At 50.2% G+C, this 138,772-nt stretch overlaps 6 protein-coding genes, 1 long non-coding RNA gene and 1 other non-coding gene across 22 annotated transcripts; 2 read left to right on the forward strand and 6 right to left on the reverse strand.

Moving 5' to 3' along the window:
- Positions 1-1,043: 1,043 nt before the first annotated feature.
- Positions 1,044-16,644, reverse strand: LOC125127287 (uncharacterized). The gene is made up of 3 exons (XR_007134908.1): positions 16,349-16,644; positions 6,900-6,990; positions 1,044-2,527 (listed from the first exon to the last, which is right to left on the reverse strand). It is a non-coding gene; the product is annotated as an uncharacterized LOC125127287 (long non-coding RNA).
- Positions 16,645-22,884: 6,240 nt separating this feature from the next.
- ZNF629 (zinc finger protein 629) lies at positions 22,885-31,569 on the forward strand. 3 transcript variants are annotated; one of them, XM_047780025.1, is made up of 4 exons: positions 23,436-23,787; positions 25,314-25,395; positions 25,522-25,629; positions 25,785-31,569. In XM_047780025.1, the coding sequence occupies exons 3-4, from the start codon at positions 25,557-25,559 to the stop codon at positions 28,319-28,321; spliced, it is 2,610 nt and encodes an 869-aa protein (XP_047635981.1). In that variant the 5' UTR covers positions 23,436-23,787; positions 25,314-25,395; positions 25,522-25,556; the 3' UTR covers positions 28,322-31,569. The 3 variants fall into 3 exon arrangements, with proteins under 3 accessions (XP_047635979.1, XP_047635981.1, XP_047635980.1); XM_047780023.1 differs by lacking the exons at positions 23,436-23,787; positions 25,314-25,395 and adding an exon at positions 22,885-23,086; XM_047780024.1 differs by lacking the exon at positions 25,314-25,395.
- Positions 31,570-34,942: 3,373 nt separating this feature from the next.
- Positions 34,943-47,938, reverse strand: RNF40 (ring finger protein 40). Its single transcript, XM_047780020.1, has 20 exons — positions 47,878-47,938; positions 47,566-47,768; positions 47,016-47,183; positions 46,737-46,881; positions 45,498-45,704; positions 44,812-44,933; positions 44,547-44,693; positions 44,376-44,450; positions 43,467-43,586; positions 43,190-43,369; positions 42,844-42,979; positions 41,658-41,779; positions 41,140-41,567; positions 40,937-41,054; positions 40,667-40,816; positions 40,280-40,492; positions 40,075-40,200; positions 38,397-38,537; positions 38,209-38,310; positions 34,943-36,189 (listed from the first exon to the last, which is right to left on the reverse strand). The coding sequence occupies exons 2-20, from the start codon at positions 47,695-47,697 to the stop codon at positions 36,013-36,015; spliced, it is 3,009 nt and encodes a 1,002-aa protein (XP_047635976.1). The 5' UTR covers positions 47,698-47,768; positions 47,878-47,938; the 3' UTR covers positions 34,943-36,012.
- A 271-nt stretch (positions 47,939-48,209) lies between these two features.
- On the forward strand, positions 48,210-52,774 carry CFAP119 (cilia and flagella associated protein 119). 5 transcript variants are annotated; one of them, XM_047780058.1, is made up of 9 exons: positions 48,210-48,698; positions 49,006-49,037; positions 49,368-49,433; positions 49,612-49,781; positions 51,275-51,345; positions 51,440-51,462; positions 51,544-51,794; positions 51,879-51,968; positions 52,543-52,774. In XM_047780058.1, the coding sequence occupies exons 1-9, from the start codon at positions 48,483-48,485 to the stop codon at positions 52,719-52,721; spliced, it is 1,098 nt and encodes a 365-aa protein (XP_047636014.1). In that variant the 5' UTR covers positions 48,210-48,482; the 3' UTR covers positions 52,722-52,774. The 5 variants fall into 5 exon arrangements, with proteins under 5 accessions (XP_047636014.1, XP_047636017.1, XP_047636018.1 ...); XM_047780061.1 differs by lacking the exon at positions 51,440-51,462 and having other exon boundaries at positions 48,215-48,698; positions 51,544-51,630; positions 51,725-51,794; XM_047780059.1 differs by lacking the exon at positions 51,440-51,462 and having other exon boundaries at positions 48,218-48,698; positions 51,514-51,630; positions 51,725-51,794.
- A 69-nt stretch (positions 52,775-52,843) lies between these two features.
- PHKG2 (phosphorylase kinase catalytic subunit gamma 2) lies at positions 52,844-69,382 on the reverse strand. Of its 3 annotated transcripts, none has more exons than XM_047780042.1 (11): positions 69,306-69,382; positions 68,800-68,912; positions 58,120-58,231; positions 57,714-57,768; positions 56,511-56,631; positions 56,371-56,436; positions 56,121-56,284; positions 53,974-54,064; positions 53,718-53,871; positions 53,520-53,645; positions 52,844-53,407 (listed from the first exon to the last, which is right to left on the reverse strand). In XM_047780042.1, exons 2-11 carry the CDS (start codon positions 68,892-68,894, stop codon positions 53,114-53,116), a joined length of 1,278 nt encoding a protein of 425 aa, XP_047635998.1. In that variant the 5' UTR covers positions 68,895-68,912; positions 69,306-69,382; the 3' UTR covers positions 52,844-53,113. The 3 variants fall into 3 exon arrangements, with proteins under 3 accessions (XP_047635998.1, XP_047635997.1, XP_047635999.1); XM_047780041.1 differs by lacking the exon at positions 69,306-69,382 and adding an exon at positions 69,233-69,299; XM_047780043.1 differs by lacking the exon at positions 56,511-56,631 and having other exon boundaries at positions 58,056-58,231; positions 69,233-69,335.
- A 3,533-nt stretch (positions 69,383-72,915) lies between these two features.
- On the reverse strand, positions 72,916-76,744 carry TMEM265 (transmembrane protein 265). Of its 2 annotated transcripts, XM_047780070.1 has the most exons (3): positions 76,227-76,744; positions 74,873-75,043; positions 72,916-73,398 (listed from the first exon to the last, which is right to left on the reverse strand). In XM_047780070.1, the coding sequence occupies exons 2-3, from the start codon at positions 75,038-75,040 to the stop codon at positions 73,237-73,239; spliced, it is 330 nt and encodes a 109-aa protein (XP_047636026.1). In that variant the 5' UTR covers positions 75,041-75,043; positions 76,227-76,744; the 3' UTR covers positions 72,916-73,236. The 2 variants fall into 2 exon arrangements, with proteins under 2 accessions (XP_047636026.1, XP_047636027.1); XM_047780071.1 differs by lacking the exon at positions 76,227-76,744 and having other exon boundaries at positions 74,873-76,220.
- A 71-nt stretch (positions 76,745-76,815) lies between these two features.
- SRCAP (Snf2 related CREBBP activator protein) lies at positions 76,816-116,201 on the reverse strand. Of its 6 annotated transcripts, none has more exons than XM_047780017.1 (35): positions 115,892-116,201; positions 114,379-114,452; positions 113,313-113,575; positions 112,258-112,509; positions 110,954-111,139; positions 110,565-110,705; positions 109,354-109,576; positions 108,967-109,238; positions 108,269-108,362; positions 108,040-108,129; positions 107,070-107,258; positions 106,650-106,978; positions 106,364-106,541; positions 104,564-104,700; positions 104,031-104,200; positions 103,719-103,911; positions 102,120-102,256; positions 101,845-102,031; positions 98,295-98,464; positions 97,644-97,909; positions 97,149-97,436; positions 96,211-96,375; positions 95,742-95,927; positions 95,254-95,520; positions 93,449-94,920; positions 87,738-88,003; positions 87,399-87,601; positions 83,597-83,766; positions 83,240-83,436; positions 82,749-82,863; positions 82,387-82,506; positions 80,252-80,446; positions 80,016-80,099; positions 79,772-79,907; positions 78,825-79,089 (listed from the first exon to the last, which is right to left on the reverse strand). In XM_047780017.1, the coding sequence occupies exons 3-35, from the start codon at positions 113,364-113,366 to the stop codon at positions 78,974-78,976; spliced, it is 7,248 nt and encodes a 2,415-aa protein (XP_047635973.1). In that variant the 5' UTR covers positions 113,367-113,575; positions 114,379-114,452; positions 115,892-116,201; the 3' UTR covers positions 78,825-78,973. The 6 variants fall into 6 exon arrangements, with proteins under 6 accessions (XP_047635969.1, XP_047635971.1, XP_047635970.1 ...); XM_047780018.1 differs by having other exon boundaries at positions 78,851-79,089; positions 79,860-79,907; XM_047780013.1 differs by having other exon boundaries at positions 76,816-79,907; positions 115,892-116,196.
- On the reverse strand, positions 108,453-108,583 carry LOC125128553 (small nucleolar RNA SNORA30/SNORA37 family). Its single transcript, XR_007135260.1, has one exon. It is a non-coding gene; the product is annotated as a small nucleolar RNA SNORA30/SNORA37 family (small nucleolar RNA).
- Positions 116,202-138,772: the final 22,571 nt, after the last annotated feature.

A 138,772-nucleotide genomic window follows, 5' to 3' on the forward strand; every position in this document is an offset into this window, starting at 1 on the left:
TGGCAGACAGCAGTGGTTTCTCCCAACTAAGGAGCCTGAGAACCCCTGCCTGTATCCACAGGAGGGAGCTGTGTTGAGGAGGCAACGTCACCGCGGTTGTCTGGAACACAGGGTTTCGTTGCAGTCCAGTAGGCAAATTCTGGCATCCTTCGACTAGGGGCACGCTTGGGGGAAAGCCAATTTTCAGGAGGCAGCTTTGGAGAAAGGACAGTATTAACCAGAGCCTGCCCACTGCAGGTTTGTTTCATAGGGATGGAATCCGAAGGGAGCCTGTAACAGAAGGAGGTGAGGGGGACTCTTTGTTGTCTGAAGCCCTGTTATTGGCCGAACGTAAGAAACAATCCTATTCGCTGGAACCAGGGCATCCTGCTGTGCTGTGTATGCACTTATGATGCTCATTCATTCCTAGACTGTGAACTAAACACGCATGGAAAGGCTCTCCAAAGACGATCTGTGTAATCCTGACAGCAGCCCATAAAGGAAACACGCGCATGACACCTGCTCTGCAGCGGAGACTCCAAGGAGTCTGGGAAAGTTGAGTCAGCCGCCCACAGTTGCAGAGCCTATGTGTACGTGGAGTCAGGATTCAGATGGAGTCCAAGCCCTTCACCTCCGCCAGGCTGCCTCAACTCACCAGGTACCAGATGCTGAGCTTGAACAAGGAAGAAGGAAACACAGGTGTATGGGATTTAGTGCCTAAGGTGGCCTCCTCTCTTGCCTTCTGTGACCGCTCCCTCCTGATCCTCCGCCTCCTTTTCTGGACACTGTCTCTTTGCCTCCAGGGATGTTTTCCTCTGCTTAGCCCTTAAGTCCAGGTCCTCTGGGCCCCCTCCTTGGACTCTTTTTCTTTTGTACAGGACTATGAGAGATCTTTATGCCCAAGGCTTCGGCCCCAGGGCGCCTCTCCTTCTAATCCAGCCTGCCCTTCTGAGCACCAGCCTGATCCAGCCAACTGCCTCCTGATAGCCCCTCTTTGACATTCCAGGCTCCCACCTGAAATCCTCCTCTCCTCCTTAACCTGCCTCTCCTCCCGAGTTCCCCTTCCTCCTTCCCATGGCCCCCTACATTCAAATACTGGTATAGCGGCGGGGAACCCCAGAAACCTTCATAGACGAAGCCTCTTGAGTCAGTTCTTGGGGCTAGAGATGGGTGGTGGGGTGTGTTCTCTGAGAGCTGCCCCTGGTGTGGCTGTGGACTTGGAGGGTGGAATTTGTTGTTTAATCAGTGGTCTGTGACGTGCCTGGCAGTGGGTCCGGTCTAGGAGCGAGGGGTGGAGGACACATTGCTGAATGAAACAGACTGGATCCCTGGCTTCAGGGGGCTTTCAAGCCACTAGAGCAGATGGACCTTAAGCAATCTTCCCCAAATAAAACCGTGACAAGTATCACGAAGGAAGCGTTCAGGGTCCTGTGAAAGAACCAGGGAAACCACTTTGGGAGCATCAAAGGCCACTTTGAGAAAACGACAATTACGTGATACCTGAGAACCGAGTTGAGGGAAGAGAATTCCATGTAGAGGTCATGGGTGCACTCGCACAAAAGCCCAGAGGTGGCCGAGAACTTGGTATGTTGGGAAACCTGGAAGGCAGCTCGTGTCTATGGAGCTGAGTGTGCTGGAGCCTGTGGTCAAGCCAAGCCTGGCCTGGCTGGCTGGGGACAGTGGCAGGTGCCTTGTGGGCCATGGTAAGGAGGCTGGATTTTTTGGTTTAGCTTTTTATTTGGAAATAATTTCAAAGTTACAGAAAAATACAAAGGGCATCCGTATGTCCTTTCGTCCAACCTCACCTCTTAAAGTTACTTCCTCTCTCTCTCTCTCCATGTGACTTTTATTCCAAATTATTTGAGAATAAGTTGCATACATCCCGTTCCTTTACCCTGAAATACTTAATATTTCCTCCCCCAGTGCGGTACAGTTCTCCACTTCACTAGATGTAATGTCAGTGCACTCTGGTATCGAATTTACCATCCATTTTGCCAATTGTCTCAATGATATCCTTTACGGAGTATCTGCCCCTGTAGTCCAGAATCCAGGCTAGCCATGATGTATTGCAGTACACTGTTGTTTCTCTTTAGTCTCCTCTGATCTGGAGTGGTCAGCCTTTGTCTTTTATGACAGTGACCTGGTGGAAAAGCACAGACTTTCCCTTTACTAGAATGTTCCTCCCTTGAGCTCTGTCGGCTGTGTCTTCATTAGCATATAGAGGTTAGGCCTTCCTGGCTGGATGTCTGCGTACGTGTGGTCGTGTCCTTCTCAGTGTGACAGCAAGAGGCACCCAATGTCTGTCTGCTCCTCCTGAGTGATTTTAATTTTGTCCGATGGCTCCAGTCTCTAGTTAAGCATTTTCCCTTGTAACGGATGAACAGAGAGATGCGTTTTACAACCGTGCAGCTATCCCATTCCTTAGATTATTAAATAGAGGAAATTGAATATCTTCATGATTCTTGCCGGAATCAAGTCAGTCTTTATCACGATGGTTACAAGATGACAATGTCAACTCCAGGATACCCTCCACTTGACCTTCTTCTGCCTATTTATTTAATATTTATTAGTAGTAGGGACTTTGAGATTTCTATTATTTTCCAATAATTGTATAGTTATTCATTTTAATTATGTGAGTGCTCAGATTGCCCCAGATTTGGCCAATGGGAGCCCCTTGAAGCTAGAAGCCTGGCTTTGACCCCCCACTTCAGTGGGGTAGCATGATTCTTTGTGGGGTTTTTGTTTTTTTGTTTTTTTTTTGCTTTTTCTTAGGGCCACACTTGAGGCACATGGAGGTTCCCAGGCTGGGGGTCAAATTGGAGCTACAGCTGCCGGCCTCCACCACAGCCACAGCAACATGGGATCCAAGCTGCATCTGCAACCTACACCACAGCTCACGGCAACCCTGGATCCTTAACCCACTGAGCGAGGCCAGGGATCAAACCTGCATCCTCATGGATGCTAGTCAGATTCGTTAACTGCTGAGCCACAACAGGAACTCTGGGTAGCATGATTCTGTTTGTGTATTCGACCACCCTCTACTGTGTGCCAATGCATTGTAGGGGCACAGACGAGGAAGGGGGAGGACCCTATGGGAAGCTCCTGCATAGTCAAGGAGATGTGGCTTACCCTGCAGCAGTGACATATTGGATGGAGAAAATGGATGGATGTTGGAGAAACTTTGGTGGTAGAATTGGCAGGATTTAGTGGGTGTGGATGCGTGAGCTGTCAGAGGGGGAGGAGCCAGGAATGACTGAAGTGGCTGGGTGGGTGGTGGAGACGGGTACTGATATGGGGAAGACAAGCGGAGTAAGGGGGCCAGGGCGGGGAGTGGGTGGCTTAGACAGCTGGATTTGAGCTGCTTTGACATCCAAGGGAAGATGTCAAGTAGGCAATTGGCTATATTGGTCTGGAGTTGGCAAGAGAAGTCCAGACCAGAAGAAAACTGAGGAGGTGCCACAGACGATTTCTGAATCCACGGTCCTGGATGAAATGGTATAAAGGGGAAATGTGAAGTGAGGCGAGAGAGGGACCAGGCTGGGAAATCCTGAGGGAGCTCACTGTTTGGGGGTCTAGAGCCGTGAGGCAGGAGATGGCAATGGCCAGGTCTGTGGGGGCCAGATCACATGGAACCTGGAATGTCAGGCCAGGTCCGGAAGGCTCTGGGGAAGCGCTTAAGGGTTCTGAGTAGGAGAGTGAGTGATAGGGAGAGATCTGAGTGTTAGATTTCGCTGAGAGCCAAGCGGGGATGTTCGGGTGGGCTGTGTAATGCTATGGTTCTTTCGAAACTAAATCAGCTGCCCTCTTGCCACTGAGATTGGAGCCCTGTGCCTGGAATGCCCTCTCCTTGTCTGTCTGGGGACAGAAAAGATGACCAAGACATCACCCCCAGCTCCTCTTTTTTTTTTTTTTTTGGTCTTTTTAGGACTGCACCTGCGGCATATGGAGGTTCCCAGGCTAGGGGATGAATCGGACCTGTTGCTGCCGGCCACAGCCACAGCCACAGCCACGCCAGATCCAAGTGCAGTCTGTGACCTCCACCACAGCTCACGGCAATGCCGGATCCTTAACCCACTGAGTGAGACCAGGGATTGAACCCACAGCCTCGTGGTTCCTAGTCGGATTCGTTTCCGCTGCGCCATGATGGGAACTCCATGCCCCAGCCCCAGATAAAGTGACAGCAAACCCCCACCTCCCTGCCGCATTTTGGCTGGAGCCACCCAACTTGCTTCTGGGACTTTTTTCAGGGGGGCTAGGGGGTGCGGGGGGTCAAGCTTTTGAGCCAGGCGCCGGGTAGGCGTGAGCGTGCAGGGCATGGTCTCTGAGGTTTGTAGGAGTCTGTTTAGGGACCGCGATCCTCGGCCCCAGCACACTTTGAGTTCAGCGTGGCCTCTGTCACCCAGGCAACCGCCCATTTAAATGTGTATGCTGTCCCCTCCCCACCCCCGCACACGCAGGGGAAGATGGATTGCTCCTGGACGAATACCCCAGAGCATCCCCTCCTTAGCAGGGGTGGTGACAGGCAGGGGACCTGCAGTTCTGCCTAGAGGGTGTCAGCAGCCAGTTTGGAGACATGAACTACCCAAGGCAGACCTTTTACGAGGCCAGTGCGAGGGGCAGACACTTTGGAAGCCCCAGAAAGGCAAAGTTGTTTCTAGTTGGAAAAATCAGGAGAGATCCCCCGACAAGGTGGCGTTTGAATCGGACCTTGAGGGTAGAGAGGGCTGTTTTCCCTTTCACAAAAGTAACAGTTGATTATTCGGTGGAAAAGAAGAAGAAGAAAAAAAATCAAAGCCCCCCCGGCCTCATATTTTATTGACTTTGTCAACACAGTCGTTATTAGTTGCATAAATATCCCACTGGACAGATCCGCCACTGTTAGTTCTCTTACTGTTGGAATAATTCATTCCGGGCCTCAGGACACTGGCTTGGGGACCATGGCCGGGCACTGGGGACAGAAGCAACTTGGGGCCAAATGCACCTCAGGAATCAGTGCTTAAGCCCATCTGCTCATTCGGCAAACGTTTATTAAGGACCCAAGACATCCCAGGCCCTGAGGAGAAGACGTGATCAGGACATGATTCCTGTCCTGAAGACCACGCATCCACTAGAAAGGGAGTCACACGGGGAGGGAATTTACTGAAGGGCACATGTAGACGTCACCGTAGAGGCACAGTGTGTGCAAGTGGTGCTGACGTAAAGGGGCTGGATGGAGCCGAGGCCTTGGGAGCAGACGGGCTTATCAGGCCGAGCGGGACAGCGAGAGGGGGACATCTGAGGACGCATATTGGAGACCCCTGTTCAGGTGGAGCATGGCGACACGCTGCTCTGCCCACAGGAGGGAAGGCACATCTCTCCTACGCTTAGGCTTCTGGGTATTTGCTTTTTCTGTTTTGTGTTTGTCTTTCTAAGGCCGCACCCAAGGCATAGGGAGGTTCCCAGCCTAGGGGTCTAATGAGAGCTGAAGCCGCAGGCCTACACCACAGCCACAGCCACAGCCACAGCCATGCCAGATTCGAGACGCGTCTGCAGCCTCCACCACAGCTCACGGCAACGCCGGATCCTTAACCCACTGAGCAAGGCCAGGGATCGAACCCACATCCTCATGGATGCAAGTTGGGTTCGCTAACCACTGAGCCACGACGGGAACTCCTGTTTCTTCTGTTTTCTATTTCAGATATTTCCTTTCTCATTTGGGGAGTGTTTTATACTCTTTTCCAAAATCTCAACTTACATGTTTAATTCATTCATTTTATTTTTCTCCTTTTGACACTAAAATGCTATTAATTTTTGTTTATATCCTTTTTTTTTTTTTTTTAGGGCTGCACTCGCAGCATATAGAAGTTCTCTGGCTAGGGGTTGAATCCGGGCTGTAGTTGCTGGCCTACACCACAGCTCATGGCAATGCTGGATCATTAACCCACTGAGCAGGGCCAGAGATCAAACCCATGTCATCATGGATACCAGTTGGGTCTGTTACTGCTGAGCCACAATGGGAACTCCAATGCTATTAATTTTGCCTCTGCAGATAACTTTAAAAGTATCCTTTTTTGTGATTATTATTTTCTAAAGAGTTTTTGTTCTTTTAAAAAATTTTTTTTCGGCCGCACCCAGGCCATATGGAAATTCCTGGGCCAGGGATTGAACTCGAGCCATAGCAGTGACAACACCAGATCCTTAACCCACTGAGCCACCAAGGAACTCCGACTTTGTTTTATGCTTGATTTACTTCTTGTTCTAAGGGTAATTTGAGATGTTTTTTGTGTTTTTCAATTTCTAAGTGGTGTGTTTTATGTTATTGTTAGTTGTATTACATTTTGATCCAAGACTGACTTCTAGAATTTCCACTTTTCAAAAGGTACCAAAATATTCTCTGTAGCTTAATATTTATTGAATTCTGTCGCTGTCTATGAAACTTGAAATAAGGTACACTATCTGTGTTCAGGGTAAAAAATTTATATGTTCATATCTTTTATGTCCTTATTTATTTTTTGATTACTTGTTCAGAAAATGTGTTAGAATATTTCTAATAAAACTGTTTCTCATGTTTCTCCTTGTACTACTAAACATTTGGTTGCATGGATCTTTCTTTTTAACACATGAGAAATTAAACCCCTCCAGTAGGAGTTGCCGTTGTGGTGGAGTGGAAACTAGTGGAAAGTCAGCTAGTAACTATGAGGTGGTGGGTTCAATCCTGGCCTTGCTCAGTGGGTTAAGGATCTGGTGTTGCTGTGAGCTGTGGTGTAGGTTGCAGACAGGGCTCAGATCCTGCGTTTTTGTGGCTGTGGTGCAGACCGGCAGCTGTAGCTCTGATTCAGCCCCTAGCCTGGGAACCTCCATATGCTGTGGGTGTGGCCCTAAAAAGCAAAAATAACAACAACAACAACAGTAATAATACACCCCTTCACTGTAAAGTATACCTTTTAGAGTGAGTCTGAGGCTCACATTCTGGAGTGAAGATAGCCGGGATTCAAACCCCAGGTCCACCATCTCTTTGCTCAGATTCCCAATCTGTAAAATGAAGATAATAATGATATCTCCAAGTCTGATTTTTTTGGTGGTTTTTTTGTTTGTTTGTCTTGAGCGCAAGCTGCCCATTGTCTTTGCTTGGCCCCGCAGTAAACCTTTAAAAAAAAACTTGTTAAAAAGTAATGGGAGCGTTCCCATCATAGCTCAGTGGAAGCGAATCTGACTAGCATCCATGAGGTTGCATGTTCGATCCCTGGCCTCGAGTGTTCAGTGGGTTGAGGATCCGGCATTGCTGGAGCTGTGGTGTAAGGCTGCAGCTGCAGCTCTAATTTGACCCCAAACCTGGGAACGTCCATCTACCACAGGTGTGGCCCTAAAAAAAAAAAAAAAAAAAAAGCAATAAATGAGGTGATGAATGGAAAGCATTTACCTTGACATAAGATAAACATTCAGTAAAGGCAGAATTCACTATTACCTGATGGCAGAATTCACTATTACGTTGCCTGGCCAACCACTCCTGGTTTTCTTTCTTTTTTTTTTTTTTTCTGCCATGACCATGGCCTGCAGAAGTTCCAGGGCCAGGGATTGAACTCTCACCACAGCAGTGACAATGCTAGATCCTTAACCCAAGGAACCACCATGGCACTCCTCCCGGTTTTTGAGGCCTGTGCTGTGGAGGGAGAAAAGGTCTCCAGAAACCTCTATCCAGGAAGCTTTGGGTAAACGGAGTGCTTCTTCACCGTTAGAAGGCATTGTGGAAAACAGGGAGGGGAGGAGTTCTCGTCGTGGCGCAATGGTTAATGAGTCCGACTAGGAGCCATGAGGTTGTGGGTTCGATCCCTGGCCTTACTCAGTGGTTAAGGATCCGGCATTGCCGTGAGCTGTAGTGTAGGTCACAGACAAGGCTTGGATCTGGCATTGCTGTGGCTGTGGTGTAGGCCAGCAGCTGTAGCTCCTATTCGACCCCAGCCTGGGAACCTCCATATGCCGTGGGTGTGACCCTAAAAAAAGGCAAAAAAACCCTGCTAAAAACCCCCCAAAAAACCTGGGAGGAGGATAAAAAAAGTTGACAGCTTTCTAGCATGCAAATGCAGTGACACACTGTGGTTTTGATGTTAGGATCACTGGGTGAGCCCATGTTTTGGCAACTCTGCCGGCGGGGGCGGGGGGGGGCAGGAGGGAGGGGAGAAAGGGGGAGAACCCAGCTGCCCCTCGACGTTGCATTGAACACTGTGTCCACTCCTCAGATCCTCACGTCCCTTTCACCAGCACTGTGAGCTGGGATTCTCTGTTTCCTGCAAATAGCTTCCACCTGCAATCTTCAGGGGCTTGTCCTTGACACTGGAGCCACTTTCCCCGTGGGACCATGCCCTTGCATGTCACCATGGCCCCCCCCAGGGGGCCTAGCCAATGACTGATGAGATGGACAAAAGCCCAGCTCCTTGGCCTGAAGCAGGACAAACTCTAAGATGCTATTTATACTCCAGAGCTGCTCACACCCCTGCTACCCTGCCTACCTCGCCCCTTTACTGCTTTTTCCTGGGAACATTTCCTTAATAAATCACTTGCACTTTAATCCCTGGCCCAGATTAAGCTTCTGGGAGAATCTGACCAAAACAAACTGCTTTACTCCCTCCTGACAGGGGGACTTCTGGTGTGGAGAGGACACAGCAGCAGTTTTTGTCCTTTCGTTGTGCCAAAGGATTCATTTCCACTGCACCACAATGGGAACTCCCATAAAGAGATTTATTATATGGAATTGGCTCCTGCAATTATGGAGGTTGAGGAGTCCAGACCTGGAAGAGCTGATGGTGTAAGCTCCAGTCTGGAGTTCCTGTTGTGGCTCAGCAGTAACGAACCCGACTAGTATCCATGAGGACACGGGCTGGATCCCTGGCCTTGCTCAGTGGGTTAAGGATCTGGCATTGCTGTGGCTGTGGTGTAGGCCAGAGGCTACAGCTCTGATTCGATCCCTGGCCTGGGAACCTCCGTATGCTGCAGGTGTGGCCCTAAAAAGACTAAATAAATAAATAAAGTCATAATGTTACATACCAACCCCCCCCCCACTATTGAACTATATGCTTTAAGAAGGTGAATTGTGTGTAGTATGCGAATTAGGTCACAAAGCTTTTTTTTTTTGGCTTTTGTCTTTTTAGGGCCACACCTGCAGCACATGGAGGTTCCCAGGCTTGGGGTTGAATCGGAATTATAGCCACTGGCCTATACCACAGCCACAGCAACGCAGGATCAGAGCCACATCTTCGACCTACACCGTAGCTCATGGTAATGCCAGATCCTTAATCCACTGAGCGAGGCCAGGGATCGAACCTGTGTCCTCATGGATGCCAGTCAGATTCACTCCCGGTAAGCCATTACGGGAACGGCACAAAGCTATGTTTTAAAAGTCAAATTTTTGATGGTCAAGATATCATTTTTTCCTTTTATGAATCATGCTTTGGTGTCAAGTCCAAGAACTCTCTCTTGCCCTAGAGTTTGAAGATTTTACTCCTATGCTTTATAAAAATGTTTTATGGTTTTTACTTTTGTTTTTTTTATTATTACTTTTAGAGCCGCACCTTGGACAAATAGAGGTTCCTACGCTAGGGGTCAAATCAGAGCTACAGCTGCCAGCCTCCATCACAGCCACAGCAACGTGGGATTCCCCCACCCACTGAGTGAGACCAGAGATTGAACCCGCATCCTCACAGGTACTAGTCAAATTCATTTCTGCTGAGCCATGAAGGGAATTCCCTATGGATTTTACATTTAGCATTTAAGTCTATAATTCATTTTGAGTTAATTTTTGTGAAAGGTTTGTTTTTTGTGTGTGGTTTGTTTTCTGGTTTGGGGCCTGTGGATGTCCAAATGCCCCAGCACTATTTACTGGGAAAGCACCACTGAATTGCTTTTGCATCTTCATTGAAAATCAGTTGGGAGAGTTCCCGTCGTGGCTCAGTGGTTTCAAATGCGACTAGGAACCATGAGGTTGCAGGTTCGATTCCTGGCCTTGCTCAGTGGGTTGAGGATCCGGCATTGCCGTGAGCTGTGGTGTGGGTTGCAGACACGGCTCGGATCCTGTATTGCTGTGGCTCTGGCGTAGGCCAGCAGCTACAGCTCCGATTAGACCCCTAGCCTGGGAACCTCCATATGCGACAGGTGCAGCCCTAGAAAAGACAAAAGACCAAAAAAAAAAATGCTGAAAGTAGACATCTTTGGTTTGTTCATAATCAATATGGAATATTTCTGGGTTCCTGTTGTGGCTCAGTGGTTGATGAATCTGACTAGGAACCATGAGGTTGAGGGTTCGATCCCTGGCCTTGCTCAGTGGGTTAAGGATCCGGCGTTGCCGTGAGCTGTGGTGTAGGTTGCAGACGAGGCTCGGATCCCGCGTTGCTGTGGTTCTGGTGTAGGCCGGTGGCTACAGCTCCAATTAGACCCCTAGCCTGGGAACCTCCATATGCTGCGGGAGTGGCTCTAGAAAAGACCAAAAAAAAAAAAGGAATATTTCACCTTTAAGTTTGATCTTGGCTGTAAATTTTTTGTGTATGCCTTTTGTCAGATGAAGAAATTTCCTTCTATAGAGTTTTTATTTATTGATTATTATTTATTTTTGGAGTTCCTGGGCCAGGAATCATATCCAAGCCACAGTTACAGCCTAAGCTGCAGCTGTGGCAACAGTGGACCCTTAATCCACTGTGCCAGGCCAGGGGTTGAACCTGCATCCCAAGGCTTCCAAGACACCAACAATCCTATCTTGCCACAGTGGGAACTCCCTATTGAGTTTTTAATTTCCGTTATTGTACTTTTAATTTCTAAAAGTTCTATTTCATTCTTTTCAAATCTGTTCAGTCATTGGTGGTGCTATTATTTCCTGCTTCTTGCAGATATTTTTCAAGTCTATGTTTTATTTCTTTAAACATAATAATCCAATCTTTTATCATTTAGGTGTGATAATTCCAATATAGGAAATGTTTGCAGGTTGGTTTCTGCTGTTATTTCTCTGTGTCCTTGGATATTTCTAACAGTATTTTCTCCTTGAAAACTTATCTGGCGGAATTTGTATTTGCTTCTACCAGTGCCTAAACACAGCCAATCTACAGCCACTTTAAATTACAGCTTGATTTTTTTTTTTTTTTGTCTTTTTGCCTTTCCTAGGGCCACTCCTGTGGCATATAGAGGTTCCCAGGCCAGGGGTCGAATCCGAGCTGTAGCTGCCAGCCTACACCACAGCCACAGCAACACGGGGTCCAATATGCATCTGTGACCTACACACAACTCACAGCAATGCCAGATCCTTAACCCAATGAGCAAGGCCAGGAATTGAATCTTCGTCCTCATGGATGCTAGTTAGATTTGTTTCCACTGAGCCACAATGGGAACTCCTAGAGTGATTCTTAATTCCCATCTTTATCTCATATCCCATCTCCAATCTTTTAAGAAATCCTTTGGGGGGAGTTCCCGTCGTGGCTCAGTGGTTAACAAATCTGAGGTTGCAGGTTTGATCCCTGGCCTTGCTCAATGGGTTAAGGACCTGGCGTTGCTGTGAGCTGTGGTGTGGGTTGCAGATGTGGCTCGGATCCTGAGTTGCTGTGGCTGTGGTGTAGGCCGGTGGCTACAGTTCCGATTCGACCCCTAGCCTGGGAACCTCCATATGCTGCAGGAGTGGCCCTAGGAAAGGGAAAAAAAAAAAAAAAAGAAAGAAAGAAATCCTTTAGGGAAATTCCCACTGTGGCGCAACAGGCTTGGTGGCCTGCCCTGGGAACTCCATATGCTGCAGGTCAGCCAAGGAAAAAAAAAAGAAAAGAAAGAAATCCTTTGGGCTCTATCTTCGAAACATATGTAGAATCTGGCCACGTTTCACCACTTGCACCACCACCACCACCACCCTGATCCAAACTACCATCCTCTCCTCCACACCAACACGCATTATTGCAATTCCTTTCTAACAGACCTCCCTGCTTCTATCCTTGCCCTCAGATAGGTTACCAACAGCAGTCAGAAGTGTTTGCTTAAATAGGGAGTTCCCATCATGGCTCAGTGGTTAACGAACCCAACTAGGAACCATGAGGTTGTGGGTTCGATCCCTGGCCCCGCTCAGTGGGTTAAGGATCTGGCATTGCTGTGAGCTGTGCTGTAGGTCACAGACCCAGCTTGGAACCTGTGTTGCTGTGGCTGTGGTGTAGGCCGGCGGCTACAGCTCCAATTCGAACCCTCCGATTAGCCCCCTAACCTGGGAACTTCCACATGCCGCCGATGCGGTCCTAGAAAAGACAAAGAAAAAAAAGTGTTTGCTTAAATATAAGTCACGTGACATCACTCCTCTGCTAGAAACCCTCTAATGACTCCCCAGTTCAAAAAGCCAAGCGGGAGTCCCCATTGTGGAGCAGTGGAAACAAATCCGACTAAGAACCATGAGGTTTCCGGTTCGATCCTTGGCCTCCCTCAGTAGGTTAAGGATCCCGTGTTGCTGTGGCTGTGGTGTAGGCTGGCAGCTACAGCTCCGATTCCACCCCTAGCCTGGGAACCTCCATGTGCCACGGGTGTGGCCCTAGAAAATACAAAAAGACAAAAAATAATTAATAAAAAAAAATAGAACGGCTGGGTGATGGGGTTCTGCTGTATCCCACAGGAAACGGTATCCAGTCTCTTGGGTAAGAACCTGGTGGGAAAAAAAAGAAAAAGGGCATGTGTATGGGTGGCGGGTCACTTTGCTGTACAGTGGTAACTGAAGGAATATTGTAAATCAACTATGCTTTAATAAAAAATGTAAAATAAATACACATAACAAGATTGTTTTTCATCGACAATGCTGGCTCCTTAACCCGCTGCACCCCAAGGGAACTCCCTATCTTAATTATTCTTACGTGTGAGGTCCCGTGGTTATTAAACCGCAGATGTTTAGAAGGAGCACCGAGCTACGCTCCAGAGCCCGGCAATCAACTTAGCTCCTGGCTCGCCGGTGACTAGGTGGCCTTAGGTGAGCTCCTCAGCCACTGGAACCCCAGCCTTCTCTCTGTAAAGAGGAGATTTCCACAGTGTTGACTCCACAGCGCTGGCAAGGCTGGAAGGCCATGGGTGGGAAGCACTGGGCAGTGCTTGGCTCAGAAGGCACCGCGTACACGTTACCCATTGTTGTTACTCTAGAGCTTGGAATTCAGAATCAGAATCAAGCTGGGTTTCACCCACCAGGTCGCGTGGATACAGCTCGGTGCTGGCTGTAGACCGGGCCGAACCCTGAGTGGAGGTCGGGGGGTCTGAGAAGTGCTCCTGGCTTCCAGGACCAAGTAAGCCTCTGTGCTCTCTTCTCTGGGGCTGTCTCTCTGTCCCTCTGCACCTCTGGGGCTAGGTGGAGCTGGGGCTGCTGCTTCCAGCCATGGAACTGGACGGAGATTCTCAACCTCTTGCTCGTCTGGGGTGCCTCCTTATGGTACCTACTTCCTCAGCCGCCACATGTCTGCCATGTGCCAGACATGGTAATGGTTGCTGGGCAGTGCGGAGAGACATCCAACTTGAACCTCGTCCTGAAAGATCTTACAGTCCAACGAGGGGGATGAGACATGTGCGACTGGGCCATTTACCAGCTGATAATTATTACTGACTGTCTACCATGTACAAGATGTTTGATAAGGGAGTTCCCGTCACGGTGCAGCGGAAACAAATCCAACTAGGAACCAGGAGGTTTCGGGCTCGATCCCTGGCCTCGCTCAGTGGGTTAAAGATCTGGCATTGTTGTGAGCTGTTGGTGGAGATTGAAGGTACGACCCGGATCCTGCATGGCTGTGGCTGTGGTGTAGGCCAATAGCTGTAGCTTCAATTCAGCCCCCAGCCTGGGAACCTCCATGTGCCACAGGTGCAGCCCTAAAAAGCAAAAACAACAACAAAAAAGTTTATTGATTCAGGCACAGCCACAGAAATCCAAAGGTGGGAGAAATGATAGTAGTTTGGTCATATTCATCTAAACTGAAGCCTGGCCTCTTGAAATGCTGATGAGATGGCTGGAGTGGGTTGGATGCCGGGTTTTCAGGGAAGGTTTCACAGAATAGAACTAGCTGTAGACGTTGCCAAAAAGCATTTACTAGAAAATACCCCGGAGTTCCCCCCGTCATGGCTCAGTGGTTAATGAATCTGACTAGCATCCAGGAGGATGCAGATACAATCCCTGGCCTTTCTCAGTGGGTTAAGGATCCAGCATTGCCGTGAGCTGTGGTGTAGGCCGCAGACAGGGTTTGGATCTTGCATTGCTGTGGCTGTGGTGTAGGCTGGCAGCTACAGCTCGGATTCGAACCCTGGCCTGGGAACCTCCATGTGCCATGGATACGGCCCTAAAAAAAAAAAAAAAACACGCCAAGTTATGGTCCTCAGGTTACTTTGAGAGACTGTGAAGCAATGAATCCAGCTGTTTGTGAGGGTTCCTGTAAGGCGAGTGGAAAATTCAAATGGATATGGGGTCCGAGAAAGAAAAGTGTGAGGGAGGCTGGGAGCTTTTCCTCTCTGTGGCCTTTACACACATCCCTCTGGGTTTACTTTCCAACTGAATACTTTTGGATGGAGACCTAGGAACCAAGAACTTACTTCTCTATTCTAGGAAAAACGTGAGTGCAGACACAAGCAGCTGATCCTCAGGCTCAGAGACAGGGAGGACTTGGGAATGGACTGAACTTAGGGTGAATGGGGAAATTCAGCCCTGTGTGAAAGGAGGCAGCCGGAGTGCCCGTCGTGGCTCAGCGGTTAACAAATCCGACCAGGAACCATGAGGTTTCAGGTTCAATCCCTGGCCTTGCTCAGTGGGTTGAGGATCCGGCATTGCCGTGAGCTGTGGTGTAGGTCGCAGACATGGCTCAGATCCTGCATTGCTGTGGCTGTGGCATACGCCGGCAGCTCCAGCTCTGATTCGACCCCTAGCCTGGGAACCTCCATATGCTGCGGAAGCGGCCCTAGAAAAGGCAAAAAATAAATAAATAAAATAAAATAAAGTAATAAAAGGAGGCAGCCGCTGCTCAGTTCAAACCAGATGCTGGGTGCAAGAACCCAGGTTGTTTCCAGCTCTACTGACGAATCAAAAGCTGGAAATCTGAGTTGTTGGGTTTTTTCTAATGAAATGTCCCAATGTTAAAAGTGGACATCAATTTGAATTTTTGAAAATTCTGCCAGAGTTCCCGTTGTGGCACAATGGAAACGAATCCGACTAGGAACCATGAGGTTTCGGGTTCGATCCCCAGCTTCGCTCAGTGGGTTAAGGATCCAGCGTTGCTGTGGCTGTGGTGCAGGACGGCAGTTACAGCTGCAATTCAACCCCTAGGAACATCCATATGCATCGAGCGTGGCCCTAAAAAGCAAAAAAAAAAAAAAAAAATTCTGCCTACTAGTTGAAACACGTTTTCCATTTGTCACGTTTTCCATTTCCTTTATTTAGGGGACTAAGCAAGATCAGGTTAGAAAGATGAGCTGAAGCAAAGTTTCAAATGGCCTTGAACGCCATGCTTATGGAGGCCTGACTTGAGTCTATAGACAAGCTGTGGTTGTACAGACTAAAAGTTTTTTTGAACATGGGAGTGGCTTGATACAAGAGTTTGGGGACCTACGGGGTAAAGTGAAGGGGGGTGGCATATGAAATAACAGTGGAAGCAGCTAGGATTGCCAATTACTGCAATAATACAGGTTTCTTTTTTTTTGGCCTCACCCAAGGCATATGGAGGTTCTGAGGTTAGGGGTCGAATTGGAGCTGTAGCTGCCGGCCTACACCACAGCCACAGCAACACAGGATCTGAGCCGCATCTTCGACTTACACCACAGTGCACGCAATGACAGATCCTTAACCCACTGAGGCCAGGGATCGAGCCTTTGTCCTCATGGAGGCTAGTCAGATTCGTTAACCACTGAGACATGACAGGAACTCCGATAATACAGGTTTTCGACACAGAAAGTTGAAAGCTGAAAGATGGTGGCAGTGGGACTGGAAAATAGGTTGGAGCAAAACAAACAAAAAGAGAGAGACAAAAACTAAAAGATGGTAGGATGGGGGAAGCAGAAGGGTGAGGCAGGAGAAAAGATAAGCAGGATCCAGCTAAGAGTGAACCCGCTCTCCTGCCGCCGGAGAGAGGAAGGCCAACCAGGTCGGTTTCAGGCCTGCAGACTTCGGCAAAGTCCGCCTGCCTTCACCCTAACGCTGACCCGGGAATGAGCTCGCGGGCCTAACCAGCGCTCCGCGGCCCTAGCCCCGCTCCCGGCTTCCTGAGGCTCTGGAGCAAGGCCGTTTACAAACGGATTTTCTAAACCAGTTGCCTACGGTTAGAGTCACCGGCTCTTCAGGGCAACTTGCGGGGCTCAAGAAGGAGACGGAGGCGGAGGCGGACGCGCTGGCACTTGGAAGCGTGGGGGGAAAGAGGGAGCGGTTTCTTACCCGGGGCTCTGGAAGGACGGAGGCCTCAGAGAGGGGACGGCGAGGGCCGGGCTGCTGGCCCTTCCAGGAGAAACGGCCGCCAGCCTCGCGCCTCACGGCACGAGCCTCCGGGGCGGCTAAGTTCACAGGCGCCCCCGCACCGCCCCGGGGACCGTGGTCTGCGCCGCCGGCTTCTCCTCCCCATTCACAGTCCCCTTCTCTTTCTGGAGCGCCTGTCCTCCGCGGGAAGGCCCTGGCCAAGGGGTAGCCCCGAGCGCCGCACCCCGGAGCCAACCCGCCGATTCCCGAGCCCGACACCCGCCGGAAACGCGTTTTCCTCCCGCCCCTGGGGCGGCCGCTCTAGGAGCCTGGGGTGTGCGGGCGTCTCAGTGGGAATAACCCTTTCGGCCCCGGCAGGGGAAGTGACAGCTGTAGAACTCGGTTCCCTGGCTTTCCCGAAAAGAGCCGAGTTGTCTGACGCTCGCGTGGGGGAGCGTTTCGAGGATTCTGGTGCACAGATCGGGAGGCTGGAGTCCCAGTGGCTGGGTTGCTATCCCAGCTTTGGCTTATTTGCAGTCACAACGACTTTCGGTTCAAAGGCTGGTTATAAGGATTTAATGAATACCCACCCGTAAGCACGTAAGAGTGTTTGACACAATACGTGCTCAATAAATGCGCATTAACATCGTTATTACGTTTACTGCTACCACTTAAAGGCCTGTTGGAAGGACCTGTGATGGCTCAGTGTGTCATGAACCCAACTAGGATCTATGAAGTTGCGAGTTTGGTCCCAGACTTCACTCGGTTAGGTTAAGGATCTGGCTTGTTGGTGTGGGCTGTGGTGTAGAAGTACGGTAGTGGCTGGGGCCTGGAGTTGCTGTGACTGTGGTGTAAAACAGCAGCTACAGTTCAGATTAGACCCGTAGCCTGGGTACTTCCATACACCACAGGCGTGGCCCTAAAAAGATGAAATAAATAAGGGCTGTTGATAGCATGTTGGTGTTGTAACATAAACATGGTAGAGGTGATGGGGAGGGGCTTCTTGCTCTGGTCCTTACAGACCTTATCTCTGTCTGTGAAGGGAGATTTATTCTTCCTATCCTATAGATAACTGAGCAATATGTCAGCCTCTAATTTGAATGCAAGGCTCTGTGATTCCACAGTATAAGCCTCTTCTCTGCGCTGCCTTTTAAAGTTTTCTGGGTCTTCCAAACTTTTAAAGCATTAAACCGCACAGTGATGGGCGTGCTTGCTATGGCTCAGTGGTTAATGAATCTGGCTAGGAACCATGAGGTTGTTGTGGGTTTGATCCCTGGCCTTGCTCAGTGGGTTAAGGATCTGGTGTTATGATGAGCTGTGGTGTAGGTTGCAGCTGTGGCTTGGATCTGCTGTGGCATAGGCTGGTGGCTACAGCTCTGATTTGACCTCTAGCCTGGGAACCTCCATATGCCCAGGTGTGGCTCTAAAAAAGAGGGGGAGAAAAAGGGTGTTAGTCAAATGATGTATGTTTGATAACTTCTTGGGCTAAAGTTTGCCATGCTTGTTTTTGTTTGCCTTCTGAGGTTTGTTTTCTAACCAACACATGGGCAAGAGAGAAAAAGAAACCTGACTTTGCAGGTGTGAAGTTTTGAAACATCACAATGCTTTGACCTAAGTTCACATCATGTGATCTGACTTGGAAAAGGACAAAATTTGCCAGTGAGGTCCAAACCTTCTGACTCCCTGGAAGGGAAGGACAAAAGCTGGTAGACAGACAGGAAGTTACAATTAAAAAAGGGGGGGATATTAAGAACACAAACCAGGAGTTCCTGTTGTGTGGTTAATGAGTTGGACTAGGAACTATGTGGTTGTGGGTTTGATCCCTGGCCTTGTTTGGTGGTTTAAGGCTCTGGTGTTGCTGTGAGCTGTGGTGGTAGGTTGTTGCTGTGGCTCTGGTGTAGGCTGGTGGCTTACAGCTGTGTGCCATGGGAGTGGCCCTAGGAAAGGCAAAGATGACAAAAAAGTAACAAAGGCCTGGAATCCTGAGGTTTTGACTCAGCTGAATTTTAAAGCAGGCTATCAAATTGACCTGTGAGTATGATGACAATGGTATAAGAAATACTAAGGATGGTGGGATCTACCAGACTGCATTAAATCACAGCTCTTACCTAACAGGGTGACCTTGAGTTAAGGTACTTCATGTATTTGAGTTTCTACTTCAGTGTAAAGAAGGCAGTGTGGTAGCTATATGTGCCAGGGTTATAGGAAAAACTGAAGGAACTCATGGAAAATGCCTGGCACAAAAGATGTTAAAAACGAAGCGTTCTCACTATGGTGCAGGGGGTTAAGGATCTGGTATTGCTGAGGCACTGGCTTGGATTTGCTCTCTTGCCCGGGAGTGTCCACATGCCGCTGTAGGCCCCAGACTTATGAGAAAGGGGGAGATACTGTGTATCTACCTACCCACCTCATGAAAATGTCATGAGGCGATTGGACAGGACTTTCACCCAAGCCTCGCATGAACGATGTAGTCAATGTTTGCTTGGACCTCTAGAAAGCTCAGCAAGTGTATAACCTGTGTTTAGCAGATATGAGTCTCTTACTAGATGCCAAGCACCTGTTGGGTATGGCTCAAGTCCTGTTTGAAACCAAGCAAGACGTACAACCATAGGAGTTCCTGCTGTGGCCAGGGGGTTAAGGATCTGGTGTTGCTGTTTTGGCAGCTCAGATTGAGTCTGATTGGGGCACATCCATGTTCTATGGCTGCAGGAGAGAGAAAGCAATGAAGAAAACAGTGTGTTAATACCTGTGGCCATGAATTTTAGGAAAAGGCTGTATAGCTTTGCTTTTTCTTATGAACTATTTCTTGTATGAGGAAATAAGCAAATCCACAAAACAAGAGGCTTTTTAGCAGTTAGGAGTCATTGTTAGTCAAGTGATTAATAACCCTTATAAAGGTCAAGTTCTAAGCCCTCCTAGAGAGAAAGTGGTAATTACTAGGAGATCAGAAGGAATTTTGTAGTACCTGACAACTCTGGTGTTGTTTAAACAGTAAAAAATGGAGTTCCCATCATGGCTCAGGGGAAAGTGAATATGACTAGGAATCATGAGGTTTTTTGGGTTCAATCCCTGGCCTTGCTCAGTGGATTAGGGATCTTGCATTGCCATGAGCTGTGGTGTAGGTTGCAGATGCAGCTTGGATCTGGTGTGGCTGGGGAATAGGCCTGGCAGCTGTATAACTTTCAATAGAAGACCCCTACCCTGGGAACCTCCATAGGCTGTGGGTGTAGCCCTAAAAAGCTTAAATGAAAAGTAGTGGTATTATGAAGCTTTTAAAAGTAAAATCAAGTGTATTTTTCACCTAGCCCTTCTTTGTTCAGCTTTTGTTTTGTTTTGTTTTTAGGCTGTCTCTATGGCATATGGAGGTTCCTGAGGGTTGAAGTGGAGCTGGATGCAGGCCTCTATATACCACAGCTGCTTGGGATCCAAGCTGCATCTTCAACCTACACAACAGCTCCTGGCAATGCTGGATCCTCCACCCCCCACTGAGTGAGGCCAGGATCATACATAACCTGTATCCTCCAGGGATTTTAGACTTGCTTTCTCTGTGCCCCAGTGGGAAATCCTTAGTTCAGCTGTGTTTGTGTTTTATTGTATTTCCTTTCTGTATTTTTCCCCAGCTTAAACAGAAAAAATTTTTTTGTTGTTGGTTCATTGTCTTCCCAGTGCTCTAAACAGTTACCATTTTAAAAGTTTCTCCTTTGTAAATTAGAAATCATGTAACAGGACAAGTGGTTACTGAAGTCAAGTCTCCAGATCCTCAGTTCTGCTCCTCAGAAGTAACTACTGTTTCCAGGCACCTATGTGAGTGCCCCACAATAGTTGAGATGTACACAGAAGTTAGGCATGGAGTCTACCTCTTGTGGGTGGAGAGCACTGGGTTGACCCTGTCATTTTGCAGATGAGGGAACCGAGGCCCTGAAAGGTTAGTGACTAGAGTTATTTCACACTATACCTTAATACAGGTTTCCTTTTATTTTTGCATGTATTTATATGTGTGTATATATATACATTCACTTAAGTATGTTAATTTTACTCACTCCTAATGACATGTGGTCTTCAGTAACTTTGTTTTTACACAAGGAAAATAAGTTCCAAATGAGACAGGTTGGGGTGGGGGGAGGCACAGATGGTTTGGGCAGGAAATGCTATAAAATTTGGTTGTGATGACTGTTGTACACCTATGAAAATGTAATAGCATTGAGCTTCTCTTCAGGAATGAGGTCTTCAACTGTGAGATGAGAGCTGGCTCTGGGGACCTGGGAGGTCCTTTTCATCTTAGGAAGTCTGAGCTTTCAGACACAGGAACTGCTAGGTTGACTGGTTCCCTGAGGATTCCATCAAGTTCTTCCTTTTAAAGTCTCTTCCTCAAAAATTACCCACACCCTGTGGTCAGGGGGTCAGTTCCAAATCCTCAGCTGTCCTTGTGACAAGGAGTGAGGAGAGAGTGCCTTCCTCTGGCTTCACCTCCTCTGTCCTTGCATCCTGCCCTCAGTGCACTCCCCTCCGTAGAACAGGGGAGTAGAAGGTCTCCCAGGTACTCAGGACAAGGTTTCCTGGCTCTCTTACCCATTGGGTCTTTGCCACAACTTTGGATTTTCCATGATTTGTATTTTTACTAGGAAATGTACTGATTTTTTTTTTTTTTTGGTCTTTTCTACAGCCATATGGGTAGCATATGGAGGTTCCCAAGCCAAGGGTTGAATTGGAGCCATGGCTGCCAGGCCACAGCAGCACCAGATCCGAGCCACGTCTGCGACCCACACCACAGCTCATGGCAATGCTGGATCCTCAACCCACTTAGCAAGGCCAGAGATTGAACCTGTGTTCTCATGGACACTTGTTGGGTTTGTTAGTCACTGAGCCATGACTGGGACTCCTTGTACTGATTTTTAAATGTGGCAAATTAACTCAGTTTAAAGAAGCCCCCAAGCCTTGTAGGCCAAATTCACCTTTCACTGTCCGTTGACCCAGGTCCAGATCAGCTTTCTGTAGCCCTGGGAGAGCAAGAGAGGGTTTCAGGATGTGCCCATAAGCCTCTCTGATCCCCAGTTGGCCTCCTCCTCACCTGTGTCTTGGGTGGGGGGGGGTCTGTGGGCAAATGTGATTGTGTAGTTGGAGCCCAGCAGTGGTGCCTTTGCCCAACTTTGTCCCATCTCCTGGGGCCTCAGGACTTAATCTAGAAACACCTGAGGCAAGACAGCTTTGTTCCACACACTGAGCACCTGCTCCCTTCCAGTCCCTGTTCTAGGCACGGCCAAGCCCCTGCCCTGGTGGAGCTGACCTGCATGCCTGTGTGTGCAGGAGAGGCAAATTGTGTCCAGGTAATGCAGGTGACTGCTTCGAGAACAAGGGGAAGCCAGAGGCCCTAAGGTGAGAGGGAGTTGTCAACAGTGATGGGAGCCAGGGATTAGATGGTGATAGGCCTCGAGAAGGAGACACAGTGCTGATAAGGGAGCAGAGGCCAAGCCCACAGCTCCAAAGCCCAGATGCAGGCCCACAGGAGCTGTGTCCCCTTTACCTTTCCCTGAGGGTTTGTTCCTTCTCTTGCTCCCTCATATCTCTGGACATTTAGCCCTTTTGACGTTTTCCTATAATTCCTTTGTGTTTCTCTCACACACACCAAACTTCTTGAGGGCAGAAAGCCTGATGTTTCACTTTGAGGTGTCCCCACATTGCCGTATAATAAAAGGCTTCCATACACCAATGTGTTACATTTAAGTAATGATGGCAGGGCCTGAAGCCACTGCCTCACTTCTCACACCTTTTTTTCCTCTTCTGTGAAATGGGGACAATCATGTCTTGTGTGGAGGAAGGAAAGACATAAAGGCTGTAAAAATCCGAAGCCCAGAAAACCTGGACCTTGGGAGGTTCCTAGATTTCCCCCAGGTTTTCAAGAGGTTTCTTCTGCTCTGAGCAGGGTGCCTTCAGAGCTACGGGGAAAAGGTCTGGCTCTCCTCCCTCCTGCCACCCCTAGGGCCCTGGTTTCCCCCTCTGAGGGGGCCTGTTTGAGGATGAGGGGCCGGCACACCCTCCGTGAGGCTGAAGCCAGCGGCACAGGCTGCCACAAATGTCTCATTGGTTGTGCTGGTCCCTTCAGCCCCAAATTCTTGTTGCTGTCACTTCTCACTTCATCGAAGCCATTTCTCAGTCTGTAGGATGCTCCTGCTCTCGGTGTGTCGTGCCAGCCCTGCTCCCACCCCACAACCCCGGGGCTTCCAAGCCCCAACCCTGGGTCTGAGTCCCAACAAAGGCAGGCCCCGGGGGAACAGCAGCCACCAAATCAGAGATAGGGCTTTCCGGGAGCGGCAGGCGGAGCCCCTGCGAGGTGGTAGTAGGTGGCCAGAAATCTGGAGCCCCTCACTGGCGTCTGGGTTTCCCCCAGAACCAGCTCCCACTGGAGACGGAGAGAGGGGCGTCGTCTCGGCTACCTCCCCGCTTCCCCGTTCTCTTTTTTTTCCCAAGCTGTGGGAGCCAAAGGGTTAAATCCCATAGAGCTGATGCTCTGACTCCAGGCTAGAGGGGCCCGGGAAGCTGGGGTCACTTCCTGCTCCGTCCCAGTCACCCTGAACTGGTCCCCGGGTCCTCAGCCTGGGATCACCCCTTGAGAAGGACCCCAGAGTCCTCGGCATCTAGCCCGCCCCCCAAGGCAGGGCATTCAAGGGGTTAAGTCCCCTGGGGCTGGATTCCGCCTTGCGGCCTCTCCCAGACCCCAGAGCCGTGAGTTGGGGACGCCAGGGTTCCCGGGGGGTGGCCCGCAGGGCCCGGGACGGCCGCCGGGGAACAATGGGGCGCGGGAGGCGGGGGCGGGCCCGGGCCTGAGCCCCCTCCCCCGCCCCCGGGCCGCCCGAGGCAGGGGTGGGGGCCGGGCAGGGGCCGCGAGGGCCGAGGATTCTGGGAAGAGCGCGAGGGTCTGGCTGTGGGGGAGGGGAGGGCGTGAGGATTCTGGGAAGAGGGAATTCGGCCGCCCGGGCCGGGGGCTGGGGCGCCGCGGGCGAGCCGGGAATCCTGGGTGCCCTGGGCGGGGGAGGGGAGGGGAGGATGCCGGGTGGGGGCTGGGGCTTGGGCGCCGGAAGGAGGGTCGCAGGCACCGGCTGGAGCAGAAGTCCAGGGTCCCGGCCGGTGCGGGCGCGGGGGGGTGCCGAGGCCAGGGCGGCTGCATTCCCGCAGCTGCCTCCATGTCAGGGTCACCCTGGGCCGCTCTCCACACCTCTCTGGAAAGCAGCCTTCCTCCTCTCCTTTTTTCTCGCTCGCCCTCCCTCCGCCGTGGGACTGGCCTGAGGTCCGAGGAGAGGCCGGTGCAGGCCCCAGCACTTCTTGCCTCGCTCCTTCTCCCCACTTTCATACTCCATGTCGGCCCTGTCATTAACCCGTTCCCTTCTACACTGGACCGCTGAGTTTGAATTTTCCAGACGATCAAGGTACACAAGCTCTTACCTGTCCTCAGCAAACATAGCGGGGGCAGCCGCCCGGCTTGGCAGAGGTCCCTGCTTCCATGTCCCTAAAGACGCTTAGGGCTGGGAGTGGGGGTTCTCACAACGTTAAGGAGCTGCAGAGATGAAGCAATTCATTTACTTCCTAAAATCTTAACTCCCATCTCCTCCTGTTATGTGGCAGGGTTCTGCTGGCTCCTGCCTCACTCTGGTTACCACCCAGCTGCCTCCTCCTGAGTCCTTGCACCACTGCCCCCAGACACACAGTGCCTACCCCACATGGCCATGTGGAGCCCAGGGACTCTCTTAAAGGTTTAGACCTTGTGGGAGGGTCCCCTCCTAGTGCTTAGCTCCTTTGGCCCCTTCCTGCATTCTGGTATCAGATCATCCTTTTTTGGAGTGACAGCTGGCTGTGTTTTCCCTCTAAACTCCTGCTTCCTTGCTGCCATCCCCTCTAAAGGGATTGGACCAAACAGGTTTTGTGGGAGCAAGAAGCATCTCATTCATCTTTCGTTCATTCTACATTTATTGAGCAGCTGTTCTGTGTTAGTAATAGAATAGGGCAGCGAGAAGAGAAAATGGATCAGAAGATGGGGTACAGGATGGGAGTGAGCGGAAGGCTTCAGTGGGGAGTGCTGTTTTGAGTTCATAGATGCAGATCGTCAGGATCCAACCCTTCCTTTTGCCACTGCCGCCCGGGAAAGCCTCCTGGTCCCAGGAATTTCTCCTTTTGCGTTCCCGTGGCCAGCAGGCTCTGTGTTCTCCCCAGCTGCCCACTTTCTGGAGTCTCACATGACTCTCAAGGTCATCTCCCTCTCTTGGAGGCTGGGACCAGCTAGACACAGAATCTTGCGTTTCTGGTCTTAGCTCTGCTACTTTGTAGCCCTGTGACCTTGGGGAAATCTCCCTGGGCGTCAGTTTTCTTAATCTGTAAAGTGGACAGTCTGATACCTGGGGTGCATCACAGGGTGGGGGAGGGTTGGGGGACAATATGAGCCCAGGCAGGCCCTGGGTCAGGTGGTCTCCAGGAATTATCTTTTCCTTTGCATTTCCCTTTCAGTTAGTTCCTACAGAAGCAGCCCCCACCCCCCACCCAGGGCTTTAAACTGCCTCCTCCCCCTACCTCTGGCCTAACCTTCAACCTTTCTGTGGTTGGATAACGGAAAAGTGCCCCAGTCTTTTGAAGGGCCCTGTCCCCTCAGGGAAATTGGTGTGGTTCTTTTTTTTTTTTTTTTAAACTCTAAGTGTTCCAGGCAGTCTTGGTGCTCTGTGAGGCTCACAAAGAAAGTTTATTGGTCCCAATTAGCAGCCCCATTAAGGAGGGAAATTAGAGTCTTAATGAGCATCCTCTGATTAGCAAAATAAGTTTCCCAGCCTCTGGGCATCGGAGGGGTGGGGTGGAGAGCCTTCTTTCACTGTCCTGTCAGATACCTCTCAGCCCCCAGACTGGGTTCAAAGGGTTATTATGACTGATGAGCTTTTAATTACACTCTTACATTCACCTCCTTGCTTAGTCGTGATCTTAAGATCTGAAGCAGGAATCAGGTCTGTGGGGGGGAGGCCGCAGTGAGAGCCAATGCCCACGAAAATGGAGAGGTAGGAGCCTGAAGTTGACATCTCGAGGAATAAGGGCTGGGGGAGGGTGGGCAGATGGGGAGTGGGGGTGGGGGAGTGAAGGAAGGCGGGGTCGTCTCCCATGGTGTCCTCTCTCTCCTCTGCCAGGGTCCCGGGAGCCCTGGGCAGTCCTGAGCTCTGGGATGGAGCCTGAGACAGTGCTGTGGGGCCCAGATCTACAGGGCCCTGAACAGAGCCCCAGCGATGCTCAGCGAGGTGAGGCGCGCAGACGGGACTGTGGGCCTGACAAGACTGTGGCTCCAGTTCAGAGAGGGGCCCGGACTCTGGGGGGAGGGCTGGGGGAAGGAATGGAGGAGGCCCGATCCTGTCTGAAAGGACATGGGGGCTGGAGACTCCCATTCTCTCTGTAGGTGCCGAGAGTGGGAACGAAGAGGAGAGCCCTCGGCAGGAAAGTTCTGGGGAGGAGGTCATCTTGGGAGATCCAGCTCAGAGTCCAGAATTCAAGGACCCACCAGAGATGCCCCTGGAGACACCCTCCCAGGATCCCTCAGCTCCCCGGGACTCTCCATCCCCGCTGAGTCACTCCAGCCCTTTGGACCGACAGACCCCTGTGGACCCTCCAGCCCCCGAGGTAGTGCCGACCCCGTCGGACTGGACCAAGGCCTGTGAGGCCAGTTGGCAGTGGGGGACGCTGACCCCCTGGAACAGCCCCCCGGTGGTCCCAGCCAGTGAGCCGAGCCTGCGGGAGCTGGTGCAGGGCCGCCCATCTGGGGCGGAGAAGCCCTACATCTGCAATGAGTGTGGCAAGAGCTTCAGCCAGTGGTCCAAGCTGCTGCGGCACCAGCGCATCCACACGGGCGAGCGGCCCAACACCTGCTCTGAGTGCGGCAAGAGCTTCACGCAGAGCTCGCACCTGGTGCAGCACCAGCGCACACACACGGGCGAGAAGCCCTACAAGTGCCCCGACTGCGGCAAGTGCTTTAGCTGGAGCTCCAACCTGGTGCAGCACCAGCGCACGCACACGGGTGAGAAGCCCTACAAGTGCACCGAGTGCGAGAAGGCCTTCACCCAGAGCACCAACCTCATCAAGCACCAGCGCTCGCACACGGGCGAGAAGCCGTACAAGTGCGGCGAGTGCCGGCGGGCATTCTACCGCAGCTCGGACCTCATCCAGCACCAGGCCACCCACACGGGCGAGAAGCCCTACAAGTGCCCCGAGTGCGGCAAGCGCTTCGGCCAGAACCACAACCTCCTCAAGCACCAGAAGATCCACGCCGGCGAGAAGCCGTACCGCTGCACCGAGTGCGGCAAGAGCTTCATCCAGAGCTCCGAGCTGACCCAGCACCAGCGCACGCACACCGGCGAGAAGCCCTACGAGTGCCTCGAGTGCGGCAAGAGCTTCGGCCACAGCTCCACCCTCATCAAGCACCAGCGGACTCACCTACGCGAGGACCCCTTCAAGTGCCCGGTGTGCGGCAAGACCTTCACGCTGAGCGCCACGCTGCTGCGGCACCAGCGCACGCACACGGGCGAGCGGCCCTACAAGTGCCCCGAGTGCGGCAAGAGCTTCAGCGTCAGCTCCAACCTCATCAACCACCAGCGCATCCACCGCGGCGAGCGGCCCTACATCTGCGCCGACTGCGGCAAGAGCTTCATCATGAGCTCCACCCTCATCCGCCACCAGCGCATCCACACGGGCGAGAAGCCCTACAAGTGCTCCGACTGCGGCAAGAGCTTCATCCGCAGCTCCCACCTCATCCAGCACCGGCGCACGCACACGGGCGAGAAGCCCTACAAGTGCCCCGAGTGCGGCAAGAGCTTCAGCCAGAGCTCCAACCTCATCACGCACGTGCGCACCCACATGGACGAGAACCTCTTCGTGTGCTCCGACTGCGGTAAGGCCTTCTTGGAGGCGCACGAGCTGGAGCAGCATCGGGTGATCCACGAAAGGGGCAAGACCCCGGCCCGAAGAGCTCAGGGTGACAGTCTGCTGGGGCTCGGGGACCCTGCCCTGCTGACCCCACCCCCTGGAGCCAAGCCACACAAGTGTCTCGTATGTGGAAAGGGGTTCAACGACGAGGGCATCTTCATGCAGCATCAGAGGATCCATATTGGAGAAAACCCCTATAAAAATTCCGACGGCCTCCCCGCCCACCCAGCCCCTAAGCCGCCTCAGTTCCGTTCTCCCAGGCTCCCTTTTGGAGGGAATTCCTATCCAGGTGCTGCAGAGGGCAGAGCTGAGCCCTCTGGACAGGCCTTCAAAATGCCTGAAGGGCAGGAGAGCTTCAGCCAAAGGCTGGGGCTCCTCTCCTCCAAGTCCTACATCTGTTCCCACTGCGGAGAGAGCTTTCTGGATCGGGCGGTGCTGCTCCAACATCAGCTCACCCACGGCAGCGAAAAGCCCTTTCTCTTTCCTGATTATAGGATTGGTGTAGGGGAAGGGGCAGGGCCCAGCCCCTTCCTAAGTGGAAAGCCCTTTAAATGCCCTGAATGCAAAAAAAGCTTTGCCCTCAGCTCCGAGCTGCTGCTACACCAGAAAGTCCACGCAGGCGGGAAACCCCAGAAGAATCCGGAGCTGGGGAAGAGCTCGTCCGTCCTCCTGGAGCACCTCAGGAGCCCACTGGGGGCCAGACCCTACAGCTGCTCAGATTGTGGGGCCTCCTTCCAGGATCGCCTTGCCCTCATCCGGCACCAGGAGACCCACACCCAAGAAAAGTCCCCCGGACCCGAGGACCCCCTCCCAGTGCCAGCCCCCTTGTCCACAAGCCAGGAAGGGGAGGGAGAGGCCCCTGCCCCCACAGGGAGCAGCAGCAGCCAGGAGGATGGGGAAGGCCCCAAAACGCTCTTGGGAGAAAAGCCCTATTTGTGCCCCGAGTGTGGAGATGGCTTCACAGAAGTCGCAGCCCTCCTTCTGCATAGGAGCTGTCACCCAGGGGTCACCCTGTGAAATGGGTCTGGAGACCAGGGGGCCTCTCTCTCCTGAGAGGAACTCTGGATCGCCCCAAAAATTATGTGGGGAAAGGAGGAAAACCCTATCAGATTGTAGAGAAGCAGAGGAGGAAGAACCATGGGTAAAAAATAGTGACGAGAAACCCTTTTAAATTGTTGGTGGGAACCACTTATAAGGCAGTAGAGAAAAACTGTTGGGTTAGAAACCCTATAAATATGTAGGAAAAAAAAAGCCCTTTTAAGTCTGTAGCAGAAAAACCCTATAAACCATAGTGGATAAAAGCCCTATTAATTGTAGGAAGAGGCCCCAATATGTCTCTAGACAACCTTCTAAAACTGTATCGAAACCCTTGTGAAACTCTAGGGTCGGCGAAGTGCAGGGGAATCCCACAGTGGCCTTGACCTGGGAGGAGTGACCCTTAGAAGGTAGAGAAGAATCTCCCATGAACTTGCTCCGCACGTTCCCTCCCCCTGGAGGGTGGGTGGGTGCGTCTCTCCTAGAGCCTGGGATATTATTGCCTGGGGTAATTACACTGCTCAGCCGGGGAGGAAGGAGTGTGGGCATCGTGTGGAACCAGAAAAGGAAAGGCAGAGGGAGGAGAAATGATCCAGGAACTAGGAAGAGGAAAGTCAGGCTCGTGGCCCCGGGTTACCAGGGCACTCTCAGATGCCATTGTGTGTGAGGGGAGAGGCCCTCCGTGTGAGTTCCTGATGAGAAAGAACCCGAACACGGGGGCGGAAGAAAATGTCAGGTCTTTTTGAAGGCTGGAGTTCATAAAGGAGCATAAAGGCAAGGCGTGTGTGAGAACACGAGGGAACCACCACCAAAATCAGGACAAGTAGTGTGCTGAGGAAAGTGGAGGTGGGGAGACGTTGCAACGGAACCCAGTAAACCCAGGCTGCCTGGTCCTCCAGGAGCTTGTTAAATTGCAAGTACAAGCAGATCCCAGCTCAGGCCACCGGGGTTCCCCCCTGCCCGGCCCTCAGCCAGGCAGGACCCCCCTCCCCCAGCCAAGCTGGGGACATCTCCTCTGACAGGCCCCCAGGGATGGAGGGCCCCTCCTGCCTTGTTCTCAGGTCTCACTGTCAGGAGGCGTCTCCTGCCACCTGCCACCAGTCCTGCTGCAGTGGCAGCCCGTTTCCTCGATTTCTGTCCACAGTCGGAGAGGGAGAAGCGCTGCTAGTCGACCTCCAAAGAATAAAGCCCTGCGGAGACTCAGCCTGTGTGTGGTGTAATCCTCCCCAGACGTCTCACGTCAAGACAGCCCAGTGTGGCTTCTCTGTGGCAATGAGGGCCAGCGAGTTGACAGGTCAGAGCTTTGGTTGGCCAGCAGCAAGCCGATTTGAAACCTTTCACCTCAGCTGTTAGCAAGGCTGCCAGCAGGCCAGGCCAGCCTGCATGTCGTGTGGGGTGTCGGGAACACCCCACAAACTGGACTGTGGTTCCCCAGAGAGTACACGGAGGCCTCTGAGGTTGTAACAAGCCAGCCCGCTGGCCGATTGGGAAAGGAACATACCCCACCCACTTGGCTCCTCCTTGGCCAGAAACCTCCCGAGGGAAACAGAAGGATGAGAAACACCCTCCTTGGCCAGGCTGCTCTCCTGGCCTCACACAGCACACACGGTGACATACTTTCATTATCCCAGCCAGACCCACTCACGTGGCTGGGAGTGTGTGGCAGGGAGAGACTGCTGTCCTCTAAAATGGCTGAAGAGAGAGAACTCTTGAAATGTTCATAACAAGAACCCCACCCCCTAACCCTGGAGAAGGCGAGGGCTCCGTCCAGCGCTGGGTCCAGTGGAAGCGCCCACAGCCTGCCCAGCAACGCACTGTGGTCCTGGAGTAAGAACTGCGACACCAGGTGAGGTGGCCTTTCAAGTGTCACGTCCCTGGAGAGGGTGACCCAGCTTCTGACAAACCTGTGGAAGAGACCTGATTCCACTACCTGAGTGTTCAGAAGGTGAAATGCCTTCACCCTTCATCTGTCCTGTCCCCAGAGGGATGATTCTCACATATCAGAGCTGGAAATCCAGAACACGGTGGGAGGAAGAAGCTCGGCCTGCTGGGGAGAAGGCAACGGCAGGCCTGGGATGACTGTGGGGAGACCCTTCTTGACAGCTGCATAAAGTCCCCACCCCACCCAAGTGCCAGGTCGGAAAGCACTGCCGAGAGGGGCGAAGCAGCCTGCCCGCCTCTGCTTGACAGAGTCACCCAATGGGGTGTTCTGCTGAGCCTGAGGAAGAGGGGATGAGTCCCCAGGCAGGTTTCTTCCCTCTACGATGGTAGCAGAAACTTCAGTTGTGGAGACAAACACCTTGTGATGAAGCCAGAAGCAGATCCCCTTGGAAACAGGTCTGGGAATCTGTCTCTAGGAAAGTCCTGGGGAGCAGCCTTTGGGGCTCTGGAGCCAGTGCTGGGGGGAGATGGGTCTGTAAGTTCAAAGGCTCATGGGAGGCCTATTGAGGACTAGGGTGTAGCATACATAGTAGGATGCTCGCATGTTGTAGGGATGGGCGAGGGCCAGGGGTCTTGGCTCCGGTACAGAGTGGATGATGTGGACACAATTAGTTGGGGTCTGGGGTTTCATAGCATGAAAGGGGGCAGGGTCGGAGACTCCTGGGTGTGACCTGTTCGCTGTTGGCCAACTCCGCAAACTCCCTTAGCCTGGTGCTTCCCTCCCAGAGCAACCTCTCTGCTGGGAGGATCTAAGCAGGGAGCAGGCTGGGGGAGGTGGCGGTGTCCAGAGTCCCCAGCTCAGGCCAAGGCCCAGGGGTTGTGGCACTTTCCCACCAGAACTGAATCTGGAAAGCAGAGTGTAGGCAAGCCCTCTTGTCCAACTCCATGCAGGCCTGACTCTTCACAAGTGCCTGGTGGAGGAACCCAACGCAGGGTCACAGTGTCATTGGTGAAAGCTGAGGGGAGAATAGAAACTGATCTGAGCTTTAGGGTGAAACTTGAAACTGCTATGGATATGGAGGTCAGATGGGAGCTTGAGAGAATGGGGCCTGAATCCTGAAGGGTGGGGAAACCTGAAACCATCACAACCAAAAGGTGGGGTTCCATGACACCCCGCCCCTGAGGGGAGTGGCCCCAGACTCCTTTGTCTCCATTAGGGAAGCCCCACTCCCCTGACTTGTCCCCCTGGAGTGAAGAGAGACCCCCACTTTGAGTGTTGTGTGTCAATAACAGTGTTGTGTCCGGTGGTCATGTTGATTAGTTGAAGAGAATAAAGGGAATCAGACGTCTCAGGTGGTTTCTGTCTTCTCGTGAGCCTGGAGCAAGCCCAGAGAGCCCTTTCTTTCCTGGGCAGGGTCCACGTGCAACCTCGAGAGCTCAGCCCAGCTGCAGGCTGCTCTTGCACCCGTTTTCCTGGAGGCCCTAAAATTCCCATCCAGGGCTTGCTGGTTGCTGGTGGGGAGCCTGGAGGTTTATGGAGTTTTAAAGTCTGTCCTCTTGGGGGACAGGGGGAGACATGTGCTGAGAAGGTGGCAGAGCCAAGCAGCACAACATGCTGGCCTCTCAGTGCCTGGTGGGTGACTCTGGCACTGGCTGGCTCAGGTCCAGCTGTGTAGCCCCATGAGGCCTCTCTGGCCAACAGTGCCCACAGTGCCACAAGGGAACACGCCTAAGATCTAGTTCCAAAAACTGGTGCCCACCTCCTCTGGTTTGCCTGGGTCCTAGACCTTGGGGAGAGGTGGGGGGAAGACCTGGTTTGTCATCTTGCTCTCATGATATGGCCCCTGAACCCCCACCACGGGCAGAGGCAGGGGCTAAGAGAAGGGAGCCATGTGCCTGAGGGAAACCACAAGAGCCAGGAGCAAACTCTGCACCCGACCAAGCCTCTCCTCCCCCGTTGCCGGGCCTGCCTGGGCCTGGCCTGGGCTCCGTGCTGTCTGGGCCATGCAGAAGTTGTTCTGCTGAATCCTCATTGTGGGCTTCCCCCAGTGCCATCTCCCATGCCCAGGCCTGGCCATGGCCACTGAGTGAGTGGCTGCTTGAGGTCAACACACGCACTAACCCATTGCCTGCCTCCCTTGTGTCACTCTGACCCAGACTCCCAGGACGGGCTGAAGTGTCTCTCCTCCTCCATCTGGAAAGAAGGGGGTGGGGAAGGGGGTGGGGAGAGGAGGGAAGTGCCTTTCCTGTAGTGGTGAGCAGTGAGGGCTAGCTGAAATTCCCTGTGTTCCCAGCCCTGGGACACTGAGCTGCCTCAGCACAGGAGTCCTCAGCAAAGTGAGGAGGCTACAGAGGAAGAAGAGGCACTGGAGCATGTTGGCTCATACTTGGCAGAAGGGGCGGTGGACCCGGACATGGTACCTTCCAAAGCAGAGGGTCAGGAAATTGGCTGGAGGAAGTGACCTGAGGGGTGAGGGCTGCAGGGACAGGCAACCGGATGTGTAGGGTCAGAGGTGGCGTGGGGCATAGAGGGTGCATGACAGTTAGGCAAGGACTTAGAGTATAGAGGGGTAGGAAGTAAGAAAAGGTAGCGAGCAAGGAAGTGAGAAAAAGTAGCGAGCAGAGACCAGAGTGTAGAAGTATCTTGAGTAACTTGGGGATAAGAGCACCTTTTTTTTTTTTTTTGGCGTTTTTAGGCCGCACATGTGACATACAGAAGTTCCCAGGCTAGGAGTCCAATCTGAGCTGCAGCTGCCAGCCTATGTCACAGCAATGCAGGATCCGAGCTGCATCTGACCCTATACCACAGCTCACCAGAAGATCCTTAACCTACTCACCAAGGCCACAAATTGAACCTGTATCCTAGATACTAGTTGGATTCGTTACAGCTGAGCCACAATGGGAACTCCCCCACTGGGTTTTTTTAAGGAGAGTGATGTGATCTTACCCCCTACTCCCATCCAACCCCGGCCATGAATGGTGATTTACCAGGTTTGGAGCAAGGGGCTGGAGGTGTGGGGCCTTAGCAGGTTGGCTGTAGCTAAACACACCCAGGGAGGGTGGCAGAGAAGAAAGAGAGCAGTTAGCTTGGGGGTGGGTAGAGGAAGAGGATCAGCAGAAGATGGAAAACCAGGAGCGTGTAGCATCACAGGGCCCAAGGCAAGTTTTCAGAGGGTGGTCAATGTCAAATGCTCCCCTGGGCCCTGTGACCAATCAGACAGTCTTAACTTTGCCACTGAGGCCAACATGTGCTTGGTCCCAGAGGAGATTTGGCCTGCCCATCTCAAGGCTCCAGGGTATCACAGCCACTGAAGATACTAGGGGTTGTAACCTCCTGGGTAGAAGGCCCCTACGACCAACTGATCCTCCCAGCACTGGGCAGGCGCATTGCAATGTGCGGAGTGTTTTACCCTAAGGCGCCAGTGCTCCTCCCCCTGAAATTCTGGGATCTCTATTACACTCTCTTGGGCTCCAGCTTGAGGAAGTGGCACTGGCTGGCTCAGGTCAGCCTACTTTATTAATCATGAGGGTTCAGACTTTTTAGGCTCTCTGGACTAGCCTAGGAAAGATATTTACGGGGGTGTGCAGTTATCTGCATCTGCTAAGGCGTCTTTGCGGCGGTGACAACAGAGAGAGAGGGTAGTGCTCACAGAGGATGGCTGACCCAGAGCCGGTACGCATCTCTATGATGCAATATGCTGCGTTTTCCCCACCCTGGCCACCACAACCGGGGGCCGCGGACACTTCCTCGGCGGCCCCATGCCATCCCCCGCAGCGGCCCGTGCCTCAGCGAGCGTGCCCGCCGCCGCCAGCCTTGCGCCGGAAGTCACAGTGGCCCGCGTCTCCGTCTCCAGTCCGACCTGGTCCAGCCGCTGCAGCCCCGCGGAAACCTTGGACACCAGGTGGGGCCCGAAAGCAGAAAAGGCTGCGAGTGCTGGCGAAGAAGCGACCGCTAAGACTGCGGGGTCACACAAGGGCGTGACTGTTAACAAGCCGGTGGCCGCTCCTGTGGCCATGGCTCCGATTCCTGCTCCGGCACCAAGCCCGGCCATCACCTGCCAGAGCGCGAGCCCCAGTTCAGTCTCGGTGAAGGCTCCGTCTGCTGACCCGACAGCGCGCTGAAGTTGCAAGCGCCACTCCACACACGTGCCGCAGGACATAGCCAGCGGCTAGCGCAAATAGCAATGAAAGCTGTCACCCATTAAGGTGTCCTGTCTGTCCATCGGAGAGGGAGGGAGCGGGCGAAGCTGTTTGGGGGAGACGGCCTAAAGACTGGGGTCCAGCTCTCTCCTCCCAGGATCTTGCCGTCAGGCGTCAATAGCGGACTACATTTCCCAGGATGCAACTCGAGTTTCCCAGCAGCCCCGCCACCAATGACTGGGGGGGCGTGGCGAGCGCCCCCTACGGCCCCTCGACCCCCAGGACAGGGCCTCCCGAGCTGCAGTAGATCCAGGGACTGTCCGCTTTTAGCCTGAGGAAAACGAAGGGCCAGCTGGCAAAGGATTGACGACGATGCTTTCTCCCCCAAAACATGCCCTTCTCATGGGCCCGGTCTGGGATATGGGACAGCTCTTAGGTCTAAGCAGAGCTAGGTGCTGGGTTTCATCTGCGCAGGCCCTCCAGGTTCAAAGGCCAGACAGGGTAGCGCTGGGAACAAGTTTTAACAGCCAAAATCCGGGACCACATGTAGGGCAGGTTAGCCTGGCTACTCCGACTATAGGCTGAGGTTTGGACGTTTATTCGTAACAATTAACAGCCTATACAAGTCACCTCCAGAACAAGGGCTGTGGGTCTGAGTGGACCCTCGCACCTGTCAGCAGCTCCACCTTCCAGGCGCCTGTAAAATGCCTTCAGAGCCCATGGAGTTTGCTGGGGCCGGCAGCACAGGAAGCACTGTGGGTACAGGCTCAGTCACAGGGTTGTTAGATGAAGCTCTTCTATCTGGAATGATTGGAAGTTGGCCCAGCAGCTAGTGTGTCCCTCCTCCCTCCTGGAAAGTTCTGCCTCCACTGCAGTTAAGGCCACCAGAATGAAAGCAGCGACAAGGGTAAGGACCAGAGGAGTCTAAGGAAGCATGAGGTGGGTTTTAAGTGGGCCGGGGAGTGAGGGGACCAGGAGGGGTCTGATTAGAATAAAAACTGATGATCTTGGTTCAGCACTCCTGAGAGGAGAGCAAGGTGACTGCAGCAGCCTTAGAGCTTCCCAGAGGAAAATGATGGTGCCCCGTTGCCTACCCAGGGGGTGCTCTGTGCACAAGACCAGGACCAAAGAGCACAAGGAACTCCACAGGAGGAAAGCTCTGCCCAGGAGCAGCAGGTGAAGAGTTACCCTGGGCCCCAGGGACCAGTCAGAGCAAGGAGCTAGGGGTCCAGCCCACCCCGATCCTCATTTGTGGGTGTATAAGCAGGTAGTGAGCCTCTCTTGTGTGAGAGGTCACAGCCTGGGGAATTCACCCTTTAGGGCAGGGATGGGCAGTGGAGACAGTGGAAGAAGGGTTAGGACCAGCTTCTAGGAAGTTCCATTGAGTGCTCCGGGCCCCTCATAGCAGGCCCTTCCTGCAGGGAGAGTGCCCCCTAAGCTGTGGCTCTGACCTTGGGGAAAAGGTGGAACTGAGCTTGGCTGATCCCACACCCACTAGCATGCACTGGGGCCTCGGAACCAACTACGTGGGGAGGGGCTGGGCCCATAGGGTCCAGAATGGAGGGTGGGGGCCACTGGATGTGGGGTGAGGAGGGACTGGAGGCACAGCCCCCATAGTCCGTGGGTGTTCCAAAGTCCCCTGAGTTACGAGTTCAGCTGATGTAGACACGGTGGAAGTCGTGGGCACCAAAGGCCGCGTTGCACTTGGGGCACTTCCTCTGTCGGGCCTCATAGCGGCCCCGCACGCACTCGAAGCAGAAAACGTGGAAGCACTTGGTAAGGACTGCATCCTTCTTGCGGGTGTTACAGCAGGGGCAGGTCAACCGCGCCTGGGCCAGGCAAAGGCATCAGCTCGGGAACAATCCTGACACTGCCCAGACCCCAAGCTGACAGCAAGAGGTGCTCCAGACTAAGCCCACCACACAGCAGCTGTATCTAACTCCCCTGCTAGCCCTGGGAGGTGGGGATGAGCACTCTCTGCATGAGGAAACTGAGGTTCAGACACTGAGGTCTCAAAACTGGAAAGCAGCATAGCATGGACTCTAACCTGGTAAGTCATGGCCAGTGGCCACAGGCCCCCTCCTATGGTCGATGACCCCCAAGCTCCAGCCTGAGCTCCTGTGCCCCTCATCTCTTCTCCCCTGGCCTTTGCTGGCCAAAGCCCAATCCTGGCTTAAGCTACCTACTTTCTTTCCACCTGGACCTGCTAAGTGACAGCTGGGCATGGCACTGTCTCTAGAAACTCTGTTCTCAACCCTCAACTGGCTCAGTCCCTGGTGTTGTCCAGAGATCCTACTGTGCGTCCCTGGATTCATTTCTCTTTATGGAGAATTTACAAGTCTCTTCTAGCCTGAAATTTCCCACCTCCCGCCAGGTCTCACCACCTCCACTCCAGACAGGAAATTCCCTCAACTCAGCACTCTCCCCAGCATTCCTCCTCTGCCCTGTTTGAAATCCCAGCCCAGCCGGCCACCTGAGTATCTCACTGGATGCATCGCCTCTTCCCCAGCTCTCAGACCCTACCCATCAGATGGTGACAGGCGTCGCCAGACCCTTCCCTTCTCCCCACCGGCTGCCTCTGCCCCTTCAAGGGCCAAACTGCTTCAACAGGTTGTCTATTTACTGACTCACCCTCCACCCTCTCACTCCAGGAGGTGAGAGTACAGGTGGTCTGACCTCCACCTCCACCCAGGAACCAACCCCACCAAGACTGCCAAGTCCTAGAGGCATCTCTCATCACTTGCTTCATTTGCCCTCTTGGCAGCTCTGACTCAGCTCCCCCTGCCTCCTTGAAACCCTTCCCCAGTCAGCTCCCTCTAGATTGCTCTCCTTCTCCCAAACCACTTCTCTTCCTCTGCCCATCCTTGAAGCTTTGAGGGAATGCGGGAGAACGACCCCTGTTCTGTGTCATGGCACAGACCCTCCCGGGGTGACCACGGTTCTATGTGGCACTGCCACCTCTGCTGCCCACTCCACAAATCCCTGTCCTCCGGACCAGCCCTTTTGCTGTGTGTGCCTTCCTTCCCAGACAGCTTCCCAAGAAGGCCCACAGCCGCCTCATTCTCAACATCCTTAAGACACTGCTCTCTGGTTTAAAACCCTTTGATGTCGCTTTCAGCAACTGTGAAGCTGGGGAGATCCTGGTGGGAGAAGGACATCGGATCTTGTTGATGTCCCAGCCCTTCGAACACCTCCCCCAAAGCCTCTCAATAAAAAGGGCTTGATTCCACCCACCCCACCCAGTGAATACATGAATATGTAAATAAGACTATCTGATGCCTCCACACTGCACAGAGGTTAAGCCCAGCGTCTCTACCTAGTTAACCAAACCCTTCAGGATCTAATGCTGCCCAGCTGCCTTCAGGCTTGTCGCTCACCATAAGGCCCACATTCTGTCTTCCAACTACAGCCGTCCAGCCTCTCTGGAGCACGCCTCTCTCAACTAGGGCCTCCACTGCTCTTCCCTTTGCTGGAACCCTGCTATTGCCATTTCCATGCCTCATGGCCAACCCTGCCTCATCCTTGTTTTCCTTTGTAGGATATTCCTTCCAGGAAGCCTGCTGAGCCTCAGGACTGCTAAGGGTTCCCACAGCCCCTCCGGCCTGCTTATCCTCCAACAGACTGTCAGCTTTAAGAGCTCTGAGACCAAATCTAGTGCCTGGCCCTCCCACACCTAACCAGGCACTCCTAACCAGGCACTCTGCCTGGCATGTAACATATTAGCTGACGCTCCACTATGGGTTTGGCCACGTCTTGCTATCCTAATTCTGGGGTCCCCATGAGAGCGCTCACCAACCCTCACCTGAGCTCCTAGGTCAGCAGAGCACAACCCAGCCCCACAACCCCACCTTGTACTCCTTGATCTCCTCCTGGAGGATTTCATCAGCATCTGCGTAAACCTCCACCTTCCTCTGCTTCTCCAGCTTGCGCCGCAGCCGGGAGATGTCCTCCTGGGGCAGGAGAGGGGCTGGGCTGAGCACAAGGGTCCTCAACCCAAACCACCTGCCCCCACTGCCAGCCCTCACCCCCCACACACCTGAGCCCTCTTGAGGTTGAAGCTTTCCTTCTCACGAGCAGCCCGGCTCTCCGCCAGGCAAGGCTGGATCTCTCGCAGCCGTGTCTGCACATGTTCCAGCTGCACCTTCAGGTCTTCGGCCAGCTGGGCTGCTTCCACAGCCTACGGGGAGGGAGGGGGCACCAGGCGCCTGAGCCTGGGGAGTCCGGCCCCATGGAGCCAGGGCCCCCAGGTGAGGGGGTCGAACATCCAGGGATTCCTGCTCTTGGGATCAAGTCCAGTATCTCCACTGGAGCTGGTGCTGCCTCCGGACCTCTCAACCCTCACCTCCTCCTGTTCTCCCTCATCCCCAACACTGTCAGTTCCTCAGCTGCATGACGCTCTCCTGAAGAGCACAGGGCTCCTCTCTGTTCCCCTCAACTCCCCCTGCACACACACTCCTTTCCTGCCACTCCTCCTAAGCCTCAGCTCAGTGTCCCCTCCCAAGAAAGGCTATATACTATTTTTTTTTTTTTATGCACTTCAGTTTCCTTCATAAAACTTCCTGCCATCTGTAATAATGCTATTTCATCTGTAGGATTCCTGGCTCGCTATCCATCCCTCAAAACTGGAATTCCCGGGAGTTCCCGTGGTGGCTCAGGGGTTAAGGAATCCAACTAGGAACTATGAGATTGTGTGTTCGATCCCTGGCCTCACTCAGTGAGTTAAGGATCTGGCGTTGCTGTGAGCTGTGGTGTAGGGCTGTAGGGCACAGACGAGGCTCGGTTCCCACGTTGCTGTGGCTCTGACGTAGGCCGGCAGCTACAGCTCTGATTAGACCCCTAGCCTGGGAACATCCATATGCCGCGGGGGTAGCCCAAGAAATGGGAAAAAGACAACCCCCCCCAAAAAAAAACCTGGAAGTCCTCACTTCCAGCAGGGCTGTCCTGCTCCCATGAGCCCCCAGCACTGAGTGTAGGTCCTGATATCTCCTGAGGGCATGACTAATACTGTGTAAATGAATGAGCTCAGTGGAGGAGAAAAAGTCCAACAGGGAAAAGTAGATGAAAATCAACATTCATCTTTTTTTTTTTTTCTTTTTGGCCACACCTATGGCACACAGAAGTTCCCAGGCCAGGGATCGAACCTGTGCCACAGCAGTGACAATGCTGGATCCTTAACCCATTGAGCCACAAAGGAACACCTCAGTGTTAACTGCAAGCCTTTACTATGAACTAGAAGAAACCAAGATGGTGACACAGGCCCTTCCTAAGTCTGCTCCCCTCAGAGAAACACCCACCGTGAGTTTGACATTCTAGGTTTCATCCATCCATGTGACAGCGCCACCAGCCCCATCTCACGGCTGGCCAATGCCGCCGTCAGGGAGACCCAGGCCCACATTCCAGTTCTTCTCTTTCTTAAGTAAGTCAACTACCCGCCTGAGCCCGATTCCTCACTTATGAAAGGAGGATGACAACAAACACCACTGTGGGATTATGGTGACACCTAAACGTGACCACTCATAAACGTGACCACTCATGGGATGTTCTGGGCGCAGGGCCTGGAATACAGTGAGTGTTTTGACACGTGAGCCAGGCTGAGAGAGGAAGCAGAGCGGGACTTCAGCCCAGGTGGTCTGCTTGGAGTTCTCTAGACAGAATCACAAAGTGAGGGTGTGAGCCAGCATCCCAGGTCACTGTACCTTCACGTACAGCCTCACCTTCCTCTTGTTGAGCTCCAGGGCCTGGCTGCGCAGCGTCAGCTCCTTCTCTACACCCCCAAGGCTGCCCTGCAAGGCCCGCTCTTTTTCCTCCAGCTTCTGCACCGTCAGCAGCTGGGCATCCACCTGAGGGCAGGGGTGGGGACTCAGTGCTGGGGCATCCCTGCCTCTCCAGCTCCACTTTCCCAGCCCATGGCAAGCTTACCTGAGACTTGAGGCCAAGAACCTGCTCGCCCAGCTCATCCTTCTCCTCCCGCAGCAGCTTATGAATCTGGTTGGCCTTGATCCGCTCAGACATCAGCTTGAAGTTGGCATCGTCCTTTTCCCGCAGCTGCTGCAGCAGCCGCCCATTCTGCTCCTGCATGTCCTCAAAAGCCTGGCCTGTCACATCCATCTCGGACAGCAGAGCCTCCTCCTCCTGCAGCAAGTGGGCAAGGGCAAGAGGGAATGTGGCAGAGGGACAGGACAGCGGGGAAACCAGAGGAACACACAGCTGACCGAGGAACCACTGAGCGAATGCAGGCTGTGTACTACAACAAGAAGTTTGGAGAATTCCAACATTTAGAGGCAAGGGGACCAGAGGGGGTCACACCTGCTTGGTGGCACCCAACTTGCGCTGCAGATGTTCTATCTGCTCCTCTGCCTGACGAATGCGCCGCAAGGCATCCTCATCGGCGATCTTCTTGCTCTCCCTCCGATCCCTCTCCTCTAGTTCCCGGATCCGGCTCCGCAATTCGTCGACCTATCAGCACCAGAGGAGGGAGCTCTTCTATCCCAGCTGCTGCACCCCTAGGGCTCCACTCTGGTCTGAACCCCCTGAGGCAGCTTCTCTGCGCGTCCCACAGGCCCTACCTGCCCTCACCTCAGCCTTGGCCTTGCGTTCGGCTGCCATGAGCTGCACCTTATCCCGCTGCTCCTTGGGCGCGGACTTATACATGTCCAGCAGCAGCTTCATCTCCTTCTGACTTTCCTGGGCCTTCCTGGGGGGGTACAGGAGGAAGCCTTGGTGAGTAGGGTTGGAGGCCACTGGGCAGCAGTGGGAAGGAGAAAGGAGGAGGGCCTCACTTGAGCTCTGCGCGGAGACCTTTGAGGAGTTCTGACTCCTTCCTCTTGGCCTCCTCCACCTTGGCCTTCTCCCGATCAGCCCGGGAGAGTGCTGAGGCCACAGATGGGGGTCCCAGGCCCGGCCCTTCACGTTCCCGAAGCTCCCGCTTGGGCCTGGCCTCGGGTTCTCGGCCCCGGGAGGAGGGGCCCTGGGCCCCGGGGGTCAGGGCCTGGGCTTCTTCCTCCGGGGGGCCCAAGTCTTCCTTTTTCGCCGAGGAGGTAGTAATAGTGGTGCCAGGCATTGAAGCCACCTCCTTTCTGGTGTCAGGGGCAACAACAGGGCTTGGGCCACCTTCTTCTTTCCCTGGGGCTGGGGTGCTGAGGCCGGAGTCCTCTGGGTGGCCCAGGGTGGGGATGGAGTGGGTAGAGCCACTGGCCTGGGCCCGGAGCTGCAAAGCAGAGAGAGAACAGGGATGGGGGAGGGCGACAATGCTTACTGGCATGTAGCCACAGCTTTTCCCAGGCAGCCCTCTCCTCACCTTGGCGATCTCAGCCTGCACTTCCCGCAGCTTCCGCTTGTATCGCTGGGCGTCCCCCTTTAACTGGTGGTTGTGGTTTTGGAGGCTGCTGATCAGGTGGCGCATCTCCCTGTTGATGGGCCCTGGAAGAGAACAGGCACCAAGGGACTGGCTAGGAGCCCAACCAGTGGCAGAGGTGGCAGGGCCAGAGCCGTCACGCCCATTACAAAGGAGAGGAAAACCAAAGCCTTAGGAAGAATGTGATCTCGGAGTTGCCGTTGTGACTCAGTGGTAATGAACCCAACTAGGATCCATGAGGACATGGTTTCAGTCCCTGGCCTCGCTCAGTGGGTTAAGGATCCGGTGTTGCTGTGAGCTGTGGTGTAGGTTGGAGACGCAGCTTGGATCTGGCGTGGCTGTGGTGTATGCTGGAGGCTACAGCTCCAATTGGACTCCTAGCCTGGGAAGCTCCATATGCCGTGGGTATGGCCCTAAAAAGCAAAAAAAAAAAAAAAAAAAAAAGAAAAAAGACGACGACGACAAAGAATGGGATCTCATCAAATAACTGAAGGAAATTCACTGAAAGGTAACCCGACGCTGCCTATGTGTTATTTCTGCTACTGCAGACTTTCAAAATATTTCCAAATTTCCTTTAAAGGAACACAACTAACTGTAAATTCACAAAAGTAAATTAATCCACTTCTTCTAGCTTTTCTAACAAATGTCATCTTCTTAGTTACATTTCCCTGACCTTTCTCCCAACACTTCGTATCTTCCCGCCCTGTTTTATTCTTCTTGGCGTATCTGTCGTCACCTCACACACACGTGCAAGTACCCCACATCTGCTGTCTCTTCCCCACTACGACATGCTCCACAACAGTGGGGATTCCTTGTGTTTTGTTCCCTGGCATAACCCCAAAGCCTCGAACTGGGCCTGGCTCCTAGGTGGTCTTCGTTAATCTCTGTTTCTCAGAGCGGCGCCAGAGGACCACGGAAGGAGCTGAGCGCGCCTGTTCTGGCTGCGTCTGCTCCACCAGCCATCTCAGCCGGCTGTAAGCCGGGGGGTGTGGTCCCTGTTTTCCACAGGAAGGTGAGGCTCTGTCAAATGATGGGGCTTAACCTCTTGCACCTGGATGAGCATCTGGCCACACACCAGGGCCCAGCAATCCCAGATAAGGCCCCACCTCGACCCGCCCCCACCACATACCCGCCTGCTCGTTGGCCGCCAGGTTCTGTTCAAACTCGATGCGCAGCATCTCGTACTCCTTGCGTACCTGGGCCAGAGTGTCCTCCAGCTGGATGACCTCTGTGCGTAGCTTCTTCTGTAGCCCCAGCTCATCGCTCTGTGGGTGGAGGCATCAAGGACCCCCACAGCCCCTTAGCTCCTGGCAAGCCTGCCCCACCCCAGCTCAGGCCTCAGTGGCAAGGAAGGATGGATTCCCAAGGGACCCCTAACAGGCACACAGGGCTCCTGACACCCTTGACCCAGGAACAACTTGACCCTAATGGTCCGGCCCTTACCCTCATCCCCTGGCCCCGTTCCAAGGGCATACCTCCATGTGCTCAATGTGCCTCAGGTGGGAATTCTTGGTGGCCAGCAGCAGCCCCCGGGCCTCATCGAGCTGGGTCTTCACTTGCAGAGACTCGTTGTAGAGCAGTGAGAACTGGGCCTGCAGCATTCGGTACTCCCCTGTCTCCCGCACCACCTCCTCAGGAAGGCTCCGCAGGGCCACCTACAGGCAGGGATGGCCAAAGGCCATCAGTGAGGGGACTCAGAGCTCAGCCCCTACTCAGCAGGCTCAGGCCCTCCCAGCCCCCAACACAGCTCACCTTGAGACGCTCATTGGTCCGCACAGCCCCTTGAAGTTCGGCCTGCAGCTTCTCTAGCTCTGCCATGCGGCTATTGGCCAATTCCTGGTTTTCCTCCAACTCCGCATTCAGCATCTCAAACTGTGGAGTGGGAAGGGCCGTGAGAGGCAGGCCAGGCCAGGTTGATGCTTTGCTCATATCCCCCACCACGTCCCCCACCCAGGCTCCCCTCTGTAGAGCGGTGATGTATTCTGAAGCGCCAGGAAACAAGCCAGATCAGGAGCTTTCCCAAGGGCTCCCAGGCAAATGGGAGAAAATGTAATAGTGCGTGGTCAGTGCTGGGAACCTGGTCAGTGCTGGGAACCTGTAACTTGCAGGGCTCACAGAAGCCGTCCTGGAAGACCCAAAGAGGAAGCCGGGTCGAGGGAAACAGGACACAGTGACCCCCGCAGCAACAAGAGAAGGTGGCAATGACCAAGAGTTAAGAGCAAAAGCAAGACAAGGAATGAGACAGTGACAGCGAGGCCCTTTCTGGGCCACACAGCTGAGAATACCAGGTGACTTCAACATTCCCCACGTCTCTTTGCTAAGTGGTACTTTTTCTCTGCAGTACTTTAAACCAACTGATGTACTAGTTTACCTACTTCTTATCAGTTCCCCCAATTAGGACCCAAGTTCCACAAAAGACTTTTGTCTATTTTGTTCTCCAGTGTGCCTGCTTTGAAGCACAGTACCCAGTGCTTCACTGGGTTCGGCAATTATTTACTGAATACACATGTGAGAGCAGGAAATGAGGCAGCGTGAGTGACAGGAAAAGTCCTCAGGGACCACAGCTGGACGTCTGTCCTTAACCTTGAGGAGAATCTCAATGATGCAGTAGAGAAGGGGTGGGGGGTGGGGGGTGGGGGTAGGGAGAAAGCTGCTGCTCACCTTCTGCATGCTGAGTGTGATCTGGCCCCCCTGGAAGCCCGAGGAGCTCCCAGACACGTAGTAGCCAGAGTTGAGCTGTGGAGAGAAGAGAGACAGATGGGGGTGGAAGAGAGGAGCCCAGGCCCCAAGTACCTTGCACTGGCTCCAAATGACCCTGTGCCTGAGCCCCACCTGCTCCAAGGCCTCCGCCAGGTGCTTATTAAGCTTTTGCTCACGCTTCCGCAACTTCTCAATGTCCCACTGCAGGTCTTCTACTGTCGTCTCCATCTCCAGCACTTTGGTCTCTGCAGATGTCACTTTATCCTGGAGCTCAGAGTACTAGGAACAATGATGGGGACAGATGCTCAGATGAGAGACTTGGCTGAGATCCTTGGGTGGCTATGTAATCCAAACCCTGCCCTGGTTCTAATCCCACCCCCAAAGGCCCAACTCCTACCTCCAACGAGATGCGGTGGTGCTTTTCCTGCAGCTGGGTGGCCAAGTCCTGCAGCCGCCGGTTCTCACGGCCCAGCTCCCGGGTGCGCGCCCGAGCCGCCTCACCGGGGGGCTCACTGTCCCCTGAAAAGGCAGAGCTCGGGTAAGAGCCAAGTCCAGTGCAATGGGGCAAAGTACTAACTCATTCTGGAGTCTGCTATGTGCCCAGTGTCATCCACCAGCTGTCTTGCCATTTTCTCATAACAAAGCCAGGGATCTTTATACCCACTGTACAAAGGAGGAAACCGGCTCAGAGAGGAGTGCCATCTGCCCAGAACACCCAGGCTGGACTGACAGGACTGAGGCTGGGAGAAGTCAGTCTGCCTGAAAAGCCTGGGCACTTGCTGCCACGTCTTGCGGATCAGCACTGGACACTAAGGCTTGTGCGAAGTGCTCCCATGAGGTCTCTAGCCACGAGGTGGGTAGCCCCTCCAGCCATCAACAACTCCTCTCACCATCTCTCCAGAGCTCACCTCCAGGAAGCCAAGCCAGAGGCCCCATCTACCACCTGAGCCTTCCTCTGAGAACATGGCTCATTTACTCCTTGGGGAACCGTGGCTGCCTCGGGGCCAGGGGTATTGAGGAGGGGATACCATGAAGGTGCAAATGGGGATGGACATCTCTGGGATGGGGTCACCAAGAACTAACCTCGGCTGTATACTCGCTGACAGAGTTCCTCCACCCGGCGCTGCAGGCGGTCTGAGGCCTCCACGACGCGGGATACAGCTGCCTTGGAGAACTCCATGCGACCCTGAAGCTGCAGCTCCACCTCCTCACTACTGCTGGCACCCAGGGCCACCACGAAAGCCAGGGCTGGCTCACTGAGCGGGGGCCGCAGCTGCATTGGCAGGGGCTCTACAAGGGATGGACAGACCCCCATCAGGATAGCAGCAATAGTTACCATCACTCTGTACCAAGCTCCAGATGGAGCCCTTCAGCTACGGCTCACTGAATCAGCACAACTAATGCCTGCAGCACTACATTATCCCCATCTTAAAAAGGCAACAACTGGAGTTCCCATCGTGGCGCAGCGGAAATGAATCCAACTAGGAACCATATAGGAACCATAAGGTTGAGAGTTTGATACCTGGCCTCGCTCAGTGGGTTAAGGATCCGGCATTGCCGTGAGCTGTGGTGTAGGTCGCAGATGCCGCGTGGATCTGGCATTGCTGTAGCTCCAATTGGACCCCTAGCCTGGAAACCTCCATGTGCCGTGGGTGTGGCCCTAAAAATCAAAAAAAAAAAAAAAAAAAAAGGCAACGACTGAGGTTCCAGGAGGTAATTTCCTCAAGGACGGAGAGCTTCCAAACATTTCCTCAGAAATGCCTTCTCTGCCTTCCCAAACTAAATTAGTGCACACATACCAATTCCCATTCAGGAGCCCTTCTGCTTTTATGTGTGTGTGTGGTTTACAAGTCACTTTCACCCTAATAACTAAAGCAGTGCTTCTTTTCCTTTTTTTTTTCCCCAGCCACACCCATGGCATGCAAAAGTTCCCAGGCCAGGGTTCGAACCCATCCACACAGTGACAGTGCCAATCCTTAACCCACTGAGCCACCAGGGAACTCCCAGTAATTTTTTTTTAACTATCTCTGTCTCCTCCAAATCTACAACAGTGCCAAGTACACAGGCATAATGACAAATAGATGTAATACTTTTAAAACATGAATTGTACTCTTAACCAAGTCATTCAGATTCCAAAGTCTCTGTTCTTATCCACTGTGATTTGCTGCCCAAATATAAAATCAATTGTGTGTGTGTGTGTGTGTGTGTGTGTGTGTGTGTGTAGGCAGGGAATTCAGCAGCCTGATTATCAAGATCCTTTCCTCTCCAGGACCTTTCCCAGAACTTAATTAAGCTTCCTAGATCCTAGGGTTCTGGCCCTACCCCTCAGCTCCGATGTTCCTGGCTCTGTGAGAGGGGTCTCATCACGCGTCGGCCCTTCCTGGGTCCCAGGCGCCGGCTCTGTCCCTGAAGACAGCTCCCCCTGGCTCTCATGGTGTCGGAGAAGGGCTTCCACAGTTTCATCCAGCTGAAGGGAGAAAGCACCAAAAATGTTAGGAATCCTTCAGGTGCTTCCTAGCATGATACTCCCTTTCTAACAGAGAAGTCTGAGAACTGGCAGCTGGATCAAAGCCCGGTCTTGCAAAGGAGAGGAGCATCCACCTGGGCCCAGTAGCGATTGACAATGAGGAGTGTGGCATCATCTGTAGCCTGCCTCTTCTCCAGTTTCTCAATTCGTTCTCGGAGTTCGTCTTCACAAGCCTGTCTCTGTTCCAATCGCTCTGCTAGTTTCTTGTTTTTGAACTGCAGAACCTTCAGGTCCATCTCCTCCTACCAAGGAAACAGAGGGGCCGAGGAGAGAGAGGGTCAAGAAGGGCCCAAGAAACCAATCAGAGAAAGAGACAAAGGAAAGCAGATAGAACGGATGTGAGAGGGGAGCAGACTGCTAACAGGACATACAGAAGCTCAGACACCCACGGAGGAAGCGTCTTGTTTGTAAGGAGCGTCACGTTCTGCTCCTGCCTCTTTCTACCTGAAGTCTGACATGTCACACGCCCTCTGGGAACCTGTTTGCCTATCTTCGAGGGGAAGGCAGACATCATGTCCTAGGTTTCCTTCAACAGAATGCTCTGTAAAGTGGATCTTGCTAAACTTGGGGAACTGGGAAAACGGTTCTGGGAAGTTGGGCGGGCTGGGGCAGGAGCCCACGAACCGTGGAAGAGATGCCCCCAAGACGAATGGGCTCTATAAGCGTGGTTGTTGTCTTCTCCTCGCGGTTCAGCTTCTTCTCTGGGGGTCCCGAGCCCCCATCGCCGGCGGCGCGTTTGTTGCCGGGCCCAGACATGGCCGCGGCGGCGAGGAGCGGCCCCCGGTCTCTCGAGGACGTCAGGCAGGCGGACTCGGCACTTCCGTCACCTGCAGAAGACAGAGAGTACAGCTGTGGAAGGGGACGGAGGTCCACAGCCACGAGCCTACCCCCGCACACAGCTGCCGGACCCCGCCCCGCCGGCCCCGGGCCCCTCACCAGCAGCAGGATCAGCCTAGCGCCGCCATCTTGGACCTCACCGGACGTCACTGGGCACCCCCGCCCCCCAGGGCACCCCCGCCCCCCAGCGCAGAGCGCAGGCGCCAGAGGCAGCGCCGGATGTGGCGAAATCTTCTCCAGTTCCTGTTTCTATTGGTTGTGCTTTGTCCCTCCTCTTGCGTCCGTTTGGTTTCTTTCTGAACACCTCCTCTTTCTCTCAGTGATTGGCCGGTAGGCAGTTGCCATGGTAACTGACAACACACTTCCACTCCGCAGTCCTAATAACGCCGCCTGCCTCAGATTAACAACTTCGAAGAGAGGGCACCGGGGCGGGGTTTGCATCTTATTATGCATGCGCATTCTCTTCTCACAGTTTTGCGAGCACGGTACACTTTCTCCCTTCCTACTGGATCCTCCTTAGCAACGGTCACCGTTGAGACGGAGGGACGCCCCCAGCCGATTGGCTGTACCCGGCCTCTCTGCAGCGTAGATTGGCTGAAGCGTCGATAAGGGCCAGGCCTTGGCAGTCGCCGCCCGAGATCTGCTGTCCCAGAACCGAGGCAGGATAAAGACGGTGGGGACCCGCGACACAGAGGAGCGACCAGATGATCCGCCGGAAGTCCAGCCAATTCCGGCGACTGAAAAGGCGGTCGGAGCTGGACCAGCACTCCGAACTGCGGCGAGAACATGAGAAAGACCATGAGAAAGACCTCAGCTCGTTGGTTGAATCGGCCAAGAGGATGGGAACAGGAGTGCGGACCGAGTCAGGGACCGTGACCTCAGTGGATGCGAATGAAGATCCTGCAGCCAACTTGTTCCCGGTGAGGACAGGTCAGAGTGGTCTGCTCATGAATGTTTATAAAAGGGCTCCCAGGCAGGGGGCCGTTTGTTTCCCGGGCTGCCTTGATGAAGAGGCAGGCTTGTGTGACCCTGCTTGTCAATACGCTCATGAATAGTACTTAGGGATCGCCGAAGCCTAGCCCGCCGGTATTGCTAGTACATAGTCTTTAAGATGAGAAGGCAAGGTATCGCGTTGTTAGACCACCAGAGATTCACCAAGGGCAAAGAACCACGGGCCAGGACTAACAACGCAGCTCTGCCTTTCCCAATCCGCTTTCTCTCCCGCAGCCGCCGCTACCCCAGCCCCGGATCTGCATATGGTGAGTGTGAAAAGCTTTGAGGGAAAGTTACCCTTCACACTTGTATTATTCCTTTAGCGCTTCCCTAACGAGCCTGTCAAACAGCGACGGAATTCCCATTTTACAGACAAGGAGACTGAGGCCCAGAGATACAATTACCCAAGATGACTATAAGCCAGGTCTCCCGCTGCCCCAGTGACTTTGTTATAAAGTTACACAGCGAGTTAGTGGAAGAGCCAAACCTCTTAACTCAGGTCTCTTGCTTCCCAGTCCAATGCTCTAGCCATCATAGCCTTGTCCTAAGACTAATGCATAATGGCCAACACCTTTTCCCCTCTTTTCCTATGATAGGAAGTACCTCGACATCCATTCCATGCAGAGGCTGGAGAAGACAACCAACGTTGAGGAGATGAGGGAGTATGGCGGGGAGCAGGGACAGGAAGAATAACTGGCTCTTGGAGAAGGCTGAGGCGGTGGGCTGGGAGGGCATGAGGAATGCCTGGCTCCAAAGCACCTTGTGACTTAGTGTGGGGTGGTGAAGGGAGATGAAGGGAGACTCTAGTTGCCACTCATTCCTTCCTCTCTCCTTCCCAAGGGTGCTGGCTGAGTTGTTGGGGCTCAGCCGTCCTAAGCAGAACCTGCGAGATGCCATCACCCTGGACCTCTTCTCCCATATACTCATCTTCTGCCGCCAGCAGGGCTTCTCACTGGAGCAGACATCAACAGCTTGTGCCCTGCTCCAAGATCTTCACAAGGCCTGTATCGGTAAGAGGAGAGGCTACCCGAGAGTTCGAGTCCAGGGCAGAGGAGGAGGATGGCACAAGTGACCAGGGGAGTCAAAGCAGGATTACCACCTGAAACCATGGTTCTGACATTACTAGGAGTATCATCACACACAACTTATCTCACCTTTCAAATCCTCCATTTCCTATTTTTTTTTTTTTTTCTTTTAAGCGCTACTCCCATGGCATGCGGAAGTTCCCAGGTTAGGGGTCAAATCGGAGCTACAGCTGCCAGCCTACATACACCTCAGCCACAGCAATGCCAGATCCTTAACCCAGAGTGGGGCCAGGGATCGAATGTGCATCCTCCTGGATACTAGTTGAGTTCATTACCACTGAGCCACAACGGTAACTCTCTATTTCCTTATTTCTTTCTTTTCTTTTTTTTTTTTGTGCTTCTTAGGGCCGCACCCGCGGCATATGGAGGTTCCCAGGCTAGGGGATCTAATTAAAGCTACAGCTGCCAGCCTACACCACAGCCACAGCAATGCCAGATCCGAGCCGTGTCTGCAACCTACACCGCAGCTCATGGCAGTGCTATATCCTTAACCCACTGAGCAAGGCCAGGGATTGAACCCACAACCTCATGGTTCCTAGTCGGATTCATTTCTGCTGTGCCACAACAGGAACTCCTATTTCCTTTTTTATTTATTTATTATTTTTTTCATTTGTTTTTGTCTTTGTGCCTTTTCTAGGGCCACTCCCACGGCATATGGAGGTTCCCAGGCTTGGGGTCGAATCGGAGCTGTTGCCGCTGGCCTACGCCAGAGCCACAGCAATATGGGATCCAAGCTGGATCTGCGAGCTACACCACAGCTCACGGCAACGCCGGGTCCTTAACCCACTGAGCGAGGCTGGGAATTGAACCCTCAACCTCGTGGTTCCTAGTCGGATTCGTTAACCACTGCGCCACGACGGGAATTCCTATTTCCTTATTTCTAATAAGGATATAGCAATAACATTATGAAACTGTTCTGAGAAATAGCATATGTGATATATGTAAATATATGTGCATGGTGTTCCGTGAAATAACTCCTGCTTTATTCCTGGAACTGATTTCCTACAGAATGTTTAACAAGACTTAAAATTATGTATTTCTTGGCTTGTTGTAGGTCAATCTGACCAGAATATAAGTGTATTAAGGGCAGGACCTCCTCTTGATCGGGGCCTAGAGCAGTACACAGTGGGTACTCAATATTTGCTGCCTAGATCTGGCTACTTCTAAAGCTTCTGCTCAGGAGTTCCCTGGTGGCTCAGCAGGCTCAGGATCCGGCATCACCACTGTGGCTCAGGTCACAGCTATGGTGCGGGTTCACTCCCTGGCCCTGGAACTTCTGCATGCCGCAGGCACAGCCAACAATGTAAACACTAGAAAAAAATTAAGCTCATGCTCGATAGGTGGCTTTTGGGTGAGTAAAATGAACGAATGGTTATCTGGGAGGGGGCCTCACCGTCACCTCTTGCTTTCCCTCCCAGCAACTCCGTTGGGCAACGTGGAGGAATGTTACCGCTACTTCACCAGCGTTCTTTTTTGCCACGGAGTCAGGGTCAGTTGCCCTGGAACGGGAGGGTCACTTTACCCCAGACAAGGGCTAGCCTAGTCCACCACCCTCTCTCACACCCGGCTCTTTCCTGCCCCAGATGGCCGGGCACTTGCAGAAAAGGTGAGGGCTTCCGGGGTGGTCAGTCCCCTAACCTCCCGGGCATCCCCACAGCGGCCCCCCTTCAGTATCAACCTCTTTAAGGAGGAACAGCTGCTGGCCCTGGCCGATTATGTGGTCAACACCTACTTCCGCCACTTCAAGCTCTACAAGTATGTCTTCACACCCCAGGTACGGGGCCGTGGGCTCCAAGAGGCTCCTCCTCGCCCCCTTTCCCGCACTGCGGTGTCCTCCTCTCAGACACCGTCTTCCTCCCTCTTCCCAGGTGCGGCTGGATCTCTCTTTGACTTACATGGGGCTACAGCCACCCAGGCTCTGGCCAGAGGATGAGACGGGTAAGAGAGGAGGCCGAGGGCCAGGGCCGGACTGCGCTGCGGCTGTTGCCGCAGCCGCAGCCTCCTCCTGCTTCCGACTTACAGAGAAAGAGGAGGGCGAAGAAGTGGAGGAGCCGGCAGCCAGCCCACAGGAGGAGGAACCGGAAGCGGGGGTTCAGCCAGAGCAAGAGCCAAGTGAGGACCCAGAGGGCTTAGGGTCCCATGTGACTTTGGGCAGGTGTAAAAGGAAGGGTTTAGACCACATCAGGACTTCAGACTTTTTTACTCATGGTGCCCTTTTCTCCACATTTCCCCAGGCAGTAAGTCCAAGGTGGCTGCTGGGGGTGAGGCAGGAGCTCCAGAAAAGGATTCTAAAACCAATGATAGTAATGGGGCCAGCTCACATTTGGCAATGCTATATGCAGGCAGGTCCTTTTTAAGCATTTTACATATATTAGCCCATTTAATCCTCTCTCAAGAGCTGCTGTCACAATCCACATTTGACACAGGAGGAAACCCAGGCAAGCAAAGGCTAAATCACCTGCCTGAGGCCACACGGCTCCTAAGAAGCAATCAGAAAGCGCAGCAGAGCCCCTCTGCCCGTCTTTCCCTCACAGAAGGCCTAGCTGACATTTCCTGAGCTGAAGCCACACTGCCATCTGTGTAGCCCCCAGGGGCACCCTGGAAGTTGTGTTTGCTTGGCTGGGAGCAATCCCGCAGCCCCAGGCAGCATCTCTCCTGACCTGCCCCTTTTGCCCTGCCCCTGCAGGCCAGCTTTCCATCCTCCGAACCTACATCAAGACCCAGGTGAACAAGGAGCTGGAGCAGCTCCAAAAACTCGTGGAGGAGCGGCTCAAGGCCAGTGAGGAAAGGCTCAGCAGCAAGCTGACCGCACTCGAGCGCCCCCTCCAGCCCCCTCCAGGGAAAGGCAAGAACAAGACCAAGTGACCCTCAGTGTTTTCCCCAATAAAGGCCTGGGCCAGAGTGGGCCCCCACCCCCACCCATCCCCTCCTGAGCACCTGCTGGGCTTCCGTGCCGAAGCCAGACACCAGACACGGGGCGCTGGCTCTCCCTGGCGTATAGCGGGTTTTATTGCATATGTGGCACAGGCAGCACTGTCAAGGCCAGGCGTGGCGCACTGGGTGGCTCTCTTCCACCTCAGCTCTGTTCTCAAAGCCCTGGCCAGAGGGGGTGGGTGTACAGGGCTGGTCCCTATGACAGTATGATCAGTGGTGGGCCTGGCCGGGCACGGGGGCCTGAGGCCAGAGCCCAGAGGGGCTGGAATGATAAAGCTCGTCCTGGAGAGTCCTGCTTCCCGGGATTCCTCAGGGCTGAAGTGCTAGCCCAGCACCAGCATGGGCTCGTCCTCTGGGATAGTCGCTGAGTCCCCCTCCTCTTCAGGGGCCATCATGGGGAAAGGCCCAGGGGGCCGGTGCTGGAAGAGAGCTGCCCGGTTCTGCTGCTCACCCTTCTTCACCCAGTGTCCATAGAGCCGGAAGGCACAGCTGTCGATGAGGCGCCGCACCGGTCGCAGCGCATAGGGGTCCCTCAACAGAGCACTCTTGGTCAGTGGCCGGACACGGTGGGCGCTCAAGGCCACCCGCCCAGCGGCCAGCACTGTCCACACTGCCACCTGGGAAGGGTAAGGGGGACAGTGTGAGCTCCACTGGCCCCCTCCTCATCCAAGAAAAATCATGGGACAGACGAGCAGGCCCAGACCCAGAGGCTGACACTCTCAGGCTTACCCGGAACCGCTGGCGGGGGGTGAGGTTCCAGGGCTGGCTGCCCTGGCAGCGCTCAAAGAACGGGTGCTGGAGGGCTTGCTCAGCTGTCAGGCGCTCCTCCGGATCCACCTGCAGCAGCTTCGAGATCTAGGGGGAAGCCGGGGACGTGAGGGCCAGCTCCTGGGCCGCCCTCCCTGCCCGCTCACAGCCCCAGCTCACCAGGTCTTTGACGGTGTCGGAACGGTCGTCCCATTCGGGTGAACTAAACTGGTACTGGCCCTCCATGATCATGCGCAACATCAGGATCTGGCGCCGGTGCCAGAATGGTGGCGAGCCAGCCAGGAGCGTGAACAAGATCACCCCACAGGCCCAGCTGGGAAAGAGACCCGAGTCAGCAGGGAGGGACCAGGGGGTGAGCAACTGCGCCGAAGGAGGGTACACAGAGGAGGAGGGGAGGGGGAGACCAGACACTCACAGGTCAACCTCCCTGCCGTAGCCTGGGTGGGTTTCATCCATGGAGCACTTGAGGATCTCCGGTGCTAGATAGCCTGGAGTCCCGCACAGCTCTGGGGAGAGAGGCCTGAGACTGATGGGATGTCACCAGCCCCCTCATGGATCCTCAACACCACCAGGGCCACAGGTGTTCCCCTTCCACCCCTGCCTGTCTCCTGCCAAGACTCAGCATGAGACCCTAGCTCTGCTGAATAATTCAAGTACCCGCCAGGGCTCCTGGTGGCCGCCTTGGGAAAACCTGATCTTTAGAGTGACCTCAAGGTCCCATCCCAACTGTATCCTTTGCCTCCTCCAGCCCTCCAGCCAGGCCAACCCACTCCTCACACAACTTACTGCCATGTTTTACATGCAAACACACACGGAAAACAAAACTTCAATCTTTGCTGCATTCCTTTCCGCTCAGATCTATTCCTTCTCCTATAATCTCTACTGCAATTAGTGGAACCACCATTCAACCCAGGGGAATGAGTGTGAATATGGGATTTTTTTTTTTTTTTAATGCTTTTTAGGGCCACACCTGCAGCAGGCGGAGGTTCCCAGGCTAGGGGTCCAATCAGAGCTACAGCTGCTGGCCTACGCCACAGCCACAGCAACACCAGATCCAAGCCACATCTGTGACCTACACCACAGCTCATGGCAACGCCGGATCCTTAACGCACTGAGTGAGGCCAGGGATTGAACCCGCAACCTCAGGGCTCCTAGTCGGATTTGTTTCCGCTGCGCCACAACGGGACTCCTGAATATGGGATTTTTTAAGGCATAATCCAGGTAAGCCCTTTGTTTAAAACCTTTCCCTGGCTTCCCATCATGACCTCAGGATCAAGTTTTGACTCCTACAGCACAGAGCCTGCCATGACTCCACCTATGCCTATATTTTTAGTTTCTTCTACCACTGCAGGCACCAATTCTTCCATCCTGGCAATTTCCAAACTATGACCCAGTGGGTCCAAACTCTGACCCACTTCCAGATCTTAATAGGCCTGAATTGAAAAATAACTCCTTTGGGAAATTCATTCCTATACTAAGTATTTACTGAACACCTACCATATATGCCAAGCACCATATCAGACACAGTGGTGAATTCCACGTGCCCTAACCAAGCTCACTGCCTACAAGAAAGCAAACAAATGATAGAGCAGGATATGTACCGTGAAGGAGAGAGAGAGAAGAGCAAAAAGCAGGAGATCTGATCTGACCTGCAGCTTTAAACGCTGAATTACCCAAGCCCATGGAGAGCATGGAGTGGGCAGGGGAAAAGATGGGGAGTGTTATGTGGAAGCCCAAAGGGAAACGAGGCACAGCATCTGCACGACGGGTTAAGTTCAGAGACTAAGAGCATGAACTCTGGAGTCCACATTCCAGCTTCGCGACCTTGGGCAAGTCACCTCACCTCATCAAGCCCATTTATAAAACAGACCCACATACTATCTATTTCAAAGATTGTCGAGAGGATCCAGAGAAGTCAGCCATGTAAAGACTCAGGGTGGGGCCTCGCTCACACCAAGTGCCCAGTCAATGGCAGCTACTGGCAAGTCCAATGCAGAGCCACCGAAGAAGGGGAGGAAGTAGTGCAGCAAAGGCTCTGAGGAGTCCCACAGCTGAACTTTGTTTCCCACTTACACTAGAACTGTGTGTCACAACAAATGCGTTGACATTAAGTGAACCTGAGTCCCAGGGCACCGGGTAAGAAGTGCTGTCTGGCCGCAGCAGGCTCCTCATAGCACCTATGCAGCAGTGTGGTCCTGTCTCCACCAGGCCCCAAAGGGGCAGCTGAGCCCTGCTCTCCCCCTCGCGCCTTCTTTTTCCTCCTGCAACAAGCCCAGCCCAGGAGCCCCCATCCTCCGTGGGTCCCCACAGCTCAATCAGGTGCTCCTTCCTCCTCGCTTCCCCGGCCTGGCCCCTTGCCTGTTGTGTGCCACCATCTGTTCCCTTGTGTGTCCCCATCCCCCCTGGGTCAGGAAGGCCACTGTGATGTGCACACCAGGCCTTGCACCCAGAGGGCAAGCGCTCGCTGACTTTCCGCCTTTCCTCGGGACTCAGTTCTCAGACGCGGCCCACCAGCCCCAGGCCTGGGTCTCCTGAGCCTCTGAGGGAGGGAGGTCCCCTTACCTCGCAGCTTCTCGCCAGGTTCCAAGTGGCAGGAGAACCCAAAATCTGAAAGTCGGATCTGCATGTTGTCATCTAGGAGAATATTCTCGGGCTTCAGGTCTCGGTGCACAATGTTGTTGGCGTGGAGAAAGCTCACTGCCTCCAGCAGAGACCGCATGATGGACCTGGGGGAGGCGCAGTCTCCTCTGCTTCTCCCCTCCCCGGCCCCGCTCCCTGCTCACCCCCCGGGGGCTGCAGGCTCAGCCGTTACCTGGTTTCCTTTTCTGACAGGGCCACCTTCTCTGTGAGATAGTCAAACAGCTCCCCCTTCCGCATCCTAAGGGACAGACAGGATGGTGGGGAGATAGGCACACCTCACAGTGGCAGCTAAGCAAATAAGCCAGTGCTTACAGAATATACCGTGGAAGAGAGATCCCACTGCAGACAAATGGAAGGGTCTCGAGACAGACCACTCCAAGGGGGAACTGGATGGCAGGGGCTGTTTGGCCCAAAGGGTCGGCGGTTGAAATACCTGCATTGTGCCACAAGGGGGGGCAGTTTTAGCAAGAATAAGGGCCTTGTGATGGTCATTTCCAGGAGGTCCTTGCCACCTGAGAATAGCTATACTCAAAAAAGGCCTTGTGAAGTGAATCTACTTAGACCACAGACCAAACTTTCAGTGAGGAGTAGCAAGAATGTTAAATAGGATTTTATTCTGAATTTGGCTTATTTTCTCCTGTCTTTAAAAATTCGTGATAACTGCAACTCTGCCTCAATCCTTGAAATAAAGAACACATCAGGTTCTGCAAAGTTGCATGGGGGTGTGACAGACACTTCCCACCTCCCCTCTGGTTTTCACAGAGAGATATTTCAATATGAAGACTTTGTAAATTTCCCCTAAAGGTTCCCCCTCTCTCTTTTTATGGGGGGGGGGTGCTCTTTTTAGGGCCACACCTACAGCATATGGAAGTTCCCGGGTTAGGGGTCGAAATGGAGCTGCAGCTGCCAGCCCACACCACAGCCACAGGAACTCCAGAGCTGAGCCACATCTGCAACCTACACCACAGCTCAAGGCAACACTGGATCCTTCACCTACTGGGCAGGGCCAGGGATCGAACCTGCATCCTCATAGACACTAGTAAGGTTCATTTCCATTGAGCCACAACGGTAACCCCCCAAGGAGTTCTTAAATATTTGCTACACAATCCGCTCTCTTTTGAAGTATCTTTGCAACTGGTCTGCATTAGAGCATCGTATAACATCGGACTGGCAGATTCGGACTGATCAGAAAGAGACCTGATGGGCAGAGACAGACTCCAGCGGAGGGTGTTAAACCACAGGAGACTGGTGAACCAGTACGTGGCCAGCATGAACACTCTCCCCTTCAAACGGAGTTTCACGAAGACCCATTGTATTTAGCTGGTCACCGTGACTCCAGAAGAACCTGCCTCCATCAGGACGCCTGCAGAGCAGGGCCAGGGCCATGGCAGGCGGGCCTGAGCTGGAGCGGAGGAAGGTGTGAGCCGGGTGGTCCTGGGCCCACTGCGCCATGAGGCTGGGGCTGTGCATGGAGGGGAGGAGGAGGCTTCTCCACGGGGGCCGGGAGATACTCACAGGTCAAACACCAGGAACATGAAGCTAGAAGACTCGTAGGAATCGATGAGAGTGACTGGGGAAAGAGGCAGAGAGGCAGAGAGACAGAGATGGGAAAAGGAGCAAGGGCACTTTAAAGGGCCTTTTCCACCCTGAGGCAGCAGCGGGCTGTTACTGGGAAGGAAGGAGAACCGGAGGAGGCAGCGGGGACCCAAAGGCCAGCCACGCTCTGACGTCTGGCGGAGCCGGGAGGAAGGGAGCAGAGGCGAGGCGTGGAGGCGGCGCTGGGGGAAAGGGGCTGGGGAGGCGCAGGGCCCGCAGGAGGTGGCTGTGGGCTGGCAGGAGCAGGGAATGCGGCCTCACTGATGTGGGGGTGGCCGGCGACCTGGCGAAGGATGTGCGTCTCTCGCCGCGTGGCTTCTCGCACCTCCTCCAGCTGCTCGGGACTCAGGCGCTCGGCTGTCACCTCCATGATCTTCACCGCAAACTCACAGCCAGTAGCTCGATGCACGCAACGGCGGACCACAGAGCTCACTCCTCTGCCAAAGTCAGACAAGGCGAGGCTCAGGGCCTCCCGCTCGCTCGGCTGTCTCCACTCGGCCTCGCGCCCATGGTGCCAGACTCTGCAGACTCTGCAGACTCCGCAAGGCCACCTCCTCAGGCGCTCACCCTGGCCTGCGGGAGCTCCTGGGAGCCTCAGCCAGCCACGTGGGCACCCGGCAAGGGGCAGCTCACAGGGCAGGCGGGCAGGCCGGGGTCGGGGGTTCACATCCAGTCTCTGCCACCCTCTCCGTGGCTAAGTGTAGGCACTGAGCCCAAGAACCTGCCCCGGGCCCTGGAACCCTGCAAGGTGAAAGCGGGAAGAAATGACCCACTTCCATGGTTACCCCCAATAAAACCTTGCGTGAAGGAAGCACCAAATAAATCCTGGGCCACCGACCGGAAGACCAAAGTCGGGAAGGAGGAGATCTTGGGCCAAGCCCCAAATCTGTCACTAATTAACCTCTAAGTGACCGGCTGACATAAGGTCTCTGGGCTTCCACTTCACCAGCTCTGAAATGTGGCCATCATCATCTTGAAGGGATGCTGAAAGGCATAAATGAGGTGGAGCAAGGAAAGCCCACTGGTGTCATAAAGACAAGGTCCTAGGCAGGGACTTCCTTGCTTGGGCTCAGTTGCCGACTCCATACGATCCTGTAAGTACCTCAGGCTAAGATGCAAATCTCGGAGTTCCTATTGCCACGCAGCGGAAACGAATCTGACCAGGAACCATGAGGTAGAGGGTTGGATCCCTGGCCTTGCTCAGTGGGTTAAGGATCCGGCATTGCCGCGAGCTGTGGTGTAGATCGCAGACGTGGCTCGGATCCTGTGTTGCTGTGGCTGTGATGTAGGCTGGTGACTATAGCTTCGATTCAACCCCTAGCCTGGGAACCTCCATATGTGGCGAGTGCGGCCCAAAAAAAGCAAAAAATAAATAAATAAAATGCAAATCTCTCCAGGATTTGACCTCACACCACATTTCACGTGCTGGTTCCCTGGCCCCACGTCACCTTACTGCTGTGCTCCTGTGCCTCCTTGCCTTTGTGTAACTCCTTTTGCTCACAACGCCTGTCACCCACATCTCTGGTTCAATGAGTGGATGTGAACTATTGACCCTCTAGCCAAATGCAGCCCAAGAATATGTGCACTGTTCTTAACAAATCTGAATTCACATTATCTTAGGTGAATCAAGCACCCTCCAGCTGCCACAAAGCTCACCACTTCCTATTGTTTTACTCTTGGCCACGTCACAGTTTTAATTTCCTGCCCAACCACCAAGGGCACCTGAGTTTGAGGTCCCTAGTCTCATTACTACTCATCTTTTAATGCAGCTCTCAGAATTTGTGGAAAGCTGGAAACCTCTGCCACATGTATCCAATGTTTTTATCATTTCAGGGGGCTCAAAGATCCTCTGAAGTCAGCCAGCTAAGAATCTCTGCTTTAAGAGCCAAAGTGAATGCTACTTCTAGCAATTCTTTGTTTATTCTCCAGGAGGAAGGGGCCACTCCATTCTCAGATGTCCCATCCGTAGCATTTTACCTGGAAGAGCATTCCTTGTTTTTCTTTTTGCTTTTTAGGGCCACACCCGGTTCCCAGGCTGGGGGTCAAATCAATCAGAGCTACAGTGGCCAGCCTACCACACAGCCACAGCCACGCCAGATCCAAGCCGTATCTACAGCCTACACCACAGCTCATGGCAACGCCATATCCTTAGTTGAGCAAAACCAGGGACTGAACCCACAACCTCATGGTTCCTAGTCAGATTCGTTTCCACTGCACCACGACGGGAACTCCAGAGAGCATTCCTTCTTAATTAAGCCTTCCTACTATGTAATATGACCAAACTTTTTTTTTTTGTCTTTTTAGGGCAGCACACACAGCATATGGAAGTTCCAGGTTAGGGCTAAAGTCGGAGCTGCAGCCACTGGCCTATGCCACAGCCACAGCAAAGCGGGATCCGAGCTGTGTCTGTGACCTACACCCACAGCTCCCGGCAACAACAGGAACTTCCTGTAACATCACTATCTACCAGGGTCTTTGGACTCCAATTCTCCCTGTTGATACACCCCACTACCTTGTTCTCTGCCCACCCCTTAAATGTTAAGACTTCCCCAGGACCCCATCCTTGGCTCTGTTCTCAGGCTATACACATTCTCCCTCTTATCCGCCTCCCTGACGTCAGCGTTCATGTCTGCCCTAAGCATCAGGCCAACACGTCGGACTGAATGAATGGCTACGAGGGCCCTAGAGACATCTCACTTTCACAGTGTCTGCTGAACCCTTCCCCTTCCCCTGAAACTAGCTCCTCAATTGCTGATCTCAATTAACAGCAATGCCATTCATTCAGACTCCCAAACTAGAAACCCAGGTACCATTCTTGCCTTGTCCCTCTTCCTCACAATCTACCACATCCAACCCGTCCAGTCCGTCCTGTGTTTTGCTCAGGTCTGTTTCCTAGTACTCCACCCCCACAGCCATGACGACCTCCTAACTGATCTTCCTTCTGCTAATCTCAACCACTGCAGCCCATCTGTCACATGGCTTTGACAGTTAGTTTCTTCTTTTTGCTGTGCTCATGGCATGTGAAGGTTCCCTGGCCAGGGATCAGACCCACCCTACAGCAGCCACCTGAGCCTCTGCAATGACAATGCCAGATCCTAAACCCATGGAGCCACAAGGGAACTCTAGAGAATTAGCTTCCTTTTTTTTTTTGTCTTTTGTCTTTTTTTGTTGTTGTTGTTGCTGTTGCTGCTATTTCTTGGGCCGCTCCCGCGGCATATGGAGGTTCCCAGGCTAGGGGTCGAATCGGAGCTGTAGCCACCGGCCTACGCCAGAGCCACAGCAACTCGGAGTCCGAGCCGCGTCTGCGACCTACACCACAGCTCACAGCAACACCGGATCGTTAACCCACTGAGCAAGGGCAGGGACCGAACTCGCAACCTCATGGTTCCTAGTCAGATTCGTTAACCACTGCGCCACGACAGGAACTCCGAGAGAATTAGCTTCTTAAAACAGTCCCCATCAGGTCTTTTGGTGCTTAAAAACGTCCTAGTTAAAATTTTCCGCATACAGGAGCTCCCATTGTGGCTCAGTGGTTAACAAACCCAAATAGCATCCATGAGGACGCAGGTTTGATCCCTGGCCTCGCTCAGTGGGCTAAGGATCCGGCATATCCATGAGCTGTGGTGTAGGTCGCAGACACGGCTCAGATCCCATCCATGTTGCTGTGGCTCTGATGTAAGCCAGAGGGATCCCTAGCCTGGGAACCTCCATATGCCGCAGGTGTGGCTCTAAAAAGCACCAATTTTTTTTTTCCATACAGATGGCCAAAAAACACATGAAAACATGTTCAACATCACTCATTATTAGAGAAATGCAAATCAAAACCACTATGAGGTACCACCTTACACCCACCAGAATGGCCGTCATCAAGAAGTCTGCAAACAATAAATAGCCAAAACATGGAAACAACCTAAATGCCCATCCACAGAGGAGTGGATCAAGAAGCTGTGGTACATACCCACAATGGAATATTACTCAGCCGTTAAAAGGAGAGAAATAACGGCATTTGCAGCAACATGGATGGACCTAAATTATCATGCTAAGTGAGGTTAGTCAGACAGGGAGACACCAACATCAAATGCTATCACTTACATGTGGAATCTAAAAAAAGGACACAATGAACCTCTTTGCAGAACAGATACTGACTCACAGACTTCGAAAAACTTATGGTTTCCACAGGAGACAGGTCTGGGGCGGGGGGAATGCGCTGGGGTTGGGGATGGAAATGGTATAAAATTGGGTTGTGATGATCATTGTACAACTACAAGTGTAATACAATTCACTGAGTTAAAAAATTTTTTCCTACAGAAATACAAAGGATCGTAAGAGACTACTATATGCAACTATACACCAATAAAACGGAAAACCTAGAAGAAATGGACAAAGTCTTAGAAAAGTACAATCTTCCAAGACTAAACCAAAATGAAATAGAAAAGATGAATGGACCAATCACAAGAACTGAAATTGAAACTGTGATTAAAAAACTTCCAACAAACAAACATCCAGGACCAGATGGCTTCACAGGCGAATTCTATCAAACATTTAGAGAAGAGCTAACACCTCTCCTTCTGAAACTATTTCAAAAAATTGCAGAGGAAGGGATACTCCCAAACTCATTCTATGAGGCCACCATCACCCTCATACCAAAACCAGACAAAGATACCACAAAAAAAGAAAACTACAGGCCAATTTCACTGATGAACATCGATGCAAAAATCCTCAACAAAATACTAGCAAACCGCACCCAACAATACATTAAAAGGATTATACGTCATGATCAAGTGGGATTTATCCCAGGGATCCAAGGGTTCTTTGATATCTGCAAATCCATCAGTGTGATACACCACATTAACAAACTGAAGAATAAAAACCATATGATCCTCTCAATAGAAGCTGAAAAAGTCTTTGACAAAATCCAACACCCATTTCTGATGAAAACCCTTCAGGAAGTGGGCATAGCGGGAACCTACCTCAACATAATAAAGCCCATATATGACAAAGCCACAGCAAACATTCTCAATGGTGAAAAGCTGAAAGAATTCCTCCTGAGATCAGGAATAAGACAAGGATGTCCGCTCTCACCACTACTCTTCAACATAGTTCTGGAAGTCCTAGCCATGGCAATCAGAGAAGTAAAGGAAATAAAAGGAATCCAAATTGAAAAGGAAGCAGTAAAACTATCACTATTTGCAGATGACATGATACTATACCTAGAGAATCCTAAAGACTCTACCAGAAAACTGTTAGAGCTCATCCACGAATTTGGCAAAGTCGCAGGATACAAAATTAATACACAGAAATCGACGGCATTTCTATACACTAACAATGAAAGAGCAGAAAGAGAAATTAGGGAAGCAATCCCATTTACCATCGCATCCAAAAAAATAAAATACCTAGGAGTAAAACTACCTAAAGAGACAAAAGACTTGTACTCTGAAAACTATAAGACACTGATGAAAGAAATCAAAGATGACACAAATAGATGGAAAAATATACCATGCTCGTGGATTGGAAGAGTTAATATTATCAAAATGACTATACTACCTAAGGCAATCTACAGATTCAATGTAATCCCTATCAAATTACCAAGGACATTTTTCACAGAACTTGAACAAAATATTTTAAAGTTTGTTTGGAAGCACAAAAGACCCAGAATAGCCAAAGACATCCTGAAAAAGAAAAATGGAGCTGGAAGAATCAGGCTCCTGGACTTCAGACTATACTACAAAGCAACAATCATCAAAACGTATGGTATTGGCACAAAGACAGAAATACAGATCAGTGGAACAGGATAGAAAGCCTAGAATTCAACCCATGCACCTACAGCCAACTAATCTATGACCAAGGAGGCAAGAATATACAATGGAGAAAGGACAGCTTGTTCAATAAGTGGTGCTGGGAAAACTGGACAGTCGCATGGAAAAGAATGAAATGAGAACACTCCCTAACACCATACACAAAAATAAACTCCAAATGGATTAAAGACCTAGATATAAGACCAGACACTATAAAACTCTTAGAGGAAAACACAGGCCAAACACACTCTGACATAAAAGACAGCAACATCTTCTCAGATCCACCTCTTAGAGCACTGACAATAAAAACAAAAATAAACAAATGGGACCTAATCAAACTTAAAAGTTTCTGCAAGGCAAAGGAAACCCTAAACAAAACAAAAAGACAACCCACAGAATGGGAGAAAAATCTTTGCAAGTGAATCAACTGACAAGGGATCAATCTCTAAAACTTATAAACACCTTCTGCAGCTCCATACCAAAAAAACAAACAACCCCATCCAAAAATGGGCAGAAGATCTAAACAGACAGTTCTCCAGAGAAGACATAGAGAGGGCCAAAAAACACATGCAAAGATGTTCAACATCACTCATTATTAGAGAAATGCAAATCAAAACCACGATGAGGTACCACCTTACACCAGCCAGAATGGCCATCATCCAAAAGTCTACAAACAAGAAGTGCTAGAGAGGGTGTGGAGAAAAAGGAACCCTAGTACACTGCTGGTGGGATTGTAAACTGGTGCAATCACTGTGGGAAGCAGTATGGAGATTCCTCAGAAAACTAAACATAGAACTGCCATTTGATCCAGCAATCCCACTCCTGGGCATCTATCCAGAGAAAACCACGACTCACAAAGACACATGTACTCCAATGTTCACTGCAGCACCATTACAATAGCCAAGACATGGAAACAACCTAAATGTCCATCGACAGAGGAGTGGATCAAGAAGCTGTGGTACATCTACACAATGGAGTATTACTCAGCCATTAAGAGGAACAAAATTCTGGCATTTTTAGCAACATGGATGGACCTAGCAATTATCATGCTAAGTGAAGTCAGCCATACAATGAGACATCAACATCAAATGCTTTCACTGACATGTGGAATCTGAAAAAAGGACAGACTGAACTTCTTTGCAGAACAGATGCTGACGCACAGACATTGAAAAACTTATGGTCTCCAGAGGAGACAGTTTGGGGGTGGGGGAATGTGCTTGGGTTGTGGGATGGAAATCCTGTGAAATTGGATTGTTATGATCATTATACAACTACAGATGTGATAAATTCATTTGAGTAATGAAAAAAAAAAAAAAAAAAGCCTTATGGAGCTTCCATGTCCCTAAGGCACCAGCTTTCAAAAAAAAAAATTTTTTTTTCCAGTAAGTTCTAAGTGTTCTCTCATTTCTCAGAGGTACCCCTAGAGCAACTGTTCTCTTTTTTTTTTTTTTTGTCTTTTTGCTATTTCTTGGGCCACTCCCTCGGCATATGGAGGTTCCCAGGCTAGGGGTCGAATCGGAGCTGTAGCCACCGGCCTACGCCAGAGCCACAGCAACGCGGGATCCGAGCCACGTCTGCAACCTACACCACAGCTCACGGCAAGGCCGGATCGTTAACCCACTGAGCAAGGGTAGGGACTGAACCCGCAACCTCATGGTTCCTAGTCAGATTCGTTAACCACTGCGCCACAACGGGAACTCCTGTTCTCTTTTTAAATGATACCTAATACTGTCAACCTTATAGTGACCTGTGGAATGCACTCAGAATTTCTTGGGTTTTTTTCCCCATATTGCCTCCCTTTAAATACCAACTATGTGGGGAGTTCCCGTCGTGGCGCAGTGGTTAACGAATCCGACTAGGAACCATGAGGTTGCGGGTTCAATCCCTGCCCTTGCTCAGTGGGTTAAGGATCCAGCGTTGCCGTGAGCTGTGGTGTAGGTTGCAGACTCGGCTCGGATCCCGCGTTGCTGTGGCTCTGGCGTGGGCCGGTGGCTACAGCTCCGATTCGACCCCTAGCCTGGGAACCTCCATATGCCGCGGGAGCGGCCCAAGAAATAGCAACAATAACAACAACAACAACAACAAAAAAGACAAAAGCCAATAAATAAATAAATAAATAAATAAATACCAACTATGTGCAAATAACTCCTGCTGTACCATCTCAAGCCTTGCCCTACCTCCACAACTCCTGATTCCAATAGCCTTTTTTGAAATCTCCATGTGCTATATAGGAGTCTGAACATGGAGCTCCCACTGTGATGCAGTGGGTTACTGATCCAGCTTCTCTCTGCAGTGTTGCCAGTTTGATCCCCCGCCCAGCACAGTGGGTTAAGGATCTGGCATTGCCACAGCTGTGGCATAGGTCACAAATGCCCAGATTCAATCCCCAGCCTGAGAACATCCATATACCAAGGGTGGAACTGGAGCTGCAGCTGTGGCCTACACCACAGCCACAGCAACACCAGATTCGGGCCTCATCTGCAATTTACACTGCAACCTTCAGTAACGCCAGATTCTTAATCCATTGAGCCAAGCCAGTGATCAAACCCTTATCCTCACGGAGACAAAGTCATGTCCTTAACTGGGGAGCCACAACAGAAACTCCTGGGCAAATCCTTTTCTTTTTTTTTTGGCTGCCCTGCAGCATATGAAGTTCCTCTGCTTGGGTAACACCTGATCCTCTACCCCAATGGGGGACTGAAACTGCATTCTGCTTCTGCAAAGAAACCGCCGATGCCATTGCGCCACAGCAGGAACACCCTGAATAAGTCTTATTGGTCACACTCCCATCAGGTTTCCTGGCCTCTGCAGCATGCGTCACAGCAGACCATGCCAACCTTCCAGAAGCACATTCGTCTTGTGTCTTTCTTTCTAACTCACAGATGGTGTCTCCCCCTTCTCTAATCCCTTAACGGTGACATACCCCAGGTTCTGAGCCTGGGCCTCTCTCACTTGCCTACATTTCTCTTGCCAAATCCAACGATGCCTCCCAAATTTACAGCTCTAGCCCAGCTCTCTCCTTTGTGTTCCAGATTCAAAAGGCCTCCTTGACAATTCCGACAGGATTTAACATTTTCAAAACGGAACTCTTCCCACCCCCGCCTCCGGCAGGTCAAAATGGAACTCTTGATTTGCTCACCCCTCCCCAATCTTCTTCATTTCTTCAGCCACACAAATCCAAACCTTGGACGTGATACTTGTTTCCTTCCATTTCCCTCTTGGTCCATATCCAAGTCCTCAGGAAACTATATCCCTTCAAACCATCCCCTGCATCTATCCACTTCTCTCCAGCTTTACCCCTGCCACTCTGGTCTAAACCATCACCATCGCTAACTTGAACGAATCGGTATCTTTCTAGTCAGGTGGTCTCTATGCTTCCATTCTTGCCTCTCTCCTAACCACTTTCCACATAAGAGCCAGAAGGATTTTTTTTTTTTTTTTTTTTGGTCTTTTTAGGGCTGCACCCATGGCATATGGAGGTTCCCAGGTTAGGGGTCTAATACAGCTGCCAGCCTACTCCACAGCCACAGAAACGTGGGATCTGAGCTATGTCTGCAACCTATGCCACAGCTCACAGCAACACTGGATCCGTAACCCACTGAGCAAGGCCAGGGATTGAACCCGCAACCTCATGGTTCCTAGTCAGATTTGTTTTCACTGCACCACGACAGGAACTCCAGTTTTTTTATTTTTTTAACAAAGGATTTGGGGGGGGGGGCCTCATCCGCAACATGTGGAAGTTTCTGGGCTAGGGATTGAACCCATACCACCAGAGACAATGCAGGATCCTTAACTGGCTGTGCCACAGCAGGAACTCCCAGAATGATCTTTTAAAATGTAACAACACACCTGTATTGAGCACTTACCATGTTCCAACAGTATCATATTAACCCTTTCCATCCTCACAGCAACCTACAAGGCAGGATCTATTTTTATCCCCCATTTACAGTGGAGAAACTGAGGCATGTTACTAGGATGTTACTAGGTCCCAAATCACAGAAATTTAAGTCAGATCATGCTAGTACCCTGCTTGAAGATACCAGTGTCACTAGAATAAAATTTTAATTCTTTTTTTTTTTTTTAATTGGTGTTTTTTTTAGGGCCACATCCACAGTGCATGGAGGCTCCCAGGCTAGGGGTCGAATCGGAGCTCTAGCCACCGGCCTACATCACAGTCACAGCAATGCCAGATCTGAGCCGCGTCTGCGACCCACACCACAGCTCATGGCAATTCCGGATCCTTAACCCGCTGATCGAGGCCAGGGATCGAACCATCGTCCTCATGGATACTAGTCAGATTTGTTTCCGCTGAGCCAGGATGGGAACTCCAAAATTTAAATTTCTTATTTTGGCCCAAGGCTCTACACAATCCAACCTCTATTTACCTCTCCAACTTAATTTCCTCCCCCTTCTTCCACTCACATCGTATTCTAGCCACTATGATCTTCTATCTGTGTTGTGAATAGGCCCGTCTCTTGCCATTCCCTCTGCCTGGAATATATCCTGCCTCAGTTCATGATTTGTTCATTCTCATGCTCTAAGTCTCAGCTCCATTAATTACTCTTGTTCCATCACCCTCTTCATTTTCTCCCTAGCACTGACACTGAACTTTAACTTGCTTTCCTGTTTACGGTCTTTCTCTACCGCTAGAATAGAAACTCCGGGAGAACAGAAACCTTGTAAGATAGTTCTTACATCTCCAGTGCCTAGCACAGTGCACCCAGCACATTGTATGTGCCTAGAAAACCCTCATGTATAAATGTATCTGCCACTGCCTCTACAAGTGGGGCTTTCCTTCTATTTGTTGTGTGCTGAACTCCTGCTCATCCTTCAAGACCCAAATATCACCCCTTCTGGGAAGCTGTGGTTTTCTGAGACCCTGCAGCACTTTCTACATAGCCTGATACTTTTTCATATATCTTTTAGTCACTTCACTTGGAGTACCTCCAGAGCATAAACATCTGTTCGATGCTCCCTGTGTTCACCTTTGTGCCTGGCACAGTAGGTGCTTGAATTGTTCGTCGAATACATAAATGAATGAATTTGTGGAAAAATGGGGATTAACCCAGAACAAATGAGTCTAGTCACTAAACGTTCCTCTGCTCCCCACTAACCCTTATGATTTAGAACTCTCAGCCCTCAGAGGGAACTGTGTATCCTGCCTAGGACCTGACCTCTCAAGACCTCCATTTCACTGGGCGCGGCCTCACCTGCCAATGACGTCCTTAGGGTCATACTTCTGGTAAAACTCCTTGGCCGCAGCCCAGTCGGGCAGCTCATCCTCTGGTCCCACGTCCAGCGTCATTCTGAAGGAGGGGGGCGCCTGTGTGGAGGAAACGGAGGGCAGTGAGGCCCACAGGCTCTGAGAGGACGCACATCGCGGCTCACGGGGGCGCAGCCCTTGCGGCTGGGGAGCCAGGATCCTGAGGGATGGGGGACGGGGTGGGGGAAGGATCGGGACTGGGGAGACCCCACGAAAGGGCCTTTAGGGGTCGGGACAGGGTGGCAAGGCAAGGAGGGGGCGGGGGGGAAGGGAAAAGGTGCGGTGGAAGAGGGGAAGGGGCACTCGGGCCGGTGGCTGTTGCTGCGCAGGCGCACTTGGGCAGGCGCCGGGACGGGGCGTGGGGTCTCGCGGGGACATACCCGCGGGGGCGGGGAGAGGAGCAAGAGTAGACTCAAAGCAGCTCAGTCGCGGGGTTCTGCTCTAGTTCCTTACCTTACCCCCAGACGGTACCGGCAAAAACCTCAGGCCCCGCCCCCATCCTGTCCACCAATGGCCAGCGCCACCTGAAAACTGAAGTTCAAAGACCTCTCCGATTGAAAGCTGATAGTCCAATAAGAAGCCGAGAATCTCTCGGCTGGCGCGGGAGTGGAAGCTTGGAGTTACCAATGGTTGCGGCGCTAGGGCGGGGCTTCAGATACGACCCATCAGCATACGGCATCCGCGAGGTCAGCAGGGGAGGAGCTTGTTGACCTGCGGAGCTGGGGCCCTGGAGCGGGACCCGGAAGTTAGGTTCACCGGGAAGTGTAACCTCCGCGTACCCGGGACGCGGGGCTAAATGCGCCTCTGACTCTCGGATTTGGGGATGGCACTTTCAGTCTCCCAGAATCTCTATGTGAATTCGACTTTTAAAAACATTAGCAGCTGATCCAAAGCTCTTACCTTGAGAGGCAGCCTCCAGCCTTTAAAACGCTCGGGGCTCGCAGCTTGCAGCTCAACTTGGCCACTTTGGTTCGAACTTGAATGAGCTGTGGCCAGTCAGCCACTAGAGACTCTCTCGTCTTGTGGCTGCTCCAAATCTTGGATACCTCCAAAGCCATAGTGCCCACACCTGGGGTTATACATCTTCCCAGTCTTCCGCCACCCGCTCCCAAAAGCTTTGGATGGTGTCACACTCTGCTCTAAGCCTACCAGGTTGTGAGATTCTTCCAGGAGCGACTGACTTCATAGATATTAGTGCATAGCTCAACCCTGACATTCATTTACTCATTCAACAAATATTTGTTGAGCGTCTCAGCGTTAGATTAACAGCAATGAAAGAAAGAAAGAAAGAAAAAAAGTCCCTACCCTTGTGGAAGTTATGTTCCTGAGAAAGAGGCAGAGAATGAATTCTTTTAACCTTCTAACAACTATCTTAGAAATGTCACTTTGGGATCGCAAACGTGGAAGAAGTTTAAAAATGAATACAAGTAACTTTTTAAGAGTATTTTGACCTTACACCGTATTTGGTAGACTGGCTTGGTAGTATAATGGAATAATTATTTTGAAACTGAACAAATGAATAAACATATTGATGTATTTGGCAGTCAGGGTTCTTACTGTAGGAATACAGAATTTGGAATGGGGAAAAGAAAGAACCTTATGATTGATTGAAATTGGAGGCATAATTTTAGGAATAATTTTTAAAATAGATAAAATTAGGTATTTTCTAGCTCTCACCGCTAAAAGGGCCTAGCAGCAAAAACATCCCCATTAGAGTGAGCACAGCTAGTGTCTAGATGCTGATTTCAAAGTAACCTTCCTCAAAAGGAACCAGAGCTCCTTGGGAGACTCAGCCTAATTCCCAGGCTGGAGACTTTCTCTGTACTTTCTTGTACAAGATGAACCTGGAATAATTTGTGCCAGAAAGTGAAGAAAGATGGGGACTTAGACACAAGAACCAGGTTGAAATCAGGGACAAAAAGAATGATGAGACTGAGAGGGTCATGAGGGAACCTTCTGATGTGCTAGAAATGTTCCATTCACCTAGGAGGTGATTACACAGGTGTGTTCATGTAAAAACATTCACCAGTCGGCACACATAAGATCTGTGTACTTTACTGTAGGTAAATTATACTTCAACAAAACAGTTTAAGAAAGCTAATGGCAGCAATGAATATAACAAAATGAATTTTAAAACTCTGAGACCAAAGACAAACAAAAACTCTGAGACCATGCTGACACTAAAATTGTAAATAAATAAATGGAGAAAAAGACATTCTTTATAGTGGAATGCCAGATAATAAATGCAGAAATAAAGTTAAAACATCAACATTTTGTAAGCCTCATAATAACTGACTTGGGCAAAATAGGCTTAAAATTACTGGTGAAAATTTGCTGGGGAACAGGATATTTATATAGACTTTTTTTTTTTTTTTTTTTGCTTTTTAGGCCCGCACCTGAGGCATATGGAAGTTCGAAGGCTAAGGGTCAAATCAGAGCTGTAACTGCTGGTCTACACCACAGGCACAGCAACTCGGGATCCTTAACCCACTGAATGAAGCCAGGGATGGAACCCAGGTCCTCATGGATACTAATTGGGTTTGTTATCACTAAACCACAATGGAAAATCCTATACTATTCTTTTATTGTTTTATAGATCTGAATTTGTTCTTTTTGTTTGTTTGTTTTGTTGTCTTTTTGCCATTTTTCTTGGGCCGCTCCAGCGGCATATGGAGGTTCCCAGGTTAGGGGTCCAATGGGAGCTGTAGCCACCGGCCTACACCAGAGCCACAGCAACACAGGATCTGAGCCACGTCTGCAATCTACACCACAGCTCACGGCAACGCCAGATCCTTAACCCACTGAGCAAGGCCAGGGATCGAACCCACAACCTCATGGTTCCTAGTCGGATTTGTCAACCACTGAGCCACCATGGGAACTACTGAAATTTGTTCTTAGTAAAGAGTTAAAAAATACCAAGACCTCATGAAATGTGTTTGGGGGAATGGGATATTCTCTTCTAGTAAACTGAAACTGCTAATTAATCCATTAGCACTTTAAAAGTTTTTGTTGGAATTTCTGTTGTGGCTCTGGGGTAACAAACCGGACTAGTATCCATGATGACATGGGTTTAATCCCTGGCCCCGCTCAGTGGGTTGGTTAAGGATCCAGCTTTGCTGTGAGCTGTGGTGTAGGCTGCAGACGCGGCTCAGATCTGGAGTTGCTGTGGCTGTGGTACAGGCCAGTGGCTACAGCTCTAATTTGACCCCTAGTCTGGGAATTTCAATATGCCATGGGTGCAGCCCTAAAAAGACAAAAAAAATCCCACCTCATTGTAATCATCCAAATCTCCACATTCAGGGTGGCAGTTGCTGTTATCCAATCCTTTCACGCCCCTCTCAACTCTAGAACTAAACTGGGTTGAATTTCAGCCCTGCTACTTACTAGCTGTGTGACCTTAGGTAATCTGTGCCTGCTTCAGTAACAATAGTACCTACATCAAGAATTTTCTTTTTTTTTTTTCTTTTTAGGGCCGCACTCCTGGCACATGGAGGTTCCCAGGCTAAGGGTCAGATCAGAGCTACAGCTGCCAGCCTACGCCACAGCCACAGCAATGCAGGATCCAAGCCATGTCTTCGACCTACACCACAGCCAACAGCAACACCAGATCTTTAACCCACTGAGCGAGGCCAAGGATCAAACCTGCAACCTCATGGTTCCTAGTCAGATTCGTTTCTGCTGCGCCACGACAGGGACTCCTTAAGGTGTGTTTTAATATCTGTGGCCAATGGGAACTCCTACGTTGAGTAATTTTGAAGACTGAACAAGAAATATAAAATGCTTAGGATACACCCTGGAATATAGTAAGCATTCAGTAAATAGTAGCTGCTGCTATGACTCTTCCTCTCTGGCCTCAGGGTCTCAGTATTACATAACAGAGAAGCTTGGGTCTTTCTAAGAACCGAAATTTCCAGAGGAAGAAGGAAAAACGGGGGAAAATCCTTTCTTCTTCTTGAAGCTCCTAGGTAAGGGGAAATGCAGACTTCTGCTATCAGTCGGATGGCCAATCTGGCTCTCACCGAAGGGCCCAGGGAAAAGCAGAGGAAGAACAATTAGACAGGAGCATTTTGCCACTAAAAAAGATTTTTATTATAAAACAAATACTAATAAAATCAGGCCTGGTCTTCAACCACACCACCTAGAGGCCTCTAGGAGAGGAGTAGGTTGGGGGGAATAGGGGACGGTGGGCACTGAAAGAACAGAGCAGGTTGACCTCCCCTCATCGGTCTCAGCTGCTGCCATTTGTAAAGGACTAAAGAGCTCTTCCAAAGACCTTTGAGAGAAGCACCATCCTTCCAGTCAGGAAGTACCACTGCTGGCACCAGACCCTAGCACTGCAGGAACCAGGAGGTCTCAGCTGACTCTCAGCAGAGGCCACCCAGGGTCACTCAGCCTGGGCGATGACGTAGGAGAGCAGCCATAGAAGCAGGGGGCCCAGAACGAGGACTGCAAGCCAGACAGCAAAGCTGGCCAGGATGTACCTCCGGGCCCGGGCCCCCCAGTGCACTGCCTCCTCCAACCGGCCTGTCTTATGCCGCTCTTCTGCCTGTGGGGGCAGGTTTTTGGTTAGATTCTCCTCCGGCTTCTGCCCCCAAATGCCCCACTGCCCCACTCCAATCCTACAACCTTGTCATGACTGAAAGTCTCACACCCAAACCCTCCACCTCCCTTTCCAGTTTCTCTCTCTCACGTCTCATCTGCAAAGTAAGCTACACACTCCACTCTGCCTTCTCTTTAGGATGGCTGTTGCTAGCTCACAAGATTATATATGGGAAAGTACTTTTCAATCATTTTATTCCCCATCCTCTTCTAGTCACCCTAGATTCATTCAGAATTTGGAATTCTTGGCAAAAAAACAATGAACAATCTTGGAGGATTTCACTTGTTTCCAATTAAATACCACCCAATTCTCTTTAATTTCTTGGGCCGCTCCCACGGCATATGGAGGTTCCCAGGTTAGGGGTCCAATCAGAGCTGTAGCCGCCGGCCTACGCCAGAGCCACAGCAACGCGGGATCCGAGCCGCGTCTGCAACCTACACCACAGCTCACGGCAACGCCGGATCGTTAACCCACTGAGCAAGGGCAGGGACCGAACCCGCAACCTCATGGTTCCCAGTCGGATTCGTTAACCACTGCGCCACGACGGGAACTCCCATCTTTTTCAATACTAAGGATTCTTTCCATAATTTTGCCCTAATGGAACCCAGAAATTCTGAAGACAGGAATGTAGTTTCTGATCAAAATACAAGTAGAGCTGAAGAAATGCCAGTATGTTTAAGTTAGCCTCCGTGGTCTTTCAAAAGGTTCAGGTGCAGTTTCTGTTAGAGGTATTGAGATGGTGATTCTTCTGCCCAAAGATTCTTCTGGACTCCTACGGATTGTTCTATTTACTGCTCAGACACCTTGAATTTTGGCCCTTTCCAATTTACCCTCTATGTAGGTACTGAAAGTAGATGGTACCGAAACACAAATCTGACCGTTTCATTCTCCTTTGCAAAATTCTTGAAAGGCTCCCCAGCACTTTCCAAACAAAGCTGAAACTCCTAAGCACAGGAGAGGAAGCTCTTGGGAATCTGGCCCTCTGGCTTTATCTCTCCCTGTTCCTTATTGGTTTAATCAGAATGAACTAAGAGTCCAGGCTGTCTTTGTACAGGTTCCTTGTGCTTCCCTTGACCATGAATGCTCTTCTACCCTAGTCACTCATCCTTTAGGGTCACTTTCCTGTCATTCACCCTACTCTACATGTACCTGTAATCACAACGCATATCCTCCCTAGACACCCCATGCTTCCTCTCTTAGTACTTATGAGTTGCAATCCGTTAATCATTACCCATTTTTACAGCCATCTCTTTCATTAGACTGTGGGCCCTTGGATGACAGGAACCACGGCTTATTCTTATACCTGGTAATAGGCCCACGGCCAAGCTCTGACAGGCATTTAATATAGACTGATCCGGCATACAGAACCACCGCCTTACTACACCCACACCCCTGCTCCCATACGAACTGCATTCCTCACCTTGATGGCAAACACAAGGGCCACAACTCCCAGGCAAGAGCAGCCACATATAACGCTAGTAGCTGCCAAGCAGCGGAGACGGAACCAACAGCAGCGAATGGGGAATGGAGAATGAGCAGCTTCCGTGTTGGTCACCAAGATCTCCACTGCTTTCTCCTCGTCCTCCATCACCTGTGGGCGATAGTCGAGACACGTGTAAGTCCAACAACTGAACCCTTGGCCTGTCTTGCTCAGACTCTATCCCTCTCTCTGATCATGTCCCCGTGGTCTAGCCCAACTCTCAGGAATGCTGCCTTACTGGGGAATTCCCTAGTGACTCAGACCAAGAGAGGAAATGTGTGGCTGGAATTCTTTCTCCTCAGCCTAAGGTTCTGAGTCTTTTCTTTTTTTTGGCAGTGCTCCCTGCACGTGGAAGTTCCCAGTTTGGCTAGATGGAGCAACTCGAGCTGCTGCAGTGACAATGCCGATCCTTAACCCACAGAGCCACAGGAGAACTCCCAGTTCCAAGTCTCTGAAAGCAGGTTGGTATGGACACAGCATCGTCTACATGTACTACTTACTGTTTTGACAAGAGGGGAAAAGCAAAATGACGAGTGTACACTGAGAAGCGTAGAGTGTTTCTCAAAACCTGCTAGGAATCTGTGACTACTCAAGTGAGTGACTTTAATCTGTACTTCAAAAGGCCCTAAAATTCCTTAAAGTTCCTTAGAGGCTGCCCTCGAGTATGGAGCGATCAGAGAAAGGCACCCTAGGCCCTATACCCCACTTCAAACAAGGCAGCCATTGCATATGAAAACAGTTCTGGGGATGGGGGAAAGGAAGGGGAAAACTACCCATCTAAGCTCTATAGCTGGGGAAACTGAACATCAGAAAGACCTCACCTCCCTAAATCAGGGCCTCCCTTGCTGTACTCTCTTCCACCTCCTATTTTAACCCAGATCATACAACACAATCAGATTAGCACCTTGAGTCCCAATGACTTCATAACCCACAGAAACCTGCATAATGATGCCCGACCTTATAATTTCTCAGCTCCCTATTTCTCAAGCCCTTGGAGCTTTGGCATCAAACCGTCTTTCTAACCTTCACCTCCAACCATTTCCCTATGCCTTAGACAAAATGAAACCATTTGCAGTTCTCTGACCACAAATAACAAAGGATAGGAAAGGGGAAAGAAAAGAGGCAAGATAAGCAAATTAACAAAAAACCATATATGCCACAAATCTGCAGGAAAATGGACATGAGCAAAGAACTCAGATGAGGTAAACAGATAGCGCCATCACGGGGAAAACTCAAGGAGAGGGTCGAGGGAATTGAGAGCAGAGAAAATACAAAAACATACAGGGACTCTTACCTGGCAATAGGCCTCGAGGGACTGAGAGTTTCGGCTCCTGCCTCAGGTTTGATTTGGCTTGGGTGGAGAGGGAGCTGACTCAGGGCTCCAAGCCAAGCCCAGGGGTGGGGTTGGGTGGCCAGCCACCATCTGAGGAGCCCCAGAAACTCGGAAGGGGGTGTGGCTGATTCAAACCAGTTTGGCTAGATGGAGGAAAGCAAGGGAAAGCAAAGGATGGAGCAACTGGAGGTAGGATGCCTGCCTTCCGAAAAGGGAGTGAAAGCACCTGCGCAAGAGGGATAAAAGCAGGGAACAGTCTGAGGCACCAGATAGCTCTGAGGCTCAGGAACCAAGGGAACAGAAGAGAGAGGAGGAAAATTATGAGTCTGAATGACTTAAAATGGAAACTTTAGAGAAAGGTACCCCCACCAGATCAGATCTGCCATTACCCCTCTTCTTGGGTGCAGATTTCTGCCTCAAAGATACATAATTTTGGGTTAGAGATGAGGTACTAGGGTCTCAGCAAGAGCAAGAGCAAGGAGAAAAATAATGCCCAAGTTCCCACCCAACCCTCCACCAGACCAGAAAATCAGAAGCCTCCTTACGCGGATGCTCATACAGAAACTAAGTTTATTATTTTTTCTTCTTAAAAAAAAGAAAAAGAAAAAAGGAAAAAAAAAACTCATTGTAGAGAGAAGCCCCTCCCCCTTCCCCTAAGGGTGGGGGGCTGTGAAAGATAGCTGGGGAATCAAGTACAAGGGGGTGGGGACAGAAACTATCTTGCCACCCTTAACACTGCCCAGCCATGTGGGGTGGAAGGGAAGGGAATATGTGAAGAGCCCCGTTTCCATGACAACCAGTTGCCTACCCCCTACTTTGGTGGAAAGGAGGGAGAGGCCCCTATGTCTCCCTGGAGGTTCCCCCCTCAAAAAACTTCAAGTAGTGGTTAACAAAATCAGGCCTGGTCATGGAGGGAGAGGGGCCATGGCAGAAAGCCGAGGTGGAGGGGCAGCCCCCTCACGTCTTGGCCTTGCGGCCTCTGTGACTAACGGTAGGGCCAGCCAAGTGCGGAGGGGCGCTGCTACGCAAGATACGCTGGTCCCCTTGGTTGGTGGCCCCACCGAGCCGACGGGGGCCAGGCCGACGGCGTGGGATCCCAACCCCTTCCTCCTCCTCACCTGAGGCCTCAGCCTCAGACTCCTCTACTGAACCTTCAGGCCCCAGGGGACTTGGGGGCTGTAGGCGGCTTCGCTTTGCCAGCCCAGGACCACCACCAGCTGGGGCCCCTGCCCGTTTGCGAGGCACCTTCTCAGTCTCTAGTGGGGGAACTAGAGACCCTGGACGCAGCCGGGTTGAGCGCAGTTTTGGAGCTAATGAGACCACAGGAGGTGTCAATTCTAACCCGCCTGGCCCACTCTCCGCTAAATCCAGGTCATCCTGAATTACAGCCACCACCATGGACCCTTCACTCTTTCGTCCCCGAATTCCCTCTGCTTCAAGCCGTAGGCGGGCCAGGCGAGTGAGGGGGCGGCTTCCATCCTCATCAGAGGAACTACCCTCACTCTCCCCCTGGCCCTGGGGTTGCCGCTGCTTCCCCAATCCACAGCTCTCAAGGACAGAACTGTCACGGTCCAAGACAGGGAGCTGGCTGGGCCGAGGTGATGGTGGGTTCTTGGGAGGTCGGCCCCGCTTCCGCTTGGGTGGGGATGTTGAAATGGTGAGAGTGGTGACAGTGCTGGCGACAGTAGCAGTGGGACAGGCTAGGAGTGGTGGGAGTGGTGGCAAGGGTGGTGGTAGCGGGAGTGGCTGTGTCCGGCTCTCTATGTTGCCATCCCCTGAGGAAATGGTCCCAGGAATGGGCAAATCTCGGGCCTTAGGGGGCCGCCCACGCCTTCTTTTCTCCACAGGTGATAGGATGATGGGCTCGGGTCTATGAATTGGCTGGGGTCCAAGAGGCTGGGGCCCAGGAATAAGCTGGGGTGCCAGGACAGGCTCCGCAACAATAAGGGTCTCAGCCCCAGGGCCTGAGTCAGCCCCATTCGTTTTTCCCTTAGAGGTGGATGAAGGTGCCTCATCCACCCCTCGCCCAGCATCTGCTGGAGACCTGTTCTTCTTGGGGGGCCTCCCCCTCCGACGTTTCACAGCAGGAGGAGTGATGGCGAGTAGTGCCCCTTCTCCATTTTCTGGGCTGCCCCCACCAGTCACCCCCAGCTCAATGCGACGGCGAGCTATGAAAGGCTGCTGGGTTGGGGTGGGCAGTGTGGATGGGGGAGCAGCTTCACAGGGACCACTGGTGGGAGGTGAGGATTCTGGCCCTGACACGCTGCGGGTAGATGGGCTTCCAGGGCTGGCACCAGTCTCAGAGACCCCAGGCACTAGGGTACTGGCAGTTCCCCGCTGCTGTCGTCGCCGCCTCACTAGTTCCTTTTCCTCTACCACAGTCACTAGCCGTCCTGGCAGCTTGCGAAGCACTTTGGGACCTGGAGGCTGCCCTGGCCGACCAGCCCCTTGACCCCTAATCTCTACATCAGCACTGGTGCGACGCCGAGGGGGCCGGGCAGGTGAAGGACCCTCAGGGGTGGAGGTGGCCGAGGATGAGGTTGATGGGGCTGCAACTTCAGCTGAAACAAGTTCCTGTGGTTTCTCTGGGGTAGAGGTTGGGGTCTGGGCCTCCACGAGCTCTTCTGAGTTCTTGTCAGCCTCCAATGACTCCTGAAGTAGCTCGTCAGATGCTGCTGAGGGCGGGAGCTCCAGCTTACTGCTCTCACTCAGACACGCGGGCACCTCCTCACCATCAGGCAGCACTGAGAGGATGGTCGCCTCGGCAGGCTCGGGCACCTCCTGCTCTTGACCGTTGGGGACGCTGCCAGCCGCCAGGGTTGGGCTAGGTGCAGAAGAGGCGAGAGAAAGGTTCTTCTCTGACATAGGCAGGATCTCAACAGCAACTGGCAACAGATCCTTAGGGGGCACAAAAGTAACTGGGGAAGTCTCGGAACTGGCCATGTCAGCCAGCTCCAGGGACTCAGTAGATGCCACTGCTTGTGCGCACAGCTCTGCCTCAGGCCCCAAGCCCAAAGGGAGGTTGGTGACTGGCGGGGAAACGGGCACAGAAGGCAGACGAAGCAGGAGAGGGCAGGAAGGAGTTAAAAGAGAAGTTTGGGCTGGAGGTGGAGTATGAGCTGGTGGAGGAGTACAGGCAGGAGGAGGAGTACAGGCAGAAGAACAAGAGGGAGGTATCTGTGCAGAAGGAAGCGGGGGGGAAGGCAAGATATGGACAGGAAGCATAGTTATTGGATTTGGGGTTGAAATGGGGATGGGGGCAGAGACGGGAACAGGGATTGGGGCAGGAATTGCAACAGGAGCTGAAGCTGGAGTGGGTCGAGGCCTAGGTGCTGGCCGGGGAACTCGGTCCCTGGCAGGGCTGCAGCGGGGGGGTGTGGAGGTGCTGCGGGTATGATGGGTGGATGTGACAGGAGTGTGGTTTGCCCCTTGAGTCTCAGCCCGGGCTCCACGAAGACGCTCACTGACGCGAGTCCCTGGCCTTTCAGGGGCTTTGGCCTTCTTACTGCGCCGGTGGCCGCCTCCACCAGTCCCACAGGAAACCTCATCCCCAGCCCCTGGCCCCTCCTCCTCCTCTTGGGGTAGGCGGAACACCTCCTCCTTGGCTTGGTCCAGATCCTTGCGAGCAGCTTCCACTTGCTCCTACCAACAACAGAGCCCAAGGAGTGATCAGAGGGAGGCAAGCAGCACAGGGAGTGGGCTGAAAGCACCCACTTTCCACTTCTATCCCCACTCCCCAGAAATACTCACTTCTGCCTGCTTGAGCTCCTCTCGGCTCACCTCCTCCAACGAGGCTTCCAGGAATTTCATGGCATAGCGTTCAATGGGAGTCAGCTGTGGGGAAGAGCAGTGGTGATGAACATAGGGACCTGGTACTCAGGGCGCATCACCCTTGTTTATCTTCACCAGGGAAGACAGAGGGGCACAGAGCCCAAAGGAAGGAACTATGGTAGGTGAGGTTGAGAACTGATGGATCTGACACTGACCTGTTCCACAAGGGCAGCAATTTCCTGCTCAGCCCGGGACATCTCCTCATCCTCAGCCCCAGGCCGACCAGCCTCCTCTCCCTCACCAGCAGGAAACCCATCATTCTCATTGAATTCTGCAAGCTCAGCCACCTGTTCAGCCTTGGCCTGGGTGGCTGCACGGATATCCTCTTCATCCTCTGCCCGACACAATGCCTATGAGAGTGTGGAGAAGAAAAACCATGAGAATTAAAGAACTTTACATCCTGTAATTTGATTCTGGCAAATGTTTGAGGCCAATTTTATACCAAGCCAGGTTAACATCAGAACTCAACACTTGGGAGTTTCTGTCATGGCTCAGAGGTAACGAACCCGACTTGTATCCATGAGGATACAGGTCCAATCCCTGGCCTCACTCAGTAGGTTAAGGATCTGGTGTTGCCCTGAGCTGTGGTATAGCTCGCAGACACGGCTTGGGTCTGGCGTTGCTGTGGCTGTGGTGTAGGCTAGCAGCTACAGCTCCGATTTGACCCCTAGCTTGGGAACCTCCATATGACACCAAAAAACAAAAGCCAAAAAACAAAAAGCAGTCCCAAGGAGTTAATGGTGTGGTACAACAGGATCGGCAGCCTCTCTGGAGCACTGAGTCACAGGTTCCATCCCCAGCCTGGCAGAGCAGGTTAAGGATCCAGTTGCTGCAGCAGAGGTCGCCAACTGTGGCTCAGATCTGATCCCTGGCCTGGAAACATCACATTGTGTAGGGTGGCCAAAAAAAAAAAAGAAAAAAACAACAACAGTCCCCAAAATTCTGAATACAAAAAGATCCGCAATTCTTTTTTGCACTGAGATGCTTCATGGTATCAGACTAACTACATCTGATCATTCCCCTGAGATGACTAGCCAGGCAGATCACACCAAAGTCACTGAAGGAAACAGCCTAGAGCATGAGAGGAAGACACCTGGAAAGGAAAAACTTCTCCATGATAATCTACACCTGCATTTCCTCAACCATTTGTATACTTCTAAAAAAAAAAAAAAAAAACACATATGCCCAGACCCCACCCCTCAAAATCATAATTTACTAAATTGTGAGATAGAGCCCAAGAACCAATCTTTTGGAAAGCTTTCCAAGTGATTTTAATATATATCAGTGTTTGAGAAATGAAGAGTTTTACATCATATACAAAGTATTTCCTTATATCCACTATGTCATTTAACCTTTAGTTATTTCCTCCTCATTTAAGATTTCAGAAAAGTGGAATATGATACTCAGAAGATTAACTGGGGTTGGCTTAACAAACATAATCATTAAGAAGCACTACTGGGAGTTCCCGTCATGGCGCAGCGGAAATGAATCCGACTAGGAACCATGAGGTTGCGGGTTCGATCCCTGGCCTCACTCAGTGGGTCAAGGATCTGGCATTGCTGTGAGCTGTGGTGTAGGTTGTAGACACGGCTCTGGCACAGGCCGGCAGCTGTAGCTCCGACTGGACCCCTAGCCTGAGAACCTCCACATTCCGCAGGTGCAGCTCTAAAAAGCAAAAAAAAAAAGAAGCACTACTGGGAAGTTCCCACTGTGGTTCAGTGGGTTAAGATCCCAAGGTTGTCTCTGTGATAATGCAGGTTCGATCCCTGGCCTTCCTCACTTAAGGATCTGGTGTTGCCACAAGCTGTGGCATAGGTCACAGATGTAGCTTGGATCCAGTGTTGCCATGGTTGTGGTGTAGGCCTCAGCTATAGCTCCAATCTGACCCCTAGCCTGGGAACTTTCACACACTGCAGGTGTGGAAAAAGAAAAAAAAAAGCACTATTGAGAGTTCCCTTGGGATGCAGCAGGTTAAGGATCTAGTGCTGTCACTGCAGTGGCATGGGTTTGATCCCTGGCCTGGGAACTTCTGTGAGCTGTGGGTGTGGCAAAAAAAAAAAAAAAAGTAGAATCACTACTGGAATGCAAACCTGGATCTGAGAACTCCAAATCCTGTTCTCTGTGAAATCATGTGAGCCAATCAATAAGCAATTTACTCACAACTATCAAAGGACAACTGTAATCTGAGAAGCAGGAGGAACAGTTCTCTCTTCCTTTGACAAGCTCAACAGACTGAGAAACAACACAAAATGTAACCATTTGCTCTAAAAACTGCTCCCTCTTTTGTCACCTGCTCGAGGATATGGGTCTGCTTGCTGGCCACAGTCTCTTCCTCATCTTCTGGGGCAGAGGGTACAGATGAGCCAGACGGCTCCTCCAGAGGCATATCAAACAGCTCTCGGATGGTCTGCTTTGGAAAAAACATAAAAAAGGTATCAGAGCCGATGGAATGCTGGTCCCAGGTCTACACCTATGAGACTGATAGCTCTTAGTAGTATCAGAAGCACCACTGGTTGAAGAGGTAGACCTGTGGAGGCCAAAGCATCTGTTTTTTTTTGGTTTTTTTTTCTCCAAACCATCCTTTTTAATAAACAGTAGTAACTCCTACAGCCATTTCAGTTTTCTCCTGCACAGACTTGAAAATCTTAGTACCTGTTTAAAATAGGCTGTAGTGAAGTTGCCTCCCTCAATAGCCATGTCTCCCAACATTCTCTTCTGATTTGCCTTTTTTAGGATGTTCTCCTCCACTGTCCGTTCACTGATAAGCCTAGGGAGTGATGAAGGACATGTGTAAACAGCCAAATATATCAATAAAACCCTATCGGAGTTCCCGTCATGGCGCAGTGGTTAACGAATCCGACTAGGAACCATGAGGTTGTGGGTTCGGTCCCTGCCCTTGCTCAGTGGGTTAACGATCCGGCGTTGCCGTGAGCTGTGGTGTAGGTTGCAGACGAAGCTCGGATCCCACGTTGCTGTGGCTCTGGCGTAGGCCAGTGGCTACAGCTCCGATTAGACCCCTAGCCTGGGAACCTCCATATGCCGCGGGAGCGGCCCAAAGAAATAGCAAAAAAAAGACAAAAATAAAAAAATAAAAAAAACCCTATCAACAAGGGAAAGTAAGGTGAAGAGAGACGAGGCAATACCTATATATGTGGACATCTCGAGTCTGGCCAATTCGGTGACAGCGATCCTGGGCCTGAGCATCCATGGTAGGATTCCAGTCACTATCGTAAAAAACGACAGTATCTGCCCCTGTCAGGTTCACGCCCACACCCCCACTTCGAGTTGAAAGGATGAAGCAGAATATGCGTTTGTCTGCATTGAATCGTTCCATCAATGCCTAGAGGACAAGGAAAAAAAAGACAGTATTGGGAGATAAATGCCCAAAACAGACCAAGGCTTATTAGTTCACTCCTTAGAGCCTTCCTAGGACTCCAAGGCCTGGAAAAAGGAGACAGAAGCTCCAGCGAGACTCTAAAGGCTATAGATGCCTGGGTTACCTGTCTCTGTTCAACTCTAGTAGACCCATCCAGACGCAAGTAGAGGTGGCCATGGTAGGTGAGAAACTGCTCCAATACATCCAGCATTCGGGTCATCTGGGTGAATATGAGCACCCGGTGGCCCTCTGCCTTGAGCTGTCGCAATAGCACTGCCAACGTCTGCAACTTTCCTGAAGAGATATGAAGGGGTACAGAGCCAGCTATAAGCTCAAATGGGATGAACACTTAGCACTAGAAGGCTATAGAGTTGAAAGGTAAAGTTTTAGGCCAGGGTTTCAATTAACTTAGATCAAAAATATTTAACTTTAGGAGTTCCTCTCTGGCTCGGAGGAAATGAATCTGACTAGCATCCATGAGGACGCAGGTTTTATACCTTGCCTTGCTCAGTGGGTTAAGGATCCGGCGTTGTCGTGAGCTGTGGTGTAGGTTGCAGGCGTGGCTCAGATCCCATGTTGCTGTGGCTGTGGTGTAGGCCAGCAGCTACAGCTCCGGTTTGACCCCTAGCCTGGGAACCTCCATATGCCACTGGTGCAGCCATGAAAAGACGAAAAAAAAAATTTTCAACTTTATATATCTTCTTCCCTTAAGGGTTCTCCCTCTTCAGTCTGCTCCTGCTGTTGCTCTGACTTCCTTAAATCTAACTAGGGGCAGGGTAATACAGGCTCTCAAGGGGAAGAAAAGAAATCCTCAACGGCGTATGAGCAAGAGATCTTTTTCTTTTTTCTTTTTGCTTTTTAGGGCTACACCCATGGTAATTTGGAGGCTAGGGGTTCAATTGGAGCTACAGCTGCCAGCCTACACCATAGCCACAGCAATGCAGGATTCGAGCCGAGTCTGCAACCTACACCACAGCTCATGGTGACACCAGATCCTTAACCCACTGAGCGAAGCCAGGGATCGAACTAGAAACCTCATGGCTCCTAGTTGGGTCCATTTCCACTGAGCCACAACAGGAACTCCTGAACAACAGATCTTTAACTACTACACTGAAAGTGAAACAAGAACAGATTCACAGGATAAACATCAACATATCTGCTGATGTCATAGCTTAAAGATGAAGATGGAAGGTCACTAAGGAGAGAATCTCAGAAGAAGATCTTATGAGGTCATCTAGCTCAAGCTTCCATCAAACACAAAAATAACTTCTGTAACGTTTTTCTTTCTTTTTGTAGAACCATACCTGCGGCATACGGAAGTTCCCAGGCTAGGTGTCGAACTGGAACTGCAGCTACTAGCCTATACCACAGCCACAGCAACATGGGATCCAAGCCACATCTGCGACCTACACCACAGCTCACAGCAATGTCAGACACCCAACCTACTGAGTGAGACCAGGGATTGAACCCACATCCTCATGTATACTAGGTGGATTCGATTCTGGTGAGCCACAACGGGAACTCCATCCATAACATTTCTAATTAAACCACTTCAAACACTTAACGAGTCATCTATTCTAAAGGGTTCCAAATGTTATAACATTATTGTTTTTGTTTTTTTTACTGAACACATATTAATAACAACTCTTTCTTATATTCTAAGACATTTAAGAAATCATCAAACATGTTATTATAGAAACACCTGTGCAGAGTTGTGGCAGAAACTATTCATTACTGTCCAACAGCCATTCTTGGTTAACAGAACCCGATTAACGCTGTGGACACCTGGCAGAGATCCTTGATCCCAGGGAAGGCCCACCCCAAACCAAAACCGCAAGATGAATCATTATTGGTCTAAGCCACAGTTCCTCTTTGCCATATCCCTTTGTCAGTGATTGCTCTAGGGATGGGCATATGGCCCAATGTGAGCCAATGAGTTTTTGACTCAATGTCAAATGAAAGGGCTTTCTTTCCCAGAGAAAAAAAATGAAAGGTTTGCTAGAAATGTTTGTCTCAACCCTTTGTTTCCTGCTTGGAGAATTGCTGTGCTCCCTGGAGTTATAGCAGCCATCTTAACACCATGAAGAAATAACCACGCAAGGAGTTCCCATTGTGGCTCAGTGGTTAACGAATCCGACTAGGAACCACGAGGATGTAAGTTCGAAACCCTGGCCTTGCTCAGTGGGTTAAGGATCTGGCGTTGCCGCGAACTGTAGTATAGGTTGCAGACGAGGCTCAGATCCCTTGTTGCTGTGGCTCTGGCATAGGCCAGTGGCTACAGCTCCAATTAGACCCCTAGCCTGGGAAACTCCATATGCCTCAGGAGCGTCCCTAGAAAAGGCAAAAAGACAAAAAAAAAAAAAGCCACCCATGCGAATGAAAAGATAAAAGCTGGAGTTCCTACTCTGCTGCAGTGGGTTAAGGATCTGATGTTGTCTCTGCAGCAGCTTGAGACTCTGCTGAGGCGCAGGTTCAATCCCCAGCCCTGCACAGTAGGTTTAGGATTCAGCATGGCCCCAGCTGAGGCAAAGATCATAACTGAGGCCCGGATTTGATCCCTGGGCCAGGAACTTCCACATGCCATGGGTAAGACCAAAAAAAAAGAGAAAGAGGAGTTCCCGTCATTGTGGCACAGAAACAATCCGACTAAGAACCATGAGGTTGCGGGTTCAATCCCTGGCCTCGCTCATTGGGTTAAGGATCCGGCGTTGCCGTGAGCTGTGGTGTAGGGCACAGACTCGGCTAGGACCTGGCGTTGCTATAGCTGTGGCATAGACAGGCAGCAACAGCTCCAATTAGACCCCTAACCTGGGAACCTCCATATGCCACTGGTGTCGCCCTGAAAAGACAAAAAAAAGACAATAAATAAATAAGCAAACAAAAGAGAGAGAGATAAAAGCTCAGGATGGCCTGTGGAAATCCTGGATCCATGAAGACACCACTAAGCTGTTAAACCAGCCCTTTATACTCCATTCTCAGCATTTCTCATTAAGTAAACAATAAATGATCTTGTGGTTTAAGCCACTTTTGGTTGGTATTCTGTGACTTGTAGCCAAATTGATTCTAACCAAAAGTCTTTTCCCAAAGCAAAAGGTACTAAATATTTACTGTGTACCACCTCATGGCTTTCCCCATAACTCTGACAACTCCATGCTGTGGTATCTCATTTGCCATTACATCTCCAACTATTAGTATGTGATGGTCACAACATAATCACTGAATATACTGAGTTCAGCACACATTTTCAACTTTCATCAAATTCATGAATGCAAAGAATCTATCATAAGGCCTACACTTCTCCATCCTACCTGTAGGCATAACCTAAAAGAATTACCTGGAGTTCATGTTGTGGCTCAGAGGTTAACGAACCCAACTAGCATCCATGAGGATGCCGGTTCGATCCCTGGCCTTGGTGAGTGGGTTAAGGATCTGGTGTTGCCATGAGCTATGGTATAGGTCGCAGATGTGGCTCAGATCTGGCATTGCTGTGACTGTGGCATAGGCCGGCAGGTGGAGCTCCAATTCGACCCCTAGCCTGGGAACCTCCAAATGCTGCAGGTGTAGCCCTAAAAAGATAAAAGACAAAAAATCAAAAGGAAAAAAAAAATTACCTAAGGAGCTCCTGCTGTGGCATCGTGGATTAAGAATCTGACTGCAGTGCCTCAGGTCCCTGGGATCTAGCACTGCTGCTGCTGAGAGGCTCAGATTTGACACCTGACCCAGAACTTTCATGAGCCATGGGTACAGCCATTATAAATAAATAAATAAATAAATAAATAAATGTGTGCACATGTATGTGTACTAAAAAAGTTATCTAATGTTTAATGAAATCCACAGAGACCTTATGTACAGCATCCCTTTGATATAAGTCATGCTACTAAGATAAGAAAAAAGGTCAAGGGACCTCCACTGGCTAATGAACTCACCGCAATCATACTGGATGAGCCTCAAGTCAGGGAACTGGGTGCGCATGTTACACACAATACGGTGCAAAGGACGAGCCCGTGGCCAGAGCTCACAGGCCAATTGCTCTTGGAAGGCTGCCTGACGTGGGGCCAGCCAAGGAGGTGGGTGGCAGGCATGCAGGGAAGGGGGAGGTGCCTCCACAGGAGGCATGACAAAGATGAACCTATAAAAAGAAGAAGGCAAGTAGTATATATGGAATTCTGAAAGGCCCCAGAAATTAGCACCTTTACCAGCCCTAACCACTATATCCACTCAGAGGCCCCAAGACCCACTTCCCATTAGCACTTAGCCCTGCCAACCTCTCAATGATTTCTGACAGCTGGTCTAGTCGTTGCTGGGGAAACAGTACAGCCTGGCGGGCAGCCTCGGTATAAGTCCAAAAGGTGGGGTGGCTGGGGCCAGGAGAACGAGGGCCGATGGGGCTGGCAACAGGTTGGGGCAGGGTACAGAAATCCAGGACTTCAGTCCCATACACGGGTGCCAGGGCCCCATGAGCCTCACTAAGTTGGAAAATCCGTTCCAGGCGCTCAGACCGCTGCTGTTTCCGCTTTTCCTCCAGAGAGTCCTGAGGATGAGAGGAGAAACACAGAAAAAGTAATCAGCGTCCTTATAAAAAACTGGCATTTCCTCCCAGAATTAAACATTACCTATGGAAACCAATAAACTTAAAAAAAAAAAAAACCCACTATTTTAGTTTTTCAAACTGTCATTAATAAGAGTGATTCCTTTCACAATGTTATACGAAATAACCTCTCTGTAAGAGAAACCTGAACTTCCCTGTATGCTACCAAAGTAGATCCCTCTATATTCAAAATTAAGATCCATATTTTTGGAGTTCTTGTCGTGGCTCAGCAATAACAAATCTGACTAGGATCCATGAGGATCCAGGTTCGATCCCTGACCTTGCTCAGTGGGTTAAGGATCCAGCGTTGCTGTGGCTGTGGTATAGGCCCACAGCTGCAGCTCAGGTTCAACCCCTAGCCTGGGACCTTCCACATGCTGTAGGTGCAGCCCTGAAAAGCAAAAAACATCCATATATTCGAAAGCTTATAGAATGGATGATTTGTGAGAATTTTCCCATATAACACTTAACTGCAGAATATCCAAACTAATTTTTCTTCCTGCAGTAGATTCAAAACAATTATTAAAATCCCGCCAGGATACAGAGGGGCTAATCAAACCCACAGCAGGTTTCTGCCAAAGGCCAGACTGGGATGGGTAGGATGGGAATAGCTAACCAGATGCTTGGGTACCATCACCCTGAGAGAGAAAATGGGAGTGCCCTGGCTGACAAAAATCTGTGTCATCTTGACCCAATCTTTTCTCATCTTTGTGATTCCAGTTTCACAGGAACCTCCTCTTTTTCGCAGCACTTAGCACACTTAAGTTTTACAGCTGCATGACTCTATCTTCTACCCACTAAGCTGTAAGCCCCATATAACGTGAACTTATCTAATTTTTTAATGTAATCACCTAGCTCAGTACCTGGCACAAGGTAGGCTCTCAATAAATATGCTATTAAAATGAACAAATAATGAAGGAGACTGGACCAAGAAATGGTCCTGAAAAGAAGCAGTGACCCAAATCTCCCTTCCTGACTACTACCTTAAGATTGACTTCTTGGCTCCTGGTGATTAAGTGAGGAAGGAAAGCATTCTAGCAGAAGAAAAACATCACTAAGGCCAGCTCTCCAAAGTAGTGGCAAAGCAGAAAACATCTGCAAATCCATGTATCTGAGAAAGGACCTGTATTCAGAATAAAGAACTCCTACAGGAGTTCCCATTGTGCCCAAGCAGAAATGAACCTGACTAGGATCCATGAGGACGTGAGTTCAATCCCTGGCCTCACTCAGTGGGTCGGGAATCTGGAGTTGCCACGAGCTGTGGTGTAGGTTGCAGGCACGGCTCGCATCCAGCGTTGCTATGGGTGTGGCTTAGGCCAGCAGCTGCAGCTCCAATTTGACCCCTGGCCTAGAAACTTCCATATACTACAGGGATGGCCGCAAAAAGGAAAAAAAAAAAAAAAAAAAAAAAACTCCTACAACTCAATACTCAGAAGGAATAAAATAAAACTCAATTAAAAAAGGTAAAGGGGAGTTCCCTTTGCGGCTCAGCAGTTAACAAACCCAACTAGGATGCGTGAGGATGCAGGTTCTATCCCTGGCCTCGCTCAGTGGGTTAAGGATCTGGTGTTGCCGTGAGCTGTGGTGTAGGTTGCAGATGCAGCTTGGATCCTGCACTGGTGGCTATGGTGTAGGCCAGCGGCAATAGCTCTGATTTGACCCCTAGCCTGGGAACCTCCATATACTACCAGTGTGGCCCTAAAATAGCTAAAAAAACAAAAACAAACAAAAAAAACAAAACAAAAAACCCAAAAAGGCAAAGGATCTAAACAGACATTTCTTCAAAGAAGATAAACAAAAGGCCAATAACTACTGAACAGATGCTCAACATCATTAGTCATCAGGAAAATTCAAATCAAAACCACAAGATACCACTTCATACCCACTAGAATGAATATTATAATAAAAAAGACAGTAAGTTTTTGGCAAAGATGTATAAAACCTAGAACCCTTAACAAGCTGCTAGTGGAAATGTAAAATGGTACAGTCACTTTGGAAAACAGTTTGGCAGTTCATCAGAAAGTCAAACACAGTTAGCATAACCCAGCAATTCCAATCCTAAATTTACATCTGCCATAACGGTAAACATGAGAAGATACAAAGTCTTACACACAAATGTTCACAGCAGCATTATTTATAACAGACAAAAAAGTAGTAACAATCCAAATGTTCCCCCATCAACTGATGAATAGATATATGTGGTATATTTGTACAATGGAATATTATTCAACAATAAAATTAACGAAGTACCAATATACATTATATATTTGTCTCAATATCAGATAAATATCACTCAAAAACATTAGGTTGAAAGAAACCAGACACAAAAGACTATATGTTATATGATTCCACAGATTAATCTATAGAGACAAAAAAGCAGATTAGTGATTACATAGAGCTGGAAGGCATGGAAAGGTTTTGGGATGATGGCTAAGGAGGTGGGGTTTCTTTGTAGGGCCATAAAAATATTCTAAAGTTGATTATGGTCATGGTTGCACAACCCCAAATATACTAAAAGCCAATTAATTGTACAGTTTAAATGAGTGAATTATATGTATGTGATTTATATGTCAAATGGTATAAAGAAAAAAACAGTGTCAAGAGGCTGATACCTACTTGCAGAGCAATGAAAATTTAGCAAAGACCATGAGGTTGCACTCTTGGGCTAGGATCTAGGCTCATATCTCTCTACTTTAAAAAGCCAGACCAGGAGTTCCCGTCGTGGCGCAGTGGTTAACGAATCCGACTAGGAACCATGAGGTTGCAGGTTCGGTCCCTGCCCTTGCTCAGTGGGTTAACGATCCGGCGTTGCCGTGAGCTGTGGTGTAGGTTGCAGACGCGGCTCGGATCCCGAGTTGCTATGGCTCTGGCGTAGGCCGGTGGCTACAGCTCCGATTCGACCCCTAGCCTGGGAACCTCCATATGCCGCAGAAGCGGCCCAAAGAAATAGCAAAAAGCCAAAAAGCCAAAAAAAAAAAAAAAAGCCAGACCACTCTGGTAACATTAAAGACCAAAGGTGGAGCCAGGGGCACTGATGGAGGGTGGAGTACTAGGGCTGAGGCAAAAAATAAGCAGCAACTCTATTACCAGACTTACAAAAAAGACCACAGGGCCTGAAAGGACTCATCAGATCTTTCTTCTTCTTAGGTCTGGGTTACTTATTCTGAGTTGTAACTTCAAATTTTGTCTTTTTAGGGCGGCACCCACAGCACATGGAGGTTCCCAGGCTAGGGGTCAAATGAGAGCTAGAAGTGCCCACCTACACCACAGCCACAGCAGTGCCAAATCTGAGCTGCATCTGCAACCTAAACTATAGCTCATAGCAACTCGGATCCTTAAGCAACTGAGCGAGGCCAAGGATCGAACCCACATCCTCATAGATACCAGCTGGGCTCTTTACTGCTGAGCCACAACAAAAACTCCTGTAACTTTAATTTAACCAAAATAATACGGAATTACATACATGGTTTAAAAAAAAAAAAAAAAAAAAGGCTACCGGAGGAGTTCCTGATATGGTGCAATGGGCTAAGAATCTGACTGCAGTGGCTAAGTCTGCTATAGAGGTGTGGATTCTGGAGTAGGGGCTTAAAGGATCCAGCATTGCTATAGCTGCAGGGTAGGTTGCAGCTGCAGTTTGGACTCAATTCCCTAGGCCAGGAACTTCCACATGCTTCGGTGTGGCCATTTTAAAAAGGAAAAGAGTTCCTGCAAGGGTATAATGGGATCAGCAGCATGCTGGGAGCGCTGGGAAAGGGGTTCAATCCCCAGCCCAGCACAGTGTGTTAGTGAACCAGTGTTGCCACAGCTGCAGCTTAGGTCTTGACTTCAGCTAGGATCTGACCCTTGGCCTGGGAACTCCACATGCCACAGGGCAGCCAAAGAAGAAAATAAATAAATAAAAAAACCTACCAGAAAGCCCATGAAGTGACAGGGAATAGAGTTCTTTTTATTGCCCACTTAACCACCACTGCAGTAAAAAATAACAGGAAATGACCATTAAAGTTAAAAGACTATGATCTTTCTGGAACTGTACTTTGTGGTATTGTTTCTCACTTCATTCAAGTACTTGATGATGGTGATACAGAGTTTTAGCACAAGAAAAATCTTCCCGGAGTTCCCGTCGTGGCTCGGTGGTTAGCGAATCTGACTAGGAACCATGAGGTTTCGGGTTCAATCCCTGGCCTTGCTCAGTGGGTTAAGGATTGCAGACGCGGCTCAGATCCTGCGTTGCTGTGGCTCTGGCATAGGCTGGCGGCTACAGCTCCGATTCGACCCCTAGCCTGGGAACCTCCACATGCCGCAGGAACAGCCCAAGAAATGGCAAAAAGACAAAAAGAAAAAGAAAAGTCTTCCCTGTCCCTGAGAACTGCCTCTTGTGGAGAAGAGGAAAAAACAATGGAATCAGCACATCTGTATTCTCACAAGTTGTGTAACTTTCACCACATCATATAATAGGCTAGTTTCATCTATAAAATGAAGGTACTAGATGCCAATACTAACTCTGAAGAGTAAGCAAGAACCAAAGAAACAAACTTCGACAACAAAGTCTTGAACACATCAGTATACATCATGTAGGTGTTCCTTTGGGGCGCAGCAGAATAAGGATCCAGCATTGCCACACAGCGGCTCAGGTTGATGCCAGGTTGATGCCGTGCAGGGTTTGATCCCTGGCCTGGGAACTTCCACATGCTGCTGGTATAGCCAAAAAACAAACACCAACACCTTCCCCAAAGTACATTATTTGTCAATTACTCCTGTAGGAAAGGCAGAACAAGGAAGTTCCCACTGTGGCTCAGCAGAAACGAACACAACTAGCATCCATGATGATGCGGGTTTGTTCCCTGGCCTTACTCAGTGGGTTAGGGTTCCAGCCATTGCCATGAGCTGCTGTGCAGGTTGCAGGTGAGGCTCGGATCTGGTGTTGCAGTGGCTATGATGTATGCTGGCAGCTGCAGCTCCAATTCAACCCCTAGCCTGGAAATTTCCACATGCCACAAGTGTGGCCCTAAAAAGCCAAAAAAAAAAAAAAAAAAGGCGCAGGCAAGAGATGGGCCTTAACGGCATTTCAAGTTCAAATATTAGGTCCACAAAACCAGGAGCTAATTTACCAAGGTAAAAGTGAATTTTTTTTCCCTTCTAATGGCCACATCTGCTGCATATGAAGTTACCAGGAAAGGGACTGAATCCGAGCTGCAGCTGCGTCCTTTAACCCATTGCGCCAGCCCGTGGATTGAACCCTCACTCTGGCAGTGACCTGAGCCCGTGCAGTTGAATTCTTAACCCACTGCGCCAGCGAGCACTGGTGACATTTTTTGTTCTAATCACTCTACCAACACTCCAATGAAATTCAATTTTCTTTTCCCTCTCCTTTAAGGCAGTAAAACTTACCAGATAGAAAGGGGAACGAGGTGGTGGTGGGGGCTGGCGTCGAGGCCGGGGACCACTGAACGAGGTAGCAGTGGAAGGAGGGCTGGGGGGACCAGAGCGTAATGTCAGTGTCTCAGGCTCATCCTTGGAAACAGGCAGCCGGGATACCATGGTGACGGGCAAGGGAGCGGCACCAGATGCAGAAACCCCAAGAGAGGATGCCTGGGAAGCTGGGGCCTGTGTTGAGGCTGGGGCCAGCGCCAGAGTCTGAGTTGCCACTGGGCCTATGGCGGGCACCGAAACTGGGGCAGGGCTCAAGGTCAGTGTTTGCACTGAAGGTGGGGCCAGGAGTGAAGCAGCAGATGACGATACTGGAGCCAAAGTCAGTGTGTGAGCTGGGGCCGGGCCCATCGGAGAAACTGGAGCCAGAGGGGGTGCTGGTGCCAGAGATAGCGTCTGAGATGGACCCAATGGTGGTCCTGGTGCCAAAGACAGTGTCTGGGCTGGAGCTGGTACTAGGGATGATGCTGGAGTCAACGACAACGTCTGAGCTGGAAAGGGACCTTGAGGGCTCCCAGTTCCCAAAGACAGTGTCTGAGATGGAGATGAGCCGCCAAGAGTGGATGCTAAAGCTGAGGGTAAAGCCAGTGTCTGCGTAGAAGCCGGACTTGGGAGAGGTGATGGAACCGGGGCCGGTACCATGGTTTGAGCTGACGATGGAGCCAATGCAGGAGCCGGGGCTGGCACCAGTGAAGAAGCTGAGGCTAAAGGAGTTCCTGGAGTAGATGACGAAGCCAGAACTGGAATCGAAGTCTGTGACGGAGCCAGGACTGGAAGAGGAGCCAGAGAAGAAGGAGGAGCCAGGATTGCTGTTGGTGATGCCACCATGGGAGCCAGAGAGGTGGCCAGAGCCTGAGATGCAGTAGGTGCTGGAGCCAGAAGGGAAGCCTGAGCTGGAGCTGGATTTGGTGCTGCCGGAAAAGGATTGGCCAGAGCAGAAGCTGGCACCAGAACAGGTGAACATCCTGGGGCCACAGTTGAGTTCAACCCTGGGACATGTGAAGAGGCTGGAGCCAACAACAGAGGATGACCAGGTGCCTGAGATGGGGACAGGGATGGAGTTGAGGCCAAACCTAGGGTCAAGGCTGACGCTGATGGGGAAGCCCCAACTGGTGCCAAAGAGGGAGGTCCAGTAGCTGCTGAGACAACAGGTGCCAGTGTCGGAGTCACACTGGTCAAAAGAGCTGGGCCCGAAGCTGAAACAGGCAAGGGGGCTGAGATGGGGATGGTGAGTGGAACTGAGGCCGGGGCAGGAAGCGTTGTGGAGATAGAAATGGGGAGTGAAGATGACACTGGAACTGAGACTGCAGAAGACACAGGACTAGCAAGTGGAGAGGAGTTGGGAACCGGCATCGGAGAAGAGACTGGCCCAGGGAGTGAGGACGGCACAGGAAGAGAAGAGATGGCCAATGGAGCAGCTCCGGGTGCTGAAGCTGTGGAGACATAAGATAAATCAGCCCAACGTTCTTTCACTGATCTATGACCCTGTACCAACCTTTCCCTTACCCTCAAGCTGCACCTGTTTCCCAGAAAACCTTCACTCCCATACCATAAACAGATTCAAGGAATCTGACAATTTAACATTTCCTTTTCCTCCAAGGTCCCAACTAATGTATCTTGGAATAAGGCAAGGGTCCAAGAGTCCGTTTTGAGGGCCAATGCAAATCAATATGCTGATAATGAAAGGATGTGAGTGACTTGAGAAACCCTCTTGGCCACCTCTCCATTTCTGGCAGAAATTATTGGCCTCAGCCACCTGGACTCACCATTGACTTCAGGCGAAGGACTGTGGACCAGCTTGAGAAGGGGCCTCACCAGAGTGGACGTGGGTATGGGGGCCCGGGCACTACCCAGAGTAGGCGTGGATAGCCGGCCAGGGGTTAAGGTGGGGCGTGGAGTCAACACAGCTGGAAGCCCAGAGCTTGGAGGCCGGGGTGCTGGGGCCAACGGAGGAACAGGAGTCAGTCCATCCCGAGGGGCCTGTCTCACTACAATCTTCACCACGCCTGTATTATTCACCATGGTTGGTGGCACTGCAAGAGGAAGCTACATTGAGGGGAAGGTAGAAAAGAAACAAAAGACCCAAAGGATGGAAGAAGTCCAAGGGCAGGAGAGGGTAGCAGACAGCTAATAGAGATACTGGCAGGGGCAAACAACACTGAGGGAAGGCTGGACAGATAGTAGCCGCCCAGGGTATGCCTAGAAGGATCAAGGCCAGCAAAGGCTAAGTAAGTAGGAAGGCCAGAAGCCTCACCCTGGTTAGCAGCAAGCGGAAGGCTGAGGCCAGTGGGGGCAGGGGTGGTGCTGGGGGTCGAAGAAGGCAGCACAGAGACAGGGGTGGGGCCAGGGGTCGGGGCCACGGCCTGGATGAGGGCCACATGGGCAGGCTGGCTGATGAGGTGGTGCTGCCCCCCTGCTGACACCAGGTGCACCACATTCCCTGGGTTAAGGGAAGAGAGAAAGAGAGAGAGAAGCAGCTATCAGCCGGAGGAGGGCAGAGGCAAGGGCAAGAGAAGAGAGAAAGAACAGAGAAGGAAGAATAACTTCTCTAGAAAGACTTCATCCCTACCTTGATCAAAAGACCCCCTCCAACCATTCCCCTTGGCCCCCCCCACCAAAAGCTAGGGAGCGAAACATAAAGGCTGACGTCTGAAAAGAGCCACAAAAACAAAAGGACAAGGAAGAGGAGGAAAAAGGCAGGACAGGGGGTGGGTTTTACCTACTTTGCAGCGGGCGGGGCTGCCCCACAGCAAGCTGGCGCACCTGGGCACCAGTCAAAGTCAGCTTGTTGCCCTGGATTTGGAAGGTGAGAGGTTTGCTTCCCCCTGCACTAGCCACTGGACGTTGTGCCAGGGAGGCCAACTGCCCGATGCTGACCACTTCACCTGCTATAAATAAAGAAGGGGCTTAATGTACACCAAGCTCACTCTGCTCAATGTCACTTCACAGACCTTCATGAAGCACGAGTCTCCAGTTTCTCCAAACTTTAAAGCTCCTAAATTTACCATGTTCCAACAAGTTCTGCCTCCATGTACAGCTTTGGAACTTTTGACATACTACTCCTTCCAATCCCACCTGTTCACCTGCTATCTCCTTGACATCCTCTAACAGCCTGCCACCATACTGAGCTAATCGTATCACCAGCCCCCTCCTTACACTGCTCTGTTATCCCAAATAATTTTCTACTGCTAAGCTTACCCCTCTTTATTCACCTATGTGCCATTTCCCCCACCACACTGTGAACTACTTGAGGGCTCGAGTTTATTAGGGCCACACCCAAGGCATATGGACATTCCTGGGTCAGGGTCATATCAGAGCTGCAGCCTCTGGCCTACGCCACAGCCAGAGTAACATGGGATGCAAGCTGCGTCTGCGACCTACACCACAGCTCACAGCAATGCTGGATCCCACTGAGCGGGGCCAAGGATCAAACCCACATCCTCACAGGTACCAGTCGGGTTTATGACCCACTGAGCCATACTGGGAACTTCTTGAGGACTCTTGCTTATGATTTATTGGTATCTACCAAAATACCTAATATATCGTAGCTACCAAAAATTTGACACACTCATGGCCCCAAACTTTTCTTCTCCAGCTCCATGGCAAATAAGCCTTTTTCCCACCTCAAGTTCTACTCCTGCACAAAGCCCCAGGAACTTACACGGCAGGCGAGCTTGCATATCAGGAGACAGAATGAGGCGCTGTGGTGCAGGAGTAGGAGCTGGTACTGCCGTGGTGGGAGCAGTGGCTGTGGTGGTAGAGGTGGTGGTGACAGCAGCAGAAGGGAAGGTATACCCTGGTGGGACTGTAAGGGGCTTCAATAAGCTGGAGGAACCTGGGGGTGGGGCAGGGCTCAGGCGAACAGGGGCAGGCGGGGCTGGCTTCAGGGACAGGGTTGGTGCAGGAGGCCGTGAGGTCCCACTCAGGACCCCCAGAGGTGATGGCAACACTGTAAACAAAAAGCAAACACTTCTCAGATATACCTTGACTAAAGCCTTAACCTACTAGAAACCTCCACACATAATTCCTTCTAGCCCATCAAATATCAAACCCCTTCTCCAACCCAGTTCCTCAAACACTAATTTCATCACATCTCCCGAAATCTGAACAATTTGCCTAAAGTAACCCCCAGCATCCTAGCTCCTTTGCAACTCACCCTGGGGGAGAGGCCCACTGTTTGGTTGCAGTGGGGGCAAAAGTACAGGGCCAGGAGGCCGGGATGCTGGAATAAGTGGGGGCCCAGCAGGCGAGGGCGATACCATCAGTGGTGCTGGCAGCACTGGGGGGGTTGGGCCAGGGGTGGGCTGGGCTGACAGCTCAGAGCCTGGAGGGGGTCGGACTGGGACAGGGCCCAGGGGGGTCCGTGGACTGTTCACCACCACCACTGTACGGCCTTCTTGCTTGGGCACTGGCTGCAGCATCCTATGAGGAAAAAACAAGGGGATGGGTGGGAAAAGAGGGAGAGTAAGAAGAAATGAATAAACAAGTAAGGAAAAACAAGGAAGGTAAGGTAGAAGAACAGAGATTATAAAAACAAAGGAGGGAAAGGTTAAGACCCAAAGGAGAAAGAGGGAAAGATATCCGATAACCAAAAAGCACCAAGGTGGAGGGTGGGGGAAATCAGTGAAAGACACAAGGGCCTCTCCCAGGACCATCTTTTAGTTTCTTCCCCAATCCAAATATTTTGAATCCATCTCGCACAAACATTGTAGTCTAGCCTCCAATTCTATCCTTCCCACAATTCCCCAGAGCCAGCTGCAGCCACTTTTTTCTAGGAACCCATCCCCTAGTTCCTCAACCCTGGTACCTGTTGACCTTCATCTTGACTGGCTTGGGCCGGGGTGGGGGGTCAGGAGCAGTAGCCACCTCTAGCAGAAGCCGACGGGAAAGGCGGTGCTGGGGCAGAAATGTGTCAGCCTCATATCTAGAGACACGACCCTCCAGGCCAATGAGATCAAACCGACCCATGTCTATCCGCTGACATAAAAAATAATACAAAAGCAAGGGGTCAAAGAGGACAATGTGGCAATGACTTCTTGGATATCACACCAAAAGCACAGACAAGAATAGAAAAAAAATGATAAGCAGGAATGTATCAAAGGACACTATTAATAGAGTGAAAAGGGGACCCAAAGAATGGGACCAAGCTATTAACAAATCATGTATCTGCTAAGAAGCCAATATCTGGCAAACATAAAGTAGTTCTACAACCCAACAAAAAAAAACCCCTAACAATTCAATTGAAAAAGTGGCAGAGTTCCCGACGTGGCTCAGTGGTTAATGAATCCGACTAGGAACCATGACATTTCAGATTCAATCCCTGGCCTTGCTCAGTGGGTTAAGGATCCGACGTTGCCTGTGAGCTGTGGTGTACATCGCAGACATGGCTCAGATCTGGTGTTGCCGTGGCTGTGGTGAGGCTGGCGGCTATGGTTCCGATCAGAGCCCTAGCCTAGGAACCTTCATACGCTGCAGGTGAGGCCCTAGAAAAGACAAAAATACACCAAAAAAAAAAGAAAAGAAAAATTGGCAAAGGGAGTTCCCATCACGGCTCAGTAGATTACGAACTCAACTAGCATCCATAAGGATGCAAGTTCAATCCTTGGCCTCACTCAGTAGGATCCAGCATTGTCATGAGCTGTGGTGTAAGTTGCAGATGTGGCTCAGATTCCATGTTGCTGTAGATGTGGCATAGGCTGGCAGCAGCAGCTCCGATTTGACCCCTAGCCTGGGAACTTCCATATTCCACGGAAGCAGCCCTAAAAAGGGGAAAAAAAAAAAAAAAAAAAAGGCAAGGTCTTGAACAGCCATTTTTCCAGAGTAAAACAACATGCACATGAAAAGATGCTCAACATCACTAATTGTGAGTTAAATGAAAATCAAAAACACAATGAGATATCCATTAAGATAGCCATTATCAGAAAACCCCAGAAAACAGATGCTTGGCACAGATGTGGAAAAATCAGAACCTTTGCAAACTGTTGGCAGGAATGTAAAATAGTGCAGCTGCTATGGAAAACAGTATGGTGGTTCCTCAAAAAGTTAAAAACAGACTGGTGGGTTAAGAACCTGACTAGTATCCATGAGGATGTGGGTTCGGTCCCTGGCCTCACTCAGTGGGTTAAGGATCTGGTGTTGCCACGAGCTGTAGTGTAGGTCAAAAATGCAGCTCGGATCTGGCATCGCAGTAGCTGTGGTGTAGGCTGGCAGCTGTTGCTCCAATTTGACCCCTGGTCTGGGAACCTCCATATACACAACTGAGATCCTAAGAAAAAGGCAAAGAGGAGTTCCCATTGTGGTTCAGTGGGTTAAGAAGCCAACCAAGGAGTTCCCGTCCTGGTGCAGTGGTTAACAAATCTGACTAGGAACCATGAGGTTGCAGGTTCAATCCCTGGCCTTGCTCAGTGGGTTAAGGATCCGGCATTACTGTGAGCTGTGGTGTAGGTTGCAGATGCGGCTCAGATCCAGCGTTGCTGTGGCTCTGGCGTAGGCCGGCAGCTGTAGCTCCAATTAGACCCCTAGCCTGGGAACCTTCACATGCCACAGGAAGCAGCCTTAGGAAAGGAAAAAAAAAAAGAGAGAGAGAGAGAAAAGAAGCCAACCAGTATCCATAAGGATGTGGGTTCGATCCCTGGCCTCACTCAGTGGGTTAAGGATCCAGTGTTGTGAGCTGTGCTGTAGGTTGCAGACATGGCTCAGATCTGGCATTGCTGTGGCTGTGGTGTAGGTGGCAGCTGTAGCTGACTTGACCCCAGCCTGGGCACTTCCATATGCTGAAGGTGTGGCTCTAAAAAACAATAAATAAATAAATAAATAAATAAATAATTTTAAAAGGGAGAAAGGAAGTTCCCATTGTGGCACAGCAGAAATTAATCCAATTAGGAACCAGGAGGTTGCAGGCTCAATTCCTGGCCTCGCTCAGTGGGTCGAGGATCTGGTGTTGCCGTGAGTTGTGGTGTATGTAGGTCGCAGACTTGGCTCAGATCTGGCATTGCTGTGGCTATGGCGGAGGACAGCAGCTGTAGCTCTGATTGGACCCCCTAGCCTGGGAACCTCCATATGCCGTGGGTGCAGACCTAAAAAGCAAAAAAAAAAAGGGGGAGGGGGCGGAAATCCCATGAAAACAAAAAGCAAAAAACATGTACAATAAAATTTTACCCAACTTTAAAAAGAAAAAAATTCTGACACATGTCATAACATGGATGAAACCTTTATCTGTTTGGTCTTTGTAGAGCCACACCCGAGGCATATGGAAGTTCCCAGGCCAGGGGTGGAACTGGAGCTATAGCAGGCCTACACCACATCCACACCAACACCAGCTCCATTGCGCCTGGGTAACCAACACCACATCTCATGGCAACACCATATCCTTAACTCACCAAGCACGGTCAGGGATCGAATCCACATCCTCATCGATACTAATCAGATTTACTACTGCTGAGCCATGATGGAAATGCCCAATGAACCTTAGAAGATATTCTATTAAGTGAAATACACCAGTCACAAAAGGATAAATGCTACAGAATTCCATATATATTAAATACCTAGAATAATTTATAGAGACAAAGTAGAAAGGTGGCTGCCAAGTGCTGGGGACAGAGGAAGAATGGAGAGTTATCATTTACCGAGTGTGAAGCTTCAGTTTAGTAAGATGAAAATATTTCTGAAAACAGATGTGGTGATGGCTGCACAACCACATGAAGGTACCCAACGCCACTATACCATATGCTGAAAAATGGTTAAAATGCTAAAATCTGAGAGTTCTACGATGGCGCAGCAGGCTAAGGATCTGGCATTGTCACTACAGTGGTTTGGGTCACTGCGGTGACATGGGTTCAATCCCTGGCCCAGAAACTTCCTTATGCCACATGTGCAGCCAAAAAACAACAAAAAAAAAAGGATAAAATTTATTATGTAAATTTTACCATAATAAAAACAAAAACTAGGGGTAGAGGGAGTAAGAAAAAAAAATTGATATCATTAACGTGCCAGGCTCTTCTAAAAATATTAACAATTCTCACAAGCATACTATAAAATAGACCTTATAATCCCATTTGTTCTTTGGGGTGGGGGTGGGTTCCCATGCCTGTGGCATGTGGAAGTTTCCTGGCTAAAGCAGTGACAATGCCGTATCGTTAACCTGTCGCTCCATAAGGCAACTCCTGTAATCCCTATTTTAAAGGGCAAGCAAACTTAGGGTTAGAGATTGGTAATTAGCATGCTAAAACTGACACAAATCAGTGGAACTGGAAACGTGCTGAGGTGACAGGAGAAGGCTGCAAAAGAACAAACTCTGGCCTAAAGAAAAGAGGTACAGTGTTGGGGTAGAGCCAACAACCTTGGGGGCAACTGCTTACCTGGAGAGGGTGGACATCAGTGGCCCTTAGCACCAGAGAAGCGGTGCTGAAACAGATGCCTGGAGTGATGAAGGGGGAGGTAACAGGTCGAGGGTCAAACAGGTTTGGATGATTGCAGACTTTTCGAAGCTGCATCAAAATGTTGATGACGCTCATGAAATGGCCTGTGGCTAGTGTCTCCTTAGTTCTGGGAAAAAGAAGAAATAAATGGGGCATCTTGATAGTCGCCTCTGCTCCACTTTAGGGTCCCAGGCCCACCCTCGGTCCTCCCTTACGTGGTCTGTGCCATGAAGTCATCATAGAGACAGCGCTGGCGCTTGGAGAGCCGGCAGCGGATAACATGCTCATACTTTTTAGGCATCTGCTTCTCAACATCCACTTTAACTCGGCGCAGCAAAAAAGGCCGCAAAACCTAAAAGCAAATAAGCAGGAGGCTGACAGGAGAACAGCTGGCAACTGAGCCCCAGCCTAGACCTTCTACCTGGGTCTTGGCCTGATGACCAGCGGAGCGCTGGCTTAGCCCATCAGTAAACATTCATGGAGCCATGCAGCAATGCCAGGAACCAATCACATAAAGATGAGTCAGATGCAAGCCCGCCTCTCAAGGAATTTACTATAATGAAAGAGACAGACATACAAATGATACCACCACATAAGAAACAGTAAAACGAAGGACTGAGAGCAGAGCAACTACGTAGAAGGGATAAGTCAAAACTACAAGATTATGAAAGTAAATCCTGGTGAGAAGTTGAGAACAAATTTGTGGCACTGACAGCAACAGAAAAGAGAGGGCAAATCTAAGATCTCAGGAGGTAAAATATGAAAAAACACAGTGTACAAGTATACATGGAAAAAGTGAAAAAAGAGTGATGAAGGAAGAGGTATAGTTTCACTAAAGCTATAGCAGTAATCACCTCATGATTTAAGTCAAATCATTACATTGTTCATGCAAAACAGTGCTGTATGTCAATTCTATGTCAATAAAACAGGAAAATAAATAAGATACATTTTTTGAAATTTTAAAGGAGAAGCCGTAGTTAAGGAAGACTTCTTGGTTTCTGGCCTGATTTACCAAAACAATGATGTGGTTGACCAAAACGGAGTAGAAATAAAAGGTAGCAAGGCTTGAGATGTTCAGCTTAGAACAGAGTGACCTCAACTGGAACTTTCGCGCAGGGTGGTGAGAGCTGCATATGGAGGACTGAGCCTGGGGGGCTAAGGAGAGAGGGAAGTGCTTTTTGCACTCCAATGTCAGGCTGAAGGCACCAGACTGAGACGAAGTTTATTGTTTTCTCTACAAAAATGCCCATCAGATAAGGGTCAAAAGGTTGGGGGCAGATAATAAAAAAATTTTTTTAAAGAAAAAGAGAGTATTTCCAATTAAAGACATCATCAGATATTTAAATACAGATTGAGTGGTCTAGAAAGTCAAGGAATTATGAATGAGTACATATGCGAAATAAGTAAATTGGGAGACAAAAAAAAAGTGAAGATCAGAATGCTGAGAGACATTACTTAAAAGCTGAATGCTGAACAAAGGAAGAGGAGCCAAAGAAGGCCAAGGAAAAAAGAAAGAAAGAATACGGCAAAAATATGAAGTTGTGTGAAGTCAGGTAAAGAGAAATTAAAGCCAGGAACTGATCAGCATTATCATTCTACTCAGAGGATAAAAACAGAAATGTCGCCATCAAATAAAACAAGCAGAATGAGGACAAAGATGAGGTCACTCAATGGATTAGTCACTGGAAAAATGCAGCTTAACAAATGGGTGAATTCAGCCTAGCACCGACTTCCCTCTCCCTAAGGATTTTCTGGGTATTGCCCTTAGTTCCTTGCCTTTCCCAATGCCCTTGACAAACTGGTACGGGCCCTACCTTGTGAAGGCGTTTGACTAGACCTTCATTATACTCTTGGCTGCCCTCAATCATGCCAGTTAGGGGGTTAGAGAACCATTCTTTGAACTCGCGATGAGACTGGAAGACATGGGGCATCAAAAAGTGCATCAAGGACCACAGTTCCATGAGGCTGTTCTGCAACGGTGTTCCTGTCAGAAGCAGGCGTCTCTGACTGCAAAGAGACAGAGGGAATTAGAGGAAGGATGGTCAGCAAAGTCCCAAGGTTCCAAGCATCCCACCCTTCAGGCAGGCTAAGTCAACTGTGCCACAAATCCCCATCTCCATCTCTACCTGTTGAAATTGAGCAATGACTGCCAGCGCTGTGACTTGAAGTTCTTGATGTTCTGAGCCTCATCCAGAATGAGATAGCGCCAGTTCTTGCGGCGGAAGGCCTGGTGGTCCTGCAGCACCAGCTTGTAAGATGTTATACATACATGGAAGGCATTAGGCTTGGTCCAGCCCTGCAGTATCAGGACAAGACAGCAGACAGTAAGGTAAAAAGAAAGGACAACAGTTTCCTTGTGGTAGAGCGGGTTAAGGATCAGGTGTTGTCACTGCATTGGCCTGGGTGGCTGCTGTGGCATGAGTTTGATCCCTGGCCTGGAACTTCCACATGCCACAGGCCTGGCCAAAAAAAAAGAAAAAAAAAGAGGAAAAAAAAAAGGTATCTTAAGGTCTTCAAGGGACAGAAATCAGGTTAGGAGAAAAGAGAAAAGTCCCAGGAGCAGAATGTTGGCAACAAAAAGGGGAAGGAAAGGAACTCATATGAGGAAAGGGCCTTAAAGTATAGGAGGCACCAATGAGGGAGGAGAGTAATCAATCACCTGCCGCTTGAGCTTCCTCTCTTTCTGGGCTCCATAGTAAGTGAGGATTTTAAAGCTGGGGCACCAACGTTTCAGCTCCATCTCCCAGTTTAACATCACACTGGTGGGGACAATGATCAAATGAGGACCCCAGTTACCTGTTTAGCAAAAGAATGAGAGATGTACAACATGGTGATTACAGTTAATGATACAGGAATGCGTATTTGAAAGTTGCTAAGACAGCAGACCTTGAAAGTTATCATCACAAGGAAACGGAAAATGTTTTATAACTATACATGTTGATGGATGTCAACTTCTTTTACTCTGGTGATTATTTCACCACGTATACAAATAACGAATCATTACGTTGTACACTTGGAACTAATATAATGGAATATGTTAATCATATCTTCTTTTGGGGGGGGGGGGCGCACCCATGGCATATGGAGGTTCCCAGGCTAGGGGGTCTAATCAGAGCTGTTACTGCAGGCCTATGCCACAACGACAGCATTGCCAGATCTGAGCCTCATCGGTGAGCTACACCACAGCTCACAGCAACGCCAGATCCTTAACACACTGAGCAAGGCCAGGGACCGAATCCACAACCTCATGGCTCCTAGTTGGATTTGTTTCCGCTGTGCCACAACGGGAACTCCCAATTATACCTTAATTTAAAAAAAATAAAATAAGACCCAGATTTTGGGCAGTGAAATTTTTAAAAAGATAAAGAGATGATAAGGAAATACAAATTTTGTGGTCTTGGTTCCTCATATAAATCCCTGACCATTCTGCCCTAATGGCCCTTCCGAAGCACCATAAGGCAAACAAACTTACTTATAAAACTGAAACAAACTCATAGAGAACAAAATTATAATTACCAAAAGGGAAAGGGGGGAGAGATAAAGTAGGAGTATGGGATTAACAGATACACTCTACTATACACAAAATAGATTAGCAAAAAGGGTTTACTGCAAAGCACAGGGAACTATACTCAACATCTTATATTGCAAAATAATGCAAAATAATTTGAAAAACATACACTCACACACATATATGTATACACATAAGTATAACCAAATCATTTTGCTGTACACCTGAAATTAACCTAAGATTCTGAGTCAACCATGTCATTTTTTTGTTTGTTTTGTTTTTTAGCGCTGCACCTACGGCATATGGAAGTTCCTGGGCTGGGGTGGAACCACAGCCACAGCAACTCGGGATCCAAGCCACATCTGTGACCTACATCACAGCTCATGGCAATGCTGGATCCTTAACCCACTAAGCAAGGCCAGGGATCAAACCTGCATTCTCACGGATACTAGTTGGGCAGGTTCATAACCTGCTGTGCTACAATGGGAACTCCAAAAAAAAAATTTTTTTTTTGTCTTTTTTGCTATTTCTTTGGGCCGCTCCCGCGGCATATGGAGGTTCCCAGGCTAGGGGTCGAATCGGAGCTGCAGCCCCCGGCCTACGCCAGAGCCACAGCAATGCGGGATCCCAGCCACGTCTGCAACCTACACCACAGCTCACGGCAACGCCGGATCATTAACCCACTGAGCAAGGGCAGGGACCGAACCCGCGACCTCATGGTTCCTAGTCAGATTCGTTAACCACTGTGCCACGACGGGAACTCCCAAAAAAAATTTTTTAAAAAAAGAATCCTAGCACCTACACTGGCCTCTATCTATACAGTTACTGCCCAAAGTCACTGAAGCTACTTAGCAGCAACACAGTGTTTCACCATGCCGAAGCTTAGGTGATTAAACAAGCTTCCCTGGAAAGAGGGCAAGGAGATCCAAGAGAAAGTCCCTGCCTAGTTACCTTTCTCACAGGCCAAGTGGGCGAGCAGGGAAATGGTCTGGATAGTCTTGCCTAGACCCATCTCGTCAGCAAGAATGCCATTAAGCTTCTTCTCATACATGGTAACCAGCCAGTCCAGTCCAATGTGCTGGTACTCCCGGAGCTGTCCCCGCAGGAGTAAGGGGATGGGTGTCTTCACCTGGTAGGAAAGATGAGACATAACACAATGGAACTCAGGCATGTGTCACTAAGAAAGAAACAGGAAAAGTCAAAATATGAGAAAGCAGAAGCTTGGGCCTAGAAATACCTGGGTAGTGGCCAAAGTATAACCCTTGGGCTGGAGACTTTCAGCTGCTGCAGCAATGTCAGTAATTTCTTTCTTAGGACCTAGAGTGGTGGTGGGTCCTGGGGTGGGAGGTCCACTGCCTCCATCTGCCTCACTATGCTCTTCATCCCGGGCAAGCAAGTACTCCACCCCAAAGTCATCATCTTCTTCCTCCTCCTCATCTGCTTGGCTCTGTGACTGGGACTCCTCAGATTCCTCAGACTCAGACTCCTGTGATTCTGAACTCCTGCTTGTTTCTTCCTCTTCTGAATGCTCATCTTCCTCATCTTCACTCTGTTCCTCAGCAGAGTCTAAAGCACAAAAATTAAGACTTAGTGCTCACCATACCTGTTCCTCTAGTGCCTGCCCTCCCCAACTCCTGTCTCATGACCACATATTCACCTGATTGACTGCTACTATCCTCGTGAGGAGCCTCTTCAGCTTCTGTGGCCCCCTCTGGTTCAGAGTCAGAGCTGTCAGCCTCAACCTCATCTTCCTCTTCCTCTTCACTACTCCCAGAACCTGGGGCAGAGGCATCAGAAGCATAGGCTCCTGCATACTGCTGCAGTAGCTCCTCCACAGATAGCTCACCTGGAAGACAAATGAAGGGTAAGCCTTTAGGTGCTTCACAGGGAAAAAGGGAAGGCCTGGAATTCCCGTCGTGGTCCAGTGGTTAACAAATCCGACTAGGAACCATGAGGTTGCGGGTGTGATCCCTGGCCTTCCTCAGTGGGTTAAGGATCCGGCATTGCCGTGAGCTATGGTGTGGGTCGCAGATGTGGCTCGGATCCCAAGTTGCTGTGGCTCTGGTGTGGGCCAGGGCCACAGCTCCGATTAGACCCGTAGCCTGGGAACCTCCATGTGCCGTGGGAAGCGGCCCTAGAAAAGGCAAAAAGCCAAAAAAAAAAAAAAGGGGGGGGGGAGCCTGAGGGGTGCAAGCTCATTTCACCTCAGACTCTGCAGACAATGCCAGACTCAGTCTGAGGAGAGGCAAGGCAAGAGTTTACCTTCAGCACCCGCTACTAAAGCCAAGCCCTGTAACATGGGCTAGAACCTTGGATGGTGCTGCCATCCATTGGAAAGAACCATTGGTATCAACCTGATAAACCTCCCCTTTAAGGTTCAGGTCACACATGGCCACTATCCTCTTCCAATAGCCCTTCCCTCCACTTAGTTCTCACATAACTTTCTTGAAACTTCCATTATAACCAGTCATGATTTTCTATTTGTAACTGTTAATTCATAGATCTGTCTTTGTCATCAGACCTGAAGTTCCTCCAGGAGGGATAAAAGTGTCTCGTTCATCTCTTTACCCCTAGCATTCCTCACAGAGACAAGTGGATGCTCGGTAAAATGTCTGGTGAGTGGTCACCTTCTCGAGCCAACTCGTTCAGCTCCACAGCAGGATCCACCTCCCCTTCCAATTGCTCCTCAGCTGCTATGGTATCCTCTTCATCCTCCGCTAGGAAAGAGAATGAAGCAAGATCAATGGAGACAAAGGCTCAAGATACAAGTCTAAGTGTAAGAAGTGAGAAAACCTGAAACGCAGGGTCTAGATAATCCAGGGGGTAGGAGGCATCAGAACCGAGAACAGGCCTGACCTTCATCCTCATTGGCAGTAAATTCTTCATCATCCTCATCTGGATGCCAAGGCTGTTTGTTGCACTGTGTGACAGAGGAAGGTGGGGGCTTTACCTGTGTGGTAGAGGATGGAAGAGGAAAAGGCTTTAGGTTAGAAGGGCAAAAGAAAAACACAATGCTGAGTAAGATGTCCAAGAATAATCTCTCTGTCCCATTGAGTGACAGCTGCCACTGACACAGTCGCAGGGCAAGGATGTAATCAAGGGTTTTCAATTTCAGCACCAGCTACCAAATCCTATCCCCACTGCCTGGGGAAGGACCTGTGAAAGTGCTAAAAGTGAGACATACGGGCACCCAACACACATGGAGAAATAAAGAGCTTAGATCCAAAAGAAATTTCAAGGTTACCATTTTAGCTACAAACCTATAAACCTGCAAAAGAGTGTTAGGGCCATTTCACAGAAGTGACAAGGGCCAAAGTATTTTTTCAAGGTGGAGTGGAGTACAAGTACACTCTTCCACGCATCAGAAACTCTGCCCATCTCAGACTCTTACTTGCCCCAAACCGATTCTTTCCTCAAATGAGAGCCCAACTGCTCCGCAGCCCAGACGGAGCTCCTGAAAACCACAACCAGCCCTACAGACGAGAGTAACTCAGTCCGTGAGGCTCTCCCTCTACTCCCACTGTGAACCCGCCCTCTAACCCTTCTGCCCATACCTTCATCGCCTGAGAGGGCTCTTCTTCACCTTCTTCAGGCCCATCCCGGGTGTCACTATCATGAGATGAGGGGGTTCTCGAGGGGCTGGAAGGCCCTCCTAGCAGCTGAGGGGGGAGGGAACGGAGTAGCTCTTCCAGGGGCAGTTCTCCCTCACGTCGAAGCAGCTCAATCTCAAGCCTTTGGGTCTCTGCATCATTGCCTTCCTGTTGTTCTTCAACCTCAATCGTCTCCTCATCATCCTCTTCCTCCTCTTGGGGTTGGAAGTCCCCATCTATAGCAGGAGAACAAGGTCACAAAGTCCACGGGGCCCTGCAAGCCACAGGGTGGGTTTTCAGCTCTGGAAAGGGTACATGAGGAAGAGTAACAGACCCAAAGAGGACACACACCTTCATCGTCCATCCGGGACACCGGGGGTGGAGGACTAGAAGCAGCTGAGGAAGAGCCAAGGCAAGGGGAGGAACCAGCTTTGCTGGAAGCTAGTGGCTGGTTGAGGCTCTGAGACAGAAGATCTGAGTACTTTTCAGTTTGTCCCACGATAAAGTCCAGGTGCAGGTCCAGAGCTTTCTTCCGTTTTTCCTCTAGTCGGGACTGTTGCTTGAACTGCACCACCTGCCACAGGCATGAAAAGGACAAGTCATCAAGATAATCTTATTCCTGTACTTAAGAAACAATTGGGGAGTTTCCCCTTGTGGCTCAGCAATAACGAACCCAACTAGTATCCCTAAGGATTTGGGTTCTATCCCTGTCCTTGCTCAGTAAGTTAAGGATTATTGTTGCTGCAAGTTGTGGCGAAGGTCACAGATGCAGTTTAGATCCTGTGTTCCTGTGGCAGAGGCCAGCACCTGCAGCTCTGATTCGACCCTTAGCCTGGGAACCTCCATATATCATGGATGCGGCCCTAGAAAAGCCAAAAGAAAAAAAAAAGGACAAAGAAAGAAAAGAAATAACTATAACTTAATACATATGAACAATTCAACTAATGAAAACTTTTTTTTTTTTTTTTGGTCTTTTTGCTATTTCTTTGGGCCGCTCCTGCGGCATATGGAGGTTCCCAGGCTAGGGGTCGAATCGGAGCTGTAGCTGCCAGCCTACACCACAGCCAGAGCAACTCGGGATCTGAGCCGCGTCTGTGACCTACACCACAGCTCACAGCAACGCCGGATCATTAACCCGCTGAGCAAGGGCAGGGACCAAACCCGCGACCTCATGGTTGCTAGTCAGATTCGTTAACTACTGCGCCACGACGGGAACTCCGTGAAAACTTTTAATGGTATTTACGCATGCATATAGCACAGACAAGTTTTACAAGAGGCATGCTGAATACCCTGCAGAAGACAAATAGCTTAGAGCAGTCAATAATTCCTGCTAATAATCCCCAAGAGCAGGGCCTCTATTTTCCCACTGTACTTCTCTCTTCCTCATAGCACTCAGTGCTTGAAAGGTCCAACACACATTACAGCAATGTCATTAGGGTGAAATCAAGATGTTCACATCTGAAATCAAGATGTTCACTCAAGGAAGCTGTGATCATTCCTGCTACCATGCTATCCACCAACCAAACCCAAGACATATCCCTTTCCCAATCTCTGCTGCTTACCTTCTCCACATTGCTCCAGAACTGCCTAACATCCTTGGCCATGGTGGAGGCGATTCGGCGCAGCTTGGCCTGCTCCTCTCTCCGTGCCCGTTCCTCTTTCTGCCTCTGCTCCTCGTGGTGCCGGATCACCATCCGCACCACCTATGGGAATGATGAACCAGCATGAAAACACTCTCAGGCCAGACCCCTGGCTCCTCCCCAAGTCAAGAGCAAAGAGAATAATCAAAGCCAAGAAACTTGGGAAGTCAGAGCTCGCCTCTTGAGACCACAGATGTTTATAAGCATTCTACACCATTATGTTTGGTTACCTTCCAACCAAACCACCCACCAAGGAAAAGCAAACCTGAAAAAGAAATGGAGAATTACAGGAGGCCCAGCTGAGGACATACCTTACGAGCCACACCCCGTTTCCAACGGCGCTCCTGAGCAAAGTCGGCAGAGAGCCACTGCATCTCCTCACACAGATAGTCCCAGTGGCCCTTGGGGCGGGGAGGCTCAGGCACTTTAGGCAATCTCTTCAGTGACCAGAAACCCTCCTTCCGCAGCTCAGCAATCCGAGTCTCAATCTCAGCCTCCTAATGAGGGAGAGCTAGGTCAATCAAGTTACTGGGTGTAGCCTGATTGAATGACCCTCACTGAATCCCTGAGCTCTAAATACATATAAGCACTGACAGGTCTCACTGTTTTATGCTCAATTTGAGTCCACATACCAATCTTACAAATTGATATCATACCAGTATAATAAACTCAGTTGAGTTAAAAAAAAAAAAAGTCAGGTAGACTTTTAAGTGATTTACCTGAGATTACAATGATAGGAAATAATAAGGACTGGGAATTTTAAAAAGTCTAATGGGATTTCCCATTGTAGCTTAGGAGTAACAAATGCAACTAGTATCCATGAGGATTCAGGTTCAATTCCTGGCCTCACTCAGAGAGAGGGATCCGGCCTTACCACGAAGTGTGGTGTGGGTCACAAATGTGGCTCAGATCCCGTATTGCTGTGGCTGTGGCGCAGGCCAGCAGCTGTAGCTCTGATTTGACCCCTAGCCTGGGAACTTCCATATGCCATGGGTGTAGCCCAGAAAAAACAAACAAAAAGGTCTAATGACTCCAGACACCAGATTTCATGCTCTTTCCATTACTGCACACTCCATACCCTATAAATATAGGCAAGACTTAGGAAAACATATGCTAAGGGGAGCTTCCCAGAGAAGCAGGGATAACATGCTTACTGACGCTAGATAAAAAGAATTTTATTTCTGTAGCATTCTATTTATGCAAAATATGCTAGATACATGCTATAAACTCCAATTTATGTAATCCTGTTTTTTAAAAACACTATTTTCATAAAAACATATTTTTGTGGGGAGTTCCCATCATGGCTCAGTGGAAACGAACCTGATTACCATCCATGAGGATGGCAGTTCGATCCCTGACCCTACTCAGTGGGTTAATGATGCAGCATTGCCCTGAGCTGTGGTATAAGCCAGCAGCTGCAGCTCTGATTCGACCCCTAGCCTGGAAACTTCCACAAGCTGCGAGTGTGGCCATAGGAAAAAAAAAAAAAAAAAAAAAAAAAACAGAGCCTATATCCTAAATCAATGATAAGGAAAGAAATGTAAAATACTCTCAGGACAAAGGAGTTCAGGAAAGAAGACACTTAAGGAAGCCTCATGGCCTTCCCAATACGTACATGCTTGGCCTGCTCTGCAATCTCAGCATGGCTCTTCTCCCACTTTGGGCCCTTGTTAGCCAGGTCAGCAGCCTGGGGTAAGCTGAGCCCCTCCAGGGGCACTGTGGCACCATCTGGGGGCCCTGGAGGTCCATCCAAAGAGGAATCTTGAGCTATATGCTGGGGGGAGATGCCACCTGCCCCACTAGAGGCTGGGGAACTGGATGAGGCAGGGGATACAGGATTGCTGCCTGTCATGCCGTCCGACACCATCTAGAAAAGGGGGAAATGAAAGACAAAATGAATACTTGGCAGAACTCTAGCAGGGCTCTTAAGTCCATTATATCACTCTATCTTAACAATAAAAAACTCTGGAGTAAGGTATAAACCCTTATTTTATAAACACAGCATTTGGGATAAAGTTTTAATAACTTGCTCAAGATGGCAAATTCACAACTCCAATAAATCCTTGGCGTGCAAGAAGAATTACACCCTGATATTTAGAGAGTTTCCCAATTCGAGAATACTACTATAGCGCATGACTCCTAACTGTAATGATTCTTTCAGAACGTCAATGATTTCATTCACGTTCATGAACAACGCCCTATCTTTCCCTCCTTTTCACACCAAGTATGGGAGATTCACCTATGCAGATAAATTAGAGCTAGTACCAAATTCAAGTGACACCTAAAAAAAAAAAGCCCAAGATCACCAGTCTTGATACTTTTATTAGAGAGTTGGGAGGAGGGGAATGGGAGGGTGGGTCACTGTTCTCACACATCTACCCATTATAAGGCACTGTACAAGCAATACCAAGTAGAGAAAAAAGTCCTACTTAAGTGCAGACAGTGAAGGAACTGATGAAATTCACTCCGGCACACAGGCTTCACAGTGTGCGACTCAAGTTCCTATCTCAACAAAATGGCAAAAGACTCTATGTCACAGAATTTCCCGGTTGCTCAGCACACAACCATTGAACGCATACTGTATAGAAACCTAGATCTATCCAGTTTCAAAAGTCATGATCTTTTTCCCTACCTCCAGATGCAAAGAAGAAACCCTCCCCAATTTCGAACCTGTGTTTGCAGGATTGGGAGCTGAGGGTGAGCAGGGGAGGGGCTGCTCTGCATGGTCCCACTCCCAGGCTCCTCTCTGGGTGCCTGAAGAACGACTGGGTCGTTGTCACCGCTGCTGCTGGCCGAGGGGCTGGCGTCCGGCTGCAGGGCATGCTGGGAGCTGGCCTCATTCTGGGCCACCGGCCACCGGGACCCGCCTTCCAGGGCCCGGGGCCCACTAGGGCGTCCCAGCCTCCGTTCAGGTCCACCGGCCTCTGGAGCACCTAAAGCAAAGTAAAAAGAATAGAAATAGAACTTAGAAAAATTAAATAATTTTTTATTTTATTTTCAGGGCATATGGAAGTTCCCAAGCTAGGGGTCGAACTGGAGCTGTAGCTGCCAACCTACGCCACAGCAACGCAGGATCCGAGCCACATCTGCGACCTACACCACAGCTCACAGCAACACCAGACTGCTGACCCACTGAGCAAGGCCAGGGATCAAACCCACATCCTCATGGATACTAGTCCGATTCATTTCTGCTGCACCACAATGGGAACTCCCTAAAGAATTTTTTTAAAAAACAAGAACAACACTAAAAAGTAATGCTAAAGAATAAAGGTAAATGAACCTGATGATTACACCTTCATTCCTCGAGCATTTACTATGTGTCAAATACTCTACTGAGTACTTACTTGATGGATTCTATAATCCTCACATCTGCCTTATAAACCAGATACATTCCATGCCATAATAATGCTTATTTATGTCTTCTACATACTAAAGACAGACCTATGCAAAAAAAACCCACTGGAGCTTACATTCTAATTTTTTTCTCTATTTTATAAGTTAGGAAATTAGAACACAGAGACAAAATGACTTGCATAAGGTCACACAGTGAGGAAGAGAAGGATTTAAACCTAGATAGTCTGATACCAAAACCATGGAAAACATGCTACTTTCCTTGGTAGAGCCAGGAGGCAGACATCTTTCTCTATTCAGAGTCCCAGTTCTGTTGTTGCACCACAATTATCTCAAATATCTCTCTCATTAGCATCAGTACACGAAATGGTATTTGAGCTCTCACCTGTGTGAGCTGAGACCACACTCCCTGTGAAAGTCTGCACTTCCACGGTGCCGCCGTACTGAGGAGAATCACGTCTGAAACAAATGGAAAGGAAAAGAGCATGAGGGACCAATCTACATTTACCAACACCTATCGAAGCCTTCTTTACACTAACTTTTTTGAGACTCGTAGATATACCCAAGTCAATTCAAAGACTGAAAAGGATTACAGTAGTAGAAATAGATCATATTCAAAAAATAAAAGCAAATAATGTTTTGTGAAAAGAATTCCCTAGGACATGAAATTCTGGCTGAAGTAAGGAAATGAAGCCTCCCAAAAAGTTTAAAAAGTTTAAAGGTAAAAGGTTCCAACCACTGAATGAAGAGCAAATTAACAAAGCCAAACAAGTTATCACATCCAGAAGCTCAAAAGGTACTGGCAGCCTGGTAGCCTGCTCTCCTTTCCAGTAAGGGCTGAACATAGGAGAATCCAACCTTTCTCAAGGCAGGGCCCTGGGCCTCCTATGCTGCGCCAGGAGACACTTCCCCAAACACAAGAACTACAACAGGAGACCCTAGAGGAGCAGTCAGGAGGGCAGAAAGGCCGAACAGCAAAGACCCATGCCCCGGAAATAGGCAGGGTAAACCCACACAAGGCCCGGAAGTGTTTCCCCAGTGTTTAAGGAAACTCCTTAACCACACTGCAGCCTTTGATTCACTCCCTCTTCCACAACTGATTCACTGGACTCAAGCTAACCAGGATCCAAGAAGCCCGAACTCTTGACCCCAGGCTTCATCACCATCTCCTAAGCCGTCCCAACAGCCTGACCCGGCGTGACCCCTGACCTCTGCCCCAAGTTGCCACTAGCCCTAAGATGGCCCCGCCCCCTCCAGACTCCCACCGCACCCAACGTGCGCGACAGACTGGGGGAGGGGCCCGCGCGTGCGCGCCTGGAGGCGGAGAGAGCCGGCTGCGCTCACCGCCCCAGGGCTCCCGCCAGAACCCAAACCCACGCACACAAGGGTCGCAGGGCTGGGAAGCCTCTCGTCCCTGCCCGTCAGGGAGCCCCCCACCACCAGACCGAGAGAGCCTAAGATAAGGAAGGGTTCGTGCAGCCAGATCTTGGCTCCGGACTGGATATGGTGGGCGCGCGCCCCAACTACTCGTCCCACGCCCCCCTTCCTCTTCTCGCGCGCCCCTGAAGTGGGGGGCTGGGGTTGGTGGGCGGGCAGGAGCGCACCTGGGTCCGTCCTCTCAGGGCTCGCTCGCTCGCTCAGGCACGCGTGCGCAGACGGGCGGAAGGGGAGAGAAGACGCGCCCCAGCCCAGTGCCGGCCGGTCTGGCCCCCCTCAGCCTGTCTCTATGGGCGCGCGCCGACAGCCTCGCGCACCGGCCCCGGGGCCCCGGCCGAAGGTGCGCGCGCAGCACCCCGGGAAGGTGGGAGGGGAGGCGGTGGCGGAAAGATGCGCGCGCAGTCACCCGTCAGGGGAGGGGGAACTGTGGAGCGTCCGCCATCTTGTCTCCCTCTCCTTACCTGCGTCCTCGGGGGCGTGCGCACCACCCCCCCCTCCCGCCGAGGAGGGGGGAGGGCCCCCTCTTTGCCGCCTCCTTCGCGGCCTTTAAATCCCCCTGGGGCCCGCGGCTACTGCCACCGCCTTGCTTCCACTGCTTCCTCTCACGGCACAGAGATGCGGGAGGTGGGTGGGGAAAATGGGAGACGCTACTCGCAGCGAACCGCCGCCGCCGCTTCCGAGGCCTCACCAAAATGGCCGCCGCCGTCTCGGCCGCCACCACCAACACCACCGCCACCACCACAGCTCACTATCGCTACCGCCGGCGCGGCCCGTCCTCTCGCGAGACAGTAACTGGAGATTGGGAGAGCAGGGAGCCTCGCGTGCTAACGTAGGGCGCTACCCGAAGCGCAAGGCAGGCTGGGAAATGTAGTCCGCCCGGAGGCTCCGCGCCTTTCCCGCAGCAGAGCGCCTTACCCTCCACCGGCTAACCTGCCACTGGGGCTGCATTGCAGCTGCCCACTGGGACGTGGCCACCGTACCTTCTTTTATAGATCACCCAGAGAGCTGAAGGAATTTCTCACGTACTTTCAGCAAGTTAGCAGTGGAGCCTGGATCTCTGGATTCCCATTGCAGTCCACTCGTATAGAGCCAATGCATTTGATACATGGGTGGTATTGTTGATAGCTCCTAAACATTTATGCATCAGGTCGCCAACTTTCTGAGTTAAGAACCCCTTAAATTTGTTGTGTTTTGGGGCTTTTTGGTAATGGTTGGGGGGTTGGCTGCACGCCGGGCATGCGGAAGTTCCCTGGCCAGGGATCAAATCCGTGCCAAAGTGGGGACCAGAGCCCCAGCAGTGACCACCGGAGATCCTCAACCCGCTGCGCCACCAGGGAACTCCTTTGAGAATCTGATACCCTCCCCCTGGAATAGAATAATAATAATAACGTACCTTTTACTGAGGGCACCTTGTGCACGATCTCAGTCCCAACAATGCTCCATTTATAAATGATTTGAGGCTCATAGAGTAATAGAGCTCAAAGCCAAGATTCATAGCCAAGCAGTCTAAGTCACAAGGTTACAAGCACTGTCACAAAATCTACCTCATGAGGGCCGACCACCCAGGAGCCAGGTTAGGAGGCCATAATAAAGCTTTCATTCAGCTCTTCACCTGCTCAGTTTAGATCTTCTCCATTCTACTCTAAGAGTTGATGATTCTCTCTGACCTTGACTTGAAGTTCTGTTTTTCTTACAGCAAATAGCAGCGGTTGAAAACTCAAACCTAGAAGGACCAGGAAGATAATGTAAATAAAGCAAAGAGGGGCAGATGAGGAATGTTAGGAACAGGAGGCCGTATACTCTGACCAAAAGGAATAGTCAGCTCAAATCACTGTTCACCCTACAGGAATGTGGGCCAGAATACATCGGATTCAGCCACAGGCTGCCAGTTTGCTACCGCTGACCTGCTAGAGCCTCAAGGCACACAGAAGCATGCAAGGTAGATTTGTTGATTGAAAAAAGTGGATAAATGCCCAATCGTTTAGGCCCAGTTCAAAGTCTTTTTTTCCAGACCAAGCTTACATATTTCTGAGATTATCTCATAGAACCACACCAAGCTCCCGAAAGATCTCATATTTCTTAGCCTTCTCATGTACTTTTTCATCCTTTTTCAATATTTTTCCTTCAGAAGTTAACTCAAGGGCCACAACCCCCAGGTGATCACTCTTGACCACTCACAGGCTGGCTTAATACCCCTTCTGGCTCCCATAGCCTCCTGGACTTCATGAAGTACCAATTGCATCGTATCTGGATTCATGGATTGTCCACACCACCCCCCAAAATGTTACTAAACTCCTGGGAGTAGGGACATGATTTATACATGACCATTCACTATGCCAGTCTCAGAAGGATTATTCAGGAAGTTCATGAGTGTGAGCTACTTGTATTAAACACCTTATTAAAAACAAAAATAGACGTTCCCCACCCTCACACCATGCACAAAAATAAACTCCAAGTGGCTGAAAGACTTAAATATACGACAGGACACCATCAAACTCCTAGAAGAGAACATAGGCAGAACACTCTCTGACATCAACATCATGAATATTTCTCAGGTCAGTCTCCCAAAGCAATAGAAATTAGAGCAAAAATAAACCCATGGGACCTCATCAAACTGAAAAGCTTTTGCACAGCAAAGGAAACCCAAAAGAAAACAAAAAGACAACTTACAGAATGGGAGAAAATAGTTTCAAATGATGCAACCGACAAGGGCTTCATCTCTAGAATATATAAACAACTTATACAACCCAACAGCAAAAAAGCCAATCAATCAATGGAAAAATGGGCAAAAGACCTGAATAGACTGTTCTCCAAGGAAGATATACAGATGGCCAACAAACACATGAAAAAATGCTCAACATCGCTGGTTATAAGAGAAATGCAAATCAAAACTACCATGAGATACCACCTCACACCAGTCAGAATGGCCATCATTAATAAATCCACAAATAACAAGTGCTGGAGGGGCTGTGGAGAAAAGGGAACCCTCCTGCACTGTTGGTGGGAATGGAAACTGGTACAGCCACCCTGGAGAACAGTTTGGAGATACCTTAGAAATCTATACATAGAACTTCCATATGACCCCACAATCCCACTCTTGGGCATCTATCCGGACAAAACTCTACTTAAAAGAGACACGTGCACCCGCATGTTCATTGCAGCACTATTCACAATAGCCAAGACATGGAAACAACCCAAATGTCCATCGACAGAGGATTGGATTCAGAAGAGGTGGTATATATACACAATGGAATACTACTCAGCCATCAAAAAGAATGACATAATGCCATCTGCAGCAACATGGATGGAACTAGAGAATCTCATACTGAGTGAAATGAGCCAAAAAGACAAAGACAAATACCATATGATATCACTTATAACTGGAATCTAATATCCAGCACAAATGAACATCTCCTCAGAAAAGAAAATCATGGACTTGGAGAAGAGACTTGTGGCTGCCTGATGGGAGGGGGAGGGAGTGGGAGGGATCGGGAGCTTGGGCTTATCAGACACAGTTTAGAATAGATTTACAAGGAGATCCTGCTGAATAGCATTGAGAACTTTGTCTAGATACTCATGTTGCAACAGAAGAAAGGCTGGGGGAAAAATGTAATTGTAATGTATACATGTAAGGATAACCTGACCCCCTTGCTGTACAGTGGGAAAATAAATAAAAATAAAAATAAAAATAAAAAAAACAAAAATAGACGTTCCCATTGTAGCTCAGCAGTAATGAACCCAACTGGTAAACATGAGGACACTGGTTCGATCCCTGGCCTTGCTCAGTGGGTTGAGGATCCCGTGTTGCCATAAACTGCGGTGTAGGTTGCAGACGCACCTCAGATCTGGCATTGCTGTGGCTGTGGTGTAGGATGGCAGCTACAGCTCCAATTCCACCCCTAGCCTGGAAACTTCCACATGCTGTGACTGCGGCCCTAAAAAGACTAAATAAATAAATAAAAATAAGTGTAACTGATATCAGATATGTGTACTCAAATCCAAGATAAATTCAAAGTCTCTCTTCCACTTCCAAGACAATAACGCTGGTCTAGCTACCATCGTCTCTTGCCTTGGATTACTCCTGACTGGGCCTCCCACTTGCACTCCTGTTTCCTTTATTCCATTCTCCGCATAGCAACCAGAGTGACCTTTGCCTGTAAATCAGATCATGGTGCTCTCACACTTAAGGTCCCTAAATGGCACCTTAGTCCTCTTAAGTAAAAATTATGGGAGTTCCTACTGTGGTGCAGTGGGTTGATGGTTGCGTTGTCTCTGTGACTGTGAGGGTTCAATCCATAGCCCAGTGCAGTGGGATAAGGATCTTGTGTACGTTGCAGCAGCGGCTTGGATTTGATCCCTGGCCTGGAAATTTCCATATGCCGAGGGTGTGGCCAACAAAAAAAATGGTTGAGGAAAAATGAAAGAAAAATATTTGTGGTACATTAAAATTACACTTGATTTGGAGTTCCCATGGTGGCACAGAGGAAACAAATCCAACTAGGAACCATGAGGTTGTGGGTTCGGTCCCTGGCCTTGCTCAGTGGGTTAAGGATCGGTCGTTGCCATGAGCTGTGGTGTAGGTCACAGACGCGGCTTGGATCCTGCATTGCTGTGGCTGTGGCAGTGGCATAGGCTGGTGGCTACAGCTCTGATTAGACCCCTAGCCTGGGAACCTCCATATGTTGTGGGTGGGGCCATAAAAAGACAAAAAGACGAAAAAAGAAAATTACCCTTGATTCAAATTTCAGGGTCCACAACTAAAGGTTTATGGTAATCCAACCATGTCTGTTCATTAAACAGCAACTATGGCTGCTTTCTTGCTAAAGTAGCAGAAATGAATTATAGCAGAGACTATAGCCCACAAAGCCTAAGCTAGTTTCTCTTTGGCACCTTACGAAAAAGGTTTGCTAACTCTTGTTCTATGTCTTGATCTGAATGAGGTCACATCCATGGGTGTATACAGATGTAAACACTCACTAAACTGTGCACTTAAAATTTGTACACTTCCGGGGAGTTCCCATTGTGGTGCAGCAGAAATGAATCTGACTAGTAACCAGGAGGATGCAGGTTCGATCCCTGGCCTTCTTCAGTGGGTCGGCGATCCGGCGTTGCCTAGAGCTGTGGTGGAGGTTGTAGAGGCAGCTTGGCTCCTGCTGTGGCGTAGGTCGGCAACTGTGGCTAGGATTCAGTCCCTGGTCCAGGAACTTCCATGTGCCACGAGTGCAGCCCTAAAAAGAAAAAATAATTGTACACTTTATGTACCCCGGAGCATGGTTTTTGTTTTTTTTTTTTGTCTTTTTAGGCCGCACCCACGGCATTTGGAAGTTCCCAGGCTAAAGGTGGAATCGGAGCCACAGCTGCCAGCCTACACCACAGCAATTTGGGATTCAAGCTGCATCTGTGGCCTACGCCACAGCTTACAGCAGTGTGGGATCCTTACCCCACTGAATGAGGCCAGGGATCAAACGGCATCCTCATGGATATTAGTCAGATTCATTATTGTTGAGCTACATGGAAACTCCCCAGCTCTCCCTTTTCATAAAATTTTAGCTCAAAGATGTTGCCTCCCTAGAGAAGTTCCCTGACATTAACTATTCCTTTCACTGCCTATCACTCTATCATATGGCTTTTTTGCCCTCCTTATCTGATATTATTAATATATTTGTATGCTTGTTTACTGTATGCCTCCTTCCCACTAAAAGATAAGCTCCCTGAGAACAGGGATATTGTCACAGGATCGACAGTACTCTCTAGATAATTAATGAAGAACATTTCAAAGGACTCTGTGAAAAAGAGATTGTTCCATTTAACAAGTGGAATTTTGGTTGAATGAAAAGTGAATGGCAGGAGTTCCTGCTGTGGCACAGTGGAAACAAATCTGATGCTAGTCAGACGTGGGTTCAATCCCTGGCCTCACCCAGTGGGTTAAAGATCCAGTGTTGTCGTGAGCTGTGGTGTAGGTTGCTGACACGGCTCGGATCCCTTCGCTGTGGCTCTGGCCGGCAGCTACAGGTCCAATTGGACCCCTGGCCTGGGAACCTCCATATGCCACAGGTGCGGCCCTCAAAAGACAAAAAAAAAAAAAAAGAGAGGAAAAGGAACGCAGAACTAAATGTAAAGCTCAAAACTATGAAATTTCTAGAAGATAAAATAGAAGACCTAGATCACCGCCTGTGTGGCAATGATGACTTTTTAGATGCCATAGCAAAAGCATGATCCAGGAAAGAAATAATTGATAAACTAGCTAGATTTCATTGAAATGAAAAACGGCTCTGTGAAAGACAATGCCAGGGGAATGAGAAGACAAGCCATAGAATGAGGGAAAATATTTGCTAAAGGCACATCTGATAAAAGACTGTTATCCAAAATATACAAAGAACTCAAAAGTCAAAAATAAGAAAACAGGAGTTTCCATCCTGGCTCAGCAGAAAGGAATCTGACTAGTACCCATGGGGATGCAGGTTCGATGCCTGGCCTTGCTCAGTGGGTTAAGGATTCAGTGTTGCCATGAGCTGTGGTGTAGGTCACAGATGTGGCTGGGATCCTGCGTTGCTATAGCTATGATGTAGGCCCGTAGCTGCAGCTCCAATTCAACCCCTAGCCTGGGAACCTCTATATGCTACAGGTGCCATATGCCCTCGGGGAAAAAAAAAAGACAAAATAAATAAATAAGAAAATAACCTGATTAAGAAATGTGTCAGGGAGTTCCCGTTGTGGCGCAGTGGTTGACGAATCCGACTAGGAACCATGAGGTTGCGGGTTCGGTCCCTGCCCTTGCTCAGTGGGTTAATGATCCAGCGTTGCCGTGAGCTGTGGTGTAGGTTGCAGACGAGGCTCGGATCCTGCGTTGCTGTGGCTCTGGCGTGGGCCGGTGGCTACAGCTCCGATTCGACCCCTAGCCTGGGAACCTCCATATGCCGCGGGAGCGGCCCAAAGAAATAGCAAAAAAAGACAAAAAAAAAAGAAAAAGAAATGTGTCAGGAGTTCCCTGCTGGTTCAGCAGGTTAAGGATTCAGCGTCATCACTGCTGTGGCAAAGGAAGTTCCCGGCTCAGGAGCATCCATGTGCCTCAGACATGGCCAATAACAAAACAAAAAAAGGAGTACCCATTGTGGTATAGTGGAAATAAATCCGACTAGGAACCATGGGGTTGTGGGTTCAATCCCTGGCCTCCCTCAGGGGGTTAGGGATCCCGTGTTGCTGTGGTGTGGTGTAGGCCAGTTGCTACAGCTCCCCTAGCCTGGGAACGTCCATATGCCTTGGGTGTGGCCCTAAAAACACGAAAGCAAACAAAAACAATGAAAGGGAGTTCCCTGGTGGTCTAGTGGTTAGGATTTGGAGCTTTTACCACTGGAGCCCAGATCCAGTCCCTGGTTTTGGAACTGAGATCCCACATCAAGCTGCTACATGCCACGGCCAAAAACAAAAACAAAAGCCCTTACACAAAACAGCAATGCGATACCACTACACATCTATTAGAATGCCCAGAATCCAGAACGCCAACACCACCAAATGCTGATGAGCACTTAGAGCAATGGGAACTCTCATGCGTTGCTGGTAGGGATGTGAAATGGTACAGCTACTTGGGAAGACAATTGGTGGCGTCTTACGAATGTCAACATACTCTTATCATACGAACCAGTAATCAATCACGCCCTTGAAACTCGCAAGGGAGCTGAAAAGTTATGTCCACAGAAAACTTGCACGTGGATGTGTATAGTAGTTTCATTCATAATTGCCAGAAATTAGAAGCAACCAAAATGCCCAAGTGTGACTGGATAAATAAGCTGTGGTACATTCAGACAATGGGCTATTATTCAGCACTAAAAAGAAATGAGTTATTAAGTTATGAAAGACATGCAGGAATCTTAAATACCTATTACTAAGTTAAGAAAAAGACCAGTCTAGGGAGTTCCCGTCGTGGCGCAGTGGTTAACGAATCTGACTAGGAACCATGAGGTTGCGGGTTCGGTCCCTGCCCTTGCTCAGTGGGTTAACGGTCCGGCGTTGCCGTGAGCTGTGGTGTAGGTTGCAGATGCGGCTCGGATCGCGCGTTGCTGTGGCTCTGGCATGGGCCGGTGGCTACAGCTCCGATTCGACCCCTAGCCTGGGAACCTCCATATGCCGCAGAAGCGGCCCAAAGAAATAGAAAAAAAAAAAAAGTTATGAAAGACATGCAGGAATCTTAAATACCTATTAGTAAGTTAAGAAAAAGCCCAGTCTATGGAGTTCCCATCATGGCTCAGTGGTTAATGAATCCGACTAGGAACCATGAGATTTTCGGTTTGATCCCTGGCCTCGCTCAGTGGGTTAAGGCTCCGGTGTTGCTATGAACTGTGCTGTGGCTCTGGCATAGTCCATCGGCTACAGCTCTGATTAGACTCCTAGCCTGGGAACCTTCATATGCCGTGGGTGCAGCCCTCAAAAGAAAAAAGAAGGAGTTCCCGTTGTGGCACAGTGGTTAACAAATACGACTAGGAACCATGATGTTGTGGGTTCGGTCCCTGGCCTTGCTCAGTGGGTTAAGGATCTGGCATTGCCGTGAGCTGTGGTGTAGGTTGCCGACTTGACTTGGATCCCACGTTGCTGTGGCTCTGGCATAGGCCGGTGGCTACAGCTCCGATTAGACCCCTATGCTGGGAACCTCCATATGCAGCAGGAGTGGCCCTAAAAAAGGCAAAAAGACAAAAAAAAAAGAAAGAAAGAAAAGAAAAAAGAAAAGAGTGAACCATAATGGGAACTGTGGACTTGAATGGCAATCATCTGCCAGTGTAGGTGCATCAGTTATAACAGATGTACCACTCTCATGTGAGATGTTGAAAATGGGGGGATACTACACATGTGTGGATGCAGGGGCTCTATAGGAAATCCCTGTACCTTCCCATCGATGCTGTGAACCTAAGACTGTTTTAAAAAATAAAGTCTTGGGAGTTCCCGTTGTGGCTCAGCAGGTTAAGAATCTGACAAGTGGAGTTCCCATCGTGGCGCAGTGGAAATGAATCCAACTAGGAACCATGAGGTTGCGTGTTTGATCGCTGGCCTCGCTCAGTGGGTTAAGGATCCAGCGTTGCTGTGGCTGTGGCGTAGTCCGGCAGCTGTAGCTCTGATTAGACCCCTAGCCTGGGAACCTCCATATGCCATGAGTGTGGCCCTAAAAAGCCAAAAAAAAAAAAAAAGAATCTGACAAGTATCCATGAGGATGCGGGTTCTATCCCCAGCCTCGATCAGTGGGTTAAGGATCCAGCTTTGCCATGAGCTGTGGTATGCCGCTCTGGCATTGCTGTGGCTGTGGTGAAGTCTGGCAGCTGCACATCTGAATCGACCCCTAGCCTGAGAACTTCCATACGCCGCAGGCGCAGCCCTAAACAATAATAATAATAATAATAATAAAGTCTTAATTTTAAAAAATGGATAGGAGTTCCTGCTGCAGCGCAATAGGATCAGTGGCCTCTTGGGCATGATAGGACCTCTTGAGAGCGCTGGGACACAGTGGGTTAAGGATCTCGTGTTTCCACAGCTGCAGCTTAGGTTCCCTGGCCCGGGAACTTCCATATACAGTGGGTGCAGCCAAAAAAACAAAAAGAAGTCTTACTGGGGAATGATCAGTGAGCTTGGTAAAAAATTAGGGCAGAGTGTTTTTGGTTTTTCGGGTTTTGTTTTTTTGTTTGTTTGTTTTTTGGCTTTCTAGGGCCACACGTGTGGCATATGTAAGTTTCCAGGCTAGGCGTTGAATGGGAGCTACGCTTCCAACCACAGCCGCAGCCACAGCAGCATGGGATCCGAGCCACATCTGTGACCTACACCACAGCACGGCAACACTGGATCCCCAGCCCACTGAGCGAAGCCAGGGATCAAACCCGAGTCCTTGTGGATACTAGTGGGATTTGTTTCTGCTGCACCACAATGAGAACTCCGGGGCAGAGTGTTCTGATGCCATGGTGGTCAAGGGTCTGGTCAAATCCAGTGGGAAGGACTTCCCAGAGAAGATGTCATTTGCGCCTGACCTTGAAAAATTTAGGCATGAAGTTTAGGCACTTCAGGAAGATGACCTGGCGTCGATGAGGTTGAGGGATGCAGGATATGGTGAAGAGGTCAGTTTATCTTCTTCATGAGGAAGCAGATTGAGACAGACCATCTGGAGCTGGTCTGCTCAGCATACCACACTAGGTAGTAGGGGGTTAGTTCAGAGGTTACAGGGAGCTACTGAAAGTCGTTCAGCAGAAAATTGGCATGGTCCAGCCTCCACTTTCCAAAGGATGATCTAACAGGATGAATGGGATGGCTGTAAAGATAGTGCAAGGCTGGAGGTAGGCCAGAGCAGTTACCCACTTGTAATAAGGGCTTATGGCCAGCAGGTGGCAGTGGAGATGGAGGGAGGGACGCTGCACGGGAAGAATTAGCAGAACTTGGCAGACAGTTGATTGCTAGTGATAATGATCCTCTGAACAGCCGTTCCTCTTGCCTTCTGTGAAGCTAGCCTTTCCCAGTCTCCTCCTACCTCCTACCTCCTCGGAGGCTCCTTCTCAGTCTCTCTTACAGGCCACTTCTCCTGGACACCTCCATCAATTGTCAGGGTTCCTCAGCCATCTTCCCTCAATTGCGTTCTCTCATCCCGCACTTCTCAAGGGCAGAGGCAGATACCCTGAAGCTTCAGGACCCCTCCCTCACAGGGGCCCTTCTTTGCTCAAAGTATCTGGGAGCTATAGGTGAGGTGGGAAAGCCAGGTTGCAACCTGGAAGCATTTGCATATAAGCATTTCTGGTAATTTGCCTAAAGAGATCTCAGAAGAAAAAGACTTGATTCCCTAAGCCTCCAGTCATTTGTCATGATTTCATTGTGCATTCCAATGGCCATCTTTTTTTTTTTTTTTCTTTTTAGGGCTGCACCTGCGGCATAGGAAGGTTCCCAGGCTAGGGGTCGAATCGGAGCCATAGCCACTGGCCTACACCACACCCCTGCAACGCGAAGGCCATCTCTTAAGCCAAAGACTCACAAGGACTATCCCCATCTTGGAACCTGGGTGCCCATCTAACTCCTAGATTCCTCCCGCAGGTATCCCAGGCACCCTGGATGCAAGCATTTAAAACTGAACTCATGGGAGTTCCCATTGTGGCTTAGTGGTAATAGGATTCATGAGGATTCGGGTTTGATCCCTGGCCTTGCTCAGTAGATTAAAGGATCTGGCGTTGCCATGAGCTGTGGGGTAGGTGGCAGACATGGCTTAGATCCTGCGGTGCCGTGCTGTAGATCGGCAGCAACAGCTCAGGTTTAACCCCTAGCCTGGGAACTTCCATGTGCCTCAGGCATGGCCCTAAAAAGACAAAAAACAAAAAATCTGAACTCATGATCTGAACCACAAAATGTGCTCTGAGGTGGACCACTGGCCACCCAGTTGCTCCAACCAGGAAGGAAGACACCACCTTCCTTTCCCTCAAACCCCACATCCTGCCACCAAGTATTTCCCATCCTTTTTTTTTTTTTGTCTTTTTAGGGCTATACCTGCGGCATATGGAGGTTCCCAAGCCAGGGGTCTAATCGGAGCTGTAGCCGCCGGCCTACACCACAGCCAGAGCAACGCAGGATCCAAGTCACTTCTGCGACCTACACCACAGCTCATGGCAATGCTGGATCCTTAACCCACTGATCAAGGCCAGGGATCAAACCCGAAACCTCATGGTTTCTAGTCAGATTTGTTAACCACTGAGCCATGACGGGAACTCCCATCCATCTTAAATATTTCTCCATTCTACCCATTTCCCTCCAGTCTCACACCTGAATCTTAGCCCTTGATGTCTTGTAATCAGTAACAGAACCAAGAAGTGGCTTGCTGGAACTGCTGGGACTTTAGTCATTTCCCCAGCCACACACACACACACACACACCACCCCACTTTAGTCATTTCCCCAGCCTCTCTCTCTCTCTCTCACACACACACACACACACACACACACACCCCCGCGCCACTGCCATTATCTCTCACTGTCGGCTCACCCCATTCTCTGATAGGGACAATGGCAGTTTTCTCAGTCTTATGTAAAGTGATATGCAAATGAAGCTTCCAGGCGAGTCCAGTCCTCCAGCCTCCCGCTCCTACCAGCCCGACAGCTGCTCCCAACCCTCCTGGCAAGGAAACATCCTAGGGCTCAGGCCATGTGCACCAGCCCATCCCTTCTCCCGCTGAAGTTGTACGCAGGTTTCCCTTCAAGTGGGTACGCAGAGAACAAGCAAGGAAGAGAGCCGCTCAAGGTCAGGGCCTCATAATGTGTTAGAGCAGGTGGAGGGGTCACAGAGACGGAGGCTGGGGAGATACCATTTTAGACCAGGTCACCTCTGCTGAGGTGGCAGCTGAACAGAGACTTCAGGGTTTCTCCACACAGCAGCCAGGCGGGAGCTTCTCAAACTGCCACGCTGACGCGGTCATTCAACTCCAAGTCATGGCTCCCACGAAACTCCTTTCCGAGACCCAAAAAGCCCTGCATGGTGGCCCCTGCCGCATATGACAGCCTCAACTCTCAGTCCGCCACACTCCAGCCACACTGGTCACTTGTGTCCCTCTACAAATTTGTTTGTTTTTTTTTTTAATCTTTTTAGGGCTGCACCCTGCACCTGCCTCATATGCAAATTCCCAGGCTAGGCGTCGAATCAGAGCTGCCACAGCAACATGGGATCCAAACCGTGTCTGGGACCTACACCCCAGCTCCTGGCAACGCTGGATCCTTAACCCACTGAGCCAGGCCCAGGATTAAAGCCGCATCCTCATGGATACTAGTGGGGTTCATTAACCGCTGAGCCACGGCGGGAACTCCCCTTCACAAGCTCTTTCTCCACTCTGGGCTTTCTCACACATGGTTCTCTTTCTTTTTTACCCAGTCAAAACCTACGGGGTAACATTACCGCCTACAGAATCCTTCCCTGGTTCTCAGACTATATATCTCCTGTAACATTCTGTTTTTTGGGTTTTTTTTTTTTTTCTTGCATCTTAACACTGGAAATAATTACTCCACGTCCTGCGGGCTCATGGCAAGAGAGGGGTCATATCTGTCTTGTTCACTTAGGTGCACATGTTTACTCCTTGTCTGGGGGAGTGATAGGCACATATTGAAATATCAGTAGCTACGAGTTGGCTGGTATCTACATGGATGCCTGATGGCAATGACCCATATGAGTGAGAGTCACTCAAAACATTTTTTTCTTTAAGGAGCTCCCATCATGGCTCAGCAGAAACGAATCTGACTAGTATCCATGACGATGCAGGTTCAATCCCTGGCCTCACTCAGTGGGTTCAGGATCTGGTGTTGCCATAAGCTGTGCTGTAGGATCGAAGACGCAGCTTGGATCGGGCACTGCCATGGCTGTGACGTAGGTTGCTGCTGTGGCTGGGCTTCAGGCCCTGGTCCAGGAACTTCCTGTGCATCAAAAAAAGGGCAAAAAATGTTAACAAGTGGTAAACACTAAGCACCAATCTGTGGTTTTCTACAAATTAATTCACTCAATTCTCACAATAACCCTCTCAAGGAGATTATCCTCCCTGTTTTACAGATGGTAAAAAAAAGAAAGGAAGGAAGGAAGGAGGGAGGGAGGGAGGGAGGGAGGAAGGAAAGAAAGAAACGAAAAGAAAGAAAAGAAAAGAAAAGAAAGAAAGAAAAGAAAGATAGCTGGCTAAGTGACTTGACCCACGTGACACAGTTGGAAAGAAACAGAGCAGGGACTTGAACCAGAGAGACTGACTCACATGTGTGCCCATCAAATGCAGGTCTGTGAAGTACTGGGCATCCTTCTAGGTACCAGGGAAAAACAGTTTAAAAAAATTCTCAATGTTCCGGCATTTATTGAGCTGGTGCTTCTGATAGAGGAAGACAAAGCACAAATATATAAGCAAGTGAAGGTATAAAATAATGAGGGTAATATATGTTATGAAAAAATAGGAGTTCCCTTCTCAGCTCAGTGGCTAATGAACCCGATTAGGATCCATGAGGACAGGTTCGATCCCTGGCCTCCCTCGGTGGGTTAAGGATCTGGCGTTGCTGTGAGCTGTGGTGTAGGTCACAGATGAGGCTTGGATCCCATGTTGCTGTGGCTGTGGTGTAGGCAAGCGGCTATAGCTCTCATTGGACCCCTAGCCTGGGAACTTGCATATGCCACAGGTGCAGCCCTAAAAAGCAAAAAAAAAAAAAAAAGAAGAAGAAGAAGAAGAAGAAAACAAAGAAGAAGAAAAAAATAGGGAGTTCCTGTCACGGCTCAGTGGTTAATGAATCCAACTAGGAACCATGAGGTTGCGGGTTCGATCCCTGGCCTCTCTCAGTGGGTTAAGGATCTTGCATTGCCATGGCTCTGGTGTAGGCCGGTGGCTACAGCTCCGATTAGACCCCTAGCCTGGGATCCTCCTATGCCGAGGGTGCAGCCCTAGAAAAGACAAAAAGACAAAAAAGAAAGAGAGAGAGAGAAGGAGAGAGAGAGAGAGAGAAAGAAGAGAGAGAGAGAGAGAGAGAGAGAAAGAAAGAGAGAAAGAAAGAAAGAAAGAAAGAAAAGAAAGAAGAAAGAAAGAAGAAGAAAGAAAAGAAACAGAAAGAAAGAAAGAAAGAAAGAAAGAAGAAAGAAAGAAAGAAAGAAAGAAAGAAAAAAGGAAAAGAAAGGAAGGAAGGAAGGAAGGAAGGAAGGAAGAAAGTAAGAAAGTAAGAAGAAAGAAGTGGGGTTGGGGAGAGGGAGTGAGAGGCATGGGAGGTGCTATTCTGGACACAGTGGTCTGGCGAGGCCTCTTGGGTGTTGTGACATTGGACAGAGACTGCTTAGGGGGAAGAACATTCTAAGCAAAGGGAAAGAAGTACAAAGAGGCTGCCCAGCTTATCCTGACAGAAGACAACCAAGAGACCCAGGAGGCCGCTGGGACGGGGAAACAGTAGGAGCTAAGAGTCAGGCTTGAATCCAGCAGGGGTTTGAAGGCCAAGCTAGGAGGTTTCATTGGAATCTCAAGTGGAGGAGGAAGGCTTGAGCAGAAACTAGTGTTGGAAAAGGATTGGAGGAGTGAGAGTAGAAGGCAATTTCAATAGGAGTTCCTGTTGTGGCTCAGCGGTAATGAAGCCAGCTAGTATCCATGAGGTCTCAGGTTTGATCCCTGGCCTCGGTCAGTGAGTTAAGGATCTGGCATTGCCAGTGAGCTGTGGCGTAGGTCGTAGATGCGGCTTGGATCCAGCGTTGCCATGGCTGCGGTGTAGGCCTGCAGCTGGGGCTCCGATTCGACCCCTAGCCTGGAAACCTCCATGTGCCACAAGTGTGCCTTAAAAAGACTCAAAAAAAGAAAAAAGAAGGTGATTTTGCGGTAGCCTAGATGAAAGGTGATGGAGACCAAAATTTTTAAGGAGAATGGGGTTGTCAGATTCAGCAAATAACTCTTCCTGGGGACCTCCCAGAGGAGGCTTTGGAAGTCAACTGTAGAATAGCTGGGGTCCCAGGAGGCCAGGAGAGGGTGGCTGAGCTGCTAGAACACCTCTCTCCTTTCTGGGAGGACTGGAAACTTCTGAGAGCACCGCCAAGCACAGAGACGAAACTTGACGTTTAACCTGCTTCGCCACTAAGTGAATTCTCTACATCTTGGCTTTTTTTTTTTTTTTTTTTTTTTTTAGGGCCGCACCCGAGGCATATGGAGGTTCTCAGGCTAGGGGTCCAATCAGAGCTGTAGCCACCGGCCTACACCACAGCCACAGCAATGCAGGATCCAAGCCGCATCTGCAACCTACACCACAGCTCACGGCAATGCCAGGTCCTTAATCCACTGATCCAGGCCAGGGATTGAACCTGTGTCCTCATGGATAGCAGTCAGATTTGTTTCTGCTGAGCCAAGACAGGAACTCCTTTTGCCTTTTTCCACTTAATGTATGTGTAGCCTCTTTCCAGGTCATTGCATACAGATTTATCTCTTGTGTTTAAAATCTGCCAAGTAGTCAATTGTGTGTATATAACGTGATGTCTAGCTAACTGTGTACCATGTTATGATGAACAACCATTTATATTCATACCTTGAGTTTTACAGGTAAATCTATAAAGTAAAAATTGTGGGGTTTTTTGCCTTTCTTTTAGGGCCCTACCCACAGCAGATGGGGAGGTTCCCAGGCTAGGGGTCAAATCGGAGTGGTAGCTGCCCGCCTACATCACAGCCACAGCAGCACAGGATCTGAGCCGTGTCTTTAACCTACAGCACAGCTCACGGCAACACCAGATCATTCACCCACTGAGCAAGGCCAGGGATTGAACCTGCATCCTCATAGATGCTAGTCAGATTCGTTAACCATCGAGCCATGATGGAAACTCCTATAAAGTAAATTCTTGAAATGGAAGAGAACTGCTGGATCAAAGAGTATGTGATTTTAAGATTTCCATAGACACTACTAAATATTGCCCTCCAGAGGGGTTACACCAATTTGTAGTGCCACCAAAAGGGTACAAAGAGTACCTACTTGGAGTTCCTGTCATGGCTCAGTGGTTAACTAACTCAGGTAACATCCATGAGGACACGGGCTTGATCTCTGGCCTCCATCAGTGGGTTAAGGATCCGATGTTGCCGTGAGCTGTGGTGTAGATGGCAGACGAGGCTCAGATCTGGCACTGCTGTGGCTGTGGTGTAGGCCAGCAGCTGTAGCTCCGATTCAACCCCTAGCCTGGGAGCCTCCATATGCTGCAGGTGTGGCCCTAAAATGACCAAAAAAAAAGGGTACCTACTTGTTTGCCCCTCCCTCATCAACCTCACTAATTAGCAAGCTTTGAAAACATCTGCTATGAGGAGTTCCTGCTGTGGCACAGCAGGTTAAGACTCTGACTGCAGCACCTTGAGTCACTGCAGAGGCGAAGGTTCGATCCCTGGGCCTGGAACAGTGTAATAAAGGATCTGGTTTTACTACAGTTGCTCAGATTCACTCCCTTGCCCAGGGAACTTCCATATGCCAGGGCTGAGGCCACTAGAAAAAAAAAGTAATGGAGTTCCCATCGTGGCACAGCAGAAATGAATCCGACTAGGAACCATGAGGTTTTGGATACGATCCCTGACCTCTCTCAGTAGGTTAAGGATCCGGTGTGGCTGTGGCTGTGGCTGTGGCTGTGGTGTAGGCTGGCAGCTGTAGCTCAGACTAGACCCCTAGCCTGGGAACTTCCATATGCCGCAGTGGCCCTAAAAAGCAAAAAAAAAAAAAAAAAAAAAATCTGCTGGGAACATCAACTGTACTGACAAAAGAGCTTTATCAAAAATTTTTTTTTCTTTTAGGGCAGTATGTGTGGCATATAGAAGTTCCCAGGCTAGGGGTCGAATTGGAGTTGCAGCTGCTGGCCTACACCACAGCCACAGCAATGCCAGATCCAAGCTTCGTCTGGGTCCTGCACCACAGCTCATAGCAACGCCAGATCCTTAACCCACTGAGCGAGGCCAGGGATCGAACCTGCGTCCTCATGGATACTAGTCAGGTCTGTTTCTGCTGAGTCACGATGGGAACTCCTTGTGCAATATTTCATTTTGTCAAGGTGTCCCAATGTATTTATCCATTCTCCTGTTGAAGGGCATTTCGGTTCTTTCTGGGTTTTGGCTGGTTTGTTCACTGTGGTTATGAATATTCATGTCCATGTGTCCTGGAGCACTTGTGCAAGACTTGTTCCTGGACATTAGCCTAAAAGTGAAACTGCTAGGTTTTAAGGTATGTAAATGTGTGACTTTACAAGAAAATGATACTTTTTTTCCCCAAAATTGTTGTATGGATATGTAATCCCACCAGCGATGTATAGAACTATTGTTCCTCTTCAATACTTGTTTTAATTCTTGTCATAGAGTGGATATGAACTGGTATCTCATTAAGGGCTTCATTTGTATTTCCTGAATGATGATAAGCACCTATTTATGAGCTTGTTGGCCATATTTCCTCTTTTAAATGCATGTTCAAGTCTTTTGCCCATTTTTCTATTGGTTTATTCTCCTTTATTGGTTTATAGGCAGTCTTAGGTGATCTCAATACATATCCTTGATTGGAGTTCCCATCGTGGCTCAGCAGAAACAAATCCAACTAGTATCCCTGAGGTCGCAGGTTCGGTCCCTGGCCTTGCTCAGTGTGTTAAGGATCCAGCATTGCCCTGAGCTGTGGTGTAGGTCACAGATGTGGCTCAGATCCTGAGTTGCTGTGGCTGTGGTGTAGACCGGCAGCTACAGCTCCGATTCGACCCCTGGCCTGGGAACCTCCATATGCTGCAAATGGGGCCCTAGAAAAGACCCCCCCCCCAAAAAAAAGAAAAAAAAGGAAGAACAGAGAAGAGTCTAGCCGTTGCTGTGGCTCTGCTAGAGACTGGAGGTTACAGCTCCAATTCAACCCTTAGCCTGGGAACCTCCATATGCTGTGGGTGTGGCTCTAAAAAGACAAAAAAAAAAAAAATCCTTGAGTGGTTATATATGTTGGCACATATCTTCTTCAAATTTGTAGCTTATAATTTTGTGTTCTTTCATTTTAATATACTTTTATTTATTAATATTGTCTTTTATAATGATCCTTTTGTGTTTTTTTGAGATTCATTATTTTCAAGGTCAGAAAGAAATTCCCTTATATTTTTTGCTAAATTTTATTAAAGCTTTGCCTTTGATAGTTGTGTACAATGTGACACAATGATCTAATTTCACTTTTTTCCATAAGGATGACTTTTTTCCACCTCCATTTATTGGATAGTCTCTGCTCAGATCTGCCATGCCAGCCCTGTCATTTATCAAATTTTCTTATATTCACGAGTTGATTTTGGTGAATTTCTGCTGCTACCAACACAACATTTTCTTCATTATTGTAGCTTTTTTAACTATTCTAGTAGAGCAAGTCTTTATTCCTCTTTATTTTAATTTTTTTTAAATTTTAACTTTAATTTTTGGCTGTACCCATAGCATGCGGGAGTTCCCAGGCCAGGGATCAAAACCCTGGCCACAGCAGCAACTCAAGCCATGACAGTGACAATGCCAGGTCCTTAACCTGCTGCACCACCGGAAATCCTATTCTTCTTTAGAAGCAACTACCTATTCTTAGCCCTTTTATTCCTCCCTACATAATTTTTAATTGCCTTGTTGAGGTTCACAAAAAACCCTGTTGTAAGTTTTATTAATATTGCCTCTTACAGATCAATTTGGAGAGAATTGTGCCTTTATTATATTGTCTTTCGGAGTTTCTGTCGTGGCACGGAAACGAATCCAACTAGGAACCATGAGGTTGCGGGTTGGATCCCTGGCCTCGCTCAGTGGGTTAAGGATGTGGCGTTGCCATGAGCTGTGGTGTAGGTCGCAGATGCCGCGTGGATCTGGTGTTGCTGTGTGCTGTGGTGTAGGCCACACCTGCAGCATATGGAAGTTCCCGGGCTAGGGGTCGAGTCAGAGCTACAGCCACATCTGTGACCTACGCCACGACTTGCTGCAAGGCCAGATCCCTTAACCCACGGAGCAAGGCCCAGGGACTGAATCAGCATCCTCATGGACACTATGTCGGGTTCTTAACCTGCTAGGCCACAACAAGAACTCCTATATTTTTTTCTTTTTGGCCACACTCGAGGCACATGGAAGCTATTTTCATGGAATCCAAGCCCTAAACACCAGATCCCTAACCCACTGCAGGGCCAGGGATTGAACCCAGGCCTCAGCAGTGACCTGAGCTACTGCAGAGACACTGGATCCTTAACATGCTGTGCCACAGTGAGAACTCCTAGCTTATATTTTAAAAGGCCATATTGGAGCATTTTGTGAATGTTGAATGATTTATTTAATCAGTGCTATTTCAGAGACTTGAATTATTTTCATTCTCTAGCTCTAGAAACAGTATTTTTGTGGACATGAAAAACAACTGTTAGTTTTTGTTTTTTGTTTTTGCTTTTTAGGGATGCCCCCGAAGCATATGGAGGTTCCCAGGCGAGGGGTTGAATTGGAGCTACAGCTGCCAGCCTACACCACAGCCACAGCAATTCAGGATCCAGCCATATCTGTGACCTACACCATGGCTCATGGCAACACCGGATCCTTAACCCACTGAGCGAGGCCAGAGATCGAACCAGCATCCTCATGGTTCCTAGTCGGATTCGTTTCCGCTGCACCACAACAGGAACTCCTGAAGTGATTTTGCTAGATGAGAAAAATTTGGAGGTCCCTCCTTGCCTAGTGGTTAAGATTCTGGTGTTGTCACCGCCATGGCTCAGGTTACTGCTGTGGGGCTGGTTCGATCCCGGGCCCCAGGAACTTCCACATGCCCCAGGCATGGGCAAAAAAATGAAAAATTGCTTCATTTCCCAAGGGGCAAGCTTTTCACACAGTTGTTTTTGTTTGTTTGTTTGGGTTTTTTTGGCCGCACCTGCAGCATATGGAAGTTCCCAGGCTAGGGGTCTAATTGGAGCTGTAGCCACGGGCCTACGCCACAGCCACAGCAACTCGGGATCCAAGCCGTGTCTGCGACCTACACCACAGCAAACGGCAAAACCGGATCCTTAAGCCACCGAGCAAGGCCAGTGATTGAACCCGCAACCTCATGGTTCCTAGTCGGATTCATTTCCTGGAACTCCTTCACACACATTTCTTCAAAGCCACCTGCCAGCCGGAGAGGTGAACATTACCTGGCTGTTATTCCTACATTAGCCTGAGACACCAATGCCCCTGTTCACCCAACATTTTAGAGACCTCGACTGGCTTCCAACCTGGGGTTGTCCAGGCCGGCCCGGGAAATGTTTATTGACTAGTAAAGCAGGGCGTGAGTCCATCAACAAACACTTCTTAACCAATCTTTCTCCTTTTCCAAAGTTCTAAACATTTCCACCAAGGGCTCATTGTCGTGTTAATGAAAAGAGTCAACATCATTTGCATCATTGAGGGCCTCTCCTCCTTCACAGCGGGGACTAGGAGGGCAGGAGTGGGTATTAGGGAGAGACTTAGAGACTGCAGACCCAGTCTCTAGTTCGTCTGATCTCAGCACCTAACTTAGGGTCTGACACCCGGTTTCATCAACGGTATTATCATTCAGAACATTTACAGAATAATTACCTTAATAGCTGTTATTTCCTGATCTTTACCAGGTGCCCCTGCACTGGGAAGCCTTTCTCTTTTGCATAAGCCTTTAGTCCTCCAGTCCTTTGAGTCCAAGGCCATTTCCCCTTTTGATAGGTTTGGCTAACACTCAGCTTCAGAGAGATACCTCGCCTAAAATCACAAAACAAACAGCTAGCAAAGCAGGGGTTCGAACCCATATTTTGTCTGACCCTAAAGTCTGCCATCTTGAATTTCTCACTAACTCTGAATGATCCCTTTTCATCTTTGGGCCTCAGGAGAAAATGGGGGAGTTCCCGTTGTGGCTCAGAGGATTAAGAACCCGACTAGTATCTGTGAGGATGTAGGTTCGATCCCTGGCCTCGCTCAGTGGGTTAAGAAGCCTGTGTTGCCGTGGGCTGTGGTGTAACCGTGAGCTGACACGGCTCGGATGTGGCGTTGCTGTGGCGTAGGCTATAGTTCTAGCCTGTAGTTCTAGCCTGGGAACTTCCATAGGTCGTGGGTGCGGCCCTAAAAAGAAAAAAAGAAAATAAAGGTGCGGGCGGATGAGCTTTAGGGAGATGATTTACTTCTAATGGGGAAAAAAAGGTGGAGCTTGCCTATCACTCACAAGCAAAAGCCCCGGGCCTAGAGGCTCGGGATCACCACCTCGCCCTAATCTCACTGAGCACGTGCCTTTGGCAATGACCACCCAGTCCCTCAGAGAACATTAGGTCCATCTGTATTTTATTTATTTCACTTTACATGACATTTTATTTTATTTTTGGCTGTACCCACAGCATGTGGACGTTCTCAGGTCAGGGACTGAACCCAGGCCCCAGCAGTGGCCAGGTCCTTAACCCGGTGAACCACCAGGGAGCTCCCTGTCTGTATTTTCACATATTGGATTTGCTTTAAAGAGACCCAGGCTCCTAAACATTCCAGTTGGGGCAGGCTAATTAATGATGGGAAATGCCCCAATAACTTGTGTACTGGAATGACTCCCTTCGCAGACCATGCCGTTGTGTGGTCCTTGAAAAAACTCAATCGGGTAATGTCATCCCTCTGCTCTGAAAGTCTCAAGAACAACAACAAAAGTACAGCCCAAGTAAACAAATGCTGTAAGGGCTAGCATCTCAGAGTGGAAGCCAAAATCCTTAGGTCCTCACAAAGGCCTGCAAAGTCCTACATGAGCTGGTGGGTCCCCGCTCACCTCTCAGACCTCATCCGCCATCCCTCTCCCACTCGCTTACACTGCCCCAGCCACACTGGTCTCCTGGTTGATTCCGCATCTCACCCAGCATATTTCCAGCACAGGAAATATTTCACCCTGCTGCTCCTGTCTAAAGCTTTCCTCTCCCAGATAACTGCATGATATCTTTCCTTGCTTCATTCCCATCTCTGTTCCCTTGGCATCCCTAAGAGAAAACTTCTTTGGTCCCCCTATATAAAATAGCACCCCAGGGAGTTCCCGTTGTGGCTCAGCGGCAACAAATCTGCGAGTATCCATGAGGATGCAGGTTCAATCCCTGGCCGTGCTCAGTGGGATCTGGCGTTGCCGTGAGCTGTGGTGTAGGTCGCAGACTCGGCTCAGATCCCACGTTGCTGTGGCTGTGGTGTAGGCCGGCAGCTGTAGCTCCAGTTCTACCCCTAGCCTGGGAACTTCCATATGCTGCAGGTGCAGCCTTAAAAAGACCCCCCCCCCCAAAAAAAAAGCACCCCAGGACGTTCTAGCCTATAGCGTACTCTTTCTCCACAACAGTTACTGCTAACTGACATCATCCTCTGTCCGCCCCCCTCTAGAATTTTCATCTCCCTGAGAAAAATACCTTTGTCCTTCTGTTCACTGCCATGTTGCAATAACACAGTAGGTAATCAATCAATATTTGTGGATGGATTAAGTGAGCGAGGTGCTTTCACTGAGGCACAAAACAAAGGTTGTAAAAAGTCTAAAGGGCAGGGGAGGGGGAATGGGCAGAGGATCTGAAGAGACAATGCACCGAAAAGGAGAAGACAAGCGATTTGGTAAACCCTGGCAGGATGTTCAACTTCACTCATCATAAAAGAAATGCAAATTAAAACTTCCATGAGTCACCCATCTTTCACCTATCAGATTCACAAAGATCAAAAAGCTTGTGATTTCTTCCAGGTTAGCAAGGGTGGGGGGAATCAGGTCTGCTCATACATCGTTGCTAAGAGTGAAAATTGCTGGAGGACAATTTGGTAGCATCTACATTTTGAAAGCATACACTCTTTTTAAAAAATATCATCTTTTAGGGCTGCACTCGAGGCACATGGTGGTTCCTAGGCTAGGGATCGAATCAGAGCTATAGCTGCT

The sequence above is a fragment of the Phacochoerus africanus genome, chromosome 5 (genome assembly GCF_016906955.1).
Source record: "Phacochoerus africanus isolate WHEZ1 chromosome 5, ROS_Pafr_v1, whole genome shotgun sequence".
Taxonomy (NCBI): domain Eukaryota; kingdom Metazoa; phylum Chordata; class Mammalia; order Artiodactyla; family Suidae; genus Phacochoerus; species Phacochoerus africanus.

Bases quoted from the DNA above. Each gene is read 5' to 3' on its own strand.
- CFAP119 (XM_047780058.1), top strand. From the start codon at position 48,483: ATGATCCGCCGGAAGTCCAGCCAATTCCGGCGACTGAAAAGGCGGTCG. The intron at 49,434-49,611 runs GTATGGCGGGGA...CTCCTTCCCAAG, and splicing joins AACGTTGAGGAGATGAGGGA to GGTGCTGGCTGAGTTGTTGG. The intron at 49,782-51,274 runs GTAAGAGGAGAG...TTTCCCTCCCAG, and splicing joins TCTTCACAAGGCCTGTATCG to CAACTCCGTTGGGCAACGTG.
- RNF40 (XM_047780020.1), bottom strand. From the start codon at position 47,697: ATGTCTGGGCCCGGCAACAAACGCGCCGCCGGCGATGGGGGCTCGGGA. The intron at 42,980-43,189 runs GTATGCCCTTGG...CTCCACCCACAG, and splicing joins GGCACATTGAGCACATGGAG to AGCGATGAGCTGGGGCTACA. The intron at 36,190-38,208 runs GTGGGGTTGTGG...TGCCTGGCCCAG, and splicing joins AGGAGATCAAGGAGTACAAG to GCGCGGTTGACCTGCCCCTG.
- TMEM265 (XM_047780070.1), bottom strand. From the start codon at position 75,040: ATGGAGGACGAGGAGAAAGCAGTGGAGATCTTGGTGACCAACACGGAA. The intron at 73,399-74,872 runs GTGAGGAATGCA...CTGCCCCCACAG, and splicing joins CCCTTGTGTTTGCCATCAAG to GCAGAAGAGCGGCATAAGAC.
- SRCAP (XM_047780013.1), bottom strand. From the start codon at position 113,366: ATGCAGAGCAGCCCCTCCCCTGCTCACCCTCAGCTCCCAATCCTGCAA. The intron at 108,363-108,966 runs GTATGGGCAGAA...TCTACCACACAG, and splicing joins AGCCCTCTCAGGCGATGAAG to GTAAAGCCCCCACCTTCCTC. The intron at 108,130-108,268 runs GTCAGGCCTGTT...TCTCTTTCCTAG, and splicing joins TACTGCCAATGAGGATGAAG to CGGAGGATGAAGAGGATACC.
- ZNF629 (XM_047780023.1), top strand. From the start codon at position 25,557: ATGGAGCCTGAGACAGTGCTGTGGGGCCCAGATCTACAGGGCCCTGAA. The intron at 25,630-25,784 runs GTGAGGCGCGCA...TTCTCTCTGTAG, and splicing joins CCCCAGCGATGCTCAGCGAG to GTGCCGAGAGTGGGAACGAA.
- PHKG2 (XM_047780042.1), bottom strand. From the start codon at position 68,894: ATGACGCTGGACGTGGGACCAGAGGATGAGCTGCCCGACTGGGCTGCG. The intron at 56,632-57,713 runs GTGAGTATCTCC...GGCACAATGCAG, and splicing joins ATGTTCCTGGTGTTTGACCT to GTATTTCAACCGCCGACCCT. The intron at 53,408-53,519 runs GTAAGCCTGAGA...TACCCTTCCCAG, and splicing joins CCCCCCGCCAGCGGTTCCGG to GTGGCAGTGTGGACAGTGCT.